The sequence below is a fragment of the Ranitomeya imitator genome, chromosome 2 (assembly GCF_032444005.1).
Source record: "Ranitomeya imitator isolate aRanImi1 chromosome 2, aRanImi1.pri, whole genome shotgun sequence".
Classification (NCBI taxonomy): domain Eukaryota; kingdom Metazoa; phylum Chordata; class Amphibia; order Anura; family Dendrobatidae; genus Ranitomeya; species Ranitomeya imitator.
Window position 1 is genome coordinate 170293164 of NC_091283.1, and position 144179 is coordinate 170437342.

At 45.7% G+C, this 144179-nt stretch overlaps 3 protein-coding genes across 8 annotated transcripts in view; all 3 read left to right on the top strand.

Annotated features, from left to right (window-relative positions):
• Window positions 1–23005: 23005 nt before the first annotated feature.
• UBA1 (ubiquitin like modifier activating enzyme 1) lies at window positions 23006–43387 on the top strand. Of its 4 annotated transcripts, none has more exons than XM_069747950.1 (26): window positions 23006–23097; window positions 30722–30805; window positions 30905–30963; window positions 31774–31942; window positions 32022–32156; window positions 32256–32362; window positions 33942–34032; window positions 34135–34267; window positions 34370–34467; window positions 34566–34712; window positions 34824–35000; window positions 35082–35192; window positions 35294–35374; window positions 35460–35615; window positions 35704–35869; window positions 36853–37049; window positions 37461–37525; window positions 38752–38947; window positions 39033–39107; window positions 39187–39376; window positions 39459–39547; window positions 39857–39949; window positions 40099–40290; window positions 40370–40471; window positions 42161–42261; window positions 42471–43387. In XM_069747950.1, exons 1-26 carry the CDS (start codon window positions 23041–23043, stop codon window positions 42604–42606), a joined length of 3207 nt encoding a protein of 1068 aa, XP_069604051.1. In that variant the 5' UTR covers window positions 23006–23040; the 3' UTR covers window positions 42607–43387. The 4 variants fall into 4 exon arrangements, with proteins under 4 accessions (XP_069604051.1, XP_069604050.1, XP_069604052.1 ...); XM_069747949.1 differs by having other exon boundaries at window positions 23010–23097; window positions 30722–30835; XM_069747951.1 differs by lacking the exon at window positions 23006–23097 and adding an exon at window positions 26908–27181 and having other exon boundaries at window positions 30722–30835.
• Window positions 43388–49338: 5951 nt separating this feature from the next.
• On the top strand, window positions 49339–72961 carry LOC138662396 (transforming protein RhoA-like). Of its 3 annotated transcripts, none has more exons than XM_069747953.1 (5): window positions 49339–49441; window positions 69913–70070; window positions 70267–70387; window positions 70844–70974; window positions 71784–72961. In XM_069747953.1, exons 2-5 carry the CDS (start codon window positions 69915–69917, stop codon window positions 71955–71957), a joined length of 582 nt encoding a protein of 193 aa, XP_069604054.1. In that variant the 5' UTR covers window positions 49339–49441; window positions 69913–69914; the 3' UTR covers window positions 71958–72961. The 3 variants fall into 3 exon arrangements, with proteins under 3 accessions (XP_069604054.1, XP_069604055.1, XP_069604056.1); XM_069747954.1 differs by having other exon boundaries at window positions 49432–49668; XM_069747955.1 differs by lacking the exon at window positions 49339–49441 and adding an exon at window positions 49444–49774.
• A 68755-nt stretch (window positions 72962–141716) lies between these two features.
• Window positions 141717–144179, top strand: part of LOC138662398 (ficolin-1-like) — a 16182-nt gene continuing 13719 nt past the window's right edge. The window contains exon 1 of the mRNA XM_069747956.1: window positions 141717–141891. Within this exon, the coding sequence (XP_069604057.1) occupies window positions 141819–141891 (73 nt within the window). The 5' untranslated portion in view covers window positions 141717–141818. The remainder of the gene's footprint in view (window positions 141892–144179) is intronic.

Sequence of the window (144179 nt, forward strand, 5' to 3'; positions counted from 1 at the left end):
TAGTCACAGACATAGATTTCCAATCTAACACCGGATTATGTACCTGTAACCATGGAAAACCTAGCACAATAGCATCATGCAAATTATGCAACACCAGAAAACGACAATCTTCCTGATGGGCTGGCGCCATGCACATGGTCAGCTGTGTCCAAAACTGAGGTCTATTTTTAGCCAACGGTGTAGCATCAATGCCTCTTAAAGGAATAGGGTTCTGCAAAGGCTGCAAGGGGAAACCACAACGTCTGGCAAATTCTAAGTCCATTAAGTTCAGAGCGGCGCCTGAATCCACAAATGCCATGACAGAAAATGATGATAATGAGCAGATCAAGGTCACAGATAACATAAATTTAGGTTGTATAGTACTGATGGTAACAGAACTAGCGATTCTCTTTGTACGCTTAGGGCAATCAGAAATAACATGAGCAGAATCGCCGCAGTAAAAACACAACCTATTCTGACGCCTGAATCTTTGTCGTTGAGCTCTAGACAAAATCCTATCACTGTGCATAGGCTCAGGGCTCCGCTCGGAGGACAACGCCACAGTGTGCACAGTTCTGCGCTCGCGCAAGCGCCGATCAATCTGAATGGCCAGAGACATAAAATCACTCAGACCAGCAGGCGTGGGGAACCCCACCATAACATCTTTAATGGATTCAGAAAGACCCTTTCTGAAAATTGCCGCCAAGGCATCCTCATTCCATTTAGTCAATACAGACCATTGTCTAAATTTCTGGCAATACGATTCTGCCGCTTCTTGACCCTGACACAGGGCAAACAAGGTCTTCTCTGCATGATCCACTGAGTTAGGTTCATCATACAATAATCCTAGCGCCTGAAAAAAAGGTGTCTACATTAAGCAAAGCAGGATCCTCAGATTCCAGGAAAAATGCCCAATCCTGAGGATCACCACGCAGCAGGGAAATAACAATTTTAACCTACTGAATGGGATCACCAGAAGAACGGGGTTTCAGAGCAAGAAAACAGTTTACAGTTATTTTTAAAGCTCAAAAATTTGGACCTGTCCCCAAAAAACAAATCAGGAGTTGGAATTCTAGGCTCTAAAACCGGAGTCTGAACGATATAATCGGAAATACCCTGTACTCTAGCAGCAAGTTGGTCCACACGAGAAACCAATTCCTGAACCTCCATGCCAGCGCCTAACTCCTGAGCCACCCAGAGGAAAAGAGAGAAGGAAAGACACAACAGACTACAGAAAAAAAATGGCTCAGCACTTTCCTTCTCTTCTTCTGAGATGCGTTTAACTCATTGTTGGCCAGTTGTACTGTTATGATCTGGTGGCCTAGGAGCAGCATGTGACGTACTCTGGAGAAGGTGGTACCTGTACTGACCGCAGACCCTGAACTTAGCACCGCAACTAGAAGTAGCCGTGGGATGTACCTAACACTCCCTAGACACCTCGAAACAGCCTAAGGACTAACTTCCCCTAAAGATAGAAACGGGAAAACTATCTTGCCTCAGAGAAAATCCCCAAAGGATAGACAGCCCCCCACAAATATTGACTGTGAGAGGAGAGGGAAATGACATACGCAGACTGAAATCAGGATTTAGCAAAGGAGGCCTTTCTAGCCACAAAGAAAGAATAGGACAGAGTACTATGCGGTCAGTATCAAAACACTAGAAAATATCCACCACAGAAAATACAAATCTCCACATCTGACTAAAGACATGGAGGGTATATCTGCATCTCCAGAGATACAGCTTGGCTGCAAAAAATCCTTACACAGACAAAGCTGGACAAGACAAAACATGAAAATGCACAGAACTATAAGGCCCACAGCATGTGGACAGCAAAAACAAAGCCAGAACTTATCTTTGTTGAAAAGAACAGCAAAACAGGAGAGACCAGTCAGGGAAGTGAATCCTCCAAAAACAATGGGCAACTGGCACTGACTAAAGGATCAAGCAAGACTAAATAGCCCAGTCCAAATTGCAATAAGTGGACACACCTGATAAATGCTGCGATCCAAAGACAGCAGCACTACCACTCATAACCACCGGAGGGAGCCCAAGAACAGAATTCACACAAGTGTTATGGCCCCAGAAGATGCTCCGCACAGCCACTTGCCCCATATAGTGCTGCACAAGTGTTATGGCCCCATAAGATGCTCCGCACAGCCACTTGCCCCATATAGTGCTGCACAAGTGTTATGGCCCCATAAGATGTTCCGTACAGTCACTTGCCCCATATGCTTTTGCTGCGATTAAAAAAAACAAACCACATACTCACCTCTCTTGCTCAGGATCCCGGCACTGGCAATATTTACCTGCTGCTCGTGCGGCTCCATCTTCGGCACTGACGTTCAGCAGAGGGCGCGCACTGACCTGAGCGTCACAGCCAGAGGACGCTGAAGACGGAGCCGCACCGGAACGAGGAGAGGTAAATATCGTGCAGTGCAGCGCTCCCCGTATACTCGCCTACTCCCGGCGCGGTCCCTGCTTCTTCCACCACTGCATCTTCTTCCTGTATTGAGCGGTCACAGTTACTGCTCATTACAGAAATGAATATGCGGCTCCACCTCCATGGGAGGTGGAGCCGCATATTCATTTCTGTAATGAGCGGTACCATGTGACCGCTCAATACAGGAAGAAGATGCAGCGCTGGAAGAAGCAGGGACTGCAGGGACCGCGTCAGGAGTAGGTAAGTATAATACTACAGAATCTGCCGTCTCCTCTCTTCTGCCGCCTGAGCCAAAGAGCTCAAATCGTCTCATGGTAGCAGCGTCACTGCCGCTCACGATTTCTCTATGGGGCGGTGCAGGGACTCTTTGGGTTGTGTTGCTTTAATTATTGTATTGTTAACATTGTTACTTATGACTGTTGTGTTTGAAGGTGTTACACTGTAAAGCGCTGCGGAATATGTTGGCTCTATATAAATAAAGATTATTATTATTGATGATGGCGGTGATGTAGATGGTGGACTGGGAGGGTCGGGTTATAGGAGATCAGTGATTGTAGGTAACGGCCGGGCCATAATCAGGAGTGTAGTGGGAGCTATGGTGGACCCGTGACACCATGCATTTACCACTGGCGGCCATTGCTCTCTTCTTCCTTATTGCTCCACCCTTTTGCTTAAACCTTGAAAATGCTATTTTGAATGAAGAGGATACGCGCTTGCAGTTCCGACTGATGGCTCAACTCTCATTTCGTTTCATGCCAAAACATTGTTACCAGCCACATCGCATGAACGCTGCCACGGTCACCTGTTGTATAGAACACATGAAACAAGTCACTACACAATAAAGACGACATTTTTGCCGGGTAACGTTACTCATTTAGGGAGTATAAATTCTTTTTTTTTATATATATACATACATTCCATCGTTCTTATAATCAACAGTCCAATATATAGTCCAATATATAACTGCCACACAGTCAATACCCCAGTAAAGACGTTAATATTGTTTGCCAAAAACGTACTCCGGTCTCCCACTAAAACTATGACATATACTCAAATGGCAATCAATACCTTAAGTAGTAGAAATGAGTCGTCTCCTGGTTCGAAGCAGTTTCCGGTTTATGCTAAACCACACATGTAAAGTCTAATAAGAAGCGTGATGCAGGAGAGCTGCCCCGGCCGGTGGCAGCTAACTCCGGATGTCGGGTTCCAGCTGGGGGCGGAGATCCTCCGTCTTGGTCCGGCGACGCCGCAAAGTGCAAACAGTGTTAGCGGCGCGTCTAGGACCTGTGTGATGTCAGTGATCAGGTGACCGCCCCACGTGACCGTGAAACTCCGTACGGATCGCTGTAAGTTGAAATAGAATAAGGGTAACCATGAGCAGCAAATAACTATGAAGTCGCATCTGGGAGAAAAGTAAACAAAATATATAAATATATAAAAGGTAATTACTCCCAGTTATGCTAGTGCCGCCCTAATATCGGACCAAGACGGTTATCAAGAAACATAATTTGAAAGAAAGGAGGAGGAAATAAATCCAACAAAGATAACTAGAGTTGAGCGACCTTGACCTTTTTAGAGTCGAGCCGGGTTTCGCGAAACCCGACTATCTCAAAAGTCGGGTCGAGTGAAATCGGCCGATTTTGGCGAAAAGTCGGGATCGACCGAAACACGAAACCCAATGCAAGTCAATGGGGCAGCATAGTCGGCAGTGAGTGGGGGCCAGGAAAACACCTAGAGTGCCCATTTTAATGTCAAAACCATCCATTCTTCTTAATGAAGCTTGTCAAGCGTAATTTACCTTATAATAATTGGAAGGCATTTGAAATTGGGGGTCATTTGGCTAAAGTTGTGTGGGGTAGGGCTGGTTCAAGTAATTAGTGGGCCCAGGAAATCTGGACCACGTCACGGCAGTGGAGCAGGGAGAGGTAAGTATTTCAACTTTGCAAGTGCTGTGATCCTGAGCAAGCAGGGGGGGCCCACTCGTTGGCATTGGCACTGGCACAGGGCCCCTCAAAGTACAGCGGTGTGTTTGCACGGCGGGGGCGCCTCCCACCGGCAGCAACACTTTTGCGTACTATGAGAGGCCCTGTGCCAGTGAGGTCGCCAACTAGTATTCCTCCCCCCACCTGATGAAGGAACCTGCACTTTCATCTGCACCTTCCTCTTTGTCCCCGTGTAAGGTGGTATGGTATGCGGGAAGAGCAACCTGACTTTCAGCAGGGTCACAATGTTGTTGTGTAGCATGCACGGGGAATGTTGCGTTATGGGTCAATGTACCAGCAGACTCATCTATCACTGGCTGGGCAATGGGCACGATGAAGTGGAAACACAGATATAGGCCCAAAGAATAAAGTGGGCTAAATGCAGTTCAAAATTGGTAACAGGAATAACCAGGGGGCATTGCAGTGGAGGACAACTGGAATGAGAGGCTGACACAGAGAGTAGGGCAAAATCAGTAAGTAGTCGAAATGCAGTTCAAAATTGGCAACCGTAGTAAACAGGCGGCACAGCTTTGTTCAGTGGAGGAGAACAGCAAGGAGTGGCAGACACCGATAGTAGGCCCCAACCCAACTAGTAGGCCAAATGCAGTCTAACATTAACAACTACTTAACGAGAGCCTGAAAATGGAATTTCAGGACAGGAAACCAGGAGAACAGCAAGGAGTGGCAGACACCGATAGTAGGCCCCAAACCAACTAGTACGCCAAATGCAGTTGTTCCATTTAACCACAATTTAATGAGAGCCTGAAGATAGAAGCTCAGGAAAGGCAACCTGGGGAACACCTTGGAGTGTAACACACCATCTCTCTCCACCCCATACCCATTTTGTAGGCCTAATGCAGTGTACTTTTCTACAACTACTAAACGAGAGTCGGAAGACCGAAGCAATGGCAAGGAAACCTGGGGAACACCTTGGAGTGTAACACACCATCTCTCTCCACCCCATACCCAATTTGTAGGCCTAATGCAGTGTAGTTTCCAAGAACTACTAAACGAGAGCCGGAAGATCGAAGCTCAGGAAAGGCAACCTGGGGAACACCTTGGAGTGTAACACACCCTCTCTCTACACCCCATACCCAATTTGAAGGCCTAATGCAGCGTAGTTTCCAACAACTACTAAACGAGAGCCGGAAGATCGAAGCTCAGGAAAGGCAACCTGGGGAACACCTTGGAGTGTAACAAACCCTCTCTCTACACCCCATACCCAATTTGTAGGCCTAATGCAGCGTAGTTTCCGACAACTACTAAACGAGAGCATGAAGATCGAAGCTCAGGAAAGGCAACCTGGGGAACACCTTGGAGTGTAACACACACTCTCTCTACACCCCATACCCAATTTGAAGGCCTAATGCAGTGTAGTTTCCAAGAACTACTAAACGAGAGCCGGAAGATCGAAGCTCAGGAAAGGCAACCTGGGGAACACCTTGGAGTGTAACACACCCTCTCTCTACACCCCATACCCAATTTGAAGGCCTAATGCAGCGTAGTTTCCAACAACTACTAAACGAGAGCTGGAAGATCGAAGCTCAGGAAAGGCAACCTGGGGAACACCTTGGAGTGTAACACACCCTCTCTCTACACCCCATACCCAATTTGAAGGCCTAATGCAGTGTAGTTTCCAAGAACTACTAAACGAGAGCCGGAAGATCGAAGCTCAGGAAAGACAACCTGGGGAACACCTTGAAGTGTAACACAACGTCTCTCTACACCACGGAAGGGCTGATTCTTAGGAAGGAAGGCTGTTGGAAATAAGCATTGCGCGTCCGAGGGTGATTATATTCTTATTAGGTATATACTCACCCTCGGACGCGCCCTGCTTCTTTATTTGGAATGAATGTTTATTTGCAATGTGGTGTTGACTTTCTCTATTATTTTGGTAATTAATGATTTTATTATTTTCATTGTTTTGCATCTTCTCGGCAATAATATAAAGAAGACGCGACAGGACAACACTCGGTGGATGCCATATCTGTGTTTTCAATTTAAAAAACCTTTCAGTTAAATACTTGCAGGATAAAGTAATTGTAGCTGGTGGCCATTTTTAGTACTGTACCAGATTTTAGTTGTGTGTTTGTTTTTAATGTTAAAATGTCTGCATTTGATATCTCACCAGTATTTTCTTTTTTATAAGCAAAATACTTTTTTTTTATTTTATGATGTTGGTTCAAGGGGTACACGGGCAGCAGTAGACAGGTCAGTGGAGGCCTAGTGGAAGGAGGGACCGCAGACAGGCTTCGAAGCCCTAACATAATAAATTGGGCTGCCTGTAGGCAGTTTAAAATTGGTTCCAGGGGAACACGGGCAGCAGTAGACAGGTCAGTGGAGGCCTAGTGGAAGGAGGGACCGCAGACAGGCTTCGAAGCCCTAACATAATAAATTGGGCTGCCTGTAGGCAATTTAAAATTGGTTCCAGGGGAACACGGGCAGCAGTAGACAGGTAAGTGGAGGGCTAGTGGAAGGAGGGACCGCAGACAGGCTTCGAAGGCCTAACATAATAAAATGGGCTGGCTGTAGGCAATTTAAAATTGGTTCCAGGGGAACACGGGCAGCAGTAGACAGGTCAGTGGAGGCCTAGTGGAAGGAGGGACCGCAGACAGGCTTCGAAGCCCTAACATAATAAATTGGGCTGCCTGTAGGCAATTTAAAATTGGTTCCAGGGGAACACGGGCAGCAGTAGACAGGTAAGTGGAGGCCTAGTGGAAGGAGGGACCGCAGACAGGCTTCGAAGGCCTAACATAATAAAATGGGCTGGCTGTAGGCAATTTAAAATTGGTTCCAGGGGAACACGGGCAGCAGTAGACAGGTAAGTGGAGGCCTAGTGGAAGGAGGGACCGCAGACAGGCTTCGAAGGCCTAACGTAATAAAATGGGCTGGCTGTAGGCAATTTACAATTGGTTCCATGGGAACACGGGCAGCAGTAGACAGGTCAGTGGAGGCCTAGTGGAAGGAGTGACGGCAGACAGGCATCAAAGGCCTAACATCATAACATTGGGCTGTTGGCAATTTAAAATTGGTTCCAGGGGTACACGGGCAACAGTGGTCTGGTCAGTGGAAGTCTAGTGGAAGGAGTGACGGCAGACAGGCATCGAAGGCCTAACATAATAACATTTGGCTGTTGGCAATTTAAAATTGGTTCCAGGGGTACACGGGCAACAGTGGTCTGGTCAGTGGAAGTCTAGTGGAAGGAGTGACGGCAGACAGGCTAAGAAGGCCTAACATAACAAAATTGGGCTGGCTGTAGGCAAGTTTAAATTGGTTCCAGGGGAACACGGCCAGCAGTGGCCTGGTCAGTGTAGTAGTTGTAGAAAGAACGGACCGCAGACAGGCTTCGAAGGCCTAACATAACAAAAATGTCAAAACAATGGTATTGTCAGTGCCAGGCATTGAAGGATGTCAGCGCATAGACTAAACATTGGTGAAGCTGTGAGAGATAATTTTGCTAGTGGTAGAGCACTGTTTGAGCTGGGGGGGGGAACTGTCTTGTGGCCGGCGGTACAGGCCCAGGGCCCCTCATATTACAATGGTGTGTCTGACGTTGGGTGCGCACCACCACCGCCAGAGACACTTTATTGTACTATGAGGGACCCAGTGGCAGTGCCGTCGACCAAAAGCGGGCACACCCACCTCTTCAAACAGCACTCTCACGGGTGCTGGCGCAAAGTGGCGATACCACGGCCCCGTGTGGGGAGTTTGGCCATTTTGTTAGGAGTAAACATGTCGTATGCTGGACAATCAGGTGCAGAAAATTACGAGATTGGAAAAGTCATTCAGAAGAGTCCACAGGCAAGACCTTTTCATAGGAAAGTTAGGTGTCAGCCGGGCAAGGTGGGGCAAAAGATTTCGAAATCCAGTTGTGGTTCATTTTAATGAAGGTTAGATCATCTACATTTTGGGTAGCCAGACGAGTCCTTTTTTCAGTTAGTATTGAACCTGCAGCACTGAATACTCTTTCTGATAGGACACTAGCTGCCGGGCAAGCAAGCTCCTGCAATGCATATTCTGCCAATTCTGGCCAGGTGTCTAATTTGGATGCCCAGTAATCAAATGGGAATGACGGTTGAGGGAGAACGTCGATAAGGGATGAAAAATAGTTTGTAACCATACTGGACAAATGTTGTCTCCTGTCACTTTGAATTGATGCTGCAGTACCTGTCCTGTCTGCGGTCATAGCAAAATCACTCCACAACCTGGTCAGAAAACCCCTCTGGCCAACGCCACTTCTGATTTCTGCCCCTCTAACACCTCTGGTCTGCTGGTCCCTGGAGCTCGTGTGAGAACGATCACGGGCGCTGTGTGCAGGGAATGCCAGAAGCAAACGGTCAACAAGAGTTGATTGTTTTGTTGCTAATATTAGTTCCAAGTTCTCATGTGGCATAATATTTTGCAATTTGCCTTTATAGCGAGGATCAAGGAGGCAGGCCAACCAGTAATCGTCATCGTTCATCATTTTTGTAATGCGTGTGTCCCTTTTGAGGATACGCAAGGCATAATCCGCCATGTGGGCCAAAGTTCCAGTTGTCAAATCTGCGGTTGTGCTTGGTTGAGGGGCAGTTGCAGGCAAATCTACGTCACTTGTGTCCCTCAAAAAACCAGAACCCGCCCTTGCCACGCCACCAATTTCCAATGACCCCGGGAAAGCTTCCTCATTAAAAATATACTCATCCCCATCATCCTCCTCATCCTCCACCTCCTCTTCGCCCGCTACCTCGTCCTGTACACTGCCCTGACCAGACAATGGCTGACTGTCATCAAGGCTTTCCTCTTCCTCTGGTGCAGACGCCTGATCCTTTATGTGCGTCAAACTTTGCATCAGCAGACACATTAGGGGGATGCTCATGCTTATTATGGCGTTGTCTGCACTAACCAGCCGTGTGCATTCCTCAAAACACTGAAGGACTTGACACATGTCTTGAATCTTCGACCACTGCACACCTGACAACTCCATGTCTGCCATCCTACTGCCTGCCCGTGTATGTGTATCCTCCCACAAAAACATAACAGCCCGCCTCTGTTCGCACAGTCTCTGAAGCATGTGCAGTGTTGAGTTCCACCTTGTAACAACGTCTATGATTAGGCGATGCTGGGGAAGGTTCAAAGAACGCTGATAGGTCTGCATACGGCTGGAGTGTACAGGCGAACGGCGGATATGTGCGCAAAGTCCACGCACTTTGAGGAGCAGGTCGGATAACCCCGGATAACTTTTCAGGAAGCACTGCACCACCAGGTTTAAGGTGTGAGCCAGGCAAGGAATGTGTTTCAGTTGGGAAAGGGAGATGGCAGCCATGAAATTCCTTCCGTTATCACTCACTACCTTGCCTGCCTCAAGATCTACAGTGCCCAGCCACGACTGCGTTTCTTGCTGCAAGAACTCGGACAGAACTTCCGCGGTGTGTCTGTTGTCGCCCAAACACTTCATAGCCAATACAGCCTGCTGACGTTTGCCAGTAGCTGCCCCATAATGGGAGACCTGGTGTGCAACAGTGGCAGCTGCGGATGGAGTGGTTGTGCGACTGCGGTCTGTGGACGAGCTCTCGCTTCTGCAGGAGGACGAGGAGGAGGAGGAGGGGGTGCGAACGGCTACAGCCAACTGTTTCCTAGACCGTGGGCTAGGCAGAACTGTCCCAAACTTGCTGTCCCCTGTGGACCCTGAATCCACCACATTTACCCAGTGTGCCGTGATGGACACGTAACGTCCCTGGCCATGCCTACTGGTCCATGCATCTGTTGTCAGGTGCACCTTTGTGCTCACAGATTGCCTGAGTGCATGGACGATGCGCTCTTTAACATGCTGGTGGAGGGCTGGGATGGCTTTTCTGGAAAAAAAGTGTCGACTGGGTAGCTCGTAGCGTGGTACAGCGTAGTCCATCAGGTCTTTGAAAGCTTCGCTTTCAACTAACCGGTAGGGCATCATCTCTAACGAGATTAGTCTAGCTATGTGGGCGTTCAACCCTGTGTACGCGGATGCGAGGCTAAGTACTTCCTTTTTCTAACCATAGTCTCATGTAGGGTGAGCTGGACTGGAGAGCTGGAGATCGTGGAACTAGCGGGGGTGCCGGTGGACATGGCAGACTGAGAGACGGTGGGAGATGGTATTGTTGCCGCCGGTGCCCTAGATGCAGTGTTTCCTACTACGAAACTGGAGATTCCCTGACCCTGACTGCTTTGGCCTGGCAAAGAAACCTGCACAGATACTGCAGGTGGTGCAGAAAATGGTGGCCCTACACTGCCGGAAGGGATGTTGCGTTGATGAGTAGCTTCATTGGCCGAGGGTGCTACAACCTTAAGGGACGTTTGGTAGTTAGTCCAAGCTTGCAAATGCATGGTGGTTAAATGTCTATGCATGCAACTTGTATTGAGACTTTTCAGATTCTGCCCTCTGCTTAAGGTAGTTGAACATTTTTGACAGATTACTTTGTGCTGATCAATTGGATGTTGTTTAAAAAAATGCCAGACTGCACTCTTTCTAGCATCGGATACCTTTTCAGGCATTGCAGACTGAGCTTTAACCGGATGGCCACGCTGTCCTCCAACAGGTTTTGACTTTGCCACGCGTTTTGGCCAAGATACGGGCCCGGCAGATGGAACCTGTTGCGATGTTGATGCCTGCTGCGGCCCCTCCTCCTCTGCTTCAGAACTGCTGCCGCCTGCACCCTGTTCCCCCAATGGCTGCCAATCGGGGTCAAGAACTGGGTCATCTATTACCTCTTCTTGTAGCTCGTGTGCAACTTCGTCTGTGTCACCGTGTCGGTCGGTGGTATAGCGTTCGTGATGGGGCAACATAGTCTCATCAGGGTCTGATTCTTGATCAGCACCCTGCGAGGGCAATGTTGTGGTCTGAGTCAAAGGACCAGCATAGTAGTCTGGCTGTGGCTGTGCATCAGTGCCAGAGGCGTAGCTAGAGCTTTTGCCGCCCGGGGCTGTTCCCGAGTTTGGCGCCACCCCCCCCCCCCCCCGGCTCAATACACACAAAGGTTACCAAAAACGGTTTTCCTGTTTTGTAGAACTTAAACTGGGCCTAATGGTGTCACCCCCACATGCCACACCTGTGACTTAATACCACCACACCATGACCAGGCCACATAGTGACCGAATAATACTACATACAAGGGACAAATACCACAACACCATTTCCAGACCACATATTACCACCACATAGTGACTGAATACTACAATACTGATCAGTAATAAAAAAAAAACCACAATACTATCACCATAAGTGCCAGTATTCACAGGAGATCTGTACTTAGTATGCAGTGTCTGTGTAGAGGTAATACAGAGATCACTGGTGACATTATACACAGGACCTCTATATAGTATACAGTGTATAGTGTCAGTGTATAGGTAACACTGACTCACCAGTGACGTCTCTAGGTGAAGTCCTTCATCTTTCATCCAGCACAGACCGCCATCATTCCTTCCAGCCAGGACTCGTTTCTGCAGGAAATAACACAGTTATCTCGAGCTCCGCTTGCAGAACACATTACTTAATTTTTCACAACTTCTACATTACATCACATGAAGAAAAAAAGGTGATATAGTGTCACTCTGCACAGTAACAGGCCTGCCCCCCATTTAAAACAGTATACTCAAAAAATAAAATAAATACATCACTGCAGTAATAATATCCCTTAATTAGCCCCTATGGTAATAATATTCCCCACCCTGGCCCCGTTTCTCATTCCTGGCTCCAGCCATATGTTCTCGCATCCTGCCCTCATGAGTATCCATTCTACCCCATATGATCTCCACATCCTGCCCCACCAGCCTCCATCGTATCCGTCCTGCCCCATGATCCAATCCTGCCCCGTGTCTCCAATCATGCCCCGTATCTACATTCTGCCCATGCCTCAAGTCCTGCCCCCAGTGTGTCCAGCATATTACCCCCATGTTGTCCAGCAATCTGCCCCAGTGTGTCCAGCATATTACCCCCATGTTGTCCAGCAATCTGCCCCAGTGTGTCCAGCATATTACCCCCAGTGTGTCCAGCAATCTGCCCCAGTATGTCCAGCACTGCCCCCAGTGTGTCCAGCAATCTGCCCCAGTGTCCAGCAGTCTGCCCCAGTGTGTCCAGCATATTACCCCCAGTGTCCAGCATTGCCCCAGTGTGTCCAGCATATTACCCCCAGTGTGTCCAGCAATCTGCCCCAGTGTCCAGCATTGCCCCAGTGTGTCCAGAAGTCTGCCCCAGGGTCTCCAGCATTGCCTCAATGTGTCCAGAAATCTGCCCCAGGGTCTCCAGTATTGCCCCAGTGTGTCCAGCAATCTGCCCCATGGTCTCCTGTATTGCCCCAGTGTGTCCAGCATTCTGCCCCATGGTCTCCAGTATTGCCCTGGTGTATCCAGCAATCTGCCCCATGGTCTCCTGTATTGCCCCAGTGTGTCCAGCATTCTGCCCCATGGTCTCCAGTATTGCCCCGGTGTGTCCAGCAATCTGCCCCATGGTCTCCAGTATTGCCCCAGTATGTCCAGAAGTCTGCCCAGGGTCTCCAGCATTGCCTCAATGTGTCCTGAAATCTGCCCCATGGTCTCCAGTATTCAGTGTGTCCAGCAATCTGCCCCATAGTCTCCTGTATTGCCCCAGTGTGTCCAGCATTCTGCCCCATGGTCTCCAGTATTTCCCCAGTGTGTCCAGCATTCTGCCCCATGGTCTCCAGTATTGCCCTGGTGTATCCAGCAATCTGCCCCATGGTCTCCTGTATTGCCCCAGTGTGTCCAGCATTCTGCCCCATGGTCTCCAGTATTGCCCCGGTGTGTCCAGCAATCTGCCCCATGGTCTCCAGTATTGCCCCAGTATGTCCAGAAGTCTGCCCAGGGTCTCCAGCATTGCCTCAATGTGTCCTGAAATCTGCCCCATGGTCTCCAGTATTCAGTGTGTCCAGCAATCTGCCCCATAGTCTCCTGTATTGCCCCAGTGTGTCCAGCATTCTGCCCCATGGTCTCCAGTATTTCCCCAGTGTGTCCAGCATTCTGCCCCATGGTCTCCAGTATTTCCCCAGTGTGTCCAGCATTCTGCCCCATGGTCTCCAGTATTGCCCCAGTGTGTCCAGCAATCTGCCCCATGGTCTCCAGTATTGCCCCAGTGTGTCCAGCAATCTGCCCCATGGTCTCCTGTATTGCCCCAGTGTGTCCAGCAATCTGCCCCATGGTCTCCTGTATTGCCCCAGTGTGTCCAGCATTCTGCCCCATGGTCTCCTGTATTGCCCCAGTGTGTCCAGCATTCTGCCCCATGGTCTCCAGTATTGCCCCAGTGTGTCCAGCATTTTGCCCCATGGTCTCCAGTATTGCCCCAGTGTGTCCAGCAATCTGCCCCATGGTCTCCTGTATTGCCCCAGTGTGTCCAGCAATCTTCCCCATGGTCTCCTGTATTGCCCCAGTGTGTCCAGCAATCTGCCCCATGGTCTCCTGTATTGCCCCAGTGTGTCCAGCATTCTGCCACATGGTCTCCTGTATTGCCCCAGTGTGTCCAGCAATCTGCCCCATGGTCTCCAGTATTGCCCCAGTGTGTCCAGCAATCTGCCCCATAGTCTCCTGTATTGCCCCAGTGTGTCCAGCAATCTGCCCCATGGTCTCATGTATTGCCCCAGTGTGTCCAGCAATCTGCCCCATGGTCTCATGTATTGCCCCAGTGTGTCCAGCAATCTGCCCCATGGTCTCCTGTATTGCCCCAGTGTGTCCAGCAATCTGCCCCATAGTCTCCTGTACTGCCCCAGTGTGTCCAGCAATCTGCCCCATGGTCTCCAGTATTGCCCCAGTGTGTCCAGCAATCTGCCCCATAGTCTCCTGTATTGCCCCAGTGTGTCCAGCAATCTGCCCCATGGTCTCCAGTATTGCCCCAGTGTGTCCAGCAATCTGCCCCATGGTCTCCAGTATTGCCCCAGTGTGTCCAGCAATCTGCCCCATGGTCTCATGTATTGCCCCAGTGTGTCCAGCAATCTGCCCCATGGTCTCATGTATTGCCCCAGTGTGTCCATCAATCTGCCCCATAGTCTCCTGTATTGCTCCAGTGTGTCCAGCAATCTGCCCCATAGTCTCCTGTACTGCCCCAGTGTGTCCAGCAATCTGCCCCATAGTCTCCTGTACTGCCCCAGTGTGTCCAGCAATCTGCCCCATGGTCTCCTGTATTGCCCCAGTGTGTCCAGCAATCTGCCCCATAGTCTCCTGTACTGCCCCAGTGTGTCCAGCAATCTGCCCCATAGTCTCCTGTATTGCCCCAGTGTGTCCAGCAATCTGCCCCATGGTCTCCAGTATTGCCCCAGTGTGTCCAGCAATCTGCCCCATGGTCTCCAGTATTGCCCCAGTGTGTCCAGCAATCTGCCCCATGGTCTCATGTATTGCCCCAGTGTGTCCAGCAATCTGCCCCATGGTCTCCTGTATTGCCCCAGTGTGTCCAGCAATCTGCCCCATAGTCTCCTGTACTGCCCCAGTGTGTCCAGCAATCTGCCCCATAGTCTCCTGTATTGCTCCAGTGTGTCCAGCAATCTGCCCCATGGTCTCCTGTATTGCCCCAGTGTGTCCAGCAATCTGCCCCATGGTCTCCTGTATTGCCCCAGTGTGTCCAGCAATCTGCCCCATAGTCTCCTGTACTGCCCCAGTGTGTCCAGCAATATGCCCCATGGTCTCCAGTATTGCCCCAGTGTGTCCAGCATTGCCCCAGCCCCAGACAGTCAGACATAAAGAAAAAAAAAAAAAAAGTAAAATCCTCACCTCTCCCGTTCCTAGCGCAGATCCGGTGCAGTCAGCGTCTCTCCGGCTCTGCGACGCTCAGGACAGAGAGGCAGAGCGGCGCGCACAGTAGTGACGTCATCGCGCCCTCTGCTCTGAGACGTCGCAGAGTCAGAGGACGCTGCAGCTGCCGGCGCCGCAGGAACCAGGAGAGGTGAGTATTAGAGCGGGGGGCGGGGGCGGGGGCGGGGCCCGGGGGTGGGGGGAGCTGGCCCTGGTCGTGGCGGCGCCGCCCGAAGATTTAAAGGGGCGTCTTTTTTTTCTTCTTTCTCTTCTTCTTCTCCTGCAGCGCCGGCCGCCCCCCGCATTGTGCCGCCCGGGGCGGACCGCCCCCCCCGCACCCCCCTTCCTACGCCACTGATCAGTGCACTCCATGTCAGATTCAACTTGTAATGGGCATGGACTGTTAACTGCTTCACTTTCTAAGCCAGGGACGGTATGTGTAAAGAGCTCCATGGAGTAACCCGTTGTGTCGCCTGCTGCATTCTTCTCTGTTGTTGTTTTTGCTGAAGAGGACAAGGAAGCGACTTGTCCCTGACCGTGAACATCCACTAACGACGCGCTGCTTTTACTTTTACCAGTTTCACGAGAGGAGGCAAAAGAGCTAGAGGCTGAGTCAGCAAGATAAGCCAAAACTTGCTCTTGATGCTCCGGCTTTAAAAGCGGTTTTCCTACTCCCAGAAAAGGGAGCGTTCGAGGCCTTGTGTAGCCAGACGACGAACCTGGCTCCACAGCTCCAGACTTAGGTGCAATATTTTTTTTCCCACGACCACCTGATGCTCCACCACTACCACTACCCTCATTACCAGCTGACAATGAACGCCCCCGGCCACGACCTCTTCCACCAGACTTCCTCATTGTTTTAAAAACGTTACCAAACGAACGGTATTTGTTGCTGTCACACAACTTACACGGTGAGCTATAACTTCAGTATGATTTACCTACCCCTTTACAGGTGGGTGAGACCACAACGAAAATCAGCCACAATGTTACACACTCTGTTGTTGTTGGCAACAAATGAGATGGCACACACGCAGGACTGTCACTGAAGCGCAAATGTAAATATTTATCTCCCACTGATTTGTGTTTGTTTTTTTTAAAAGGGAGACTTCAGAAAAAAAAAAAATTAAAAAAAAATTATTTTTTACAGAAGAATTTATAAAACAAATAAAATGAAATGATTGTTTCAGGGAGAATTTAGGAAAAAAAAAAAAAAAAAAGGCTTTGTAGGGCCCACTGAGTGAGAGAGGACGCACACAGGAGTCAGGAGTGGCACACAAGCCCAGAGGCCAATATTAATCTCCCACCGATTGATTTAGTTATTTTTTTTGGTAGATTTTGGAACCCAAATCAAGCAAAAAAATTAATAGGCTTTCTATGGCCCACAATTGGGGAGAGAGAGAGAGATGGCACACCCAGGAGTCAAGACTGGCACACAAGCAGAAGGGGCAATATGAATCTCCCACAGATTTTTTTTTTTTTTTTTCAGGGAGACTTGAGAGAAAAAAAAAATACAAAAAAAATGATTTTTTTCAGGAATAATTTAGAAACCAAAGAAAATAAAATGATTGTTTCAGGGAGAATTTAGAAAACAAATAAAACAAAAAATAGGCTTTCTAGGGCCCACTGAGTGACAGATGACGCACACAGGAGTCAGGAGTGGCACACAAGCCCAGAGGCCAATATTAATCTCCCACTGATTGATTTAGTTATTTTTTTTGGTAGATTTTGGAACCCAAATCAAGCAAAAAAATTAATAGGCTTTCTATGGCCCACAATTGGGGAGAGAGAGAGAGATGGCACACCCAGGAGTCAAGACTGGCACACAAGCAGAAGGGGCAATATGAATCTCCCACAGATTTTTTTTTTTTTTTCAGGGAGACTTTAGAGAAAAAAAAATACAAAAAAAATGATTTTTTTCAGGAATAATTTAGAAACCAAAGAAAATAAAATGATTTTTTCAGGGAGAATTTAGAAAACAAATAAAACAAAAATAGGCTTTCTAGGGCCCACTGAGTGACAGATGACGCACACAGGAGTCAGGAGTGGCAGACAAGCCCAGAGGCCAATATTAATCTCCCACTGATTGATTTAGTGATTATTTTTGGTAGATTTTGGAATCCAAATCAAGCAAAAAAATTAATAGGCTTTCTATGGCCCACAATTGGGGAGAGAGAGAGAGATGGCACACCCAGGAGTCAAGACTGGCACACAAGCAGAAGGGGCAATATGAATCTCCCACAGATTTTTTTTTTTTTTTTCAGGGAGACTTGAGAGAAAAAAAAATACAAAAAAAATGATTTTTTTCAGGAATAATTTAGAAACCAAAGAAAATAAAATGATTGTTTCAGGGAGAATTTAGAAAACAAATAAAACAAAAAATAGGCTTTCTAGGGCCCACTGAGTGACAGATGACGCACACAGGAGTCAGGAGTGGCACACAAGCCCAGAGGCCAATATTAATCTCCCACTGATTGATTTAGTTATTTTTTTTGGTAGATTTTGGAACCCAAATCAAGCAAAAAAATTAATAGGCTTTCTATGGCCCACAATTGGGGAGAGAGAGAAAGATGGCACACCCAGGAGTCAAGACTGGCACACAAGCAGAAGGGGCAATATGAATCTCCCACAGATTTTTTTTTTTTTTTTTTTTTCAGGGAGACTTTAGAGAAAAAAAAATACAAAAAAATGATTTTTTTCAGGAATAATTTAGAAACCAAAGAAAATAAAATGATTTTTTCAGGGAGAATTTAGAAAACAAATAAAACAAAAAATAGGCTTTCTAGGGCCCACTGAGTGACAGATGACGCACACAGGAGTCAGGAGTGGCAGACAAGCCCAGAGGCCAATATTAATCTCCCACTGATTGATTTAGTGATTATTTTTGGTAGATTTTGGAACCCAAATCAAGCAAAAAAATTAATAGGCTTTCTATGGCCCACAATTGGGGAGAGAGAGAAAGATGGCACACCCAGGAGTCAAGACTGGCACACAAGCAGAAGGGGCAATATGAATCTCCCACAGATTTATTTTTTTTTTTTTCAGGGAGACTTTAGAGAAAAAAAAATACAAAAAAAATGATTTTTTTCAGGAATAATTTAGAAACCAAAGAAAATAAAATGATTTTTTCAGGGAGAATTTAGAAAACAAATAAAACAAAAAATAGGCTTTCTAGGGCCCACTGAGTGACAGATGACGCTCACAGGAGTCAGGAGTGGCACACAAGCCCAGAGGCCAATATTAATCTCCCACTGATTGATTTAGTGATTTTTTTTGGTAGATTTTGGAACCCAAATCAAGCAAAAAAATTAATAGGCTTTCTATGGCCCACTATTTGTGAGAGAGATGGCACGCTCAGGACTGGCACACAAGCCCAGAGGCCAATATTAATCTCCCATTTTTTTTTTTTCCAGGGAAAATTTATAAACCCAATAAAAAAAATAATAATAAATAGGCTTTCTATGGCCCACTATCTGAGAGAGAGAGATGGCACGCTTAGGACTGGCACACAAGCCCAAAGGCCAATATTAATCTCCCACTGATTGATTTAGTTATTTTTTTTGGTAGATTTTGGAACCCAAATCAAGCAAAAAAATTAATAGGCTTTCTATGGCCCACAATTGGGGAGAGAGAGAGAGAGATGGCACACCCAGGAGTCAAGACTGGCACACAAGCAGAAGGGGCAATATGAATCTCCCACAGATTTTTTTTTTTTTTTTTTTTTCAGGGAGACTTTAGAGAAAAAAAAATACAAAAAAAATGATTTTTTTCAGGAATAATTTAGAAACCAAAGAAAATAAAATGATTTTTTCAGGGAGAATTTAGAAAACAAATAAAACAAAAAATAGGCTTTCTAGGGCCCACTGAGTGACAGATGACGCACACAGGAGTCAGGAGTGGCAGACAAGCCCAGAGGCCAATATTAATCTCCCACTGATTGATTTAGTGATTATTTTTGGTAGATTTTGGAACCCAAATCAAGCAAAAAAATTAATAGGCTTTCTATGGCCCACAATTGGGGAGAGAGAGAAAGATGGCACACCCAGGAGTCAAGACTGGCACACAAGCAGAAGGGGCAATATGAATCTCCCACAGATTTATTTTTTTTTTTTTCAGGGAGACTTTAGAGAAAAAAAAATACAAAAAAAATGATTTTTTTCAGGAATAATTTAGAAACCAAAGAAAATAAAATGATTTTTTCAGGGAGAATTTAGAAAACAAATAAAACAAAAAATAGGCTTTCTAGGGCCCACTGAGTGACAGATGACGCTCACAGGAGTCAGGAGTGGCACACAAGTCCAGAGGCCAATATTAATCTCCCACTGATTGATTTAGTGATTTTTTTTGGTAGATTTTGGAACCCAAATCAAGCAAAAAAATTAATAGGCTTTCTATGGCCCACTATTTGTGAGAGAGATGGCACGCTCAGGACTGGCACACAAGCCCAGAGGCCAATATTAATCTCCCATTTTTTTTTTTTTCCAGGGAAAATTTATAAACCCAATAAAAAAAAAAAAAATAAATAGGCTTTCTATGGCCCACTATCTGAGAGAGAGAGATGGCACGCTTAGGACTGGCACACAAGCCCAAAGGCCAATATTAATCTCCCACTGATTGATTGATTGATTTTTTCAGGTAGAATTATGAACCCAAATCAACCAAAAAAATAAATAGGCTTTCTATGGCCCACTATTTGTGAGAGAGATGGCACGCTCAGGACTGGCACACAAGCCCAGAGGCCAATATTAATCTCCCACTTTTTTTTTTTTCCAGGGAAAATTTATAAACCCAATAAAATAATAAAAAAATAGGCTTTCTATGGCCCACTATCTGAGAGAGAGAGAGATGGCACGCTTAGGACTGGCACACAAGCCCAAAGGCCAATATTAATCTCCCACTGATTGATTTAATGATTTTTTCAGGTAGAATTTAGAACCCAAATCAAGCAAAAAAATTAATAGGCTTTCTATGGCCCACTGAGTGAGAGATGGCACACACAGGAGTAAGGAGTGGCACACAAGCCCTGAGGCCAATATTTTTCTCCCACTGATTGATTGATTGATTTTTTCAGGTAGAATTATGAACCCAAATCAACCAAAAAAATAAATAGGCTTTCTATGGCCCACTATTTGTGAGAGAGATGGCACGCTCAGGACTGGCACACAAGCCCAGAGGCCAATATTAATCTCCCACTTTTTTTTTTTTCCAGGGAAAATTTATAAACCCAATAAAATAATAAAAAAATAGGCTTTCTATGGCCCACTATCTGAGAGAGAGAGAGATGGCACGCTTAGGACTGGCACACAAGCCCAAAGGCCAATATTAATCTCCCACTGATTGATTTATTGATTTTTTCAGGTAGAATTTAGAACCCAAATCAAGCAAAAAAATTAATAGGCTTTCTATGGCCCACTGAGTGAGAGATGGCACACACAGGAGTAAGGAGTGGCACACAAGCCCTGAGGCCAATATTTTTCTCCCACTGATTGATGTTGTGATTTTTTCTGGTAGATTTTGGAACCCAAATCAAGCAAAAAAATAAATAGGCTTTCTATGGCCCACTGAGTGAGAGATGACACAGACAGAGATGGCACTCTAGCAGAAATGTCAATCTTAATCTCCCACAAAAAAAAAAAAAAAAAAAAAAAAAGGAACTGTCCTTCAATTACTATCTCCCTGCAGTAATCTCAGCCAGGTATGGCAGGCAGCAATAAGGAGTGGACTGATGCACAAATTAAATAAAAAGTGTGGACAAACAAACAAGATAGCTGTGCAGAAAGGAAGGAACAAGAGGATTTGTGCTTTGAAAAAAGCAGTTGGTTTGCACAGCGGCGTACACACAGCAATGCAGCTATCAGGGAGCCTTCTAGGGCAGCCCAATGAGCTACAGCGCTGAGGAAAAAAAAAAAAAGGAGCTTCCACTGTCCCTGCACACCGAAGGTGGTGTTGGGCAGTGGAAATCGCTACAGCACAAGCGGTTTTGTGGTTAATGGACCCTGCCTAACGCTATCCCTGCTTCTGACGAAGCGGCAGCAACCTCTCCCTAAGCTCAGATCAGCAGCAGTAACATGGCGGTCGGCGGGAACTCCCCTTTATAGCCACTGTGACGCCGCAGACAGCAAGCCAATCACTGCAATGCCCTTCTCTAAGATGGTGGGGACCAGGACCTATGTCATCACGCTGCCCACACTCTGCGTTTACCTTCATTGGCTGAGAAATGGCGCTTTTCGCGTCATTGAAACGCGACTTTGGCGCGAAAGTCGCGTACCGCATGGCCGACCACGCACAGGGGTCGGATCGGGTTTCATGAAACTCGACTTCGCCAAAAGTCGGCTACTTTTGAAAATGTTCGACCCGTTTCGCTCAACCCTAAAGATAACCTTTTGTCTTTAATTGTAAAATTGCTTTATTTTAAAGTGCAGGGCAAAAAGGAGACAGTGATGACAACAGAGTCATCCAAATGTGTCTAAAAACAATAAGTACGAAAGGGACACTGGATACACTAAAAAACCTTGCCTACTGACCCATACTAGGAAAGTAACAGTAGTTAACATTTAGAGTCAAAATTATAACACCGCAAGGGGACACAGCCTATAGTACCATTAACTGGTGTACAGAGACACCCTATCTCATATAAACATGGCGCAATGTGAACATGTCATACAACATTATAAAGTGCTAGCAGGCTATATCACAATAAGACAGGTAGTTAATACATCACCCCAGAATCGGTGTAGCACAGGTGCAGTGTCACAGTGTCCGCCCCAACGCGCGTTTCGGAACACCTTCGTCAGGGGGCGCACCCTGACGAAGGTGTTCCGAAACGCGCGTTGGGGCGGACACTGTGACACTGCACCTGTGCTACACCGATTCTGGGGTGATGTATTAACTACCTGTCTTATTGTGATATAGCCTGCTAGCACTTTATAATGTTGTATGACATGTTCACATTGCGCCATGTTTATATGAGATAGGGTGTCTCTGTACACCAGTTAATGGTACTATAGGCTGTGTCCCCTTGCGGTGTTATAATTTTGACTCTAAATGTTAACTACTGTTACTTTCCTAGTATGGGTCAGTAGGCAAGGTTTTTTAGTGTATCCAGTGTCCCTTTCGTACTTATTGTTTTTAGACACATTTGGATGACTCTGTTGTCATCACTGTCTCCTTTTTGCCCTGCACTTTAAAATAAAGCAATTTTACAATTAAAGACAAAAGGTTATCTTTGTTGGATTTATTTCCTCCTCCTTTCTTTCAGATCGCTGTAAGGACCAAACTCAGGGCTGAGGAAGAAAACAGTGGTTTTCGAAACGCGTTGGTTAGTTTGGTCCTTACAGCGATCCGTACGGAGTTTCGCGGTCACGTGGGGCGGTCACCTGATCACTGACGTGAGGTGTTTTTGGCAAACAATATTAACGTCTTTACTGGGGTATTGACTGTGTGGCAGTTATATATTGGACTATATATTGGACTGTTGATTATAAGAACGGGTTGAGGAAAGAACCCATGTGAATATCCGGACTGCACTGCATCGCGATTCAACTTTATTTCTTTGCGTATTCTGGCAATTGGAGTGTTATTCAATATTTAGGGTATACCAGCGTGAATATATATTTTTTATAATTTTGTACTATTTTTTACAATCTGGTGGTGATTGTTTTATTCGCTGCAGGTATCCATATACCCTATATCACCAGCGCCGCTTTCATCCTTGTTTATATTTTATACATTCCATAGTGTCACATGGTTCATCCCATCCACACACACCCCTTTTCCTCACAGCACAAGTGGTCTCTGCCAGTCGCGCTTGCGGTGACGTCATTCCAGTAACCTCCTGAGCTTCAACACGTCACTATCATGCGCCGTTCCCGTGACGTTGAATTGTGCGACGCGGGAGACATGGAGGAGCGGCCGGCGAGGGACAGTGACAATTCATTGTGTGATAACCGGTCCCAGGTAGGAGGCTCGGGGGTGGGAGGTGCCGGCCGAGGCCTCAGCTGCCTCCGGGGCTCTGCTTTTGGGGGTTGATTGCTGATTTGAAGCACGTGTGTGCGGGGTAAACGCACATAATAGACTGGGTGGGGGAGCGCTCAGCCAAAGCACGTGGGGAAAGTGATCTGTATACAAGGGCTGCGTGGTACTTCATCACTGATTCTCGGCAGGGACTACACTTCCCAGCATGCCCTGATAGCGCAAGGGTCAGTAATGCAGCCTGAGGCTGTCAGGGCATGCTGGGATCTGTAGTTTCTCCAGAGCCTCAGGTTGCAGTGCTCCTTATAGTAACATTGTGCTGTGGCTATGGATCACTGACACCCCAGTGAGTGGATTTACAGTGCTCCACGTGTTGGCAGAGCCCTCTCCCCCACTGCATTGCAGCTGATCCCTCTCATCCGTGATAAATTCTGCATGTAATTATATAGGGAACATGAAAAGAAAAATAGAGATGTATTAAAGGGGAATAATAAATTATCAGGATGGGTAAAGATGATATTTAAAAACAAAAAATCCCCTCTTGCCCAGCCAATCGCTGTCAGCAGATGTCACATGACTCAACCAATGATTGGCTGCAGCTGGTCACATGGCCTTTTGTTGGGCTGTCATTACAACTGCAGAAAGTAGAGATTAATGGTCGGCATTGACATATTTATTTTAAAGGGGTGGTCCACCACCACCATTTGCTTACTAGTCAAGCGTCATTGGTTATCCCCCTAAAAAGGAGCTGTCAGAAATATGCAGTTTTAGCGGTTATTTACCCCTCTGAGTATAAAAGACACGCCCCAGAGGATCCTGTTAGCCACGCCCCCTTGTCAGACCAGAAGATTTGGCATTGAATAATAAGGACAATGTCTCCTGATTTAAAAAAGAAAATACTTGGGAGCCGCAGGAAAAAAAAAATAAATGCAGAAACTAGACAGGACCTTCCTAAGGCCGTTCTGCATAAAAAAATGGCCTCCCTGTTAAAAACCAAAGTTGGCGGTCAATGATGGCAAAGTTGCGTCCGACTTGGGACCAAGAGTCCTGCCAGTCTGGATTTCTGTCGACAGTCGTGTGAGTCACTGCCAATGTTGATGTGACGCCCTCCAATAAACGGAAAACGTTCCAAGGGTCATGTAGATTGTGTAACTAGGCAACGTGGATCTCACAAGTGACGCTAAAGGAAATAAGAAATAATAGCACCATTAGTGACTGTTGCCCTGAGCAACCATTTGGAGGCTGCACTACTGAGAGATTCTGACATCAGTCTCTGCCCCTCCATGTTTTCATGGAGACCTGCTGCAGTCCCCGTCAGTATCTGTGGTGCTGCCCCGGTGTACACATGTCAGTGTCCCCATCAGTATCTGTGGTGCTGCCCCGGTGTACACATGTCAGTGTCCCGTCAGTATCTGTGGTGCTGCCCCGGTGTACACATGTCAGTGTCCCCATCAGTATCTGTGGTGCTGCCCCGGTGTACACGTCAGGCCCCCGTCAGTATCTGTGGTGCTGCCCCGGTGTACACGTCAGGCCCCCGTCAGTATCTGTGGTGCTGCCCCGGTGTACACGTCAGGCCCCCGTCAGTATCTGTGGTGCTGCCCAGGTGTACACATGTCAGTGTCCCCGTCAGTATCTGTGGTGCTGCCCAGGTGTACACATGTCAGGGCCCCATCAGTATCTGTGGTGCTGCCCCCGGTGTAAACATGTCAGGGCCCCATCAGTATCTGTGGTGCTGCCCCGGTGTAAACATGTCAGGGCCCCATCAGTATCTGTGGTGCTGTACACATGTCAGGGCCCCCGTCAGTATCTGTGGTGCTGCCCCGGTGTACACGTCAGTATCTGTGGTGCTGCCCCGGTGTAAACATGTCAGGGCCCCATCAGTATCTGTGGTGCTGCCCCGGTGTAAACATGTCAGGGCCCCATCAGTATCTGTGGTGCTGTACACATGTCAAGGCCCCTGTCAGTATCTGTGGTGCTGCCCCGGTGTACACATGTCAGGGCCCCCCTCAGTATCTGTGGTGCTGCCCCGGTGTACACATGTCAGGGCCCCTGTCGGTATGTGGTGCTGCCTCGGTGTACACGTCAGGGCCCCTGTCGGTATGTGGTGCTGCACCGGTGTACACATGTCAGGGCCCCTGTCGGTATGTGGTGCTGCACCGGTGTACACATGTCAGGGCCCCTGTCGGTATGTGGTGCTGCATCGGTGTACACATGTCAGGGCCCCTGTCGGTATGTGGTGCTGCACCGGTGTACACATGTCAGGGCCCCTGTCGGTATGTGGTGCTGCATCGGTGTACACATGTCAGGGCCCCTGTCGGTATGTGGTGCTGCACCGGTATACACATGTCAGGGCCCCTGTCGGTATGTGGTGCTGCATCGGTGTACACATGTCAGGGCCCCTGTCGGTATGTGGTGCTGCATCGGTGTACACATGTCAGGGCCCCTGTCGGTATGTGGTGCTGCATCGGTGTACACATGTCAGGGCCCCTGTCGGTATGTGGTGCTGCACCGGTATACACATGTCAGGGCCCCTGTCGGTATGTGGTGCTGCATCGGTGTACACATGTCAGGGCCCCTGTCGGTATGTGGTGCTGCACCGGTGTACACATGTCAGGGCCCCTGTCGGTATGTGGTGCTGCATCGGTGTACACATGTCAGGGCCCCTGTCGGTATGTGGTGCTGCATCGGTGTACACATGTCAGGGCCCCTGTCGGTATGTGGTGCTGCCCCGGTGTACACATGTCAGGGCCCCTGTCACTATCTATGGTGCTTTCCTGGTGTACACATGTCAGGGCCCATCTGTGGAGCTGCCCCGATGTACACATGTCAGGGCCCCCGTCTGTATCTGTGGTGCTGCCCGGGTGTACACATGTCAAACCCCTGTCGGTATCTGGTGCTGCCCCGGTGTACACATGTCAAACCCCTGTCGGTATCTGGTGCTGCCCCGGTGTACACATGTCAAACCCCTGTCGGTATCTGGTGCTGCCCTGGTGTACACGTCAGGGCCCCCGTCGGTATCTGTGGTGCTGCCCCGGTGTACACGTTAGGCCCCCCGTCAGTATCTGTGGTGCTGCCCCGTCAGGGCCTCCGCATATATTTGTATATCTTGTGTGCTTTCCACGGTGTCAGTGGTGCAGCCTCAGGCTTCGGGCCTGTAACTTTATTCAGTAGTATCTTAGCTTAAAAATGAAATGTTATATAATGTCTTTCACATTTTCCATGTGTAGTAGAGGGTCTCCCCGCTGCCATCTGTGATAACGGATGCATCAGTCTGATTGGGCGGCTGCTCCTGCACATTTCGAACCCCCATTATTCTAAACTGTGGTTTCCACGGCGTGACACCACGTGCCATCACTGCTTTTGTTGGGGATGGTCCTGTCAGTACATTGTGAGTGGACTACAACAACGCCCAGTGTGGCAGATGCTAGGAGTTAGTGAATCACACATCAGTGTATAATTGTAAAGGTTATCTCATTGTGTTCGGGAACCTTTGCATTTCCAGCATTAGAAGAACCACATGTCCCAGCAAGTCCTGAAGTAGCGTGTCACTTCATTATGTGGAGCCACTTGCAGCTTTCCTCTGCACTGTATGTACATATAGATATCACCTAGTGACTGTTTAGTTCACTTTTATGATACTATTATGTCACATGTCCACACCCCCCCCCCAAAGAAATGACGTCCATATTTGATTAAAAAAAAAAAAAAGCCTTTTGCGTTCCACTATGACACGCAACGCCATTTTATCCTCCTTCCCCAAACAAAGGTTATTGGTTTACGCCGCTCACGTGATAAGGTGAGGCGCGCTCCTGTCTAACCTGCCCTGACACGCGGGCACGTGGTTCAGTCATTGACCTCCAGTTGCAAGGCTTGTGGGCGTGGCCTCGCTCAGTCGCCAGCGGCTATTGGAGGAGGCGAGTCCCGCCCTTTGCTGTATATTAATGAGGCCGGGCGCGCTGCGCTCTTCTCTGCCGTTTTCCGGGCAGCCGCCATCTTGTTTTTGTGTTAGGCCGGAGCCGGTTGTGCGCGGAATCAAGGAAGAAGAACGGGGCGCGCCCCGGTGGGATTGGTGAGTGGCCCGTCCTGAGTGTGATGAGCAGGCCGTGCGGGAGCCTGGCGGGGCTCCTTTGGTTTCCTGTGGCGCTTGCTGTATCCGTGTGCCCCGACGTCTCCTGTCACTGAGTCATCCTGGCTGCCTGCAGAGCCTCCATGTAGCCGGGGAGTGTGTGGGCCCCCCGCCGGTGCCCTGCCCGCAGCGTGACGTACCCGTGTGCAGACTGCGGGGGGCGCCATTGTTGCCTCTGGGGGCTGCACCGCGTTGTTTTGCACCTTTTACATCTAATTTGTAATTACCAGCAGCGCAAAGACGCCTCATTATTGCCCCCAGTGTGGAGTTCTGTCAGGACCCGGAGGGGGCGCACTTCTCTCGCTGTCAGACCTGACTGGTTGCTATGGGCGACCACCTCTGTCTGCAGGACCCTCGTACAGAGATAGAGGGGCTTGGTGATGGATTCCAGGCCGGGGCGTGTACGGGGATCTGGAGCTTCCGTGAGACCATTAACCCCTTGTGCCTGCGCTGGGTACGTCCCGGGGTGGGGGGGTTAGTATGTCGCTGCTGCTCTCTGGTATCAGGCGCTGCCCCCCCAGTGGATACCCTCATGCTTTATTGTTTTCAACTGGTATTTGTCCACAGAGAATTTGCTGTTAAAATGCACAAAGTGCGGCCCTCTATCTGTACCCTGTAATCCCCCCTTCGCTTTTGATTAACCCCCTTCTCATGTAATAATTTTTATTTATATAGCGCCAACGTATTCCGCAGTACTTTACAATTAAGCGGGGACATGTACAGACAATAAATTCAGTACAAGATAAGGCTACGTTCACATTTGCGTTGTGCGCCGCTGCGTCGGGGACGCAACACAAATAAAAACACGCAAAAACGCTGCGTTTTGCAACGCATGCGTCCTTTTTTGCCAAAATTTGGACGCAAGAAAAATGCAACTTGTTGCGTTTTCTGCACCCGACGCTTGCGGCAAAAAAAACGCATGCGTCGCACAACGCAGCTCAATGCATGTCCATGCGTCCCCCATGTTAAATATAGGGGCGCATGACGCATGCATCGCCGCTTTGTCGCCCGACGCAAACACGCAAAACGCTAATGTGAACGTAGCCTTAGACATTTAAACAATGACATTATGGTCTCTGGTCTCAGTCTACCACCCTACCCGTGCCCTCCGCTCCGCTGATGACCTCAGGTTAGCATCCTCAATAATCAGAACCTCCCACTCCCGTCTCCAAGACTTTACACGTGCTGCGCCGATTCTTTGGAATGCACTACCTAGGATAATACGATTAATCCCCAATCCCCACAGTTTTAAGCGTGCCCTAAAAACTCATTTGTTCAGACTGGCCTACCGCCTCAATGCATTAACCTAACGATCCCTGTGTGGCCTATATTAAAAAAAAAAAAAAAAATTAATTAACTGGTTCATGCAGCTTTACATGAACACCCAAGCCTTACACTATGGCTGGTCCGAATAACTATAGCAATTGTTACCATCCACCTCTCGTGTCTCCCCTTTTCCTCATAGTTTGTAAGCTTACGAGCAGGGCCCTCACTCCTCTTGGTATCTGTTTTGAACTGTATTTCTGTTATGCTGTAATGTCTATTGTATGTACAAGTCCCCTCTATAATTTGTAAAGCGCTGCGGAATATGTTGGCGCTATATAAATAAAAATTATTATTATATTATTATTATTAGGGGTGAGGTCCCTGCTCGCAAGCTTACAATCTACAAGGAAATGAGGGGACACAATAGGTGAAAAGTGCTTGTTATTTCAGGTCTGGCAATTATAATAAATATGGATTTTCATATAAAGCTGCATGATCCGGTCATCAGCCCGTGTGTTTAAGTGCAATAGTCAAGTATCAAGTGCAGTTATCGTGTGCATGGAGGGTGTGGAGACAGATGAATAGTAGGGTGCAGATTCACATGCAGATATTTGGAAGGAGGGAACAGGGCAAAGTTAGTTTACTGAGTAGTTCATGTGGTAGACTTGTTTGAAGAGATGGGTTTTTAAAGCGCGCTTGAGTAGGTCGGAGCTAGGTATCAGTCTGATCGTCTGGGGAAGTGCATTCCAGACAACTGGCGCAGCACGAGAGAAGTCTTGGAGACGGAGGTGCGAGGTACAGATTACGGGGGATGTTAGTCTTAGGTCATTTGTAGAACAGAGGGCACGTGTAGGGCGATAGACGGAGATGTGAGAGGAGATATTAGGCGGTGCAGAACAGTGGAGAGCTTTGTGGGTGAGAGAGATGAGTTTATACTGGACCCGGTAGCGAATGGGTAGCCAGTGTAATGACTGGCACAAGATGGAGGCATCGGTGAAGCGGCTGGACAGAAATAAGACCCTGGCTGCCGCATTCAAGATGGATTGGAGAGGAGAAAGTTTGGTAGGAGGGAGACCGATCAGTAGAGAGTTGCAGTAGTCCAGACAGGAATGAATGCGAGCGACAGTAAGAGTCTTGGCATTTTCAACGGTGAGAAAAGGTCGGATTCTGGAGATGTTTTTAAGATGCAGGTGACAGGAGCGAGTGAGTGATCGGATATAGGGAGTAAAGGAAAGACAGCGGGCATGCTGCTTGGGAGTTATGGTTGATCCCTCCAGGGTAATTTCGATGTTGGGTAGAGTGAGGTTAGTAGAAGGGAGGAACACAAGTAGTTCAGTTTGAGAGATTTAGTTTCAGGTAGAGGGAGGACATGATGTTAGAGACAGCAAACAGACAATCCTTGGTATTTTGAATTAGGGTAGGGGTGATGTCAGGGGAAGAAGTGTATAATTGGTTTATAATGTAGGATGTAGATGGAGCAGGTGTCGGCTGTGTTACGCAGGAGGTTCCTGCCGCTAGCATCAGTGATCAGGGCTTGCTCCAATCACGGCCACTCGGATGCAGCTGGTCCCGCCAGGTTCGGGGGCCCATGAGGTGGTAATGGCAGCTTAGTGGGAGGGGGTCTACTGAAGGTCGCCCGTCTTCAGGCTTGGTGGGCTGTCTGCAGATAATCCTCCCTGTGCTTTACTAATGATGTGCATGTGTGGCACAACGCCTCGTCATCTGTGTGCTTCAGCCTCTCATCGTTAAGACCTCTGCTTGCTGTGAATGAATGGACTAAAGCTGTCACACAGCGGCATTAAATGAGGCACATTGAGACACACCGCCTCTGTAAGTTCTGTACTGTCATAAGAGCAACAAGATGCGGACGTCGTGACCCCTCCTGTGGGGGACACAAGCCGCATCTGATACTCTGGACTGTAATGGGGTCTGTCTGATCTCTGCCTTGGTGCTGCCTTTTCACTGGGTTATGTAGCACTGTGAGGTCTTATCAGACAGCTCCGTAGTGCCTAAAGGGAGCAGTCTGAGGCAGGTGCTGGCTGTATTATGCAGTCGCCACCCACAATCATTGCTGCAGGTTTAGCTCCTGAGCCTGATTAATACGTCAGGAAGGAGTTAAACCTGAGCACCTGATACTTTGCTGTTCCGATCCTGTCCTCCCTTGTTAGTGATGACGTGGGATGTGTCTTAATCTGACCTGTCGCTCTCGTTACACAGATGTCCAGCTCGCCGGTGTCTAAGAAGCGTCGCGTGGCTGGAGCTGATACAAAGACGGGTTCAAACTGCGCATCCTCCAATTCTGTGAGCACCGAGCAGACAGCGCCAGCCAACGTAAGCGCCTGCGGGGTGGTAGGTCCTGGACCGACTGTCACTTGTGCTGATGGCTGTGTTGTATTTCAGGGCATGGCTAGGAACGGCAATGACGCTGAGATCGATGAGGGCCTCTACTCACGTCAGCTGTAAGTATGAGCAGCGTGGGAGCAGGTGGAAGTTATGAGGACGGAAACTAAGTTCCGGCTCTTGAAAATATCCAAAATGAAAAGTGCCTGCGTCTCCAAGGTGTTGGGCTGTGTGCACATGTTGCTGATTTTTCGCTTTTTTTCGCTATAAAAACGCTATAAAACCACAAAAAAACATAGACTATGCATCCCATCATTTAGAATGAATTCCACAATTTTTGTGCGCATGATGCGTTTTTTTCCGTGAAAAAAAACAAATCGCTGTAAAAAACGCAACATGTTCATTAATTTTGCGGGAAAAAAACGCATGCGGATTTCTTGGAGAAAATGATCAGTTTTGCTCAGGAAATTTCTGCAAGAAATCCTGAACGTGTGCACATGGCCTTAAAGTGGTTGTTCAGGACTTACCGATTACTTATCCTAAATATCAGATTGATGGGGGTCCAGCACCACCTCTGTGCTTTTATCGCCCTCTGCAGGTCCAGCCCTGAATCTCCACTGCTGCTGGTTTCTATTATTGTCTGCAGCGCTGACCTAATTAAAAGTGCTGCAGGCAATCGGTGACCTTAGCTTGGCTGCTGACCTAATGTCAGCACTGTAGACAATAACAAATCCTCAGAGCAGCGTTGGAGACCAGGTAAGAGTGAGCACAGCCTTTTTTTTTTTTTTTTAAACCTTTAATGCAGCTTATCGGTAAAATACTTCGTAAAGTGCGTTGCCTGGGTTAGGTGTAGGATTATAAAAATCCCCCCCACACACACACACACACACATTTTTTTTTTTTAGTAATTTTCGCTTTCTATCCTCCAGGTATGTTTTGGGCCATGAGGCGATGAAGCGGATGCAGAACTCCAATGTTCTCATCTCAGGGATGGGCGGTCTCGGCGTGGAGATCGCCAAAAACATTATCCTGGGAGGTGTCAAATCAGTGACTGTTCATGACCAAGCAAACACCGAGTGGGGGGACCTGTCCTCCCAGGTGAGCAGCCACACTGGATTGTCTGCTCTCCCAGCATTTTGTTTTCTCTGAATTGCTGATGGGTTTTCTCATGTGACAGTTCTACCTCCGTGAGGAAGACATTGGCAAAAACCGAGCAGACGTCTCCCTCCCCAGACTGGCTGAGCTGAACACCTATGTGCCTGTATGCGCCTCCAGCAGCCCCCTGACTGAAGACTTTCTCTCCAGCTTCCAGGCAAGAAGCACAGTGGCCACATATGGCCATCATTGGCTCATATCTGAGGGAATCTGCAAAGTAGGAAACAAAAAATAATGTCTTTGTATCTTTCCCCAGCTTGTGATACTCGCTGGTTCAACGTTGGAGCAACAGATACGAGTGGGCGATTTCTGCCACGGTCACAACGTGAAGTTTATCGTTGCTGACACTCGTGGACTGTTTGGGTAGGTGATGACAGTAATGGTTAATTGCTTTTATTGTAGATGTGTTTTTTTTTTTTTCCTTAATAAAGTATCTTTATTGAATCGGGTAAACAGAAAAGTAAGAACGGGGAGAGAATAGGACATAAAAAGGGAAAGACCAAATTAGCCCATTCTACAAAAAAGACAAAACAGTCATCACCACTGTAATGCATAGAAGGAAAACCTCTCCTTCTGGAGCTTCTAGCCATGCAATCATTGTTATTGCTCATGGGCTAAACATGGATCATATCTCTCGTATCCTCTATATCTCCCTAATTACCTGGACACAGGATCCCTGGTTCATCCATCCAGGCAGCCCAAAGCTGTTCAAACTTATTAATATTGCCTCTTTTTTAAACTTTTTTTTTTTTTTTGTACACACCTTTTTCCAAACTTATAAACCAGTTTTTGTTGATATATTCCTTATTCTATATTCCTTATTCCTTCGTTAGTTTCCTTGGTAAATACAGCATTTGTGCTATTTTACCCGACTCTGTTGTCTGTAGATCTTCCACATACCCCAGCACACAAACTAAGGGCGTAGTTTCCAATACCACCTTAAACACTTGTCTAATTAATCCTAATACTTTCCTCCAGTTTAGGATATGACCACGTCATATGAAGTAGAGTAGCTGGCGCCACCCCACACCTAGGACAGCATGCGTCTGCTCTGGCACCAATCTTACACATAAAGTCCAGTGTTCTATACACCTTGTGTATTAGATAAAGTTGAGAAAGTCTATGCGCCTCACCTTAATATGAGCCGCTCCACCCCTCCAAAGCGGAGCTCTAAACACCCCTTCAATAGCCCAAAATAACCTAAAAGGGATCCATATCGGTGAATTGTGAAGAAGATGCAGCAGCTGTGGCATCCATATCATTTTTATTAAATTGGCTCTCCCCACAACTGGTAAAGGAAGTTTAGACCACTCCTCCTTTTTCCGTGTAAACTTAGTGAGGATTGGGGCTAAATTTAGTTTTTCATAATTTAAATGGATATTTTAGCAAAGTACATCTGGACCATGGCAGTCGTCACTTGCACAGCCGGCATCCTGGGCACTTGACTTTTATTAGGCTCTGTGACAATATGACTTTGCAGGGCTTTGTAAACTTCGGATGATGGCCACAGAAGTGAAGGCTGTACTGGTCTTGCTGCTGCAGACAATCGGATCCCACACCAGGGCAGCATACATCCTTTTTGCTGATCTCCATGTTCTAAGGATGTCACACAAGTGCCCTTGACTGGATAGCAGTGACAGTCACGATTGGCAGCACAGAATAGATTTTCCCAATAAATCTGCATTATCTATCCACATTTATGGGGGGTCCAGTCACTGAAATGGGATTCCTGAAGCCCTCCTTGTATCTACACACTGGTAGTGGGGATGTGTGACGGCTGCATCATACACTATCTAGAGTGGTGGCTGCATTTGCTCACGTGGGACTTGTATCCCCTTGTTCTCTAGATTAGCGGGGGATTCAGCAGCCAAACCCCGCCCCCCCAGTGTCAGATATATATAACATTCTGGTTCCATCTCAGTCTGAATTTTTCTGTTTGCAGGCAGCTGTTCTGCGACTTTGGTGATGAAATGGTTGTACTGGACCCAAACGGAGAGCAGCCCCTAAGTGCCATGATTTCAATGATTACCAAGGTATGAAGCCTTCTGGGAAACTTCTGGTTGTCAAGAATAACTAGTTCTGACAGAAGGGGTCCTGTGCCGCTCCGGGTCTACATGCCTTGTGTGTTCTCGTAGGATAGCCCAGGAGTGGTCACCTGTTTGGATGAGGCTCGTCACGGCTTTGAAAGTGGCGATTACGTAACCTTCACTGAGTTACAAGGCATTACGGAGCTGAACAATGCTGATCCTGTGGAAATTAAAGTGCTAGGTATGACTGACCTTTACTCCCTCATCCCTCTTGTATGACCATTACCAGTCCCTAAATGTTGGTGCCTGTGATGTTTGCATCATACTTGTTGTTTCTCTGCAGGACCCTACACCTTCAGCATCTGCGACACAACGAAGTTCTCAGACTACGTCCGTGGGGGCATAGTCAGCCAAGTAAAAATGCCGAAAAAAATCAGCTTTGTAAGTGGCTATGCGCGAACTTCTGCTGTCAAATTGACCTTTATTTTGCAGAAAATCCCCAAAATGCTGTGGGTTTTTTTTTTTTTCCCCCCTTCCAGAAATCCATAAAAGAATCTCTCCAGGAGCCGGAGATACTGATTACAGATTTTGCCAAGTTTGACCATCCTTGCCAGCTGCACTTGGGTTTCCAAGGCCTCCACTACTTCCAGAAGAAGAATGGACGGCTTCCCAAGCCACGCAATGAGGTGAGGGGTCCGTGCCTCACACATACTTTGCCTGCAGAGCTATTAAGATCTGTGATTTTACTTTCTTTCTTTTTTTTTTTTTTTTTCTTTTTTTTTTTTTTTTGAGGACAGGCTGATGCTACTGAGTTGCTGGCACTTACCAAAGAGATCAATGAGAAGTTATCTGGATCTGCAAAGCAGGAGGAACTGAAGGAAAGTCTCCTGAAGAAGCTGTCCTTCCAGGCGACAGGAAACCTTGCCCCCATTAATGCTTTCATTGGGGGGCTAGCAGCCCAGGAAGCCATGAAGGTACGGTGCCCATCCAGGTGTATACTGTCCGGGTCATTGTGAGGGCGCATTGGTCATTCTGACCTTGGTTTTATGTTTCAGGCCTTGTCAGGAAAGTTCATGCCAGTTATGCAGTGGTTGTACTTTGACGCTATTGAATGCATGCCGGAAGAAAATGAGGATTCCCTACTGAACGAGGAGAGTTGTAGTCCTGTAAGTATGCTCCTCCTGGACTTTTTTTTTTTAAACTGGAGGGCTTATAATATGAAAACTGCTTATTCCTAATACCTTTTTTGCTTCTCCCCCCCCAACAGAAGAAATCCCGTTATGATGGGCAAATAGCTGTGTTTGGATCTGAATTTCAGGAGAAAATTGGCGAACAGAAATATTTTCTGGTGAATACTACTCTACTGTCCCCATATATTAGGCCAGGCCTTTTTTTTAGAGGACGCACATAGATCTTGAATGTCTTCTGTATAGGTTGGTGCTGGCGCCATTGGCTGTGAGCTGCTGAAAAACTTTGCCATGATCGGCTTGGGGGCAGGAGAAGGTGGTGAGGTCTTCGTGACCGACATGGACACAATAGAGAAGTCCAACCTGAACAGGCAGTTCCTCTTCAGACCCTGGGATGTAACGGTGAGTGCCATGTTAGTTCTGTCAAGCAGCTGCCGATCTGTTCTGCTTTCCCATTTCCTAATTTTTATTTCTTTATTCCTGCAAACAGAAAATGAAATCTGAAACTGCTGCTGCGGCAGTGAAACAGATGAACCCGAGCTTGAATGTCACCGGGCACCAGAACCGTGTGGGCACTGACACAGAGAAGGTTTACGACGACGATTTCTTTGAAGCACTGGATGGCGTGGCCAATGCACTTGATAACGTGGATGCTAGTAAGTGGCCTACAGGGACGTAGCTGATATGTCAGGTTCTAGTCAAGGGAGTCCCCTGCTTCAGACGGAGCAGAGGTCCGCTGTCACTTCTCCGTCAGAATTGTTTAGGCTACGATTCCACTCTGAAAGCGTTGGTGTGATGCAAAGTAAATGTCAGCACAGAATTAAAGGGAGTGTCAGCCCAAGCGGACATAATTTTGTAGCCTCAAAGATCACTGTTGCATCAGCTATGCTAATTAGGCTGCTTGGTGCGCCCTGGGTGTGGCAGAGGTGCAGTGCACTTACACCCATGTGGCTTTCATTTACCCGCTTTCAGCACTGGTGATTGACAGTGTTCGCTTGCTCGACCTTTCTCTGCAGAAAGTACGTGGTCCAGGCAAGCCTGTTCTGTCAGTCACAAGTGATGGAGACAGAAACATGCAAAACCCATGGGCATCAGAGTGCATGGAGCCTTCTGGCCGCACCCAGGATGCATGGAGCAGCATAAATATCAGAAGAGCGGCAGCAAAAAGAGAATTTTTTTTTTTTTTTAAGAAGGTGCCATATCCCCTACAAGGCTGTGTGCATAGTTTACACTAGCCGTTTGGGCGGACAGACCACTTTCATCCAACATGTAGGCTATACCCATCTACTAGAACGGCAATATCGATACGAAGGCTATCACTTGTGAGGTCTCTTGTCTAAAGCCCCACACAGCGTAGAGATTGGCTGTCTGCGATATATCCCTAGTCCTCCATAGACAGGAGCATACGGCTCGGCCGTTCGCTTTTAACTGCCGGAGAAGCAGAGGCGCAGCCTTCGGAAATCTGCCATGCTGGGTACTTCTGATCCCTTACATCTGTTGGTCACAGTGGATATCTGCTAGTTCAGCTTGCATTAGTCTCATTTTGTAAGGGGAATGGAAGTCTGGGTGTCGTTCGCTTTGGTCCTGTAAGTTTGTCACTTTGCGTTTTACTTTTGTATTCTTTCCATAATGTCTGTAGGGATGTACATGGACCGTCGCTGTGTGTACTACCGTAAGCCGCTCCTGGAATCCGGAACATTGGGAACCAAAGGGAACGTTCAAGTGGTGATACCTTTCCTCACAGAGTCCTACAGCTCAAGCCAAGACCCCCCAGAAAAGTCCATACCAATATGTACCCTGAAAAACTTCCCGAATGCCATCGAGCATACCTTACAGGTGACTATAAAGGGGGCACAGCGGCCCGGGGACAGGAAATGGGTTCGTAGACTAATTTCACGGAACTATCTAACATTTGAGGTATGACTGCTGTACTGGAGATTTCAGTGGCTGCAAATTGCTTGGATATTGAAGGGCTTTTTCTGTAAAAGATTGATAAAGATGCCTGATGGCAGAACCTTCCAACTAGGAAACAATGACAGCTGGACTCTGATCACAACACGCAGTCCACCCAGCAAGTCTCCACCCTAGCGATGCGCCTTGCCACTTTATAATTTCACGACTTCTTTCCAGTCCTGGAAGTATCAGAACGATAAATGATTCTGCCATGTCACCTGTAGCTGCAGAATATGCTGCGTTTATCAATGGAGCTGGGAAGTGCCCAGGCCTGACTACGTATTTGCTTTTCAGTGGGCTCGGGATGAATTTGAGGGACTCTTCAAGCAGCCGGCAGAAAATGTCAACCAGTATTTAACGTGAGTGTCAAAACTTCTTTATTTTGGTCCTCTAATAAAGGCCTCTTGTTGGTGTCTTGTTTGGATGGTGAAAAGATTTTCCATTTTTTTTTTTCCTCCCTCTTCAAGGGATGCTCCATATATGACCGTATTGTGTAATGGCCATTACAGGTCACTGATTCTTAAATATAGAATCGTTTTTGTGCTCCAACCCCTTTAGACCCCCCCACACTAAGGCGCACACTGTGCTGAACATTCAGCCATCCTCTGGCCAATGGCCGCACAACTGCGTAACAAAATGGTGCTTCCGTTGACTCGCCCACACCTTGCACATACATACTTTTTTTTTTTTTTTTTTTAACTTTGTCTGTAGTTGTTCCTATAATGAGCAAGTAGGACAAAGCCTTGATCTATGAAACTTGTACTACAACCATTTTTATTCCCCTCCCCCCACCCCCCTCCTCAGCCATAGTTGTGCTTTCCTATGGCTGCCTCATTCTGTCCGCGTTGCGCTGCTGCATGGATCGGTAGTCGCTTTCTCAATTATTCGCTTGAGACTCGAATTGAGAGATCACAGGATTACATTGAGAAAGCGACTTCTGGTCCAGACAGAAACCCTGGGTAGTCATGCGGAAGAGAAGTTAGGCAGCGATTGGAAAGGACTTTAATACTAGCTTAGTGCATAAATTTAAATGGTAGATCAAAACATTCTGCAATGCTGTAGATAAGCCCCCAATGTATCCTGAAATATGAGAAAAATAGGTTAGATTATACTCACCCAGGGGCGGTCCAGTCCAATAGGCGTCGTGTTCCGGGGCCTCCCATCTTCTTACGATGACGTCCTCTTTTCTTCTTGTCTTCACACTCCGGCGAAAGGTCAGAGAGGCCTGCGCACTGCAGTATTTTGCTCTGCCTTCAACAGGGCAGACAAAGTACGCCGGTGCCTGAGCCGCAGCGTGAATACAAGAAGAGGACGTCATTTTAAGAAGACGGGAGGCCCCGGACCGGGACTGCCCCTGGGTGAGTATAATCAAACCTCTTTTTCTCATCTTTCAGGATACGTCGGAGGGGGGGGAAAAGGGAGGGGGGGGGGGGTTGGGGGAGAGGAGCGCTTATCTACAGCATTTCAGAATGCTGTAGATAAGCCCCTGATGCTGATGGGCTTAGCTCGCCTTTGATATTGAGCTTGAAGGAAAACCAGATCAGCCTATGAAGCAGCATTATCACTTTACATTTTTAATCCTCAGAGATCCAAAATTCATGGAGAGGACACTGAAGCTGCCTGGCTCTCAGCCTCTGGAAGTGATCGAAGCTGTGTACAAAAGCTTAATCAATGAGAGGCCCAAGAGCTGGACAGACTGTGTGTCGTGGGCTTGTAACCACTGGCATACCCAATACTCCAATAACATCCGGCAGCTCCTGCACAACTTCCCACCGGACCAGGTTTGCTACCATTGACCTCACGTCCCTTTTCATCTAAATGCTGAATACTAAAGATTTTGGCATTTACCCTTGTTCTTTGTTGCAGCAAACCTCTTCTGGTGCGGCCTTCTGGTCTGGTCCCAAAAGATGTCCTCACCCGCTGTCCTTCGATGGCAACACTGTAAGTTCTTTCACGGTGCTGTTGGTCCTGGCCGTGGGTGGATTTTTGGGGCTACTTATGCTTTGTGTTGTATTTGCAGCCCTTGCACTTGGATTATATCATAGCTGCTGCTAACCTCTTTGCACAATCCTACGGTATCGCTGGATCCACAGACAGACCTGCAGTCATCGAAATCCTTAATTCTGTCAGAGTGGCAGAGTTTACACCCAGGTCTGGAGTGAAAATCCATGTATCAGACCAAGAGATGCAGAATGCACATGCTTCCATGGGTAGGATTATTACTAACTGCGTCTGGAGAAACCTAGAGATGGACACTTGTCATTAACAAGTCGCAATTCTTCCATTTTCTAGACGACAGTCGTTTGGAGGAGCTGAAGCAGAGTCTGCCCACGCCAGAAAGCTTATCAAGCTTCAAAATGTTTCCTATTGATTTTGAAAAGGTAAAGTCCTATATTTGCACTTTAACCCCTTCCCAACATGTATATTTGTCACAATCTGATCTATCCAATGATAAAGAAAAAAAATGCAACTCCAAGATATGTTTTTGATGATGGCACTTCCCTCAGAAGATGCAATAAAAAGTGATCAAAGTGAGGTGTGTGCTGAAAATATTACCCCAAAAAATTGCAGGTCCATTGATAATGGAATAACGTTCTAAATCTCAGAAAATGATTTTATTTTTTTTTTTGTCCGGTTGCAGCATTAATCCAAATGACAACTTGTCCCTCATTCTGTCACCTGTTTAATAGGACGATGACACAAATTTTCACATGGACTTCATTGTGGCTGCTTCTAACTTGCGAGCTGAAAATTATGACATCCCACCTGCAGACCGACACAAGGTTTGTGGTCTAGGAAGGAGAATCTAGGGTCATGGGGAAGGGGGTCTCTGGCCGCTATGTATGGTACAGGTGGCATCGTGCTATACCTTGGTGATGTGATTGGACGGGTCGCATTCTGCCCCTGATTATCTCTAGTTTGCTTTTTGCAGAGCAAGCTGATAGCAGGGAAGATCATTCCAGCGATTGCTACGACCACGGCGGCTGTGGTCGGCCTAGTGTGCTTGGAGCTCTACAAGATCGTTCAGGGACATAAGAAGATTGAGTCCTTCAAGAACGGCTTCATGAACCTTGCGCTGCCCTTCTTTGGCTTCTCAGAGCCCATTGCAGCACCAAAGCACAAGGTGAGTGACATCCTCACATCGCAGACTTTTCTGCCTCCTCTTCTGTAACTTCTGAGTCCTTTTTATAAACTCTTCACAGTACTATGAACATGATTGGACTCTCTGGGACCGGTTTGAAGTGAAGGGTGTGCAGGACACGGGAGAGGAGATGACACTGAAACAGTTTTTGGAGTACTTCAAGGTTCGTTGTCCATTTATCCTACACTCCTTGTCTAGTGCTGCTGACTTGCATGGGTGAGCAGTGCTGATTATCACACATGTACCTGGATATCAGGCATTTGTCCTATTTATACCTGAAGCTCATGCAGCCAGCAGGTATAAATGGTTGCAGTTTGTTTCCCAGTAAAGAAGGGAGCAGCACAGACAGTTCTGATCTGAGACTTCCAATATTTCAGAATTGGTGGTGATGGCAGGTAAAGATGCCACAGTATATCAACTAGGCTTTGTTCACATGTCGTGTTAACACCTCACAGTATTTCCATAGCAGAAATCAGAGGCTCTCCCTTAGGATTTCTGCCAAAAAATTTTCTGCATGGACACAAAAAAACCTGATGCAAGCTTCCAAATGCATAAAGTGATACTGATTCATCATCCCTTTATCTTAGAGGAGTGTGGATGCCGGACATCACTATATATCTATATAGTGGGTATCCGGTATCCACACACCTCAAAGATAAAGGGATGAGGGTCAGTGTATGGTTTCTCCTTTATGCAGGACCCAATCAGATGTGAAATGAAAACACTGTAGGGAATATACAGAAATTGTGGTAGAATGTGGCTGTACAGTAATGATGTTGGAATAACCACCATAAATATACTGCACTGTTCAGCATGCCAGTGATTGTTCACATTGTGACACTAATGAGTGAGTTTAAGGACACAATACAAAATTCTTTTTTTACTTCATTAATGAATACATTGGGGGACAAAGGAGCGTGTTTTTTTTTTTTTTTTAAATAACACATGAGCTGTATCAGGTACTCCACTGTGATGGCAGTCATGGAGGATCATGATGTCCACAGGGACCATGGAGTACACGGCATGTCCTTCCCGGGATGATGAATAAGGTGAGGGACAGCCGCACTACCTGCAGAAAAAAATGCACAGAAGACATGAAATGGCTCATACCGTCCTCCTATGTCCCCAATTTTCACGCCATGGACATTTTCCCTTTTTCCAAGAGCAGTTACTTTTTTTTTTTTTTTATTTCCCCAGCAATTTAGCCAGAAGAGGGCGTATTTTTGGCTGCACAAATTACTTTTCAATGACCCCATTGACTTTTCATATAAAGTGCTAAAACATTGGGGGGGGGGGGGGGTAAATAACAAAGTTGTATTGAAAAAAAAAAAAAAAAAATTCCAAGATCTGTAGCGCCTCATTTTTTTGGGATCTTGGGCTGGGTGAGGGATTAATTTTTTTGTGACTAAAGCTGACTGTTTTAGTGATGCCATTTTGGGGTAGATACAATGTTTTTAATCACCTTTTATTACTATCTTGCAGCTACCAAAAAACTTAATTCTGGTGGGGTTTTTTTCTTGTGCTGTTAACGGATCTTAATTTTGTGATTTTGATCTGACATTTCTGAATTCCAAATGTGTTTTTTTTTTTTTTCATTTTTAACTACTTTATGTAATAGTCCCCCCTTTAAAAGACTTGAAGCTGCAATCATTCGATTACTTGTGCTATATATAGCAGGGCTTCAGTGCTGATATGTACAGAGGAAATCGCTATCTACTATGAACACTGGCATGAGCTAGCGTTCATAATGACCAGCACGGGGGTCTTCTACAGATCCCCGGCTTTAATGAAAACCTATCGGCCTGTCACTAGTGGACCACTGGCTGACGTAGAAACCTTTGTATGATTGCAGAGAGAACACAAGCTGGAGATCACAATGTTGTCACAAGGAGTCTCCATGCTCTACTCCTTTTTCATGCAAGCGGCCAAGCTGAAGGAACGGCTTGAAATCCCGTGAGTATCCTTCCCCACTTACAGACGGAGGGCTGGGATCGTCCATGCGATACTTTATTCATCCAGAGATGGGGCTATAGAGTAATCTGATTATTTGCTGCTGATTTATCCAGACATTCTAGTAGCTGCTTATCGAGTCCCTTCTAGCAAAAAGAGGTCAAATTGTCTTGGCACAGCTGCTATTAACAACGTTTTTATTTTGTTTGTAGGATGACCGAAATAGTCACAAAAGTGTCCAAGAAGAAGATTGGGAAACATGTGAAAGCTCTGGTGTTCGAGCTCTGCTGCAATGACGATGATGGTGAGGATGTGGAGGTCCCCTACGTTCGCTACACCATCCGCTGAGCCTCGCCAGATCTCCAGCTTCAATGCACATTGGGGGAAAGTGGGTTTCTGGAGCAGATTGGAAAAGGCACAGGAGTTGGGGGGGAGAGAGGGGTGTTAACAAAGAATTAAAAAAAAGTTGAGTTAAAGTTTGACTCTTCTACTGCTATTACCCTTTCAGTGCGGTGAAGGGATCATGACTTAGGGGGGTGCACGAATATCATTGTAACATTATCACCCCGTCAGGTACAATGTAAGGTTTGTGAGCATTTTCCTAAATCCAACTAACCTGCACCCTGTCCTCTCACTTGCACTCCAGCACCCCTCCATTTAGAGGTGCTTACACCCAAGCCTGATCCTATTTCTTTTCCCCTCACTGAACGTTTCCAGTCTCTTGGTTGGGGGACTGATTTCCCAGAGATTCCTGCTTCCGATTACATTTCCTGCTCCATGTATTTGTACCGTTAGTCATTTAGTGCACACGTTTGCTTGACCCTTTTGCTGCATAATACAGATCTGTAGGATGAAGGGTTATTGGCTGTGGAGAATTGAGCTGGAGCGTCCTGTGCTCTGACTTGTAATAACAACTGCATGGGGAGCAACCATCATGATTAAAACATTTTCTTTTTTTTTGCCTTGCCCACACTTAAAACATCCAAACCATGCCAGTTACCTGAGGGTGAAGAGCAGTAAGAGATGGCTTTAGTGTAATGAGAAATACAGTACAGCTGTTCTTGTAGAAATGTCTCTTTATACTGTGTTTGAAATCTGACAAAAATAAAAAAAGAAATGATGATCTGAAGTGTTTCAGCAGTTAAGTATCTATACTCTAGAGCTGCACTCAATATTCTGCTGCTGCAATCACTGTGTACATGAGTCGCCCGCCAGGGCTGTGGGGATACTCAGTACCGGGTCCGGTGTTCACAGAGGCGTATCACGGTGGCGGCCCGGTCCGTGGCCCTGGGCGCCCATGTAAAAGGGAAATGTCTTTAAAGGGAATAAAGCTTATGTTCGTGACGCCACCTGTGGTATTTGGTCAGTGTGGACCGACGCTGCTTTAAGGGGTCCGCTGGGGTGATGTTATGGCAGCTAGATGGTATAACATCCCACAGGTGAAGTATGTCCTCAGGGCTCCTGGTGTGTAGATGGAAGATGGTGAATAGTGCAGTAAAGAACGAGGACACAGATTTGCAGTCTCTTTACCTGGTTTACTGAAGACTTCAGGCAGCCACAATCCAAGACACCAGATCACAGGGCAGGCAGGGTCTGGCCAGCTTGGAGTCAAGTTAGGAGTCCCCTTATCCAGGTGGAAATCAAAGCCTTCCTCTAGTGTGGTGGTGTTATAATCCCTTACTGCCTATGGCTTCAGATAAGGTCCTCACAGATGTTCTCTCTGTCCCCCGTATGATATGACTGGTGACTTGAGCCTGTTTATAGGGACTCTAGCACGCCCCGGGCTCTAAGGGTGTCACTGTGCCTCCTGGGTATTAAGGCGGACAGGTAACTTGAAGTTCAGCTATCCTGCCGGTCTCTGATGTAAGTCGTAGAGGCACTTACAACCTCTGTGTTCTGGCTACCGGTGTCTGCACCTCAAAAGGAGGCAACCTGCTCGTGGCTGGTCTCCCATTGGTGTTCCTCTCTTGTGCTTCGCTCTCCTGCATGCTCACTGCAATATATTCGGCTTTCGTATAATCTTTCCAGGAGCTGCAGGACTGCGGCTACACAGCTCCGTACACCTTCTGCGACAGACTGCTCCAGTCTGTTTCCTGGCAAGAACTGACTAAGGCTATGTGCACACGTTGCGGATCTGCAGCGTTATTTGCCTTGCAGAAACACTGCAGATCCGCAAGTGATTTACAGTACAATGTATATCAATAGGGAACAAAAAAATGCTGTGCTAATGGTGCAGAAAATTCCATGTGGAAACGCGGCGGATTAAAAGTAGCATGTCACTACTTTTTTGCAGATCTGCAGCGTTTCTGTACCCATTCAATTATAGAAATCCGCAGGGGTAAAAAAAACGCAAAAAATCAGCAAAAAAAACTATGCACCTGCGTTTTCTGCCAAGAGATGCAGAATCCGCACGAAAAATTCCTAAGCCTAATCCGCAACGTGGGCACATAGCCTAACTTTCCCTACAAACAACCATGTAGTCAATAGGATCAGAAACTTCCCCTGGTGGCCTGGAGTGTGAATGTGTTGCATGCTTGTGTTTACCTGGTGCCAGTTATCCCTTCTTGGTTCCAAACGTAACGTCACTCTCCCGGTAAGGAAAGCAAAGCTGTGATGACCAGGACCCTGGGGCGCCGCATACATTATGGATCCTGAGTTACATCCTGTATTATACTCCAGAGCTGCACTCACTATTCTGCTGGTGCAGTCACTGTGTACATACATTACTGATCCTGAGTTACATCCTGTATTATACTCCAGAGCTGCACTCACTATTCTGCTGGTGCAGTCACTGTGTACATACATTACATTACTGATCCTGAGTTACATCCTGTATTATACCCCAGAGCTGCACTCACTATTCTGCTGGTGCAGTCACTGTGTACATACATTACATTACTGATCCTGAGTTACATCCTGTATTATACTCCAGAGCTGCACTCACTATTCTCCTGGTGCAGTCACTGTGTACATACATTACTGATCCTGAGTTACATCCTGTATTATACTCCAGAGCTGCACTCACTATTCTCCTGGTGCAGTCACTGTGTACATACATTACATTACTGATCCTGAGTTACATCCTGTATTATACTCCAGGGCTGCACTCACTATTCTGCTGGTGCAGTCACTGTGTACATACATTACATTACATATCCTGAGTTACATCCTGTATTATACTCCAGAGCTGCACTCACTATTCTGCTGGTGGTCACTGTACATACATTACTGATCCTGAGTTACATCCTGTATTATACTCCAGAGCTGCACTCACTATTCTGCTGGTGGTCACTGTACATACATTACTGATCCTGAGTTACATCCTGTATTATACCCCAGAGCTGCACTCACTATTCTGCAGATACATACATTACTGATCCTGAGTTACATCCTGTATTATACTCCAGAGCTGCACTCACTATTCTGCTGGTGGTCACTGTGTACATACATACATTACTGATCCTGAGTTACATCCTGTATTATACTCCAGAGCTGCACTCACTATTCTGCAGATACATACATTACATTACTGATCCTGAGTGACATTCTGTATTATACTCCAGAGCTGCACTCACTATTCTGCTGGTGCAGTCACTGTGTCCATACATTACTGATCCTGAGTTACATCCTGTATTATACTCCAGAGCTGCACTCACTATTCTGCTGGTGGTCACTGTACATACATTACTGATCCTGAGTTACATCCTGTATTATACCCCAGAGCTGCACTCACTATTCTGCTGGTGCAGTCACTGTGTACATAGATTACTGATCCTGAGTTACATCCTGTATTATACCCCAGAGCTGCACTCACTATTCTGCTGGTGCAGTCACTGTGTACATAGATTACTGATCCTGAGTTACATCCTGTATTATACCCCAGAGCTGCACTCGCTATTCTGCTGGTGCAGTCACTGTGTACATACATTACTGATCCTGAGTTACATCCTGTATTATACTCCAGAGCTGCACTCACTATTCTGCTGGTGGTCACTGTGTACATACATACATTACTGATCCTGAGTTACATCCTGTATTATACTCCAGAGCTGCACTCACTATTCTGCTGGTGCAGTCACTGTGTACATAGATTACTGATCCTGAGTTACATCCTGTATTATACCCCAGAGCTGCATTCACTATTCTAGTGGTGCAGTCACTGTACATACATACATTACTGATCCTGAGTTACATCCTGTATTATACTCCAGAGCTGCCCTCACTATTCTGCTGGTGCAGTCACTGTGTACATACATTACATTACTGATCCTGAGTTACATCCTGTATTATACTCCAGAGCTGCACTCACTATTCTGCTGGTGCAGTCACTGTGTACATACATTACATTACTGATCCTGAGTTACATCCTGTATTATACCCCAGAGCTGCACTCACTATTCTGCTGGTGCAGTCACTGTGTACATACATTACATTACTGATCCTGAGTTACATCCTGTATTATACCCCAGAGCTGCACTCACTATTCTGCTGGTGCAGTCACTGTGTACATACATTACATTACTGATCCTGAGTTACATCCTGTATTATACTCCAGAGCTGCACTCACTATTCTCCTGGTGCAGTCACTGTGTACATACATTACTGATCCTGAGTTACATCCTGTATTATACCCCAGAGCTGCACTCACTATTCTGCTGGTGCAGTCACTGTGTACATACATTACATTACTGATCCTGAGTTACATCCTGTATTATACTCCAGAGCTGCACTCACTATTCTCCTGGTGCAGTCACTGTGTACATACATTACATTACTGATCCTGAGTTACATCCTGTATTATACCCCAGAGCTGCACTCACTATTCTGCTGGTGCAGTCACTGTGTACATACATTACATTACTGATCCTGAGTTACATCCTGTATTATACTCCAGAGCTGCACTCACTATTCTCCTGGTGCAGTCACTGTGTACATACATTACTGATCCTGAGTTACATCCAGTATTATACTCCAGAGCTGCACTCACTATTCTCCTGGTGCAGTCACTGTGTACATACATTACATTACTGATCCTGAGTTACATCCTGTATTATACCCCAGAGCTGCACTCACTATTCTGCTGGTGCAGTCACTGTGTACATACATTACATTACTGATCCTGAGTTACATCCTGTATTATACTCCAGAGCTGCACTCACTATTCTCCTGGTGCAGTCACTGTGTACATACATTACATTACTGATCCTGAGTTACATCCTGTATTATACCCCAGAGCTGCACTCACTATTCTGCTGGTGCAGTCACTGTGTACATACATTACATTACTGATCCTGAGTTACATCCTGTATTATACTCCAGAGCTGCACTCACTATTCTCCTGGTGCAGTCACTGTGTACATACATTACATTACTGATCCTGAGTTACATCCTGTATTATACCCCAGAGCTGCACTCACTATTCTGCTGGTGCAGTCACTGTGTACATACATTACATTACTGATCCTGAGTTACATCCTGTATTATACTCCAGAGCTGCACTCACTATTCTCCTGGTGCAGTCACTGTGTACATATATTACATTACTGATCCTGAGTTACATCCTGTATTATACCCCAGAGCTGCACTCACTATTCTGCTGGTGCAGTCACTATGTACATACATTACATTACTGATCCTGAGTTACATCCTGTATTATACTCCAGGGCTGCACTCACTATTCTTCTGGTGCAGTCACTGTGCACATACATTACTGATCCTGAGTTACATCCTGTATTATACCCCAGAGCTGCACTCACTATTCTGCTGGTGCAGTCACTATGTACATACATTACATTACTGATCCTGAGTTACATCCTGTATTATACTCCAGGGCTGCACTCACTATTCTTCTGGTGCAGTCACTGTGCACATACATTACTGATCCTGAGTTACATCCTGTATTATACCCCAGAGCTGCACTCACTATTCTGGTGCTGTCACTGTGTACATACATTACTGATCCTGAGTTACATCCTGTATTATACTCCAGAGCTGCACTCACTATTCTGGTGCAGTCACTGTGTACATACATTACATTACTGATCCTGAGTTACATCCTGTATTATACCCCAGAGCTGCACTCACTATTCTGCTGGTGGTCACTGTACATACACTCCCTCCCTGATGAAGCAGTGTGGGGTACCAGCAGATGGATTCGGGTGAGTGTGGTTCTCCCTGGCTCTGGTGCACGTCCCCCTGTAGTTTGCCGGTACAGCGGTATATATGGGTTGCTGGTTGTACCTGTAATATGAGCTTGTGAGATAACACGTAGTGACGTCACCTCATTGCTGACATTGTGGGTTTTCTCTTCGCCACGACAGCACCCACTTGAGAGAGAGGGGATCCGCCCCTAGGAACAGGAAACCCCTATGGAGAGAATAAAAGGGGCGGTCCCCCTCGCTCCCACAGTTGGGTTTACAGAGATTGCGAGGAACCGCCCACCAGACTTTAGTAGGTCATTCAATATCATCGTTTATAATTAGTTAACTTAAGCATGGCTAACTACAAGCACCAAACACCCTTAACCGTGCTCCTAATAAAAATCCTATAAGGGTGGGAAGTGAAGGGGTGCTGTCGTGGCTCTATAAAAGAGCATTACCGGCACGTAATCCGGTGTTTCTTCCTCCCCACTGTACACTGCTGCGGTGCGGAGCGGCTCCCGTGGGTTTCGTACATGTGTCCTGGTTATCATGTGCTGTCACTGATTTGTAGACAGTCTTGTCTCTCCCTAATGACGGGTATTGTGGCCTGTGTTCCTTCTTGCGCTCCTTCCTCCGGTAGTTCTTGTCTCACACCTGTACATAAATTTGCCTCACTCGCCGCAGCCACACACGGCACTGACCCATCTCGTCCTGTGCACTCACTACCGCCTGCAGAAATACTTACAGCACATGCATTTGCCCTCTTCCAAGATGGCGGCCGTGCGTCCTCGATCATGTGATCGGAGCATTTATTTTACGTCATCAATAAGTCTTCCGCGTCTTTGGGGCCTGTCCGGCTTCTGATTGGATAACTTCAGGCGTCAATCACACCCTCTTCTTGACTTCCGGAAGTTTTTTCGGATCAGTTAGCTATTGGTCCACTGAACTGTCATTCGTGGGCGGCCCTCGCTCCGATTGGATTGGAAGGCGGGCTCGTACGTCATAGCTGGGCAGACGGTTGGTAGCAGCGGACGGAGAGGACGGTATGTGGGCCGTTACCGGGGATGGGGAATAGGCGGGAGCCGTTGTTTCGTACATAATGGTTGGTTGGCTATGCCGTCATTCAGGAAACTCTTTGTTTAGAAGGCGAGCGCGCATTTAGGGTGTTTCCCCGCCTGTGTGTCACGTGACGTGTCTGGAAGGGCACTGGACGTCAGGAGGGGCTCTGAGGGAAGAAACCCACCGGGCTCAGGACCGAGCAATAACGGAGGTGACGGGTCACAGTGGCTAGCGTAATGCTGGCATCGTGCGGTGTGAGTGACGTCATGATGTGTGGGCGCAACCATGGCCACTGACCGGGAATATCCGAGTACATAGTGAGTGCAGCTCTGGGGCACAACACAGGATCAGTAATGTATGTACACAATGCCTGCATCGGCAGAATAGTGAGTGCAGCTCTGGGGCACAATACAGGATCAGTAATGTATGTACACAATGCCTGCATCGGCAGAATAGTGAGTGCAGCTCTGGGGTACAATACAGGATCAATAATGTATGCACACAGTGACTGCCCCAGCAGAATAGTGAGTGCAGCTCTGGGGTATAATACAGGATGTAACTCAGGATCAATAATGTATGTACACAGTGACTGCACCGGCAGAATAGTGAGTGCAGCTCTGGGGCACAATACAGGATCAGTAATGTCTGTACACAATGCTTGCATCGGCAGAATAGTGAGTGCAGCTCTGGGGTACAATACAGGATCAATAATGTATGCACACAGTGACTGCCCCAGCAGAATAGTGAGTGCAGCTCTGGGGTATAATACAGGATGTAACTCCGGATCAGTAATGTATGTACACAGTGACTGCACCGGCAGAATAGTGAGTGCAGCTCTGGGGCACAATACAGGATCAGTAATGTCTGTACACAATGCTTGCATCGGCAGAATAGTGAGTGCAGCTCTGGGGCACAATACAGGATCAGTAATGTCTGTACACAATGCTTGCATCGGCAGAATAGTGAGTGCAGCTCTGGGGCACAATACAGGATCAGTAATGTATGTACACAATGCCTGCACCGGCAGAATAGTGAGTGCAGCTCTGGGGCACAATACAGGATCAGTAATGTATGTACACAGTGACTGCCCCAGCAGAATAGTGAGTGCAGCTCTGGGGCACAATACAGGATCAGTAATGTATGTACACAATGCCTGCACCAGCAGAATAGTGAGTGCAACTCTGGGGCACAATACAGGATCAGTAATCTCTGTAAACAGTGACTGCACCAGCAGAATAGTGAGTGCAGCTCTGGGGCACAATACAGGATCAGTAATGTATGTACACAATGCCTGCATCGGCAGAATAGTGAGTGCAGCTCTGGGGTACAATACAGGATCAATAATGTATGCACACAGTGACTGGCCCAGCAGAATAGTGAGTGCAGCTCTGGGGTATAATACAGGATGTAACTCAGGATCAGTAATGTATGTACACAGTGACTGCACCAGCAGAATAGTGAGTGCAGCTCTGGGGCACAATACAGGATCAGTAATGTATGTACACAGTGATTGCACCAGCAGAATAGTGAGTGCAGCTCTGGGGTATAATACAGGATTTAACTCAGGATCAGTAATGTATATACACAATGCCTGCACCAGCAGAATAGTGAGTGCAGCTCTGGGGTATAATACAGGATGTAACTCAGGATCAGTAACATATATACTTAATGCCTGCACCGGTAGAATAGTGAGTGCAGCTCTGGGGCACAATACAGGATCAGTATTGTATGTACACAATGCCTGCCCCGGCAGAATAGTGAGTGCAGCTCTGGGGTATAATACAGGATGTAACTCAGGATCAGTAACGTATATACATAATGCCTGCACCGGTAGAATAGTGAGTGCAGCTCTGGGGCACAATACATGATCAGTAATGTATGTACACAATGCCTGCACCGGCAGAATAGTGAGTGCAGCTCTGCGGCACAATACAGGATCAGTAATGTATGTACACAATGCCTTCATCGGCAGAATAGTGAATGCAGCTCTGGGGCACAATACAGGATCAGTAATGGCTGTACACAGTGATTGCACCAGTAGAATAGGGAGTGCAGCTCTGGAGTACAATACAGGATCAGTAATGTATATACACAATGATTGCACCAGCAGAATAGTGAGTGCAGCTCTGGGGTATAATACAGGATGTAACTCAGGATCAGTAATCTAATGTATGCACACAGTGACTGCACCAGCAGAATAGTGAGTGCAGCTCTGGGGTATAATACAGGATGTAACTCAGGATCAGTAATGTAATGTATGTACACAGTGACTGCCCCAGCAGAATAGTAAGTGCAGCTCTGGGGCACAATACAGGATCAGTAATGTATGTACACAATGCCTGCACCAGCAGAATAGTGAGTGCAACTCTGGGGCACAATACAGGATCAGTAATCTCTGTAAACAGTGACTACACCAGCAGAATAGTGAGTGCAGCTCTGGGGCACAATACAGGATCAGTAATGTCTGTACACAATGCTTGCATCGGCAGAATAGTGAATGCAGCTCTGGGGCACAATACAGGATCAGTAATGTCTGTACACAATGCTTGCATCGGCAGAATAGTGAGTGCAGCTCTGGGGCACAATACAGGATCAGTAATGTATGTACACAATGCCTGCACCGGCAGAATAGTGAGTGCAGCTCTGGGGCACAATACAGGATCAGTAATGTATGTACACAGTGACTGCCCCAGCAGAATAGTGAGTGCAGCTCTGGGGCACAATACAGGATCAGTAATGTATGTACACAATGCCTGCACCAGCAGAATAGTGAGTGCAACTCTGGGGCACAATACAGGATCAGTAATCTCTGTAAACAGTGACTGCACCAGCAGAATAGTGAGTGCAGCTCTGGGGCACAATACAGGATCAGTAATGTATGTACACAATGCCTGCATCGGCAGAATAGTGAGTGCAGCTCTGGGGCACAATACAGGATCAGTAATGTATGTACACAATGCCTGCATCGGCATTATAGTGAGTGCAGCTCTGGGGTACAATACAGGATCAATAATGTATGCACACAGTGACTGGCCCAGCAGAATAGTGAGTGCAGCTCTGGGGTATAATACAGGATGTAACTCAGGATCAGTAATGTATGTACACAGTGACTGCACCAGCAGAATAGTGAGTGCAGCTCTGGGGCACAATACAGGATCAGTAATGTATGTACACAGTGATTGCACCAGCAGAATAGTGAGTGCAGCTCTGGGGTATAATACAGGATTTAACTCAGGATCAGTAATGTATATACACAATGCCTGCACCAGCAGAATAGTGAGTGCAGCTCTGGGGTATAATACAGGATGTAACTCAGGATCAGTAACGTATATACTTAATGCCTGCACCGGTAGAATAGTGAGTGCAGCTCTGGGGCACAATACAGGATCAGTATTGTATGTACACAATGCCTGCACCGGCAGAATAGTGAGTGCAGCTCTGGGGTATAATACAGGATGTAACTCAGGATCAGTAACGTATATACATAATGCCTGCACCGGTAGAATAGTGAGTGCAGCTCTGGGGCACAATACAGGATCAGTAATGGCTGTACACAGTGACTGCACCAGCAGAATAGGGAGTGCAGCTCTGGAGTACAATACAGGATCAGTAATGTCTGTACACAATGCTTGCATCGGCAGAATAGTGAGTGCAGCTCTGGGGTACAATACAGGATCAATAATGTATGCACACAGTGACTGCCCCAGCAGAATAGTGAGTGCAGCTCTGGGGTATAATACAGGATGTAACTCCGGATCAGTAATGTATGTACACAGTGACTGCACCGGCAGAATAGTGAGTGCAGCTCTGGGGCACAATACAGGATCAGTAATGTCTGTACACAATGCTTGCATCGGCAGAATAGTGAGTGCAGCTCTGGGGCACAATACAGGATCAGTAATGTCTGTACACAATGCTTGCATCGGCAGAATAGTGAGTGCAGCTCTGGGGCACAATACAGGATCAGTAATGTATGTACACAATGCCTGCACCGGCAGAATAGTGAGTGCAGCTCTGGGGCACAATACAGGATCAGTAATGTATGTACACAGTGACTGCCCCAGCAGAATAGTGAGTGCAGCTCTGGGGCACAATACAGGATCAGTAATGTATGTACACAATGCCTGCACCAGCAGAATAGTGAGTGCAACTCTGGGGCACAATACAGGATCAGTAATCTCTGTAAACAGTGACTGCACCAGCAGAATAGTGAGTGCAGCTCTGGGGCACAATACAGGATCAGTAATGTATGTACACAATGCCTGCATCGGCAGAATAGTGAGTGCAGCTCTGGGGTACAATACAGGATCAATAATGTATGCACACAGTGACTGGCCCAGCAGAATAGTGAGTGCAGCTCTGGGGTATAATACAGGATGTAACTCAGGATCAGTAATGTATGTACACAGTGACTGCACCAGCAGAATAGTGAGTGCAGCTCTGGGGCACAATACAGGATCAGTAATGTATGTACACAGTGATTGCACCAGCAGAATAGTGAGTGCAGCTCTGGGGTATAATACAGGATTTAACTCAGGATCAGTAATGTATATACACAATGCCTGCACCAGCAGAATAGTGAGTGCAGCTCTGGGGTATAATACAGGATGTAACTCAGGATCAGTAACATATATACTTAATGCCTGCACCGGTAGAATAGTGAGTGCAGCTCTGGGGCACAATACAGGATCAGTATTGTATGTACACAATGCCTGCCCCGGCAGAATAGTGAGTGCAGCTCTGGGGTATAATACAGGATGTAACTCAGGATCAGTAACGTATATACATAATGCCTGCACCGGTAGAATAGTGAGTGCAGCTCTGGGGCACAATACATGATCAGTAATGTATGTACACAATGCCTGCACCGGCAGAATAGTGAGTGCAGCTCTGCGGCACAATACAGGATCAGTAATGTATGTACACAATGCCTTCATCGGCAGAATAGTGAATGCAGCTCTGGGGCACAATACAGGATCAGTAATGGCTGTACACAGTGATTGCACCAGTAGAATAGGGAGTGCAGCTCTGGAGTACAATACAGGATCAGTAATGTATATACACAATGATTGCACCAGCAGAATAGTGAGTGCAGCTCTGGGGTATAATACAGGATGTAACTCAGGATCAGTAATCTAATGTATGCACACAGTGACTGCACCAGCAGAATAGTGAGTGCAGCTCTGGGGTATAATACAGGATGTAACTCAGGATCAGTAATGTAATGTATGTACACAGTGACTGCCCCAGCAGAATAGTAAGTGCAGCTCTGGGGCACAATACAGGATCAGTAATGTATGTACACAATGCCTGCACCAGCAGAATAGTGAGTGCAACTCTGGGGCACAATACAGGATCAGTAATCTCTGTAAACAGTGACTACACCAGCAGAATAGTGAGTGCAGCTCTGGGGCACAATACAGGATCAGTAATGTCTGTACACAATGCTTGCATCGGCAGAATAGTGAATGCAGCTCTGGGGCACAATACAGGATCAGTAATGTCTGTACACAATGCTTGCATCGGCAGAATAGTGAGTGCAGCTCTGGGGCACAATACAGGATCAGTAATGTATGTACACAATGCCTGCACCGGCAGAATAGTGAGTGCAGCTCTGGGGCACAATACAGGATCAGTAATGTATGTACACAGTGACTGCCCCAGCAGAATAGTGAGTGCAGCTCTGGGGCACAATACAGGATCAGTAATGTATGTACACAATGCCTGCACCAGCAGAATAGTGAGTGCAACTCTGGGGCACAATACAGGATCAGTAATCTCTGTAAACAGTGACTGCACCAGCAGAATAGTGAGTGCAGCTCTGGGGCACAATACAGGATCAGTAATGTATGTACACAATGCCTGCATCGGCAGAATAGTGAGTGCAGCTCTGGGGCACAATACAGGATCAGTAATGTATGTACACAATGCCTGCATCGGCATTATAGTGAGTGCAGCTCTGGGGTACAATACAGGATCAATAATGTATGCACACAGTGACTGGCCCAGCAGAATAGTGAGTGCAGCTCTGGGGTATAATACAGGATGTAACTCAGGATCAGTAATGTATGTACACAGTGACTGCACCAGCAGAATAGTGAGTGCAGCTCTGGGGCACAATACAGGATCAGTAATGTATGTACACAGTGATTGCACCAGCAGAATAGTGAGTGCAGCTCTGGGGTATAATACAGGATTTAACTCAGGATCAGTAATGTATATACACAATGCCTGCACCAGCAGAATAGTGAGTGCAGCTCTGGGGTATAATACAGGATGTAACTCAGGATCAGTAACATATATACTTAATGCCTGCACCGGTAGAATAGTGAGTGCAGCTCTGGGGCACAATACAGGATCAGTATTGTATGTACACAATGCCTGCCCCGGCAGAATAGTGAGTGCAGCTCTGGGGTATAATACAGGATGTAACTCAGGATCAGTAACGTATATACATAATGCCTGCACCGGTAGAATAGTGAGTGCAGCTCTGGGGCACAATACATGATCAGTAATGTATGTACACAATGCCTGCACCGGCAGAATAGTGAATGCAGCTCTGGGGCACAATACAGGATCAGTAATGGCTGTACACAGTGATTGCACCAGTAGAATAGGGAGTGCAGCTCTGGAGTACAATACAGGATCAGTAATGTATATACACAATGATTGCACCAGCAGAATAGTGAGTGCAGCTCTGGGGTATAATACAGGATGTAACTCAGGATCAGTAATCTAATGTATGCACACAGTGACTGCACCAGCAGAATAGTGAGTGCAGCTCTGGGGTATAATACAGGATGTAACTCAGGATCAGTAATGTATGTACACAGTGACTGCTCCAGCAGAATAGTGAGTGCAGCTCTGGAGTATAATACAGGATGTAACTCAGGATCAGTAATGTATGTACACAATGCCTGCTGTTATGATCCGGTGACCTTGGAGCCGCATGAATAACTTTCACTGGAGTAGGTGGTAACTATACTGACCGCAATCCTGATCTGACATCGCAACTAGAAGTAGCCGTGGGGTGTGCCTAACAAACCCTAGACACCTCGTCACAGCCGGAGAACTAAATACCCCTATAGATGGAAATAGGAATACTATCTTGCCTCAGAGCAGAACCCCAAAGGATAGGCAGCCCCCCATGAATATTGACTGTGAGTAGGAGAGGAAAGACACACGTAGGCAGAAAGCAGGATTTAGCAAAAGAGGCCACTCTAGCTAAAATAGGAAAGGATAGGACAGCGTACTATGCGGTCAGTATTAAAACCCTTCCAAAAATATCCACAGCAGATTATACAAAAATTCCTCCATCTAACTAAAGACGTGGAACGTATATCTGCAACTCCAGAGACTCCTACACTCAGAGCAGGAATACAATCAAAAAACAAGCAAACAGCTTGTGTGCCAAAGAAAAAGAAACAGACACTTATCTTTGCTGAATTGGCAGCTAAGCAGGAGAAGCCAGACAGAGATCCAACACTTCCTAAGAAACATTGGCAACTGGCAAGGACTAATGAATCCTGCAAACCTAAATACCCCAGTCAGAATTGCAATCAGCAGAAATACCTGACCATGACTGCAGCCCTGGGACAACTGCATTACCACCTACAACCACCGGAGGGAGCCCAAAAGCAGAATTCACAACAGCCTGCACCAGCAGAATAGTGAGTGCAGCTCTGGGGTATAATACAGGATGTAACTCAGGATCAGTAATGTATGTACACAATGACTGCACCATCAGGATAGTGAGTGCAGCTCTGGGGTATAATACAGGATGTAACTCCGGATCAGTAATGTGATGTATGTACACAGTGAATGCAGCTCTGGAGTACAATACAGGATCAGTAATGTATGTACACAGTGACTGCACCAGCAGAATAGTGAGTGCAGCTCTGGAGTATAATACAGGATGGAACTAAGGATCAGTAATGTATGCACACAGTGACTGCACCAGCAGTATAGTGAGTGCAGCTCTGGGGTATAATACAGGATGTAACTCAGAATCAGTAATGTATGTACACAGTGACTGCACCAGCAGAATAGGGAGTGCAGCTCTGGAGTACAATACAGGATCAGTAATGTATGTACACAGTGACTGCACCAGCAGAATAGAGAGTGCAGCTCTGGAGTACAATACAGGATCAGTAATTTACATAGTGACTGCACAAGCAGAATAGTGAGTGCAGCTCTGGGGTATAATGCAGGATGTAACTCAGGATCAGTAATGGATGTGCACAGTGACTGAACCAGCAGAATAGGGAGTGCAGCTCTGCAGTACACTACAGGATGTAACTCCGGATCAGTAATGTAATGTATGTACACAGTGACTGCACCAGCAGAATAGTGAAAGCAGCTCTGAAGTATAATACATGATGTAACTTAGGATCAGTACAGGATCAGTAATGTGATGTATTTACACAGTGACTGCACCAGCAGAATAGTGAGTGCAGCTGTGGAGTATAATACAGGATGTAACTCCGGATCAGTAGAGGGTAACTAATGTAATGTGATGATGTTCGTCCTTCGTAGTCGAAGATGAAAATGGCTTCACGGTTAGAAGAGAATTAGTAGTTATGGCTCCGGAGGTGGCTGATAAGTCCAATCCAGGCCTGGAAGGTTCGCCCACATACTTGACATAAGGAAGCAGATGTGGTCAGTACAGATTCTACTTGTGCCTTGCAGATTGCTCGCTTTCTGTTTGCGTCAAAAATTTTCTTATCTTCAGCTGCACAAGCTCCTGAGGTGATCCTGCCCCGCCAACCTGGACGATCCAGGGCAAGCTCTTCCCATTCATTGATGTTGACTTCCAAGTTTTTTTTTTTTTTAACCAATAGATGTTTATTGAAATTTTGCATGTTAAACAACACATCAGTAAACTTCGGAGGGGGAGGGAGAAAAGGGTAAACAGGGGGGGGGGGGGGGGGGATGTGGGAAAAAAGGACCAGCGCATAAATTAAAGACCACAATATGAACAGTACAATACACACAGATACAGTGTCAAAAATTGAGAAGCAAACGATTTAAATGAGGGCAAGAGCAGACTGAGATATATGTGCCGAGGACACCCAGGGATCCCACCACGAGAGGACCCTAGTTCTCCTCGATAGATCCTGTGCCATGATAACCTCATAGCAGAAGTGTAAGTCAATTCTGGCGATCAGTTCGGCTCTGGAGGGAAGACCCGAGGATTTCCAATGTTTCGCTATACATTGTCTAGCGGCAACTAGGATATTTGAAATTATGGGCCGGAGAGGGGAAGGGAGACCCATGAGGGAAATACCCAGGACAACTAGTTGACCACTCAGCACAAGGGGGAGACGTGTCAGATCGACAATCAAAGCCTCCACCTCACGCCAGAAAACCCGGATCTGCGGGCACGACCACCATACATGAGAGGAGGACCCCAAGGCGCCGCACTTCTTCCAACACAGAGGGGAGGAAGACGGGAAAACCTTCGCCAGGCGGACAGGGGTAAAGTACCAATGCAGTTGAATTTTTTTCACCTGCTCCAAGTGGCCAAGACATGTAGAGAACCTGGAAGGGTGCACCATAGCAAATTGCCAGTCCTCCAGGGAGGCCTCGAAACCCAGCGAGGACTCCCAGGCGGTCATGAAAGGGAGCTTGTCAGCAGAACCATAGGAGATGAGAGCTTTATAGATTATGGAGATGCCATGGGGCAATATGGTGGCCGGTCTGAAATATCTATGAGCCGGGTCCTCTGTCAGAGGCGGGGGCACTCCGAATGACCGACGTGACTTGAGAAAGCTACGGAGCTGCAGGTATTGATAGAAGTCAGACCCAGTAAGAGAGAATCTCCCTGAGAGGTCCTCAAACGACAGAAGGCCATTTGAGCCGAAAAGGTCTGCCACCCGGAGCACCCCGCAGTCCGTCCAGGAGGAAAGAGAAATGTGCCCGATAGCATACTCCAAAGCCTGCAAAGAAACATATTCAAACATAAATATTAGATGGGAAGTGCTGAGTAGCGCCCACAATTTAGAAGCATTCCTAATAGAACGGAGACAAGGGCCAACTAGAGGTACCTTAAGCAGCTGAAACTCCAAGAGCAATCTAAGCGAGTTTTTGGGGGTAAAATGAGATTCAATCAGAAACCAGGGTAAGCATGAGTTCCCCTCCCACCATATTTTAAGGGGCTCAAGGATCGCCGCCCTATAGTATGAAAGCACTGCAGGCGCGCCCAACCCACCCATGGAATACGGTAGGGACATAATCCGACGCCTAATCCTGTGAGGTTTCCCATTCCAAATAAACCGATCTATAAGAGATTGAAAAGCTGAAATAAACTTCGAAGGGATAAAAAGGGGGAGGCATCGGAAGAGATACATTATTTTGGGTAGGAATAGCATTTTCGCCGTTTGTATGCGGGCCATCCAGGAGAGCAGTGCACTCGACAGATGATCCATGCTCTTCCTGACTTCCGCAAGAGTTTCCTCAAAATTTACACGAACTATATTATCCAGCCTAGTTATCCTGATGCCTAAGTACGTAAAGCCCAGGGGAGCCCAAATGAACTCGTATTGAGATTGAATTTGGATTTGAAGGGGGGCCGGGAGAAAAAGAGGGAAAATTGTGGATTTGGTCAGATTAAGTTTATAATATGAAACCGCCGAAAACTCAGTTAAAATAGAGGTAATCGCGTTCAGCGATGCTAACGGTGAGGCACAAGTCAGGACCACGTCGTCGGCATAGAGGCCAATTTTGTGTTCGGTTCCCCCCACCCGGATTCCTTCAATGTCCTCACTCTGTCTGACCATGGAAGCCAAAGGCTCCATGACCAGAGCAAAGATGATAGGGGAGAGGGGGCAGCCCTGACGAGTGCCATTCCGAATAGAAAATGTCCGAGATCTAAATCCCGCCGAACGAACCGACGCGCAGGGATTGGAGTATAATGCCATAACCGCTTTACTAATTTGCCCGGTGAGCCCAAATTTCTCCAGCGTGAGTTCAATATAACTCCAGTGTACCCTGTCGAACGCCTTTTCGGCATCAAGCGAGAGAAATACACTGGGGAGGCTCCCCCTCTCGACCACATCTAAAAGATCTATCAGGCGCCTGGTGCCATCCCTGGTCTGTCTGCCAGGAACAAACCCAACTTGGTCGGGGTGGATGAGACCAGGGAGAACCGAGAACAGTCTGTTGGCCCAGATTTTTGCATAAATCTTAACGTCGCAGTTTAAAAGTGCTATCGGACGAAAGTTCCCCGGGGATGTTGGGGGTTTCCCTTGTTTGGGGAGAGTCGCTATGGATGCCTCCAACCCCTCAGCCCTAATACTGCCCGTCGACAGCCAATTATTAAAAAGGCGCAAGAGGTAGGGGGAGAGGGCAGGGAAGAACTGAGCATAGTAGAGAAAAGAAAAACCATCAGGCCCCGGGGAAGAACCCTTGTTGGCCTCTCTGACAATCTGCGAGAGTTCAGACTCAACAATGGGAGAGTTTAGGAAGGAGAGCTGTTCCTGGGTGACCGAGGGGAGATTAACCTTCTCCAACAGAACGCCAAAATTGACTCCCGCGAAGGCTGAGGAATCCCTAGGTCAGACCCGAGGTCATAGAGCGAGGAGTAATAAGATGCAAATTCCTCCGCGATATGAATCGGATTATACACCCGGGAGCCGTCAGGCTTGAGCAAAAATGGGATCTTGGATTGAGCCTCTCTCTTCCTAACACGTCTGGCCAGAACAGCACCCGCTCGATCGCCCATTGTGTAAAATTTAGCCCTAGTTTTCCTCAGGGCCCTCTCAGCCTTATGGAGAAGCAAATTGCGAACATGCATGCGCGCTTTGGAGAGGTCGGAGAGAAGCGCCGGGGTAGGAGATAATTTGTGCGCGGACTCCAGGCGACTTAATTCATCCAGGGAAGACTGGAGAGCTGCATTATACTTTCTTTTGGCCCTTGCCGCCAGTTAAATAAAGTGACCCCTAATTACCGCCTTGTGGGCAAACCAAAGGGTGTCGTCGCCTATGTCAGGAGTATCATTGGAGGTGAAAAATTCCCCCAAAGCCTCCTCAATACACCGAGAGTTGGAATGGTCAGCGAGGAGATGGGGGTTGAGACGCCAGTGCAAGGGGGGTCTAATAGCCAAGGGATCTCTGTGTAAGGGACACCGGGGCATGGTCTGACCATGTGATACTGCCTATATCTGCTGAAATGCAGTGAGGGAGAGCCACGTCATTCACCAGCACAAAATCAATCCTGCTATAGGAACCGTGCCTGGGAGACAGGAACGTGTAGTCTCTCTCGCCGCAATGTAAATATCTCCAGATATCATGCAGGTTAAAAGAGTTAGTCAGAGGACCTGCTTCGCATCTTGACAGGGAAGAAGCAGAGCAGTCCAAGTCCCTAAACATTGGAGCATTGAAATCACCAGCAATCAGTTTATGACCATGTTGGATATCACGCAAAGTTTCAAAGACCCCCTCCAGGAACTTAAGCTGCCCTACATTGGGGGCGTAGATCGAGGCGATGGTATAGGGGGCGTTATTAATAAGGCATAGGACCACAATAAACCTACCCAACGGATCCGCTATGGAGCGAACCAGCTGGAAGGCGTTGGACCTACTGAAAAAAATGGCTACTCCCGCCTTTTTTGACGGGCCGTTGGCAAAAAATTGATGCGGGTATAAGCCTGACTGCATTCTGGGATTCACATTCCAGTAGGTGTGTTTCCTGAAGACACAGAATGTCGTGACGGGATTTACCCAACTGACGCCATACCACAGACCTCTTGCCCGGCGAGTTGAGACCATTAACATTAATTGAATACAGCGATATACTCATAATGAGAACATGTAAACAGTTTTGCAAGCTTCAGGACACCAATTACCTGTGTAAAAGAGTCTAGTACTTGTGGCAAAAAAAGCTAGAGCATAAGTAGGGGGGGACCAGAAGGAGAGAAGGGGAAAAAGGGGAGCAAACAAGACATACAACAAGTAAACCAGTGGACCGAGGTCCATCAGGGATACCCTGAGTCCAAGAGGTGAGAATCAGGGAAAACAATTCACCTATGGGGCAAACAAATGCTGCGGATACTCTCGAGAGAGGAACCAACGCAGCTTAAAAAAAGAAAAAAGAAAACCAAATGAATCCGTGCGGGAAAATGGCCAGGAACCAAAGTTGCAGTGGGCTCAGGCCACCTCCCAGTCCGGTGTGATGCGGGCCCTGAGACCTCCACCAGCTCCACGCTTAGGAAGGGTCACGGCGGTCGGAGAGTCCGGAGTTGAGAGTCCCCATTTGGCGAAAGCAGTAGCTGCGTGTGACGGAGTCAGGCAGGTGGTGATTGATCCATCTTTACGGATGAGGAGCTTGGTAGAAAACCCCCAGCGGTACAGGATGCCTTTCTCTCTGAGGATGGTAGTGTAGGGGGCAAAGGCCCTCCGTAGAGCCAAAGTGCCCGGGGAGAGATCTGGAAAGACGGAGATGCTTGCAAATCTTTCAGGAAGAGCTGGACCCTTCCTTAGGGCCTGGAGAAAATCCTCCTTCATCTCGAAGAAGTGTATGCGTGCCAGCACATCTCTCGGGATGGAGGGCCCCAGGCCAGACGGTTTAGGGATCCTGTGCACGCGGTCAATTATAATGTCCTTTGGGGCAAACTGCGGGAGAGCTGCGGCCATAAATTCCTGCAGAAATATCTTCAAATCCGCCGCCAGGACAGATTCCTCAATGCCTCTCAGTTTGACGTTGTTTCTCCTGGACCTATCTTCCAGGTCCAGGGCTTTAGCATGGGTTTTAGTGGCCATGATTTGCAGGGTCTCATGAGCGTCCCAGAGTTCATTATGAGAAGAGACCAGCTCCGCCATTTTGCGTTCCAAACGGTCAGTGCGGTTACCCAGCTCAACCACCTCCCCTCTCAGTTCAGCCAGCATAGTGCGTATATCTTCCTGGATGGAGGTTCTAAGGTCTCCAAGCAAACCCTTGAGGAGAGAAGCCGTCACCGGGCCAGCAGCCGAATCAGACGCTGTACCGCCTGAATGCGACGCTGCTCCACCTAAATGCGACGCTGCTCCGCTTGAATGCGACGCTGCAGCGCTCGATTGCGACGCCTGAGCGTTGCGTTGTGAAGAGCGGGAAGATCTGGGGGAGGGCGGCGCCATCTTGGACTCCGGCGGTAGCTGTGAGGAGGCCGCAAAGAAGTCAGGAATTCTCCTGGTGGGGTCACGGGAGCGCGTTTTGGATTTCCCCATACACTCACCACCGTACCAGGGACCGGAATCGAGATCGAGGAGGAGCGGAAGGGCGCCGGAGAGGTAGATAAGAGCCGCTTTAAGATTCCTGGACACGGAGCTCCCACTCTGTGTGACCTACTCCATCAGCAGCTAGGCCACGCCCCGACTTCCAAGTTTTTGAGAAACACCTTAAGGCAGTCTTTATAGCCCTTCTGCTGCCCCCCAACTGCTAGCTTTCCTTGGCACAGTTCTCCATACAGCAGTTGTATCGGTAGTCTGCTGTCAGGTATTCTGACCACATGTCCAGCCCACCTGGCTTGGACTTTCAGCAGGAGAGTGTTGACGCTGCAGAGCCCATTTTGTTCCAAAACTGCCTTGTCCGGGACATTGTCTTGCCACCTGATATGGAGGAGTCTGCTGAGGCAACTCATATGGAAATGATTAAGCTGTTTAGCTTGCCTGCTGTAGACCGACCTGGCCTTGCTAGCTTAGAGAAGTGTGGTGAGGACCACCGCGCAGTAGACCTTCAGCTTGGTGGTAAGGCTGAGTCTCCTATGTTCCCAGACGTTCTTACGCAGTCTCCCGAAGGCGGCACTGGCTTCAGCAATTCTGTTATTAACCTCATCGTCTATGGTTTCTTCACGGGAAAGTGTGCTGCCTAAGTAGGTGAAGTTATCGACTTCTTTGAGGTTTTGCTCCTTCACTGTGATACGTGGCTCCTTGTACAGTTTTCCTGGAACAGGTTGATACATGACTTTAGTTTTTCTAATGTTGATCTCGACACCAAAAATGTTGCAGGCTTGAGAAAAGTACATTTCATGCTGCATCTGCTGTTTCGTGCTAGCGTTAAGTTGACAGTCATCAGCAAATAATAATTCACGGATAACAGTCTTATGCACTTTTGTAACCGCCTTCGGGCGTTTTGGGTTGAATAGCTTGCCATCAGTCCTGTACCTAACCTGGATTCCATCTTCACAGTTGTTAAAAGCATCACTTAACATTGTAGAGAATAGCATACGGAGACCGCACTGGCTTTCGGGTAATAGTCCTTGCTCAAGGTGATGTAAAAGGCGATTGAGCAAGAGACGAGCCAGTATCTTGCCTGCAGTGGACAGAGGGGAGATGCCTCGATGGTTGTCACAAGATTGGCGATTACCTTTCCTCTTGTATGTGAATTATGCTGGCATCTTTCATCTGTTGTGGAACCTGTTCCTTTTTCCACATGTACTGGAATAGTTTGGTCACCTTTTGCATCAGAGCAGGGCCGCCAGCTTTATATACCTCAGCAGGTATAGCATCATTTCCCGGTGCTTTTCCACAAGAAAGTTTTCACTGCTTTCTTGACTTCATCTCCACTTGGAAGAACATCAAAGTCCTTGTAGATTTCTACCTGGTTCAGACGAGCAATAGCCTCAACATTGATATTGGCAGGGCGATTAAGAATATTATTAAAGTGCTCAGCCCACAGTTCCAGAATTAGTTTCTTTTCTGTCAGCAGCCTAGTTCCATCTGCATTAAGCAGAGATGAAGAGCTTGATGACTGGGGTCCATATACGGCTTTGAACGCATCGTAGAAGCGTTTCTGGTCATGGGTATCTGCATAGCCCTGAATTTCATCGACCTTCTTGCTAAACCAATTATTCTGCATCTCACGTAGCTTGATCTGTACCTTTCTTTTTATGTTGGTTAAGGCACCTCTCTTAGGCTGGTTTCACATTTGCGTTTTTTGCCGCAGCGTTTGTACCGCATATAAACGCATGCGTCGTGTTTTTCTATATTTAACATTAAAAACGCATGCGTTTTTTCGTTCGCGTTTTGCCGTGTTTGACGACGCATGCGTCTTCTTGTCGCTTGCAGCTTGGCGCGGAAATGCAACATGTAGTAATTTTAGAGGCGTCTATTTGCCGCCAGGAAACGCATGCGTTCGATTGCGCATGGTTTGCGTAAAAAAAAGCATTGCTGTCTATGTAAACGCATGCTTTTTTAAGCACATGCGTTTGGTTGCGTTTTTGAACGCATGCGTTTCAATAGAGAAAAACAAGTCTAGACACTGATAAGCCACCCCCCACCTTCAAGGTGATAAAGGGATCCAAACCCTAACCCTAAAGGTACCTTCACACTCAGCGACGCTGCAGCGATACCGACAACGATGTCGATCGCTGCAGCGTCGCTGGAGAGCTGTCACACAGACAGCTCTCCAGCGACCAACGATGCCGGTAACCAGGGTAAACATCGGGTTACTAAGCGCAGGGCCGCGTTTAGTAACCCGATGTTTACCCTGGTTACCATCGTAACAGTAAAAAAAAAAAAAAAAACTACATACTTACATTCCGGTGTCTGTCCTCCGGCGCTGTGCTTTCCTGCACTGACTGTGAGCATAGCGGCCGGAAAGCACAGCGGTGACGTCACCACTGCTTTCCGGCTGGCCGGCGCTCACAGCCAGTGCAGAGAAGCACAGCGGGGGACAGACAGCGGAAGGCAAGTATGTAGTGTTTTTTTTTTTTTTTTTTTTTTTTTTTTACTTTTACGCTGGTAACCAGGGTAAACATCGGGTTACTAAGCGCGGCCCTGCGCTTAGTAACCCGATGTTTACCCTGGTTACCAGTGAAGACATCGCTGAATCGGCGTCACACACGCCGATTCAGCGATGTCTGCAGGGAGTCCAGCGACAAAATAAAGTGCTGGACTTTCTGCAGCGACCAACGACATCACAGCAGGATCCAGATCGCTGCTGCGTGTCAAACTGAACGATATCGCTAGCCAGGACGCTGCAACGTCACGGGTCGTTATCGTTCAGTGTGAAGGTACCTTAAGCCACAATCAAGGTGATAAAGGGATCCAAACCCTAGCCCTAACCCTAATGGGAAAATGGAAATAAATACATTTTTTAATTTTTCCCTAACTAAGGAGTTGATGAAGGGGGTTTGATTTCTATTTATAAGGGGTTTTCTAGTGGATTTTTATGATTGGCAGCCGTCACACACTGAAAGACGCTTTTTATTCCCAAAAATATTTTTTGCGTTACCACATTTTGAGAGCTACAATTTTTTCATATTTTGGTCCACAGTCATGTGAGGTCTTGTTTTTTGCGGGACGAGTTGACATTTTTATTGGTAACATTTTCGGGCACGTGACATTTTTGATTGCTTTTTATTCCGATTTTTGTGAAGCAGAATGAACAAAAACCAGCTTATGAAATTTCTCATCATGCATACCAAAAACGCATGCGTCTAAAAAACGCAGCGTTTGTACGCGTTTACATGCGTTTTTTTCACCACTTGTGGATGCGTTTTAAACGCTGCGGATTTAAACGCAAATGTGAAACCAGCTTTAGCTAACGTTGTGGGGTCATTTAGATACACCTTGTACCGCTGATGTTTCTCTTCTAGGAGTGTCTTTATTTCCTCGTCGTTTTCATTGAACCAGTCTTGATTATTTCTGGCTGCTGATCCGAGATGCTCCAGAGCAGTATTATAAACAGCATCTATCAGAATCGTCCACTGTTCCTCAACGCCGGTCTCCTCTGCCTGCAGTGTATATAACAGTCTACCATCAAGGTCCTTGGCAAGTTCCCCTGCAATTCTTTTATTTTGCAGCTTATAGACATTCAGCCTCTTTGTAGTTTTCTGCCCTTGGGGGTCTTCTCGCAGGCAGGATGCGGAGCCTGCACTTAGACACAATGAGGCGATGGTCAGTCCAGCAGTCTGCACCGCACATGGCCCTCATCACTCTAAAGTCCATCTCATCCCTTTTCCTGGCAATGATGTAATCAGTGAGATGCCAATGCCTCGAGCTTGGGTGCATCCATGATGTCTTCTTGCATGTGGGTAAGCGGAATAGGGTGTTGGTGATGACAAGGTCATGTGTGGCACACGTCTTGAGGAGCAGCGGGCCATTACTGTTACACTTCCCAATGACCCTTTCCCAGTTTTGATGGTCTGTTCCCACTCTGGAATTAAAGTCTCCGAGTATAAGGAACTTGTCTGCATGTGGGATTGTTGAAATAAGTGTGTCAAGTTCATCATAGAACTTCTCTTCAGTGTCATCTGGGTTAGTCATATTGGGCTCATAGGCACTGATCAGAGTCGCGTGTTTCTTGTTTGTAAGTGGGAGCTGAAATGTCATCAGACGGTCGTTGATGCCCTCCGGAAGCCAGGTAAGTTTACGAACAAGATGAGTTTTGATAGTAAATCCCACGCCTGTTTCTCTTTTTTTTTTTTTTTTTTTTTAAAGTTCTGCCTCGACTGCTCCCGAAAAACATATATCCACCACTATGCTCTGTCAGTTGACCCTTGTCTGCCAGGCGTGTTTCGCTGAGAGCTGCTATATCAACCTTGTAACGGGCTAGCTCCCGAGCAACCAATGCCGTTCTCCTCTCTGGTCTGTCTGCCTTAGTATTTTCCAGCAGAGTTCTCGCATTCCATGTGCCTAGGTTGAGTACCATCATTTTCTTTGTGTGACGACTGCTGTATGGGGAAACCCGCCAGCTGCGGTAGGCTGGCCAGGTGAAATGAAGCAGACTATGTTTGGGGCACCTTTTCTAGCCCCGTCCTCGATTTGAGGTGAGCAGAGTGATCCTGAACAGGACTGCTCAGACACCTAGGAGGCTGCCGAACTCCACTGCTGCTTCGGTCCAGTGGGGAGCGACCATATTGCCTGGGCCGCCTGCCTGCAGGTTCGTGACTACAGCTTCCAGTGATTTCACACCTGCTGCTTTGCCACTCTCCCATCGCCACAGGACTTTAGATACACAGTGGTTGAAGTGATGACTTGCGCTTGACTTGGATTATAGTGAGGAAGAGTTGCGCAGTCATCAACCTCACTCTCTCGCCCATACCTATCTAGCCCCAGTGGCAAGAACTAGGCGAGACAACTGGAGATGGGTCAGGGTGCAGTGGATGGCCAGTAGAGTCCTATATGTGCCTCGCTGCGCCCTCTCATCGCTCCACAACGCTGTGCTGGGAATCGCTTGTCTGTCCATTGAATCTTGAATGGTTTCTTCCACACTCTGCCATATCCAGTCTTCACATGCAAGGGTAGGCAAACCCTTGAAAATCGCCGTAGGTCTCAAAGAAACCCAACAGCTACCCTGACATGGTTTGGCCCGCCTGCCGAGGCGGTGTTCCGGGGTGTACCGGCTGCCGCATGCTAGCAGCTACTTGGAGGTACAGGTGAGAGTTGAGCATCAGATGAGGACCAAAGATGGAAGAGCTGTCCATAAAGGACACGGCAAGCCCTCCACCAGCTCATTCATCAGTGGTTCTCATCCTGTACGGTCGCATCTTGGCACTTTCCAGGTTGAAACCTGTTTATCCCAGACATGGATTACGGCATGGGACCGAACGACCGACTAGTGAGGGATATAGTTGTTTTTTATTTTTGTTTTATTACAGGAGACGAGGGATTCAGTGGAATTAGGTGAGTATAACTGTGTTTATTTTTAAATAAAAATGGAAAGATGTGTTTTGTTTTTATTTCATATGAAGGACTTTATTCTGGCTGTGTCTATATTTTCCATATAACTGTGATTACTAATGGATAAGTGTCTTATAGACGTCTCTCCATTACTAAGCTGTGGGCTTGATGTCACCTGACAATACAAAGGTGACATCAACCCCACACATATTACCCCACTTGCCACCGATACAAGGCAAGTGGGAAGAGTCGGGTAATTAGCCAGAATTGGCGCATCTAATAGATAAATCACAGAAACAGTACATGATCAGTAATGTATGTACAGTGACTGCACCAGCAGAATAGTGAGTGCAGCTCTGGGGTATAATACAGGATGTAACTCAGGATCAGTAATGTAATGTATGTACACATTGACTCCACGAGCAGAAGGAGTGGAGCTCTGGGGCATAATACAGCACGTGACACGTCTGTGCTGTCTTTTTTTTGTCGGCAGCACAGTGACAGACAGTGTCGTTGATCTGTGCGACTGAGTGTGTCCTGTGATCAGATTTTGCGGATTAGACTCGGTCAGTAAAGTCTGAGGATCAGTTCCATAGAGGAGGCACAGAGGACAGAATTCAGTTTACCATTTGAGTTTTATTTGTTTTTAACTCATCTGTTGCTAAAGAATCAGTGATTAAAATAAAGCTGAGTTTGCTTGCTGCCGAGAGAAGAACATGGATGCAACCAGGATGTCAGCTGAGCACACTATGCCGCTGCTGTTGGATGGTGCCACTCGCTTGGGTGTGGGATGTCATGTCTGTGCATAGTGACTGCACCTGATGATCTGACCTCCGCCACCTCCTTTCTCCCCCCAGACATGGCTGCTATACGTAAGAAGCTTGTCATTGTTGGTGATGGCGCCTGCGGTAAAACCTGTCTGCTCATCGTCTTCAGCAAGGACCAGTTCCCTGAAGTCTACGTTCCCACCGTCTTTGAGAACTACGTGGCGGACATAGAGGTTGACTCCAAACAGGTAACAAAAGTGGGAAAAGAGCAGATCTGGCTACACATTAGGGACCTCTTCCCCTAGTAGCTGGTATGTCATGAATACCCCTTTAAAAGCTCAATGGTACAGGTATGGGAGGGGGGTTCCTGGTTTTGCAGGCAGAGTTGTGCAATTTCAAACAGATTGTAAAGTTCAAAGGAGACTAAAGCCTCGTCTTCCCCAGGTGGAGCTGGCACTGTGGGACACGGCCGGCCAGGAGGACTACGATCGTCTGAGACCCCTGTCCTACCCCGATACTGATGTCATCCTTATGTGCTTTTCCATTGACAGCCCCGACAGCTTGGGTAAGTGACACAGAAATCTGCTGACAATAACCCGGGTAGATATGTGACAGCGGCTTTACCCTCCCAATCACTGGGCCTGCGTCTGGCTTTGTACCATCGCAAACAGAGGGTGTCATGTCCCAGTGTAGCCTACATTAAAGGGACTATGTCCAGACAGTATGACTGTTCACACCAAGTCCCTCCTCTCGGGACTTCATGGCAGGGCCAATCATTTAAATACACCTTCCCACCTTCTTGTTTTCCCTCTATCTCCACCACCCCCTTATTTGGTTGACAGCTCTGGCTTCATAAAGCCAGAGACGGGCGGACATGGAGGGTAACGAGCAATTGGGAAGGTGTATATAAAATAACGAATGGCCTCGCCATGGAGCACAGAGTGCCCATACGTGGTTTGAACAGTCATCCTGTGCTGACCGAGTCCCTTTAATGGAGACTTCTTGCTTTTCTTCTTTCCAGAGAACATCCCTGAGAAGTGGACTCCGGAGGTGAAGCATTTCTGTCCCAATGTGCCCATAATATTGGTAGGAAACAAAAAGGATCTGAGGAACGATGAGCACACTCGGCGTGAGCTGGCCAAGATGAAGCAGGTGGGTGACATGGGCTCAGGCAGGGAGGGTGCTGGAGGGTTTTGGGAGTATTTCTCATCTGTTCCATTGGTGGACACATTATGAAGTTTAATTAGTGAAGTTTGAGGTGGGTTTTTTTTTGTTTTTGTTGTTTTGTTTTGTGTTTTTTTAAGAATTCCCCCTTTAAAGGCATAATGATGGTTTATTGCTAGCTTAAGTAATCAATATAAAATTGTTGGTGGTCCCACACCTGGCACTGCTCAGCTGCCCCAGCTCCATACGCTTCCTAGTGGCCGTTTCCTGGTACTGCAGCTCGGGTATAAACCTCCATAAGGGAGGGGAGCTGCAGTACCCAAGAACAACCACTAAATGGCGTGCAGAGTGGTGCTGTTCTGACTTCTAGAGAGTTGAGTTTTGGTGACTGAGGGATCTGCTGACAGCTAATCACTGCCTGACCCCCGCCAATCTGATATTGATGATGTATAATACATTATGGACAACCACTTAAAGAAATATGGCACATGGGAGGATTCTCAGGTCCTAGTACCTGTGCAGTAATCTGTGGATATTGGACGAGAGCCCTGAGAACCATCTCCTACCTCTCGGCATCCAGCTTTTTTTTTTTTTTTTTTTCTTTTTTTTTTTTTTTTACCCATTTGCCGCCATGACACAATGCCACAAATGCCGGGAGAATGAAGGTGGTTCTCAGGGCTCCCGGCCCAACGGCCACATTACTGACCTGAGTCCTGGCAAAGGATCTGCAGCATATCCTGTAAGAGACAGGTCTGCTTATGAGTGTGACAAGATGCTGACTCTTCTTCTCCGTACAGGAGCCAGTGAAGCCAGAAGAGGGCAGGGATATGGCAAACAGGATCAGTGCCTTTGGCTACCTGGAGTGCTCTGCTAAAACAAAGGATGGTGTGCGGGAAGTTTTCGAGATGGCGACAAGAGCTGCATTGCAAGCCAAGAGAGGGCGCAAGAAGAACACGTGCAATCTGCTCTAGAGTGCGGCCAAACTGCAAAAGAAAGATGCCCTCCCCCATCGCCCCTCACCCTCCTTCCTTTCATCTGCTCCCCTCTCTGCCCATAAGATCCCAGCTCAGTTCTGGACCCTGGGCTGATGAGGGGGCCCGTGATGAAGCTGTGCCATTCCTATGTCAGCCACACTGCCTTATGAAGGACCTATCACAGAGGTCAGCGGGGGAGGAGATGCCAACATCCGCCAGACCTTCCCACATCATGCCACGTGGTCAGCGCCATGCTCTGAAAGTTCCATCTATAGGGACAGGACCACAGCCTTTTTGGAAACCTTCGGGCTCAGGTGCCATGCTTTATGGGACTTTTTGAAGGAGTTTGTGACCTTTTTGCAATTTCTAAAAATGGGGGAGTGACAGGCAGTGCCATGTTCCCCGTGACCCCTCCAACATAACCAGCGCTGGTTTAGGGGGTTCACGGTAGCAGAATATGGGGGGGGGGGAGGGATTTTATTATGTTTCACAAAAACTGATGTTCCTTTTCTATATATACATATATATATGTCTCAGATGTTTTGTACACGAGTGAGCCGAGCCGACTCATCCGGGAGAGCCCGCTCGTCAGCTTTTGTGTTGCTGCAAGCCCTGCTGGGATCTGTAGTTACACAACGACTCCGGGAAAGCTCGCACAGAGAATCACAGTCCCTTGTGATGTGGTTCGAGAGCCCCTGATGTCAGGATGGGGTTATCAAACAGGAAAAGGAAGCGGCTTTGCAGAACGGCAGAGAAGGGCTCGGAGCTTTTGCTCTAATTGTTTTTGTGCCATATCATATCGCCCCATCCTGTGCCTCCATCTGATGTTTGGGCCTGGCAGACGCGCTGCTTTTTTTTTTGTGTGTGTGTTTTAAAAGATTTCTAATTTTATTCCATTTTTTTTTTTTTTTTTTTGTTTTGTTTTCTAAAAATATTTACTGAATACACTCTTCTCAGCAAAGCAGAATTTCACAATAAAACTGTGTAGTCATGTTTAGTAAGCCGCCCCTGTCATTACTGATTTGTAACTACAAGGTGTCACAGGGGGCTTTTTTTCCCCCATACAGCTTCATCTGGTAGAAAAAGCTGATGTGCAAAGGAAGTTGGAGTTTTTGTGTATTGTATCCTTAGGGGTCTGGTTGTTGGGACCCCCTGTACTAATCTCTAGTCTTGGTGTAAGGATTAGTCTTTTTAGTAGGGAAGCTGTAAGACATAGTTTGGAGACACCGATCCTCAAACTTATGCATTTAAGGGGTACAATGCTCAAAAAAGTTCCCCCTCCGAAGTTCGATATTGAAAGGCGCACTCTGCCTTTATGAGAAAGTTGTTTTAATTGTGATTTTTGTTGGCTCTTGTATGGAAATAATGAATAATTTACATGTGTAAGTAGGCGAGTTACACTTGTATGGACGGCGGCTGTGCTGACCCCGTGTAGTCGGCCATTCTCGGGTAGGAGCCGTCACCCCTGTAATCGGGGTCATCTTCATTAGTGGTGCAGCTTGGGAACCACAAATCTGGGATCATTATATGTAACCGAAATAAAAATTGATCCAAACAGGGAGAGCTGAACAGTCGCCCTCAGCATCCAGTTTACGCCCAGTCATTGCTGCCATGTGACATGTTAGTGGCACACGTATGAGGGGTGCATGTGTACTGCGTCCCCGGGATAGGTAGCCCACCAAAATATGTAAAACAGCCAAGCAAGAGCAAATCTCAATAGGCTTTGTGCACACTTGGGGTTTTTCTGGGGAGGAGGTAGAAACTGAGTGTAAACTTTCCAAATCTCAAAACTCTCCAAAAACTTTTGTGTTTCTGCTCTGAAAATTCAGCAAAAAGTCTTGGTGTGTGCACACAGCCTAAGTGTACATCCACGTGGGATTTTTCAGTGGCAGATTTCTTAGTGGAAATGATGCAGCTTTGTAGCAGCTGTCACCCCGGGCACTGCCCCGCCGTGTGACTCGTGTATCATCCATAATGGCAGCGCTGTCATCCTCATCAGCTGTCCCACTCTGTATGTGACCTGCGTGCATAACCTCTATTGTGGCCTCACACATTCAGTAGGAGTCCAGGTTCCCATCTTTTGGGCCATTTTTTTTTTTTTTCCAGTTTCATAATCGAATCTTGCTGCAAACCTCAATGTGACCGCTTCCTGCCGGCCCGGTGCAGTGTGCTGACACTTCCCCATATGGTGCACGCTGATGCTGGGGCACACCCAGTGCGTGATCTCTTGAGCGGTGTGACTGCAGAGAGTCTTAGTCCCAGGTTCAGACATCTGCGTTATGGCCGGATTAGAACTTTTGCATAAGGTTTTCACCACCACTGTTGGACTGAATGTCACCTACTTTACCATACAACAGGGTGGAACTCTAGGTGTTGGAAACTAAACTTTCAGCGTGCCTAGACAGCTGCAGCTTGCCATCCCCCTGTTTCAGAACCTTATATTCTTGCCTCTCTTCATTCAGGCGTGGTCTTAATGCTGTCCTGTGGTCACTAAAATAGGACCATCAAACAGGAGCGGATATTAGAACAGCATGACAAACAAGTACTGACCTCTTCATTTTAATACGAATCCACAATATTTGATGACATCATATAGCTACATAGTCCCGGAATCCCGTGTAGCTCAGTGTTACGAGACATTCCAAACTCTTATGCAAGGTTGAATATGTTGCACGTCTATTTGCCTTTTCTAGCAATGAGCAAAAAGATTCCTCCTCCCCTGGTCCAGCTTCCTGTTTGATTTACCCCATAACGGCTGAATCACGGAAGTGTTCCCTTCTGGCCAGAATCCTGAGCTCCTCTGCAGCGTCATGATGTGCACCTCAATATTTTAGGGGTGAAGTAAGTGGCACAGGATGTTGGACAGGAGTTTGCTGTGCACTGTCCTGGTCCGTACTGGATGCCATACCAGGATAGTTATGCTTTTTTTTTTTTTTTTTCCCCTTTATATCCCTAAACTTAAGAAGATAGGGAAACATTCCAGGAAAGAGATGTAGCATATAGACGAAGGAATAGAACAACTTCCTGACTCAAAAATAGGGGTGGAGTATCAACAAGAGAGACTAATGACAATTGAAAGAAAAAGGAGACCAGAATCTAGAACAAGTTCTATCACAAAATAAAGATGTACAATAACAAATTGTATTGCGGTACAGTGTTAGCCAGAAAAATTGATGTGAATACTTTTCTGCCCAATGATGACAGAAGTATTCTAGGAGTGATACCAGTGGCTAACCAGAAAATATGTTTGCAAGCTTTCAGAGCACAGTGGCTCCTTCTTCAATCTTGCATGAAAAAGGAGCCACTGTGCTCTAAAAGCTTGCAAACATATTATTTTCTGGTTGGCCAATAAAGGTATCACTCCTATCACAAAATAAACAAAGCATTAGAAACTGAAGGGGGAGCTCCAGATGTGATTGAAAGGGGCATCAAATCCACGAACCCCCCCCCCAAAAGCAACATCCTAGAAGCAAAATTGGTGAGGAACTTGGTGTAAGAGTTAAGATCATCCACGGAGGATTCCGGTCTGCTCCATCAGAAGGCACAAAAGGTGAAAGATATCTACCTGTGCTCCACCAGCCAGGAAGTTTTTGTCATTTTATCTGTACGCAAATTTAGATACCATCAAAGTAATGTTGGCGACTGTTGCAATGTGTAACGGTTCTATTTTCCTGCATGAAACGTACAAAGACTGTCCAACCTGCGACTCTTCCTGACCCAGGGGTATGGAGTCATTCACACAACCAGGCTGTGTCCTCAATGTCATCCAGAAGGCCAGAGATGGGACACCTAGTAACTACATCAAGGAAACAGCAGAGATCGACATCAGCATCCTAGCGAGCAAAATAGTGTGAACTATTACCAAATTTCCACCTCTGATAGCACACTTCTCATCTTGAGGAGTCCTGTAGCTGTCATTCACTTCACAGATAAGTTCTTCTTCCCTGGAAATATACAGCATGTCTTTTACTGGTATGGATACATTCTGGCCATTTATACTGGGTTGCACCAGATGTCCAGTACTTTCTGCTTTGATCTCAGAGATGAATTCTTTCTTTGTTAAAAGTTAAGTTCTATGAAACCGCTTCTGTCAATCGCTTGTCCCGTGACTTGTTCTTCACAATAGATGAAAAAGCTTTGTAATATCCGATTAACTTGTCACTTTAAAGATGCTATTCCAATTATCTGCACATGGATCAGAGATTGTAGTTTTGACCTTTTGTTTAGTCTTTGTAGCTGTGCTTTCCATATTTTGGGCATCTGAAACCTGCTCTAGTTTTCTAGTTTCCTTCTTGTGTGACCTAGTATTTGTTGCTTTAAGACCAATTCCATTGTCCCGCACAAACTCCTTTATTATCTGATACTCCTCTACTAGCCTGGACCTTACAAATTCTAGTGTCAGGTCTGTCTCGGGCCTTGTGTGTTCTGCATTAATTAGTGTGCACTGTTCTGCATTAATTAGTGATGATCTGATCAGCTGACATGTGCCCCTAACAGCCATGGGTGGAATTGCGATCTACCCACGGCTGTTAATATGTTAATGTCACTGTCGAACTCTGACAGTGGCATTTAACATGCACGCTCAGGAAGCGCATCATTACCTCCTCCGATCGGCGCCCGTGTCACATGACCGCAGGTCGCCAATGGGTTGGCATGACAACCTGAGGTTATCAGGAGAGCCCTGTGGTTGTCATAGTCGGATGGCTAGGAGTGTCGCCCAGCAGTCGGCGCTCATAGCAAGTGAGCATATCTGCTGCATAGAGCGGGGCTGCAGCTCTAATCTATGTAGTACAAGCGATCGGTTGATCGCAGCTTCTAGTCTCCCATGGAGACTATTGAAGCAAGTGAGAAAAAAATATATATAAAAAGTTCAAATCGCCCTATTCAAACTAAATTTTTTAAAAATTCAAACATCAACATATTTGGCATTGCCACGTTCAGAATCGCCCTTCAATATATAGAAAGAATTAATCTAATTGGTAAATGGCGTAGTGAGAAAAAAATCAAAACAAATCGGGTACAACCTAGTTGGTCTAATAACCAGACCCATGAAATTAGTAAAGTGACAGAGCATCAAGTCAGTGAGACTCTTACAAGGTCAGCGCAAATGTAGTAACCAGGATATACAGTACAGACCAAAAGTTTGGACACGCCTTCTCATTTAACCCCTTTACCCCAAGGGTAGTTTGCACATTAATAACCAGGCCAATTTTTACAATTCTGACCACTGTCCCTTTATGAGGTTATAACTCTAGAACGCTTCAACCGATCCCGGTGATTCTGACATTGTTTTCTCGTGACATATTGTACTTCATGATGGTGGTGAAATTTCTTTGATATTACCTGCATTTATTTGTGAAAAAAATGGAAAATTGCGAAATTTTCGCCAAATTTCAAACTTTGAATTTTTATGCCCTTAAATCACAGAGATAAGTCACACAAAATACGTAATAAGTAACATTTCCCACATGTCTACTTTACATCAGCACAATTTTGGAACCAAAATTTTTTTTGTTAGGGAGTTATAAGGGTTAAAATTTGACCAGCAATTTATCAATTTTACAATTTTTTTTTTTAATTTTTTTTTTTAGGGACCACATCACATTTTAAGTCATTTTGAGGGGGTCTATATGATAGAAAATAACCAAGTGTGACATCATTGTAAAAACTGCACCCCTCAAGGTGCTCAAAACCACATTCAAGAAGTTTATTAACCCTTCAGGTGTTTCACAGGAATTTTTGGAATGTTTAAAGAAAAATGAACATTTAACTTTTTTTCACAAAAAAATTTACTTCAGCTCCAATTTGTTTTATTTTACCAAGGGTAACAGGAGAAAATGGACCCCAAAAGTTGTTATACAATTTGTCCTGAGTACGCTGATACCCCATATGTGGGAGTAAACCACTGTTTGGGTGCATGGGAGAGCTCGGAAGGGAAGGAGCGCCGTTTGACTTTTCAATGCAAAATTGGCAAGATGTCCCTAAACATTGAAACCCCCCACAAGTGACAACATTTTGGAAAGTAGACCCCCTAAGGAACTCATCTAGATGTGTTGTGAGAGCTTTGAACCCCCAAGTGTTTCACTACAGTTTATAACGCAGAGCTGTGAAAATAAAAAACATTTTTTCCCACAAAATTTTCTTTTTTTTTTTTTCTTTTATATAGCGCTAACATATTCCGCAGCGCTTTACAGTTTGCACACATTATCATCACTGTCCTCGTTGGGGCTCACAATCTAAATTCCCTATCAGTATGTCTTTGGAATATGGGAGGAAACCAGAGTGCCCGGAGGAAACCCACGCTAACACGGAGAGAACATACAAACTCTTTGCAGATGTTGTCCTGGGTGGGATTAGCACCCAGGATCCCAGCGCTGCAGTGCTAACCACTGCGCCACTGTGCCGCCCATTTATTTTTTTAGCCCCCAGTTTTGTATTTTCCCAAAGGGTAACAGGAGAAATTGGACCCCAAAAGTTGTTGTCCAATTTGTCCTGAGTACGCTGATACCCGATATGTGGGGGGGGAACCACCGTTTGTGCGCATGGGAGGGCTCGGAAGAGAAGCAGCGTCATTTGGAATGCAGACTTAGATGGAATGGTCTGCAGGCGTCACATTGCGTTTGCAGAGCCCCTAATGTACCTAAACAGTAGAAACCCCCCACAAGTGACCCCATATTGGAAACTAGACCCCCCATGGAACTTATCTAGATGTGTTGTGAGAACTTTGAACCCCCAAGTGTTTCACTACAGTTTATAACGCAAAGCCGTGAAAATAAAAATTCTTTTTTTTTCCCCACAAAAATTATTTTTTAGCCCCCAGTTTTGTATTTTCCCAAGGGTAACAGGAGAAATTGTACCCCAAAAGTTGTTGTCCAATGTGTCCTGAGTACGCTGATACCCCATATGTTGGGGTAAACCCCTGTTTGGGCACACGGGAGAGCTCGGAAGGGAAGAAGCACTGTTTTACTTTTTCAACGCAGAATTGGCTGGAATTGAGATCGGACGCCATGTCGCGTTTGGAAAGCCCCTGATGTGCCTAAACAGTGGAAACCCCCAATCATAACTGAAACCCTAATCCAAACACACCCCTAACCCTAATCCCAACGGTAACCCTAACCACACCTCTAACCCAGACACACCCCTAACCCTAATCCCAACCCTATTCCCAACCGTAACTGTAGCCCCAACCCTAAAACTGTAGCCTGGAAAAAAATACATTTTTTTTTTTTTTTTTTAATTTTATTATTTTTCCCTAACTAAGGGGGTGATGAAGGGGGGGGGGGTTGATTTACTATTTATAGCGGGTATTCTAGCGGATTATTATGATTGGCAGCCGTCACACACTAAAAGACGCTTTTTATTGCAAAAAATAGTTTTTATGTCTTTTGGTCCACAGAGTCATGTGAGGTCTTGTTTAGGTCTTGTTTTTTGTGGGACGAGTTGATGTTTTTATTGGAACCATTTTTGGGCACGTGACATTTTTTGATAGCTTTTTATTCCAATTTTTGAGAGGCAGAATGACCAAAAACCAGCTATTCATGAATTTCTTTTGGGGAAGGCATTTATACAGTTCCGCGTTTGGTACAATTGATAAAGCAGTTTTATTCTTCGGGTCAGTACGATTACAGCGATACCTCATTTATATCATTTTTTTATGTTTTGGCGCTTTTATACGATAAAAACTATTTTATATAAATATTTTTGAATTGCTTTATTCTGAGGACTATAATTTTTTTATTTTTTCGCTGATGACGCTGTATGGCAGCTCATTTTTTGCGGGACAAGATGACGTTTTCAGCAGTACCATGGATATTTATATCCTTTTTTTTTTTTCCATATTTAGGAATCTCTTTTTTTTTTTTTTTTTTTAAACGTGAATTTTTTTTCTAATTTTTTTTGCGTTGTCCCATTATACTATAGGGTCAGATCGCTGATCTGACACTTTGCACAGCATTGTGTCAGATCAGTGATCTGACAGGCAGGGCTGAAGGCTTACCAGCACCTGCTCTGAGCAGGCGCTGGTAAGCCACCTCCCTGCAGGACCCGGATGCAGCCCCGTGGCCTGCAGGGAGAAGGAGGTAGGAGACCCTCGGAGCAACACGATCACATCACCTCCTCCCTGCGCGATGCTTCCCTATGCTGCCGGAACGCTGCGATCATCACACAGTGCCGGAAGTCAGATGCGATAGTCAGCTGACGATCGGCCGTGCTCCCCCCCCGTGAGCGCGGCTGATTGCGCTGGACGTACTACTCTGTCCTTGGGAAGTAGGGCCCACCCCACATGGACGGAAGAGTACGTCCAATGGTAGAAAGGGGTTAAAGATTTTTCTGTATTTTCAGGACTATGAAAATTGTACATTCACTCTGAAGGCATCAAAACTATGAATTAACACATGTGGAATTATATACTGAACAAAAAAGTGTGAAACAACTGAAATTGTCTTATAATCTAGGTTCTGCAAAGTAACCACCTTTTGTTTTGATGACTGCTTTGCACACTCTTGGCATTCTCTTGGTGAGCTTCAAGAGGTAGTCACCAGGAATGGTAATCAATTCACAGGTGTGCCCTGTTAGGTTTAATAAGTGGGATTTCTTGCCTTATAAATGGGGTTGGGGACCATCAGTTGTGTTGTGCAGAAGTCTGGGGTATACACAGCTGATAGTCCTACTGAATAGACTGTTAGGCTGTTTTTTTTTTTCTTGTCATAATACAAATTCTAAGTAAAGAAAAAGGAGTGGCCATCATTACTTTAAGAAATGAAGGTTAGTCAGTCCGAAAAATTGGGCAAACTTTGAAAGTGTCCCCAAATGCAGTGGCAAAAACCATCCAGCGCTACAAAGAAACTGGCTCACGTGAGGACTGCCCCAGGAAAGGAAGACCAAGAGTCACCTCTGCTTCTGAGGATAAGTTTATCCGAGTCACCAGCCTCAGAAATCGCAGGTTAACAGCAGCTCAGATTAGAGACCAGCTCAATGCCACACAGAGTTCTAGCAGCAGACACATCTCTACAACAACTGTTAAGAGGAGACTTTGTACAGCAGGACTTCATGGTAAAATAGCTGCGAGGAAACCACTGCTAAGGACAGGCAACAAGCAGAAGAGACTTGTTTGGGCTAAAGAACACAAGGAATGGACATTAGACATCTGTGCTTTGTTCTGATGAGTCCAAATTTGAGATCTTTGGTTCCAACCACTGTCTTTGTGTGGCGCAGAAAAGGTGAACGGATGGACTCTACATGCCTGGTTCCCACCGTGAAGCATGGAGGAGGAGGTGTGGGGGTGCTTTGCTGGTGACACTGTTGGGGATTTATTCAAAATTGAAAGCATACTGAACCAGCATGGCTACCACAGCATCTTGCAGTGGCATGCTATTCCATCTGGTTTGCGTTTAGTTGGACCATCATTTATTTTTCAACAGGACAATGACCCCAAACACACCTCCAGGCTGTGTAAGGGCTATTTGACCAAGAAGGAGAGTGATGGGGAGCTACGCCAGATGACCTGGCCTCCACAGTCACCAGACCTGAACCCAATCAAGATGGTTTGGGGTGAGCTGGACCGCAGAGTAAAGGCAAAAGGGCCAACAAGTGCTAAGCATCTCTGGGAACTCCTTCAAGATTGTTGGAAGACCATTCCCGATGACTACCTCTTGAAGCTCATCAAGAGAATGCCAAGAGTGTGCAAAGCAGTCATCAAAGCAAAAGGTGACTACTTTGAAGAACCTAGAATATAATACATATTTTCAGTTGTTTCACACTTTTTTAAGTATATAATTCCACATGTGTTAATTAATAGTTTTGATGCCTTCAGTGTGAATGTACAATTTTCATAGTCATGAAAATACAGAAAAATCTTTAAATGAGAAGGTGTCCAACTTTTGGTCTGTACTGTATGTACTGTGAAGTCTTAAACCAAAATTGCCCTCTCGGCCAGCAGAGGGCATACCTCTTGGCCTAAACATATAAACCTATAAGAGAACGCCAGGTAGTGGTTTGGGGTACGAAGTGAGAGGATATACCAAGTCCAACAAGGACTATAAATATGACCCAAAATCCACAGCCAAGCGGTAGAGGTATAAACAACAATTTATTAAAGCATAAAGTACACGCATAACATGCAATAAACATATATGAACAACAGATGCTTGGGAGAAACAGAGAAAACTACATCAGCGTGATAGATATTAACTGCTGAAAAAAGAACACAAAGAATCCAGGCATCCTAGCTAAATCACCACACCGGAATATGCTCACGGATAGAACGAGCATCTAAAGCGGATTATACGTAGGTCGCTCCGCATAAGGGCATCACAATACAAGGTGATAAGTAACAGGCCCAGAGCGATAACCCAATAAGGTGATGAGTCTCCAAAGAATATGTACAACCGCAAGGCTCAATATATATACAGAGCATAAAGATGTAATCAACGCCAGCAAGCCCAAGTCCTAGGAAAGATGTACGCATGCTACCAAGAATGTAAAGATGTTACCTTGAGACATGCTGGTGTCCGAGCGCCGGTGTGGTGAAAGCAGGAGGGAGCCTCGACGCGCGTTTCGCCGTCGCGGGCTTCGTCAGGAGGCGTCATAGTGAAGTCATAATGTTCAAACATATAAGCACTGACTATAGTAGCACGAGAATCACATGTGACGCCCAGGAGACCGGGATACCCAGCACCGGACCAATGGAGTCTGTCTCTTGAGGGGGATGTCACGGGTGGCTTGACCCGGTGCTGTGGCCTCAGGCAATGCACAGTGTAAGGGGTATCATGAGGGGACAGGCACTTACTTGATCAGCAGCAGGTTCTCCCAGCGGTGATGATCTCGATCCTGGATAGATGGCTATTGTCCAAATGAAAGACTGAGGCACTGAAACGTTTAACCAGTTTACTTTAACATAAAAGGATTTACAACCAGTCCTGTCACCGGAGTCTGTATGGGAACTCTGAGTTACTTTGACCCTGCCGGGGTCTTCGCCTCTTATTGTGCGCAATTTCTGTGTGGCCCTGCTGCTGTATGTGAACTGGCTGCCGGCCCAATCTGTCCCCTCCGGGTCCTGGTTCGACGGGCAACCCGAGTCCTTTTATCGGTTTACCCCCTCTGGGAGTACCGCTGAACTCTGTGTCTGTTGCTGCATCCGACCCTAATGAAGCTGATATCACCTCACGTTTTTCCGGTTGCTGTATTATATATAATGAATACAGCCACGGATCCGGTATCCGTCTTTGCGCCTGTTCTGGGTAGTGATTAATGCTACCCGGTTCTCACAATGTCCTTTTTCTCTATCCCTCTTCTCCTCAGGCCGGTGATTTAGGCCTGGTAACAGTCACAGGGCTGTTAGAGATTCAACTGTATGACCTCTCACTATCAGCTCCTTGGCCCAACTGCCATTTCTTCTCTCAGACCAGAATGGATCAAGGGGAGTGTCTGGAGCTCCCCCTTCTGGCCGGAGGTGGTAGTGCAGTCTTGCTATTTTAGTATTTGTACTTATTGTCAGTAACTATTTTTGTGGCAAATACCCCTAGGGGTGCCACATTCCCCCTTAGTTAAGAACAGTACTCCGGGACTGTGGGACAATAACATTTTGAAATAACAATTAATATGTACAGAGTCTTAAAAATGAAAAGTTACAAAAACCACTCAAGGAAACAAAAATAGAGTTCTGTAAAAAGTCACTTCAAATAGCGTCCATTAATACAGTTCTATCCTTGAAGGTATTAGGAACGGCACTGTACTTAGTGTCCAGGAATTTAGTTCCATTTTTCCAACGGAGTTATCAATATAAAGTCTAAAGAAAGTTCAAAAAGAGCAAAAAGCAAAGTTCAAAAAGCAGTCTTTCCGGAGCTTTGATTTAGTGCCTCCGGGCTGATAAAAAGTTCAAGAATATGCAATAAGTTCATACAGACAAGTCTCTGTAGGCACTGGGCTTAAACGTTGCAGACTGATAGCAATGACTATACTACATTTTCTGTTTAACTATATACGGCATAACATATATACAATTCACATTATGAGCTTTATAGTTGGTAATCTGCATACCTGGCCGGTAATTGACCCTGGGTACTACGCTGTGATCTACGTAATAGCGGTGTCTCTTCATGTGGTGTACTACTGTCTACTGCGGATGTAGTATCTGCCCGCTCTGCTAAAGATAATTCCACGACTATGGAGTTGGCAAGTCCACCGTGAATGGGATTACTCTGACCAGGAATCTGTTCTTCCTGGCCTGGAACCTCCTGTAGTACGGGGTCAGCCTCTTCCTGTCTTGGGACTTCTGGTATTGGGTTCGGTGTTGGGTAAAAGGCCACCATGGGAACCACTACTGCACCATGGTATGTTAGTAGGGTTTTGGGAAAGTCTCCTATACAGGTGTGATACACTTCCTCTTCTTTTTCCTTTACTGGTTGAACCTGTATGGGTTGAATAACTTCTGGTTCTGGCTGGACAACGTCTGGCTCTTTCAATGCGTCCGGACATAATTTAAGATTGTCTCTTGACACTAGTACAGATGTTAAGCCTCCGTTTTTGCTAATGAGACACATTTTAGGATTATCCACTCTTGTTGGTAAAACTGTGTAGGGTACGGCTTCCCACTGATTGTCCAGTTTATTGGTTCGACGATTTCTCTTGAGCACTTGGTCACCCGGTCTTAATGGGGTCGCTAGAGCATTCTGGTTGAAAGTTCGCTCTTGTCTTTCTCTAGTTTGCTGAAGGCTTCTTTCCACACTCTCTTGCACTTGGCGATACTGCTTTTGCCGTATGATATCCCAATTGGAGTCTTGAACTTCTGAGTCTGGTTTCAGAATTCCCATTTCTAGATCGATTGGTAATTGGCCGGGTCTTGCACGCATAAGGTAAGCTGGGGTGCAGTTGGTGGAGCTCACCGGGACATGATTATACAGATCCACCAAGTCAGGCAATTTCTCTGGCCATTGATTCCTTTCTGTCTCAGGTAAAGTCTTTAGTAGGTTTATTACAATATGGTTCATCTTCTCGCATAAGCCGTTTGTGGATGATAGGCCGTCGTCCGGATCTTTTTGCAACCATACATATTACAGAATTCTCTGAAGATCTCTGATTCAAAGGCTGTACCTTGGTCGGTGAGAACCTGTTCCGGATATCCATGGGGTCTACAAAAGTACGTTTGGAACGCTTTGGCTGCTGTTTTTGCTGTCAGATCTTTTACGGGTACTACTACCAAGAAACGTGAATAATGGTCCACGATGGTCAAGGCATAGACATAGCCGGACCGGCTTGGTGTCAACTTCACGTGGTCCATGGCTACAAGTTCAAGTGGTTGTTTGGTGATTATGGGCTGCAGTGGTGCTCTTTGGTTCTTTTGATCGTTTCTTCTGAGGTTACACGGGCCACAATTTCTGCACCACTGTTCGATTGATTTTCTCATCCCGACCCAATAAAATCTTTCTCTTAGAAGTACTTCTAACTTTTTCCAACCGAAGTGACCAGCACCATTATGGTAAGCTTCGAGGACCATCTTCACATCTTGTTTAGGCACAATAATCTGCCAAACCAATTCATGTGTTTTCGGATTGGTGTATCTTCTACAGAGCTTCCCTTGATACAGGAACATTTTGCCTCTCTCTTTCCAGAGTTGATGCGTCTCTTCTGGGGCATCCTCATAGGGATATGCACTTTGCTCAGTCAACAGTTCCTTCACCAACTTCACAGCCAGATTGCTGTCTTGGGTGTCAGCCCATCTATGGTGTGCTAACGGATTAAAATTCACCTCTTGTTGTTTCTGGTAGGTACTTGACTGATGATGTTTTGCCTTGGGACGATGGAAGGCTGGTAGTTCAATTTCTTCAAGCTCCCCCGTTTCCTCTTCTACATCTCTCAAGTGTGGCATCCGGGATAGGGCATCGGCATTTCCATTCTTGCGACCTGCTCGATACTTGATCTTGAAGTTGTAATTAGATAACCGGGCTATCCATCGCTGTTCTAACGCACCTAATTTGGCTGTGTCCAGGTGGGTCAACGGATTTTTGTCAGTATAGACAATAAATTCTGCAGCGGCCAGATAGTGTTTGAAACGCTCCGTCACAGCCCAAACTACTGCCAGTAGTTCCAATTTGAAGGAGCTGTAATTTTCTGAATTTCTTTCAGTAGGCCGGAGCTTTCTACTTGCAAAGGCGATGACTTTCTCCCGACCTTCTTGCTTTTGTGACAGCACCGCTCCTAGTCCCACATTACTGGCATCGGTGTAGAGGATGAAAGGTTTATGGTAATCTGGGTATGCCAGAACCTCTTCTCCGGTTAGTGCCTTCTTTAGTTGTTCAAAGGAGTCTTCCCTTTCGTCGTTCCACTGAAAAGGAGGGTTTCGGTTTGAAGGTTTCTTCGTCTGCCCTACCAAGGTGTCTTGCAAGGGTGCTGCCAACTTGGTAAATCCTTTTATAAATCTGCGATAGTAACCCACCAATCCCAGGAATTGTCTCACTTCTTTTGCGCTGGTAGGTCTTGGCCAATCCCTTATGGCGCTTATTTTCTCGGGATCTGGTGCTACTCCCTCCGAACTCACGATGTGTCCCAGGTACTGTACCTTTGGCTTGAGAAGGTGACATTTGGATGGCTTGACTTTCATGCCATACCTGGATAAGGCTTCGAACACTTCTGCCAGGTCTATTAAGTGTTGTTCGTAAGTCTTTGAGTAGACGATCACATCATCTAGGTACAGGAAGACGGTCTCGAAGTTCTTGTGTCCGAGGCAGCATTCCATCAGCCGCTGGAAGGTACCGGATGCGTTGCAGAGTCCGAACGGCATGCGATTAAATTCACATAGACCCATTGGTGTGGTGAATGCCGTCTTTTCCTTATCTCTCTCAGCCACAGGGACTTGCCAATACCCGCTTGTTAAGTCTAAGGTGGAAAAATAATTAGCAGATTTCAAAGCAGTTAAGGACTCTTCTATCCTAGGCAAGGGGTAGGCGTCTTTATGGGTGATGTTATTAATCTTCCGGTAGTCTACGCACATTCTCATGGTTCCGTCCTTTTTTTTGACAATCACTAGAGGGGCCGCCCAGGGGCTACAGCTGTCTCTTATTACCCCGGCCTGTTTCATTTCCCTCAGCATATCTTTTGCACATTGATAGTGAGCGGGCGGTATGGGTCTATATCTTTCTTTTATTGGGGGATGGTCACCTGTGGGGATTGTGTGTTCTACCCCTTCTATCCGTCCGAAGTCCAATGGGTGTTTACTGAAGACTTGTTCATATTCCGTCACTAGCCTATACACCCCTTGTTTTTGATGGGTAGGTGTTGAATTTATGCCCACGTGTAGCTGTTGGCGCCAATCCTCCATTTCTCCATCTGAGCCATTGCCTTTCACCTGACAGGTTGGTTCTAAGGGCTCAATGGTTGTGATGGCATTGTTGTCAACAGTATATAGCTTTGCCATTGTAGCATACCTTGGCAAAGTGACCTCTTCCTCTCCACAGTTCAAAAGTCGTACCGGCACTCGTCCCCGGTGTACCTCGACTATCCCTCGTGCTGTGAGTATAGTGGGCCTGCTGTCGGTGTACACTGGTTCTATTAAGGCTTGATAATCTCGTCCCTTAGTACCAATGGCTGCTCTACACCATACCAGCATTTCTGTTTTTGGTGGGATTACAATAGACGTTGGATCACTTACCCTCACACTGCCGATTTCTCCACCTGCAACTTCTACCTGTTGCCTTAACATCAATACTTTTATTTCCCTCCGGAGAACTCTGCTGGCAGGATTGGGCAGTTTCAGCAATTTGCTGTAAGACAGAAATGACTTCGGAAAAGCAGTTCTCTAACACATTCATTCCTATCAATACCAACTGTTCACAGTTCCGCCGGTCAACATCAACAACAATTATACCCTGTTTCTTCAGTTCTACTTTACCAATCTTTATGGTCATCTCCCTGAATCCTAGTTTCGGTACCAACTTACCATTACTGGCCCATATATCTAGTTCAACATCAGAGGGCCCTTTATCAATATCTGCATCAGCCCAGTACCTCTTATAAAGGATATACGGTATAGATGAAATCTGGGAACCTGTGTCCAGCAAAGCGTTGAGGGGAATTCCGTCCAGCACGATAGGGATAATGGGTCGTCCTCCGATGTACCTGTCGTGCCAGGGTGTTGGGCCTTGAAAGTTCATTCCTGCGAAGCGGCCCGCATTCCCAGGGGATTCCCGTTTAAATCACAATCTCGTGCAAAGTGGCCCGGCTGCTGGCAACGGCGGCAAATGGGCTGTCCATCCGGTTGGTAGCGGTCGCGGGGTCGTCCTCTCCATGTCGGGTATCTCCGGGGTCTCATCCATGGAACATCCTCTCTACAGTTTGCCAACTCCATCTTGTGTCCTCTCATCTCCTGCATGGTTTTAGCCATTGAAGCAACAACATCAGCTAAAGAGTCAAGCTTTTGTTGAAGAGCCTCATTAGTACTGGGCCCCAGGGGCTTAGCAATGGCCCCAGACATAGCTGATGTCACTGGCACTCCCTGTTGTTGAGGTGCCTCTGCCATGGGTTGCGCAGGATCCTGATCCCGAGGTGCCTCTGCCAGCTGGAGACGTATAGCGCTCTCCTTTAATTGGGCAAATGTCAATTCAGGGTTCTTAAAAACAAGCATGCTCACATGCCCCCGGTGAGAAGGGGTGTAGAGTCCCTCAATAAATTGATCTCTTAGCAGTTTATCCGCTCCGGTGTTAAAAATGGGTTCAGCCAGTGTAAGTGATTTAAGGGCTTCCTGCAGGTTTAAGGCAAAGTCTCTCACGCCCTCATTAGCTTTTTGTTTGCAACTAAAGAATCGTATTTTAGCTTTGCTGCTGGCCGTGGTTTCAAATGTAGCTTTTAATCCAGCAAATATGCGTTCAACAGTGCCTTTTAGATCAGCTGCCCATGCTGTGACTTCTCGCTTAGCATGGCCACTTAACTGCATCATCAGGAGACTAACACGCTGAACTTCACCCACAGGGAACATGTCAAAATGGGCCAGCATCTTTTCTCTGAAATCGTCAAGGGTATTAGGCTCACCTTCATACATTGGAAGCCATGGGCCACCCGGGGTATATGGCATCAGCACCGGCATGATGGGCGCCACTCCTTGCACCGCTGCGCTGCCGGACTCTCTATTGACACTCTGTCTTTCAGCTGCATTAGCGTTGCCGAGTGCTGCGGCGTCTCCGTGCTGCGACATACTGTGCCCCCTTAGTTAATCCGGACCCTTCCGGTCCTCCGCTTCCGTCGGGATAGTGTAGATTCTTTCCGCTGTGCAGCAGGATCGATTTTCCCCTTGCTCTGATGTCAGAGCGCTCAGCTTGGTGCCGCCCACAATGACACGCCCCCTGCTGCTCCCACCCACCGCGCTCTGTAATGGCGGATTCTGAAGTTTTTCAGTTAGACTGGGGCTCAGGTGATGGCGTAGCTCAATTAACAGTCTCGTGCCTAACGGTTATGAAGTGATTACCTCAGGGGATGGCGGCCATCTTTACTCCATTATAACCAATGGGGAAAAGTCACTTTCAATAGTTTTCAATGGGGAATGGATTTTTCTTTAATAAAGTCAATTTTCAAGATTTTTCATCCCAGTTTTCACAGTTTTGGGCTCCAATCACGGCACACAATACCCGGTATACGGGCTGGCTAGATCCTGTTCGTGACGCCAATTGTGACGCCCAGGAGACCGGGATACCCAGCACCGGACCAATGGAGTCTGTCTCTTGAGGGGGATGTCACGGGTGGCTTGACCCGGTGCTGTGGCCTCAGGCAATGCACAGTGTAAGGGGTATCATGAGGGGACAGACACTTACTTGATCAGCAGCAGGTTCTCCCAGCGGTGATGATCTCGATCCTGGATAGATGGCTATTGTCCAAATGAAAGACTGAGGCACTGAAACGTTTAACCAGTTTACTTTAACATAAAAGGATTTACAACCAGTCCTGTCACCGGAGTCTGTATGGGAACTCTGAGTTACTTTGACCCTGCCGGGGTCTTCGCCTCTTATTGTGCGCAATTTCTGTGTGGCCCTGCTGCTGTATGTGAACTGGCTGCCGGCCCAATCTGTCCCCTCCGGGTCCTGGTTCGACGGGCAACCCGAGTCCTTTTATCGGTTTACCCCCTCTGGGAGTACCGCTGAACTCTGTGTCTGTTGCTGCATCCGACCCTAATGAAGCTGATATCACCTCACGTTTTTCCGGTTGCTGTATTATATATAATGAATACAGCCACGGATCCGGTATCCGTCTTTGCGCCTGTTCTGGGTAGTGATTAATGCTACCCGGTTCTCACAATGTCCTTTTTCTCTATCCCTCTTCTCCTCAGGCCGGTGATTTAGGCCTGGTAACAGTCACAGGGCTGTTAGAGATTCAACTGTATGACCTCTCACTATCAGCTCCTTGGCCCAACTGCCATTTCTTCTCTCAGACCAGAATGGATCAAGGGGAGTGTCTGGAGCTCCCCCTTCTGGCCGGAGGTGGTAGTGCAGTCTTGCTATTTTAGTATTTGTACTTACTGTCAGTAACTATTTTTGTGGCAAATACCCCTAGGGGTGCCACACACACATAGTAATTGCTCTTACCCATGGCTGCCCTTGAATGCTCCACACACTGCCCCAACACGCGTTTCGCGGGGGCATCTTCAGGGGGCTGTTGTAGTATGGTCTGTCCCTAGTGCCCCTTATAAATTCCTCTTCCAAGTGTCACACACATCACTGAATGTGGCCGAAAGCGAGACCCGGAAGTTGTTGCCTCATGCGCCATGATGGCGGTGCGGGTCACGGGAAATGAAAATTGTGGCACACAAAGCAGAAGAGGGCTATAAGAAGATGGCAAAACGATTTCAAGTTTGTTTCCTCAGCTCAAAATGTAATTAAATAATGGCAGCTAACAGAAACATTGGAGGTTAAGATAAGGTGTGGAAAACCAAGGGAAAGTTCAGTGAGAGCTGCTTGCAGGATTGCTAGAGAGGCAAATCAGAACCCCCGCTTGACTGCAAAAGACCTTCAGAAAGATTTAGCAGACTCTGGACAGAGACACCACAGATATGGCCTTCATGGAAATGTCATCAGAAGAAAACTTCTCCTGCGCCCTCACCATAAAATTCAGTGTCAGAAATATGCAAACGAACATCTAAAAAAGCCTGATGTATTTTGGAAACAAGTCCTGTGGACCAATGAGGATAAAATAGAACTCTTTGGTCACAATGATCAAAGGGTTTGTGTGGAGAAAAACGGCACAGAATCTAAGTAAAATAACATCTGGCCAGCCGTTAAGCATGGGGGTGGATCAATCATGCTTTGGGGTTGTGTTGCAGCCAATGGCATGGGGAACATTTCACGGGTAAAGGGAAGAATGGATTTAATGACATTTCAACAAATTCTTTAAGTAAACATAACACCATCTGTAAAAAAAAACTGAAGTAGAGCAGAGGATGGCTTCTACAAATGGATAATCATCCTAAACACACGTCAAAATCCACAATAGACTACGTCAAAATGCGCAGGATGAAGGTTTTACAATGACCCTCAGTCCCCTGATCTGAAAATCTGTGGCTAGTCCTCAAAAATAGCAGAGGATGCAAGATGACCCAGGAATCTCACAGAACTGGAAGAATTTTCCAAGGAAGAATGGATGAAAATCCCTCAGACAAGAATTGAAAGACTCGTTTCTAACTACAAAAAGTGTTTACAAGCTGTGATAAGTTCAAAAGGGGGTGGTACCAGGTACTAACCATGCAGGGTGCCCAAACTATTGCATTGGCCCATTTTAATTTTTGTAATTTTTAAAATGTACAAGTTGAAAATATGTTTTAGTTTTTGCCTAAAATACAAAGCAAATGTCTCATCTCTAGCTTTAGGCCTTTTAGAGATCATCTCATCTTCAACTTGCATAACTGTTCACAATAACAGTAATTTTGACCAGGGGTGCCCAAACTTTTAGAATGCACTGTATGCCGGATTCTTCTCTACCCCTTCCTCTGACATCTTCTGATGGCTGAGAGTCTGGAGCCCTCTATACACATTACGCCATCCTGCCAATGTCGGCTTTAACATTGATGACGCGTCACTTATCGAAATGATTTCCTAATGGCGAGCGTAGGAGGCGATTTGTGAGTGATTCCCACCCACATGGAAACGTTTCTCAGTCGGAAGTGACTTCTAACCCTGGATTTCCGATAATCTGACACGTCACATGGTGAGGATGCTGGATTATTCAATGCTGCCGGTAATGAAATCATGGCGGCTCTATATATAGGGTGTCACCCCATAAGTAGGCTGTATGGGCTGAGCTGTCCTCATGATGTTTCTATGGGAATAAAAAAAGCAATTGTAGGAATGTTTTATCGTCATCAGGTCATACAGCGAGGACATGCGTCGTACAGCCTTCCGTCTATGATATAGATGGTGGCCACAGGACTATGGAATGAGTAGATGCACGAGACTCCTCTCTACGGTCCTTACTTGTTGGGTCTGATCTTCATTTCAGTAAGTTTGTAATAATATTTAAGGCCTTTCCCACTAGTCCCACCAATACCTTTATGTGCAGTGCTGTTGTACGAGCCGTGGAGGTAAATGCCCTCAGATTAGAATAGTAACATAGCCTCCCTTGCATTTGTTTGCACAGTTCTCTGCATTGTCCAGGTCCTTGGTAAAAAAAAAACATTGAGTCATTGAGTCCCCTGGAAATTCGGTAAAATGTGCATTATTAGGCCTCATTACCCTCCCCCTGTTCTACTGAGCCAAACCTGCAGCACCGGAGATCTCTATTCCATAGACAAGTGTTACATCCAGAACATTTGGTGGTGAGCACAGGTACCTTATGCCCCTCATTTACCCAAACCCTAAAATGTTATGTGACTGCAGAAAACCCCATTCAGGACTGGCATTACTTTGAAGGGTGCCCCATATACCCCGTTGGTGCCTACCTTCTCCCATATGGTACACTGATGCACATTGTACAAATGATACAATATTGAGCCAATCTCCCCAAATAAGTGTCCTATGTTGGCTACTAACACCACTGTCTAAATATGTAATTTTATTTTTTTATCTGGTGTAAACGCCACTGTTCTGAATCCGGCGTGGTTTTTCTTCTGGTCATGCGCCTCACTGTTCCTGAGATATGGCCTCTTCTTCACTGTGTATAGATCGAGTATTTTTAGGCAAATGGGTGGGGTCATTAAGAAGTCGGCCCACAAAGAGCTGAGGACACCTTTTAGCTAGTTGGCTAAAAAGATTAGATTTATATACGGGGAAGAGGAGGCCAAATCTCAGGAATTCAGAGAGTTGCAAGAACAAAAGAAAAAGCCGGATTCAGAACAGTGACATTTCCACTATGTAAAAAAAAATACATATTTATGGCAAGTGACAGGCTGAGGCCACACAGACTGAAGACATCTGAACTTAGCCTTGGACTTTCAGCACAATTGGGTCAATCACCGTTATGGGCCCCTGGTGCATTTTTATTGAATGGGACATATTTTGTACCCCTCTGGTCTCAGTAATTACAGTATGTAATATTGATGCTAGTGTGGTGACCATCATTCTCCGGTCCGTTGGGGTTGTTTCTCCTCTCCTGGCAGAACCATGACCGCAGCACTACCTGAGGATGTGATTCTGGAAACATTTTCATTCCCGAACCAGAACTCATTCACACGGTTCCCAAATCCAATCTTGTATGAATTCCAATCAGGAAAGAAATCCACCGAACCGTTAGTGTGCCTCTGGAAAACCTGGAGTGAAAGAGGAAAGATCAACTGTGGGGTAAGTGACATCGTTCCTAAATCTTCTCCGCACCCCTCCTTATCCCTGTCCTCCTTCTTCAGACCTTCATTCATTTCTGCGTCTGGCCTTCTGTACACCCCACTCTCCAAAGGTAATTCTTATCTATTTTACAATCACTGATCGGCTGTGATCTGTGGTCAAATCTTGGAGTAAGTATTTCATTTCCCAGCAGCGCCCCCACAGGAGAAAAGGAGTATTACAAAGTTCCTATTTAAATCTATCGGCTGCTCATGAATTGCCGGAGTGGCCACATGGGAAATGTTAACATTTATTTATTTTGTTTATTTTCACTATCTTAAAGGGAGTCTGTCACCACTTTTTTGGCATATCATGTAAAAATATCATTCAATTTAATGTCAGCTCTGCATTATACAAGTACATTTTATACCTCTTGACTCCCCACCAATGATCCACAAATGGTGTATGTAAATATGCTCTGTCCGGTCTGATGACAGGGCTTATTGTCCATCTCCACCACCCCCATCCTCGTCTTGCTGCACGTATTCGTTTCTGTGACTATCACAGCGTACATTTACCGCGTGTGCGCATTCAAATGGTCCCTCGCACGTGCGCAGTACGCTTTGCCCAACTGTGGGCAAAGCATAAAATTAGTATTGCGCAGGAAGCATATGCCAAATAATTTAAGAAAAAAGCAAAAATCTTAAATATTGAAAGATATACATAAATTAGAAGAATTTGTCAGTGGGTAAACACCAATTGGATCTGCAGACACAGGATAATACATGTCTAGGTATATATTTTAGTGATTGTTTTTCTTTTAGAAAAGTTAGTCTCTCATGACTAGTAGAAGCAACAAGGAGTCAACTTAAGTCCCTTTATAAGAAATTAATATCCATACAGTTGATGTTGATAGAAGTTAATAATGGTGAAGAGACAGGAGTTTTCCATAAGTTGAATATACATGATACATATACACAGACCCCCAAAAGGAAGGAGCTATCGCGAAACGCGCGTCGGGGCACCATCTGCAGCCAGGTCATGTATATTCAACTTATGTAAAGCTCCTGTCTCCTCACCATTATCTACTATATAATTGTCTAAAGGTCACTTCCGTCTTTCTGTCTGTCTATCACGGATATTCATTGGTCGCGGCCTCTGTCTGTCATGGAAATCCAAGTTGCTGATTGGTCATGGCAAAACAGCCACGACCAATCAGTGACGGGCACAGTCCGGCGGAAAAATGGCCGCTCCTTCCTCCCCCCAGTCAGTGCCCGCTCCGTACTCCCCTCCAGTCAGCGCTCACACAGGATTAATGGCAGCGTTGACCACGGTGTAACGCACTCGGTTAACGCTGCTATTAACCCTGTGTGACCAACTTTTTACTATTCATGCTGCCTATGCCGCATGAATAGTAAAAAGATCTGATGTTAAAAATAATAATAAAAAAAAAAATTGTTATATACTCACCGTCCGTCGGATCAGGAACAGGCCTTTCCCGCTCCTCGCGACACCCCGGTGACCGCTCCATGCATTGTGGTCTCGCGAGATGATGACATGCGGTCTCGTGAGACCGCAATGCACTCTTCAGACCGGAGCGCGTGAGGAGCGTCGGTAACCGCTTCGATCCGGGGGCCAACGGAGGGTGAGTATATAACTTTTTTATTTTAATTCTTTTTGGTGCCCACATTGCTATATACTGTGTGGGCTGGCCGGCTGGGCAATATATTACGTGGGCTATATTATATACTACTACGTGGCTGGGCAATATACTACTTGGCTGTGCAATGTACTGCGCGGGCTGTGCTATACACTACGAGGGCTGTGCTATACACTACGTGGCCTGTTATACACTACGTGGCCTGTGTTATGTACTGCGTGCGTGGTACTGCGCGGGCTGTGCAATATGCTGCGTGGGCTGTGCTATACACTACATGGCCTGTGTTATACACTACGTGGCCTGTGTTATATACTGCGTGCGTGGTACTGCGCGGGCTGTGCAATATACTACGCGGGCTGTGCAATATACTACGTGGACTGGGCAGTATACTACGCGGACTGGGCAGTATACTACGCGGACTGGGCAATATACAACGTGTCTGTGCTGTATACTACGTGGCTCTGTGCTGTATACTACGTGGGTTGTGCAATATACTACGTGGGCTGTGCAATATACTATGTGGGCTGTGCAATATACTACGTGGGCTGTGCAATATACACTACGTGGGCTGTGCAATATACACTACGTGGGCTGTGCTATACACTACGTAGGCTGTTATACACTACGTGGCCTGTGTTATATACTGCGTGCGTGGTACTGCACGGGCTGTGCAATATACTACGCGGGCTGGGCAATATACTACGTGGACTGGGCAGTATACTACGCGGACTGGGCAGTATACTACGCGGACTGGGCAATATACAACGTGTCTGTGCTGTATACTACGTGGCTCTGTGCTGTATACTACGTGGGTTGTGCAATATACTACGTGGGCTGTGCAATATACTATGTGGGCTGTGCAATATACTACGTGGGCTGTGCAATATACACTACGTGGGCTGTGCAATATACACTACGTGGGCTGTGCTATACACTACGTAGGCTGTTATACACTACGTGGCCTGTGTTATATACTGCGTGCGTGGTACTGCACGGGCTGTGCAATATACTACGCGGGCTGGGCAATATACTACGCGGACTGGGCTGTATACTACATGGCTCTGTGCTGTATACTACGTGGCTGGGCAATATACTACGTGGCTGGGCAATATACTACGTGGACATGCATATTCTAGAATACCCGATGCGTTAGAATCGGCCCACCATCTAGTCTACTATATAATTGTCTAAGGGTCATTTCCGTCTGTCTGTCTGTCACGGATATTCATTGGTCGCGGCCTCTGTCATGGAAATCCAAGTCGCTGATTGGTCGTGGCAAAACAGCCACGACCAATCAGCGACTGGCACAGTCTGGCGGCAACATGGCCGCTCCTTACTCCCCGAAGTCAGTGCCCACTCCATACGCCCCTCCAGTCAGCGCTCACACAGGGTTAATTGCAGCGCTAATGGACCGCGTTATGCCGCGGTGTAACGCACTCGGTTATCGCTGGTATTAACCCTGTGTGACCAACTTTTTACTATTCATGCTGCCTATGCAGCATAAATAGTAAAAAGATCTAATGTTAAAAATAATAAAAATAGTTATATACTCACCGTCCGTCGGCCCCCGGATCCAGAACACGCCTTTCCCACTCCTCGCGACTTTCCGGTGACCGCTCCATGCATTGCGATCTCGCGAGATGATGACGTAGCAGTCTCTCGAGACCGCAGTGCACTCTTCAGACCGGAGCGCGCGAGGAGCGTCTGTAACCGCTTCGATCCAGGGGCCAACGGAAGGTGAGTATATAACTATTTTTTATTTTAATTTTTTTTTTTTTTAACAGGGATATGATGCCCACATTGCTATATACTACGCGGGCTGTGCAATAAACTACGTGGGCTGCGCAATATACTACGTGGGCTGTGCAATATACGACGTGGCTGTGCTATATACGACGTGGCTGTGCTGTATACTACGTGGCCGGACGCGAACAATCAGCGACAGGCGCAGTTCTGCGTATTCAAATCCTGTGTATTCAATGTATTCTAATATCTTCATAAATAAACTACATACATATTCTAGAATACCCGATGCGTTAGAATCGGGCTACCATCTAGTTACTTTATAATTGAATAGCACTATGCATTTAAATTTATGCACTATGCTGACCAAACCTTGGTAATGATTTTATACATGTGCATCCAGCATTTACTAGCACTGCTATTGGCACTATTACTAATGATATGAAGGATGCACATTGTTCTTAGGTGAGGAGTGTTTTTCTTGTGGTATTCTTTCAGGTCCTCTCTTGACTTTGTGATTTTTCATCTAACACTGGAATCTACTAGTTATTGGATTACTATTTAGTTATACTACTAGACCTTAATAATATAGTATGATTGAATAAACAACTTTTAATATAATTTTGGAACATTCTGATACTTGTAGATTGTGATTGTAGATCTTGTAGATTGTGAGCCCTCGCGGGCAGGGTCCTCTCTCCTCCTGTACCAGTTGTGACTTGTATTGTTCAAGATTATTGTACTTGTTTATTATGTATACCCCTCCTCACATGTAAAGCGCCATGGAATAAATGGCGCTATAATAATAAATAATAATAATAATAATACTGTTTATTACTTATATTATTGAAGGGTCTATTAGTATAAGGATATATTTGTGATTGGAAAATCCTTTGTAAATACGTCGAATTTTATAAGCACCAACTGTATGAATATTCATTTCTTATAAACAGACTTAAAGGGCCACTGTCACCCCCCTCCAGCAAACACTTTTTCTCAGAAAACTGTACAGTATATGCCCAAAATCCAGTGTCTCTTGTGATGCGTATATACCGTATTTTTCTGACTATAAATGTGGAGGAAAATGGGGGTGCGTCTTATAATCCAGGTGTACCGGTTTTGGCTATGGTGAGGAGGTGGGGGAGCCATTTCGGCAGAGCAGGGGGTCACAGAGGCAGGAGCCGGCTGCTGCGGTTAACTCCTGTGCCCACTGCTAAAGAGAAATGAATATTCACTGTATTCCACGCCCATGGGCTTGGAGGGCAATGAATATTCATTTCTCTTAATAGCATCCTGGTATGATTGGCCTCCATCCTTGTTCTGGTATGATTGGTCCCCACCCCATCCAGGTATGCATGGCCCCATCAGAAAACATTAAAAAACAAACCATCATACTTACCTTCCCGGCGCTCCCTCGCAGCGTCCTGTTCCAATGCCAGCAACTTCTTTATGCTTGTAAGCAGCACATGGCAGGGACATCATGCACTGCTCACAAGCAGAGGACAGCTGCCGGAATACTCAATGCTCTGCACGTCAGGACTGTGTGCACGCAAAGCAGCGAGTATTCATTGCTCTCTAGCGAGCACAGTGTCAGCCGGAGACTTCCTGCTGCTTCTGGCAGTCACGTGTACCGATACTTAAGAGAAATTAATATTCACCCTATGCCATGAATATTCATTTCTCTTAAATATCGGTACACGTGACTGCCAGCAGCAGCAGGAAGTCTCCGGCTGACACTGTGCTTGCTAGAGAGCAATGAATACTCGCTGCTTTGCGTGCACACAGTCCCGACGTGCAGAGCATTGAGTATTCCGGCAGCTGTCCTCTGCTTGTGAGCAGTGCATGACGTCCCTGCCATGCGCTGCTTACAAACATAAAGCAGCTGCTGGCACCGGAGCAGGACACTGCAAGGGCGTGCTGGAAAGGTAAATTTAATGGTTTTGTTTTTTTTAATGTTTTCTGATGGGGCCATGCATACCAGGATGGGGGTGGAGGGCTAATCATAAGGATGGGGCCATGCATACCAGGAGTGGGGTTTGGGGCCAATCATACCAGAATAAGGATGGGGTCAATCATACCAAGGTAAAGATGGGACCATGCATACTAGGACTGGGATGGGGAGAAATCATACCAGGTTAAGGATGGGGCCCTGCATACCAGGATAGCGATGCGGCCATGCTTACTAGAATGAGATGGGGGACCCTGCATACCAGGAGAGGGATGAGGGGGACCATTCCTACCATGATAGGGATAAGGGGGGCAGGCATACCAGGATTGGGATGAAAGCCATGCATACCAGGATGGGGATGAGGGGGCCATGCATACCAGCTGAGGGGGCCATACATACCAGGGTAGGGATGAGGGGGATCATGTATACCAGGCTAGGGATGAGGGGGCCATGCATACCAGGGTAGGGATGAGGGGGATCATGTATACCAGGCTAGGGAGGAGGGGGCCATGCATACCAGGGTAGGGATGAGGGGGATCATGTATACCAGGCTAGGGAGGAGGGGGCCATGCATACCAGGGTAGGGATGAGGGGGATCATGTATAACAGGCTAGGGAGGAGGGGCCATGCATACCAGGGTAGTGATGAGGGGGATCATGTATACCAGGCTAGGGAGGAGGGGCCATGCATACCAGGGTATGGATGAGGGGGATCATGTATACCAGGGTAGGGATGAGGGGGATCATGTATACCAGGGTAGGGATAAAGGAGCCATGCATACCAGTGTAGGGATGAGGGGGATCATGTATACCAGGGTAGGGATAAAGGAGCCGTGCATACCAGGGTAGGGATGAGGGAGTCATGTGTATCATGATGTGGATGATTGGACCATATATATACTAGGATAGGGGGTATTAAGTACAGAATTTACCACATTTGTTTGCTTCAAATTTTTTTCCTAATATCCTCCTCTAAAAACTTAGGTGCATCTTATGGTCCGAAAAATACGGTACCCCTGCAAAAGTGTTGGCATCCTTGAAATTGTTCCAGAAAAAGAAGTACAGGGTGGAGCGCGGTAATTTGCTGATTTGGGAATGAAATAAAAAAATTATGATCATTAGAAAAATTTATTTTATATTTTAATTATACTGAACAGTAATGGAATTTTTAAATTACATGGTTTTAAATAGTGTATCTGGCAAATGTCGACCTTCGCTATCCACACACTGCTGCATACGTTTTCTGAAGTTTTCATGAACTCTAACAAGCATGTCCACTGGTATTCTGCTAATTTCAGCTTCAATATTGTTCCTTAGGTCTTCCAAGGTGTTGGGACGGTTGATATACACCTTAGACTTCAGGTAACCCCAAAGGAAAAAATCGCATGGGGCTAAATCTGGTGAGCGTGCTGGCCAGTTCACATCTCCCCTCAAAGAGATAAGCCGTCCAGGAAACATTTGCCTCAAACAATTCATGGTAACCCTCGCTGTGTGTGCAGTGGCACCATCCTGTTGGAACCATGTATCCTCTAGTTCCATTGCCTCAAGAGCCGGCTGAAAATAATCCTGTATCATAGACAAGTACCGTTCGGAGTTCACAGTTATGGCACGACCATTATCCTGAAAAAAGTAAGGACCAATGATGCCTACTCGTGATATGGCGCACCACACAGTGACGCGGTCCGAATGCAGAGGTCTCTCGTGAACTTCTCTGGGGTTTGTTTCACTCCAGTAACGCATATTTTGTTTGTTTACACACCCACTGAGGTGAAAATGTGCCTCATCAGAAAAAAACACAATTGCGTCACGGGGTATCGTTGCTAACATGTCTTCACAAGAGGTCCGCCGTGTCAAATAGTCCCATGCTGACAAATGTTGGACCACGCACATTTTATACGGGTGAAAATTCAGTTCATCATGAAGAATCCGGTGGAGAGAACGTCTTGAAATGCCAAGAGCAAATGATTGCTTCCGAGCAGAGCGTTTCGGAGATTGCAGTACTGCTGCTCTAACTCTCTCGATGTTTTGTGGTGTTGTAATCCTTCTCTCAGGTCCCCTTCGTACACATGACACATTCCCTGCTGATCTGAATGCATTCACCCAATTTACAATTGATTGCCGTCCAGGAACACGTCCGCGTGGAGGAACAGCGAATTGTAAACGAAAAGCACGCTGCACTGCAATGATCGAGTGGGCATTTGAAAAATACGCTTCAACACAAAATGACCTCTCCTCACGTGTCCACTGCATGATGGCAACTGAAAGGCAGAGGAATACAAATCTCCCATCAGCCACTGTAAGCCACACCCACTCTCCCCTCTCTTCGACCGACAGTGCCGCCACAGCATGCAGTGCAAAAAAGCAAATTACCGCGCTCCCAGAAAATTATTGCAATTACACATTTTGTTATACACATATTGATTTCCTTTGTGTGTACTGGAATAACACAAAAATGAGGAAAAAAGTCAAATTGGACATAATTTCAAACAAAACTCCAAAAATGGGCCAGACAAAAATGTTGGCACCTTTTCAAAATTCTGGGTAAACAGCTTTGTTTCCAGCATGTGATGCTCGTTCAAATTCCGCTGTGGCAAGTAACAAGTGTGGGCAATATGAAAATCACACCTGAAACCAGATAAAAATGGGAGAAGTTGACTCAATCTTTGCATTGTGTGTCTGTGTGTGCCACACTAAGCATGGAGAACAAAAAGGAGACCAGACCTGTCTGAGGACTTGAGAACCAAAATTGTTGAATATCAACAATCTCAAGGTTACAAATCCATCTCCAGAGATCTTGATGTTCCTTTGTCCTTTGACGAACATAATCAAGAAGTTTACAACCCATGGCACTAGAGCTAATCTCTCTGTATGTGGACGGCAGAGAAAAATTAATGAATGGTTGCAATGTAAGATAGTCTGGATGGGGGATAAGCAGCCCAATCAAGTTCCAAAGAAATTCCAGCTGTCCTGCAGGCTCATAGTGCATCAGTGTCAGCGCAAACTGTCAACATTTGAATGAAATTAAACGCTATGGCAGGAGACCCAGGAGGACCCCACTGCTGACAGAGATATAAAAAAGCTAGACTGCAGTTTGCCAAAAGGTAGGTGAGTAAGCCAAAATCCTTCTGGGAAAGTGTCTTGTGGACAGATGAGGCCAATATAGAGCATTTTAGTAAAGCACATCATTCTACTGTTTGCCGAAAACGGATTGAGAAAAGAACACAGTACCTACAGTCAAATATGTTGGATGTCCAAAGATGTTTTGGGATTTTTTTTGCTGCCTCTGACACTGGGTGCCTTGACTGTGTGCAAGGCATCATGAAATCTGAAGACTACCAAAGGATTTTGGATTGTAATGTAGTGCTCAGTGTCAGAAAGCTGGGTTTGCTTCCTAGATCGTAGGTCTTCCTGCAGGACAAGGATCACAAACATACTTCAAGAAGCCCCCAGAAATGGATGGAAGTAGAGCACTGAAGAGTTCTGAAGTGGAAGCATGGGGTACGGATCTAAATGTTATTTAACATCTGTGATGAGATCTTAAAATTGCTGTTGGGAGAAGGCACCCTTCAAATATGAGAGAACTGGAGCAGTTTTCAAAAGTAAAGTGGGCCAAAATTCCAGCTGAGAGGTGTAAGAAGCGTGCTGATGGTTATAGGAACCGATTGCAATTATTTAATCCAAAGGGTGTGCAACCAAATATTAAGTTGAGGGTGTCAACAATTTTGTCCGGACCTTTTTTGTGTTAAATTTGCCTTTTGTTCTCGTTTTTTTATGTGATGTATGTGCTCCCAGCCCCTCATGCGATGTACGTGCTCCCGGCCCCTCATGTGATGTATGTGCTCGCAGCCCCTCATGTGATGTATGTGCTCGCAGCCCCTCATGTGATGTACGTGCTCCCGGCCCCTCATGCGATGTACGTGCTCCCGGCCCCTCATGCGATGTAAGTGCTCCCAGCCCCTCATGCGATGTACGTGCTCCCAGCCCCTCATGCGATGTACGTGCTCCCAGCCCCTCATGCGATGTACGTGCTCCCAGCCCCTCATGCGATGTATGTGCTCCCAGCCCCAGTGTCTCCTGTGATGTACGTGCTCCAGCATCTCCTGTGATACATGTGCCCTCTCAAGAGTTTTCTGTTAGGTATATGCCTCCAACGTCTCCTATGATGTATGTACCCCCAGTGTCTTCTGGGACGTATATGCCCCCAGCATCCTCTGGGATGTATATGCCCACAATGTCTTCTGGGATGTATATGTCCCCTGCATCTCCTGGGATGTATATGCCCCAGCATCTTCTGTGATGTACTAGTGCTTCTCATAAAATTAGAATATCATGAAAAAGTTATTTAATTTCAGTTTTTCAATACAAAAAGTGAAACTTGTATATTATATAGTCATTACAGACAGAGTGATCTATTTCACGTGTTTATTTCTGTTAGGCCGCCGTCACACATGCGAGTTTTACGGACGTAAGAGCGCAGAATCTACGTCCGTAAAACTCGCAAAAAATACGGCACAATTATTCTCTATGCCCCTGCTCCTATTTGCCGTATTTTACTGATCAGTATTATACGGCTTTCTACGGCCGTACAAAATCGCAGCATGCTGCGTTTGTCACCGTACTGCGCAAGAAATACGCCAATGAAAGTCTATGGAAGCGTGAAAAATACGGATTACACACGGACAAGCAGTGTGACTTGCGAGAAATACGCAGCGCTGTTAGAGAGAAAAGCCGGTAATTCAGTGCGGTGTACAGTAAAATCACACTGACAGCTTACAGTAGAATAGGTAGAATAAATGTGTACACATAGAATAGGTATATATATATATATATATATGTCAGTGAGACACATACAGTGGGGCAAAAAAGTATTTAGTCAGTCAGCAATAGTGCAAGTTCCACCACTTAAAAAGATGAGAGGCGTCTGTAATTTACATCATAGGTAGACCTCAACTATGGGAGACAAACTGAGGAAAAAAAATCCAGAAAATCACATTGTCTGTTTTTTTTTACATTTTATTTGCATATTATGGTGGAAAATAAGTATTTGGTCAGAAACAAGCAATCAAGATTTCTGGCTCTCACAGACCTGTAACTTCTTCTTTAAGAGTCTCCTCTTTCCTCCACTCATTACCTGTAGTAATGGCACCTGTTTAAACTTGTTATCAGTATAAAAAGACACCTGTGCACACCCTCAAACAGTCTGACTCCAAACTCCACTATGGTGAAGACCAAAGAGCTGTCAAAGGACAGCAGAAACAAAATTGTAGCCCTGCACCAGGCTGGGAAGACTGAATCTGCAATAGCCAACCAGCTTGGAGTGAAGAAATCAACAGTGGGAGCAATAATTAGAAAATGGAAGACATACAAGACCACTGATAATCTCCCTCGATCTGGGGCTCCACGCAAAATCCCACCCCGTGGGGTCAGAATGATCACAAGAACGGTGAGCAAAAATCCCAGAACCACGCGGGGGGACCTAGTGAATGAACTGCAGAGAGCTGGGACCAATGTAACAAGGCCTACCATAAGTAACACACTACGCCACCATGGACTCAGATCCTGCAGTGCCAGACGTGTTCCACTGTTTAAGCCAGTACATGTCCGGGCCCGTCTGAAGTTTGCTAGAGAGCATTTGGATGATCCAGAGGAGTTTTGGGAGAATGTCCTATGGTCTGATGAAACCAAACTGGAACTGTTTGGTAGAAACACAACTTGTCATGTTTGGAGGAAAAAGAATACTGAGTTGCATCCATCAAACACCATACCTACTGTAAAGCATGGTGGTGGAAACATCATGCTTTGGGGCTGTTTCTCTGCAAAGGGGCCAGGACGACTGATCCGGGTACATGAAAGAATGAATGGGGCCATGTATCGTGAGATTTTGAGTGCAAACCTCCTTCCATCAGCAAGGGCATTGAAGATGAAACGTGGCTAGGTCTTTCAACATGACAATGATCCAAAGCACACCGCCAGGGCAACGAAGGAGTGGCTTCGTAAGAAGCATTTCAAGGTCCTGGAGTGGCCTAGCCAGTCTCCATATCTCAACCCTATAGAAAACCTTTGGAGGGAGTTGAAAGTCCATGTTGCCAAGCAAAAAGCCAAAAACATCACTGCTCTAGAGGAGATCTGCATGGAGGAATGGGCCAACATACCAACAACCGTGTGTGGCAACCTTGTGAAGACTTACAGAAAACGTTTGACCTCTGTCATTGCCAACAAAGGATATATTACAAAGTATTGAGATGAAATTTTGTTTCTGACCAAATACTTATTTTCCACCATAATATGCAAATAAAATGTTAAAAAAACAGACAATTTGATTTTCTGGATTTTTTTTTCTCAGTTTGTCTCCCATAGTTGAGGTCTACCTATGATGTAAATTACAGACGCCTCTCATCTTTTTAAGTGGTGAAACTTGCACTATTGCTGACTGACTAAATACTTTTTTGCCCCACTGTATATGTATATATATTAATATTTATTCCAGCGCTAGACAGCTTGAAAGCCGGTAATTCAATTACCGGCTTTTTCCTTCTCCTTCCTAAAACCCGACATGATTTGAGACATGGTTTACATACAGTAAACAATGTCTTCTCTCCATTTTTTTTGCAGATTCCACACTACTAATGTCAGTAGTGTGTATCTGCAAAATTTGGCCGTTCTAGCGCTTAAAATAAAGGGTTAAATGGCGGAAAAAATTGGCGTGGGCTCCCGCGCAATTTTCTCCGCCAGAGTAGTAAAGCCAGTGACTGAGGGCAGATATTAATAGCCTGGAGAGGGTCCACGGTTATTGGCCCCCCCCTGGCTAAAAATATCTGCCCCCAGCCACCCCAGAAAAGGCACATCTGGAAGATGCGCCTATTCTGGCACTTGGCCACTCTCTTCCCATTCCCGTGTAGCGGTGGGATATGGGGTAATGAAGGGTTAATGCCACCTTGCTATTGTAAGGTGACATTAAGCCTAATTAATAATGGAGAGGCGTCAATTATGACACCTATCCATTATTAATCCAATACTAGTAAAGGGTTAAATAAAACACAAACACATTTTTTAAAATTATTTTAATGAAATAAAAACAATGGTTGTTGCAGTATTTTATTCAACGCCCAATCCAGTCACTGAAGACCCTCGTTCTGTGAGTAAAAAAACATAATAAACCAACAATATACTTACCCTCCGCAGATCTGTAACGTCCAACGATGTAAATCCTTCTGAAGGGGTTAAAACATTTTGCAGCAAGGAGCTGTGCTAATGCAGGCTGCTCCTCACTGCAAAACCCCAGGGAATGAGGCTAAAAATAGATCAATGATCTATATTTAGCTTCATTTGCGGTGAGGCGCCCTCTGCTGGCTGTTCATAGATCGTGGGAAATTACCTAGAAAGCCAGGGAGCTTTCTAGGTAATTTCCCACGATCTATGAACAGCCAGCAGAGGGCGCCTCACCGCAAATGAAGCTAAATATAGATCATTGATCTATTTTTAGCCTCATTCCCTGGGGTTTTGCAGTGAGGAGCAGCCTGCATTAGCACAGCTCCTTGCTGCAAAATGTTTTAACCCCTTCAGAAGGATTTACATCGTTGGACGTTACAGATCTGCGGAGGGTAAGTATATTGTTGGTTTATTATGTTTTTTTACTCACAGAACGAGGGTCTTCAGTGACTGGATTGGGCGTTGAATAAAATACTGCAACAACCATTGTTTTTATTTCATTAAAATAATTTAAAAAAATGTGTTTGTGTTTTATTTAACCCTTTACTAGTATTGGATTAATAATGGATAGGTGTCATAATTGACGCCTCTCCATTATTAATTAGGCTTAATGTCACCTTACAATAGCAAGGTGGCATTAACCCTTCATTACCCCATATCCCACCGCTACACGGGAATGGGAAGAGAGTGGCCAAGTGCCAGAATAGGCGCATCTTCCAGATGTGCCTTTTCTGGGGTGGCTGGGGGCAGATATTTTTAGCCAGGGGGGGGCCAATAACCGTGGACCTTTACTACTCTGGCGGAGAAAATTGCGCGGGAGCCCACGCCAATTTTTTCCGCCATTTAACCCTTTATTTTAAGAGCTAGAACGGCCAAATTTTGCAGATACACACTACTGACATTAGTAGTGTGGAATCTGCAAAAAAAATGGAGAGAAGACATGGTTTACTGTATGTAAACCATGTCTCAAATCATGTCGGGTTTTAGGAAGGAGAAGGAAAAAGCCGGTAATTGAATTACCGGCTTTCAAGCTGTCTAGCGCTGGAATAAATATTAATATATATATACATATATGTGTCTCACTGACATATATATATATATATATACCTATTCTATGTGTACACATTTATTCTACCTATTCTACTGTAAGCTGTCAGTGTGATTTTACTGTACACCGCACTGAATTACCGGCTTTTCTCTCTAATATATGTGTCTACTGACACATATATATATATATATATATATATATATATATATATATATATATATATATATATATATATAGACAGTATATATATATATTTTCTTTTCTTTTTGGGACACATGGATCACTTCTATAGCGGTATGTTGGTTTTGCTAGCCTGCGAGAAAACCACGCAGTACGGATGCCATACGGATTACATACGGAGGATGCCATGCGCAAAAAACGCTGACACACCCTGCCTACGGAGGAGCTACGGACCACTTTTTTCGGGACTTTTCAGCGTATTACGGCCGTAATATACGGACCGTATTGTTTTACGCTGTGTGTGACGCCGGCCTTAATGTTGAGGATTATGGCTTACAGCCAATGAAAACCCAACAGTCATTATCTCAGTAAATTAGAATACTTTATAACACCAGCTTGAAAAAATTTTAAAATCCGAAATGTTGGCCTACTGAAATGTATTAACACACACACCGTGATCAGTACTGCTGCGACTCCTGTAACACAATGTCCAAACTTGAAGACCAAAGGAGAAACGCTGCAGGCATATATACCTGGACTCTCGGGTGCCAACCCAGAAAAAAACAGTACTGATGGTCTCCATTTCCCGGCCTCATATTTTAAAGATTTGCAATAAACTTCGGATTTTACAGACTGGTGAGTGCCACCCTTCCTTTCTTTGTTTGGCCTACTGAAATGTATGTTCAGTAAATGCTCTCAATACTTGGTCGGGCTCCTTCTGCATCAATTACTGCATCAATGAGGCGTGGCGTGGAGGCGATCAGCCTGTGCACTGCTGAGGTGTTATGGAAGCCCAGGTTGCTCTGATAGCAGCCTTCAGCTCGTCTGCATTGTGGGACCTGGTGTCTCATCTTCCTCTTGACCAGGGGTGTCAAACTGCATTCCTCGAGGGCTGCAAACAGGTCATGTTTTCAGGATTTCCTTGTACTGCACAGGTGATAATTTAATCACCGACACACACAATGATTGCAGCACCTTGTGCAATGCTAAGGGAATCTTGAAAACACGCATGGTTTGCGGCCCATGAGGAATGCAGTTTGACACCCCTGCTCTTGACAATACCCCATAGATTCTCTATGGGGTTAAGGTCAGGCGAGTTTGCTGGCCAATCAAGCACAGTGATACTGTTGTTTGTAAACCTGGTATTAGTACTTTTGGCAGTGTGGACAGGTGCCAAGTCCTGCTGGAGAATTACATTTTCATCTCCAAAAAGCTTGTCAGCAGAGGGAAGCATGAAATTATCTAAAATTTCCTGGTAGACGGCTGCGCTAACTTTGGTCTTGATAAAACACAGTGGACCTACACCAGCAGATGACATGGCTCCACAAACCATCACTGATTGTGAAAACTTCACACAAGACCTCAAGGAGCTTGGATTGTGGCCTCCCCACTCTTCCTCCAGACTCTGGGACCTTGATTTCCAAATGAAATGCAAAATTTACTTCCATCTGAAAGCAACACCTTGGACCACTGACAACAGTCCAGCTCTTTTTCTCCTTGGCCCAGGTAACACGCTTCTGGCGTTGTCTATTGGTCATGAGTGACTTGACACAAGAAATGTGACACTTGTAGCCCATGTCCTGGATATGTTTGTGTGCGGTGGCTCTTGAAGCAATGACTCCACCAGCAGTCATTGGTGAATCTCCCCCAAATTTTTTTATTGCCTTTTCTTAACAATCCTTTCAAGGTCGCGGTTATCCCAGTTTCTTGTGCACCTTTTTCTACAACACTTTTTCCTTCCACTCAACTTTCCATTAATATGCTTGGATACAGCACTCTGTGAACAGCCAGCTTCTTTAGCAATGAGCTTTTGTAGCTTACCCTCCTTGTGGAGTGTGTCAGTGACTGCCTTCTGGACATCTGTCAAGTCAGCAGTCTTCTGTTGTGAATTCCGTTCTTGGGCTCCCTCCGGTGGTTGTAAATGGCACTTTTGTGAATTCTGCCCTTGGGCTCCCTCTGGTGGTTTTGAGTGGAACTGCCGCTCCTTGGGTTTAGCTTTAGCAGCTGCTTTCACTAATCGTCTCTCCTGGCTCTGCTATTTAACCTGGCTCTAGTCTTCAGCCTATGCCACTTGTCAATGTTCTCTGGCTGGATTCACATCTCTGCTTGGATTCTCCTGGTTTCCTGACCAGTTCTGCAAAGATAAGTTCTGGCTTTGCTCATTTCAGTCCACATGTTGTGGACTTATTGTTCTGTGCATTCTATTTTTGTCCAGCTTGTCATTATGGATTTTTCTGTTAGCTGGAAGCTCTGGGAAGCAGATTTACCCTCCACACCTTTAGTCAGGTGTGGATATTTTGTAAACTCTGTGTGGATTGTTTTGTAGTTTTTATACTGACAGCACAGTATCCTTTCCTGTCCTATCTATCAAGCTAGACTGGCCTCCTATGCTAAAATCTGATTTCATCTCTGCGTATGTTATTTTCCCCTCCTCTCGCCGTCAATATTTGTGGGGGGCTATCTTTCCTTTGGGGATTTTCTCTGAGGCAAGATAGGTTTCCTGTTTCCATCTTTAGGGGAAGTTAGATCTTAGGCTGTGCCGAGGGGTCTAGGGAGCGTCAGGTACCCCCCACGGCTATTTCTAGTTGCACTGCTAGGTTCAGGGTCTGCGGTCAGTACAGATACCACCTCCTTCAGAGCTTGTCTCATGTTGTTCCTAAACCACCAGATCATAACAGTCTTCCCCATGATTGTGGAGCCTACTGAAACAGACTAAGGGACCTTTTTAAACACTTAGGAAGTCTTTCCAGGTGTTTTTTGTTAAGTATTCTAATTTACTGAGATTATTTTGGAGTTTTCATTGGCTGTAAGCCATAATCAACAGAAATAAGCACTTGAAATACATCACTCTGTATGTAATGACTCTATATAATATGAGATTCGCCTTTTCTATTGAAGAACTGAAATAAATTAACGTTTTGATTAAATTCTAATTTTGTATCTATTTTTTTGTGATGTATATGCCTCCAAGGTCTCCTGTGATGTATGTGCCCCAGCATCTCCTGTCACATGTGCTGCAGTGTCTCTTGTGATGTTCGTGCTACAACGTCTCCTGTGGTTAATATACCCCAGCGTCTCCTGTGACGAATATGCCCCAGTGCCTCCTTTTGATCTATATGTCCCAGCCCCAGAGTATCCTATGAGATGTACAGTTAGGGCCAGAAATATTTGGACAGTGACATAATTTTCGCGAGTTGGGCTCTGCATGCCACCACATTGGATTTGTAATGAAACCTCTACAACAGAATTCAAGTGCAGATTGTAACGTTTAATTTGAAGGGTTGAACAAAAATATCTGATAGAAAATGTAGGAATTGTACACATTTCTTTACAAACACTCCACATTTTAGGAGGTCAAAAGTAATTGGACAAATAAACATAACCCAAACAAAATATTTTTATTTTCAATATTTTGTTGCAAATCCTTTGGAGGCAATCACTGCCTTAAGTCTGGAACCCATGGACATCACCAAACGCTGGGTTTCCTCCTTCTTAATGCTTTGCCAGGCCTTTACAGCCGCAGCCTTCAGGTCTTGCTTGTTTGTGGGTCTTTCCGTCTTAAGTCTGGATTTGAGCAAGTGAAATGCATACTCAATTGGGTTTAGATCTGGAGATTGACTTGGCCATTGCAGAATGTGCCACTTTTTGGCACTCATGAACTCCTGGGTAGCTTTGGCTGTATGCTTGGGGTCATTGTCCATCTGTACTATGAAGCGCCGTCCAATCAACTTTGCAGCATTTGGCTGAATCTGGGCTGAAAGTATATCCCAGTACACTTCAGAATTCATCCGGCTACTCTTGTCTGCTCTTATGTCATCAATAAACACAAGTGACCCAGTGCCATTGAAAGCCATGCATGCCCATGCCATCACGTTGCCTCCACCATGTTTTACAGAGGATGTGGTGTGCCTTGGATCATGTGCCGTTCCCTTTCTTCTCCAAACTTTTTTCTTCCCATCATTCTGGTACAGGTTGATCTTTGTCTCATCTGTCCATAGAATACTTTTCCAGAACTGAGCTGGCTTCTTGAGGTGTTTTTCTGCAAATTTAACTCTGGCCTGTCTATTTTTGGTATTGATGAATGGTTTGCATCTAGATGTGAACCCTTTATATTTACTGTCATGGAGTCTTCTCTTTACTGTTGACTTAGAGACAGATACACCTACTTCACTGAGAGTGTTCTGGACTTCAGTTGATGTTGTGAACGGGTTCTTCTTCACCAAATTAAGTATGCGGCGATCATCCACCACTGTTGTCATCCGTGGACGCCCAGGCCTTTTTGAGTTCCCAAGCTCACCAGTCAATTCCTTTTTTCTCAGAATGTACCCAACTGTTGATTTTGCTACTCCAAGCATGTCTGCTATCTCTCTGATGGATTTTTTCTTTTTTTTCAGCCTCAGGATGTTCTGCTTCACCTCAATTGAGAGTTCCTTAGACCGCATGTTGTCTGCTCACAGCAACAGCTTCCAAATGCAAAACCACACACCTGGAATCCACCCCTGACCTTTTAACTACTTCATTGATTACAGGTTAACGAGGGAGATGCCTTCAGAGTTAATTGCAGCCCTTAGAGTCCATTGTCCAATTACTTTTGGTCTCTTGAAAAAGAGGACGCTATGCATTACAGAGCTATGATTCCTAAACCCTTTCTCCGATTTGGATGTGGAAACTATCATATTGCAGCTGGGAGTGTGCACTTTCAGCCCATATTATATATATAATTGTATTTCTGAACATGTTTTTGAAAACAGCTAAAATAACAAAACTTGTGTCACTGTCCAAATATTTCTGGCCCTAACTGTATATGCTCCAGTCCCAGCAGCTCTTATGTGCTGTATAAGCTGCAGCCCCAGTGTCCTATGTGATGTATTTAGCAGTCTGTGTCTCCTACGTGATGTATATTCAGCAGTTTCAGGGTTTCCTTTGTGATGTGTGTGTGTGTGTGTGTGTATATATAGAAGATTTGGTGTCTCTTATGTGATGTATATACAGCAGCTTTGGTCTCTTATGTGATGTATATACTGCAGATCTCCCACTTCCTTGAGTTCTATAAATGTAACGTGAGCAGTGATGGATTTCCCCCAGAGGAGACCTGTAGTGTAATATACATCTTTGTTCAGAACTTACTACTGTGAGTTTTTTCCAAAATTCATCACAATGAGTCCCCTGCGCTCTAGACTGACGCAAATCTGGAAAATTAGGTGCCAGTAGCAACATCATCACTACCACCTAACGTCACGGTCTCACTACAGAGAAGTAGCTCCAGCTGTCACATGAGGGGTGAGTTATTTAAATGTTTGACAAAATATAGCAGGAGTATACCTATAATGTTAAGAATCATATATATATATATATATATATATATATATATATATATATATAATGTAACGAAAAAAGAAAAGCACAGAACAAAATAGAAAAAAGTGGACTTTATTGCCTGAACGGCGTGGCGACGCTTCGGATAGAAAATCCTTTTTCAAGCCGAAAACGTCGCCACGCCGTTCAGGCAATTTTTTTTCTATTTTGTTCTGTGCTGCTTTTCTTTTTTTTTGTTACTATCATTGGAGGCTTTTGGACTGCTGGTTGGAAGAGCCTTGCATAAAGTTGAGGTATTTTTGGATGCTGTTCCGTTTTTTTCTATATATATATATATACCAAAAATAATAATAAAGCCACTAAGTAAAATAAATGCTTTATTTGAATAATTTTAAAAACATGTATAAATAAAAACCATTGTGTCACGTCACCTCCTGCCGACGCGCCTGCCGCTCCTTCCCCTGAACCCCTGCATACTTACCTGTCCCGGCGCGCTCCTGGAGTGTGCGAGCATCACCCGATCTCCTCTCTTCCTGTTTCGCCGCCGGCTCCTGGGTCTCGTCGGGAGTTGGGGTTGGGAATGATTATATCTTCCAGATGTGCCTTTTCCGGGGTGGCTGGGGGCAGATGCTTTTTGCCAGGGGGGGGGGGGGTCCTATAAACCATGGTCTCTCTCCAGGCTATTAATATCTGCCCTCAGTCACTGGCTTTCCCACTCTGGCGGAGAAAATTGTGCGGGAGCCCACGCCAGTTTTTTCTGTGATTTAACCCTTTATTTTAACAGCTAGAGCTCCCACATTTTGCACACACAAACTACTATCATTATTAGTGAAGAATATGTAAAAAAAATAAGGGATATGAAATGGCTTACTGTATGCAAACCATGTCTCATATCCTGTTGGGTTTAATAAGGAGATGGCAAAAGCCGGCAATTGAATTACCGGCTTTTCTGCTATCTAGCGCTGTATGAAATATATACAGTGCAGTCCAAAAGTTTGGACACACCTTCTCATTTAAAGAATTTTCTGTATTTTCATGAGTATGAAAATTGTACATTCACACTGAAGGCATCAAAACTATCAATTAACACATGTGGAATTATACACTTAACAAAAAAGTGTGAAACAACTGAAAATATGTCTTATATTCTAGGTTCTTCAAAGTAGCCACCTTTTGCTTTGATGACTGCTTTGCACACTCTTGGCATTCTCTTGATGGGCTTCAAGAGGTAGTCCCCGGGAATGGTTTTCACTTCACAGGTGTGCCCCGTCAGGTTTAGTAAGTGGGATTTCTTGCCTTATAAATGGGGTTGGGACCATCAGTTGTGTTGTGCAGAAGTCTGGTGGATACATAGCTGATAGTCCTACTGAATAGACTGTTAGCTGCTTTTTTCTTGCCATAATATAAATTCTAAGTAAAGAAAAGCGAGTGGTCATCATTACCTTAAGAAGTGAAGGTCAATCAGTCTGAAAAGTTTGGAAAACTTTGAAAGTGTCCCCAAGTGCAGTGGCAAAAACCATCAAGGGCTACAAAGAAACTGGCTCACATGAGGACCGCCCCAGGAAAGGAAGACCAAGAGTCACCTCTGCTTCTGAGGATAAGTTTATCCGAGTCACCAGCCTCAGAAATCGCAGGTTAACAGCAGCTCAGATTAGAGACCAGGTCAATGCCACACAGAGTTCTAGCAGCAGACACATCTCTACAACAACTGTTAAGAGGAGACTTTGTACAGCAGGACTTCATGGTAAAATAGCTGCGAGGAAACCACTGCTAAGGACAGGCAACAAGCAGAAGAGACTTGTTTGGGCTAAAGAACACAAGGAATGGACATTAGACCAGTGGAAATCTGTGCTTTGGTCTGATGAGTCCAAGTTTGAGATCTTTGGTTCCAACCACCGTGTCTTGGTGCGACGCAGAAAAGGTGAAGGGATGGACACTACATGCCTGGTTCCCACCGTGAAGCATGGAGGAGGAGGTGTGATGGTGTGGGGGTGCTTTGCTGGTGACACTGTTGGGTATTTATTCAAAATTGAAGGCATACTGAACCAGCATGGCTACCACAGCATCTTGCAGCAGCATGCTATTCCATCCGGTTTGCATTTAGTTGGACCATCATTTATTTTTCAACAGGAAAATGACCTCAAACACACCTCCAGGCTGGGTAAGGGCTATTTGACCAAGAAGGAGCGTGATGGGGTGCTACGCCAGATGACCTGACCTCCACAGTCACCAGACCTGAACCCAATCGAGATGGTTTGGGGTGAGCTGGACCGCAGAGTGAAGGCAAAAGGGCCAACAAGAGCTAAGCATCTTTTTTGTTAAGTATATAATTCCACATGTGTTAATTCATAGTTTTGATGCCTTCAGTGTAAATGTACAATTTTCATACTCATGAAAATACAGAAAAATCTTTAAATGAGAAGGTGTGCCCAAACTTTTGGTCTGTACTGTGTATGTGTGTGTGTACATATATATGTATATGTATATATATATATATATATATATATATATATATATATATATATAGCGCTCCAGAGATCTGGTCATTGCAGTATGACACTCTGCCACTAAGGGGAGTGATGGTACGTCTGATGGCACTGAAGGAATTCTACTGACCAGGTATCACCAGAACACTTCACACTCCGGCCACTAGGGGGAGAAAAAGGCTTTATTTATTGGGCCACTCCTCACACTGGTAAAACTAGGGGTTGGATAGGAAGTTAGTCAGAAGCTGACTGGGTTGGATTCAGGCAACATCCCGTGGCAGGGGGTGTTGCAGGGGAAAGACACAGGGGGTTCCCTGTCAGGCGTGGGAACCTGGCAGGTGCCTAGCGAACAGAGCAGAACGTTACGGAACCGCGCCTGCACACCCGCGGCGGTATCCTAAGAAAGTGACACGAAGGGAAGGATATTGTGGAACAGTGAGAAACGAGATCAAGCACAAAGGAGAGCCAGTAGGAGTCGTGCCGTGAGACCGAGGCAACATCCTACTGAGGCGCGTAGCCGGTGGCCGGAACACCGCGGGAGTAACTGACTCTAGGCCTTACTGTCAACCTTAAATTTCCTACGAAGACATAGGGGGCAACGCGTGGAGAGGGGTGTCTCTAGGGTCCCGGAAGAGCTCCGAGCCTTCCCGTCATACGGGTGCGTCCTAGCCATAACATACCTGGGGGACGAGAAACTAGTAACATCTGGAACAAGAGAGAGAGAATTAGAGCGAACGAACGAGAACAGCAGTTGTGAGGACTATTCCGAATGCTCAGCAGGGTAGCACTACAACACACAGGCGCTAGTGGTAAGCACTGATTTCCACCTGCAAAGGGAACTCTGGAAGTGCCCATCGGACCGGCCGGTCTCAGAAAGCCCTGTTAATCGTGCTCTGGATTGAGGATCCTGAAGTCTTCAGTAAAGAGGTAAAGAGACTGCAACCTTGTGTCCTCGTTATTGACTGCACCTCACACCATCACCATCTACATCACTGGGAAGCCCTGGGGACATACTTCACCTGTGGGAAGGTATACCATCCAGCTGCCATTCCATCACCCCAGCGAACCCCACAGCAGCGTCAGTCACCCTGACCGAACACCACAGGTGGCGTCACGAATCCCTGACAGACTGTACCACCTTTATTGGACGCCCCTTAGCAGGGTCGCGGACCGGGTCTAGCCACCGTGACAGCCTCAGAACCGAACCAGAGAGGCCCGGTACCGAGAACTCGTGGCCCTGTGTCTGGGGGTGATATATATATATATATATATATATATATATATATATATATATATAAATATATATATATATATACATATACATACATACAGTGGGGCAAAAAAGTATTTAGTCAGTCAGCAATAGTGCAAGTTCCACCACTTAAAAAGATGAGAGGCGTCTGTAATTTACATCATAGGTAGACCTCAACTATGGGAGACAAGCTGAGAAAAAAAAATCCAGAAAATCACATTGTCTGGTTTTTTTTATCATTTTATTTGCATATTATGGTGGAAAATAAGTATTTGGTCAGAAACAAAATTTCATCTCAATACTTTGTAATATATCCTTTGTTGGCAATGACAGAGGTCAAACGTTTTCTGTAAGTCTTCACAAGGTTGCCACACACTGTTGTTGGTATGTTGGCCCATTCCTCCATGCAGATCTCCTCTAGAGCAGTGATGTTTTTGGCTTTTCGCTTGGCAACACGGACTTTCAACTCCCTCCAAAGGTTTTCTATAGGGTTGAGATCTGGAGACTGGCTAGGCCACTCCAGAACCTTGAAATGCTTCTTACGAAGCCACTCCTTCGTTGCCCTGGCGGTGTGCTTTGGATCATTGTCATGTTGAAAGACCCAGCCACGTTTCATCTTCAATGCCCTTGCTGATGGAAGGAGGTTTGCTGTTATGAATAGGTAATTCAGAACCACAATGGACCTTGAAGTTCAGAGCACACAAGTGACCTGACAAAACCCACAAAACATAGGACGAGCTCTGAGACGTGGGAACTCTGCTGACCGCAATCCCTAAACCTATCAAACCACACTAGAGGTAGCCGTGGATTGCGCCTAACGCTCCCTATGCAACTCGGCACAGCCTGAGAAACTAGCTAGCCTGAAGATAGAAAAATAAGCCTACCTTGCCTCAGAGAAATACCCCAAAGGAAAAGGCAGCCCCCCACATATAGACTGTGAGTTAAGATGAAAATACAAACACAGAGATGAAATAGATTTAGCAAAGTGAGGCCCGACTTACTGAATAGACCGAGGACAGGAAAGATAGCTTTGCGGTCAACACAAAAACCTACAAACAACCACGCAGAGGGGCAAAAAGACCCTCCGCACCGACTAACGGTACGGAGGTGCTCCCTCTGCGTCTCAGAGCTTCCAGCAAGCAAGCAAAACCAAAAAAGCAAGCTGGACAGAAAATATAGCAACAAAAGTAACACAAGCAAAACTTAGCTTATGCTGAGCAGACAGGCCACAGGAACGATCCAGGAGGAAGCAAGACCAATACTAGAACATTGACTGGAGGCCAGGATCAAAGCACTAGGTGGAGTTAAATAGAGCAGCACCTAACGACTTAACCTCATCACCTGAGGAAGGAAACTCAGAAGCCGCAGTACCACTCGTGACCACAGGAGGGAGCTTGATCACAGAATTCACAACAGTTTGCACTCAAAATCTCACGATACATGGCCCCATTCATTCTTTCATGTACCCGGATCAGTCGTCCTGGCCCCTTTGCAGAGAAACAGCCCCAAAGCATGATGTTTCCACCACCATGCTTTACAGTAGGTATGGTGTTTGATGGATGCAACTCAGTATTCTTTTTCCTCCAAACACGACAAGTTGTGTTTCTACCAAACAGTTCCAGTTTGGTTTCATCAGACCATAGGACATTCTCCCAAAACTCCTCTGGATCATCCAAATACTCTCTAGCAAACTTCAGACGGGCCCGGACATGTACTGGCTTAAGCAGTGGGACACGTCTGGCACTGCAGGATCTGAGTCCATGGTGGCGTAGTGTGTTACTTATGGTAGGCCTTGTTACATTGGTCCCAGCTCTCTGCAGTTCAATCACTAGGTCCCCCCGCGTGGTTCTGGGATTTTTGCTCACCGTTCTTGTGATCATTCTGACCCCACGGGGTGGGATTTTGCGTGGAGCCCAGATCGAGGGAGATTATCAGTGGTCTTGTATGTCTTCCATTTTCTAATTATTGCTCCCACTGTTGATTTCTTCACTCCAAGCTGGTTGGCTATTGCAGATTCAGTCTTCCCAGCCTGGTGTAGGGCTACAATTTTGTTTCTGGTGTCCTTTGACAGCTCTTTGGTCTTCACCATAGTGGAGTTTGGAGTCAGACTGTTTGAGGGTGTGCACAGGTGTATTTTGATACTGATAACAAGTTTAAACAGGTGCCATTACTACAGGTAATGAGTGGAGGAAAGAGGAGACTCTTAAAGAAAAAGTTACAGGTCTGTGAGAGCCAGAAATCTTGATTGTTTGTTTCTGACCAAATACTTATTTTCCACCATAATATGCAAATAAAATGATTAAAAAAAAAAACAGAAAATGTGATTTTCTGGATTTTTTTTTTCTCAGTTTGTCTCCCATAGTTGAGGTCTACCTATGATGTAAATTACAGACGCCTCTCATCTTTTTAAGTGGTGGAACTTGCACTATTGCTGACTGACTAAATACTTTTTTGCCCCACTATATATATATATATATATATATAACTCATATATGACTGTATATATGTTTTCACGAATCTTTGAGCCCATGGATCCATTCCATGTCCATTTTGCAAGCCGGCGAGAAAATATCGCCGTAAGTATGACACAGGGATCATTTTTTGAGAAAAAAATCGCATCCTTGCGTTGAATTCGGATCACTGTTCAGGAACATTTCTGCGTCTTACGACTGTAAAGAACGGACCATATTTCCCTACGCTAAGTGTGACGCCAGCCTTAAATGAAGTAACATCTCCACTAACTTGTGATACATCACCTTCAGGAGAGTCTTTCCGTCAGGGAATATTGTATACCAGTCACTCAATACTTCTCCCCGCTCTTGCAGCTCCTTACAGTTCCTGGCACTTGGAATAGTATAAAAAAGTGTTTAGGAGCTTTATACACCGTAAAACCGCTGCAGTGTAAAGCATGGGGAAGCATCTGACAATTTTAGACTACCACAGACCCCCAGTATACAATGCAGATAGGATAGACCCCCAATCGTAGTGTGTCGTATTACAGCCAGTGCAATCTATCTCATGCTATGTGTCTCTATTTATGATACTGTTCTTTTATTCCGGAGGCCCTGGGAATAAAATGTGAGTGATCCTTGTACTAACACGATCAATAAGAAGGCAAACTTATGTATGAGCCCTACTGTTTTTGTCTTTGTACCTCCTTGACCAGTTGGTCCCATCTTTCGAATGGATCTGGAAGGACTGGGTTCTCCTAGAAGAATTAAAGGGATGGTTCTACATGTAAATACAATGAAAAGTGGTAGCCCTTTTTGGAAGTGCATTTGAACAGCAAGGTTGATCGCTGTTGAGGGGAACTAGGAAAAAAAAAAAAAAAATCTCTATAAATCTTCAGCAGAGCGAGTGTGAGCGAGCTGAGTGTGACCAGAGCGTAAGTGTGGACGGCGGTAAGTGTGACTTGTGATTCAGTGAAGAGGTATTTGGAAAGCCTTTAACAAATACCTGTGTGAATTGGTGTGAGTTGCTGAATTGGGGGTAGCTATATTCATAAGGGTTAACTTAGGGTGGGGGCTCATAGTTAAGGGTTTATAAGGGGCAGCTGTTTGGGGCTCAAGTCCTTTTTGGAAGTGCATTTGAACAGCAAGGTTGATTGCTGTTGAGGGGAACTAGGAAAAAAAAAAAAAATCTCTATAAATCTTCAGCAGAGCGAGTGTGAGCGAGCTGAGTGTGACCAGAGCGTAAGTGTGGACGGCGGTAAGTGTGACTTGTGATTCAGTGAAGAGGTATTTGGAAAGCCTTTAACAAATACCTGTGTGAATTGGTGTGAGTTGCTGAATTGGGGGTAGCTATATTCATAAGGGTTAACTTAGGGTGGGGGCTCATAGTTAAGGGTTTATAAGGGGCAGCTGTTTGGGGCTCAAGTCCTTTTTGGAAGTGCATTTGAACAGCAAGGTTGATTGCTGTTGAGGGGAACTAGGAAAAAAAAAAAAAAAAAAAAAATCTCTATAAATCTTCAGCAGAGCGAGTGTGAGCGAGCTGAGTGTGACCAGAGCGTAAGTGTGGACGGCGGTAAGTGTGACTTGTGATTCAGTGAAGAGGTATTTGGAAAGCCTTTAACAAATACCTGTGTGAATTGGTGTGAGTTGCTGAATTGGGGGTAGCTATATTCATAAGGGTTAACTTAGGGTGGGGGCTCATAGTTAAGGGTTTATAAGGGGCAGCTGTTTGGGGCTCAAGTCCTTTTTGGAAGTGCATTTGAACAGCAAGGTTGATTGCTGTTGAGGGGAACTAGGAAAAAAAAAAAAAAAAAAATCTCTATAAATCTTCAGCAGAGCGAGTGTGAGCGAGCTGAGTGTGACCAGAGCGTAAGTGTGGACGGCGGTAAGTGTGACTTGTGATTCAGTGAAGAGGTATTTGGAAAGCCTTTAACAAATACCTGTGTGAATTGGTGTGAGTTGCTGAATTGGGGGTAGCTATATTCATAAGGGTTAACTTAGGGTGGGGGCTCATAGTTAAGGGTTTATAAGGGGCAGCTGTTTGGGGCTCAAGTCCTTTTTGGAAGTGCATTTGAACAGCAAGGTTGATTGCTGTTGAGGGGAACTAGGAAAAAAAAAAAAAAAAAAATCTCTATAAATCTTCAGCAGAGCGAGTGTGAGCGAGCTGAGTGTGACCAGAGCGTAAGTGTGGACGGCGGTAAGTGTGACTTGTGATTCAGTGAAGAGGTATTTGGAAAGCCTTTAACAAATACCTGTGTGAATTGGTGTGAGTTGCTGAATTGGGGGTAGCTATATTCATAAGGGTTAACTTAGGGTGGGGGCTCATAGTTAAGGGTTTATAAGGGGCAGCTGTTTGGGGCTCAAGTCCTTTTTGGAAGTGCATTTGAACAGCAAGGTTGATTGCTGTTGAGGGGAACTAGGAAAAAAAAAAAAAAAAAAAATCTCTATAAATCTTCAGCAGAGCGAGTGTGAGCGAGCTGAGTGTGACCAGAGCGTAAGTGTGGACGGCGGTAAGTGTGACTTGTGATTCAGTGAAGAGGTATTTGGAAAGCCTTTAACAAATACCTGTGTGAATTGGTGTGAGTTGCTGAATTGGGGGTAGCTATATTCATAAGGGTTAACTTAGGGTGGGGGCTCATAGTTAAGGGTTTATAAGGGGCAGCTGTTTGGGGCTCAAGTCCTTTTTGGAAGTGCATTTGAACAGCAAGGTTGATTGCTGTTGAGGGGAACTAGGAAAAAAAAAAAAAAAAAATCTCTATAAATCTTCAGCAGAGCGAGTGTGAGCGAGCTGAGTGTGACCAGAGCGTAAGTGTGGACGGCGGTAAGTGTGACTTGTGATTCAGTGAAGAGGTATTTGGAAAGCCTTTAACAAATACCTGTGTGAATTGGTGTGAGTTGCTGAATTGGGGGTAGCTATATTCATAAGGGTTAACTTAGGGTGGGGGCTCATAGTTAAGGGTTTATAAGGGGCAGCTGTTTGGGGCTCAAGTCCTTTTTGGAAGTGCATTTGAACAGCAAGGTTGATTGCTGTTGAGGGGAACTAGGAAAAAAAAAAAAATCTCTATAAATCTTCAGCAGAGCGAGTGTGAGCGAGCTGAGTGTGACCAGAGCGTAAGTGTGGACGGCGGTAAGTGTGACTTGTGATTCAGTGAAGAGGTATTTGGAAAGCCTTTAACAAATACCTGTGTGAATTGGTGTGAGTTGCTGAATTGGGGGTAGCTATATTCATAAGGGTTAACTTAGGGTGGGGGCTCATAGTTAAGGGTTTATAAGGGGCAGCTGTTTGGGGCTCAAGTCCTTTTTGGAAGTGCATTTGAACAGCAAGGTTGATTGCTGTTGAGGGGAACTAGGAAAAAAAAAAAAAAAATCTCTATAGATCTTCAGCAGAGCGAGTGTGAGCGAGCTGAGTGTGACCAGAGCGTAAGTGTGGACGGCGGTAAGTGTGACTTGTGATTCAGTGAAGAGGTATTTGGAAAGCCTTTAACAAATACCTGTGTGAATTGGTGTGAGTTGCTGAATTGGGGGTAGCTATATTCATAAGGGTTAACTTAGGGTGGGGGCTCATAGTTAAGGGTTTATAAGGGGCAGCTGTTTGGGGCTCAAGTCCTTTTTGGAAGTGCATTTGAACAGCAAGGTTGATTGCTGTTGAGGGGAACTAGGAAAAAAAAAAAAAACAAATCTCTATAAATCTTCAGCAGAGCGAGTGTGAGCGAGCTGAGTGTGACCAGAGCGTAAGTGTGGACGGCGGTAAGTGTGACTTGTGATTCAGTGAAGAGGTATTTGGAAAGCCTTTAACAAATACCTGTGTGAATTGGTGTGAGTTGCTGAATTGGGGGTAGCTATATTCATAAGGGTTAACTTAGGGTGGGGGCTCATAGTTAAGGGTTTATAAGGGGCAGCTGTTTGGGGCTCAAGTCCTTTTTGGAAGTGCATTTGAACAGCAAGGTTGATTGCTGTTGAGGGGTACTAGGAAAAAAAAAAAAAAAGAAATCTCTATAAATCTTCAGCAGAGCGAGTGTGAGCGAGCCGAGTGTGACCAGAGCGTAAGTGTGGACGGCGGTAAGTGTGACTTGTGATTCAGTGAAGAGGTATTTGGAAAGCCTTTAACAAATACCTGTGTGAATTGGTGTGAGTTGCTGAATTGGGGGTAGCTATATTCATAAGGGTTAACTTAGGGTGGGGGCTCATAGTTAAGGGTTTATAAGGGGCAGCTGTTTGGGGCTCAAGTCCTTTTTGGAAGTGCATTTGAACAGCAAGGTTGATTGCTGTTGAGGGGAACTAGGAAAAAAAAAAAAAAAAAAAATCTCTATAAATCTTCAGCAGAGCGAGTGTGAGCGAGCTGAGTGTGACCAGAGCGTAAGTGTGGACGGCGGTAAGTGTGACTTGTGATTCAGTGAAGAGGTATTTGGAAAGCCTTTAACAAATACCTGTGTGAATTGGTGTGAGTTGCTGAATTGGGGGTAGCTATATTCATAAGGGTTAACTTAGGGTGGGGGCTCATAGTTAAGGGTTTATAAGGGGCAGCTGTTTGGGGCTCAAGTCCTTTTTGGAAGTGCATTTGAACAGCAAGGTTGATTGCTGTTGAGGGGAACTAGGAAAAAAAAAAAAAAAAAAATCTCTATAAATCTTCAGCAGAGCGAGTGTGAGCGAGCCGAGTGTGACCAGAGCGTAAGTGTGGACGGCGGTAAGTGTGACTTGTGATTCAGTGAAGAGGTATTTGGAAAGCCTTTAACAAATACCTGTGTGAATTGGTGTGAGTTGCTGAATTGGGGGTAGCTATATTCATAAGGGTTAACTTAGGGTGGGGGCTCATAGTTAAGGGTTTATAAGGGGCAGCTGTTTGGGGCTCAAGTCCTTTTTGGAAGTGCATTTGAACAGCAAGGTTGATTGCTGTTGAGGGGAACTAGGAAAAAAAAAAAAAATCTCTATAAATCTTCAGCAGAGCGAGTGTGAGCGAGCTGAGTGTGACCAGAGCGTAAGTGTGGACGGCGGTAAGTGTGACTTGTGATTCAGTGAAGAGGTATTTGGAAAGCCTTTAACAAATACCTGTGTGAATTGGTGTGAGTTGCTGAATTGGGGGTAGCTATATTCATAAGGGTTAACTTAGGGTGGGGGCTCATAGTTAAGGGTTTATAAGGGGCAGCTGTTTGGGGCTCAAGTCCTTTTTGGAAGTGCATTTGAACAGCAAGGTTGATTGCTGTTGAGGGGAACTAGGAAAAAAAAAAAAAAAAAAATCTCTATAAATCTTCAGCAGAGCAAGTGTGAGCGAGCTGAGTGTGACCAGAGCGTAAGTGTGGACGGCGGTAAGTGTGACTTGTGATTCAGTGAAGAGGTATTTGGAAAGCCTTTAACAAATACCTGTGTGAATTGGTGTGAGTTGCTGAATTGGGGGTAGCTATATTCATAAGGGTTAACTTAGGGTGGGGGCTCATAGTTAAGGGTTTATAAGGGGCAGCTGTTTGGGGCTCAAGTCCTTTTTGGAAGTGCATTTGAACAGCAAGGTTGATTGCTGTTGAGGGGAACTAGGAAAAAAAAAAAAAAAAAAATCTCTATAAATCTTCAGCAGAGCGAGTGTGAGCGAGCTGAGTGTGACCAGAGCGTAAGTGTGGACGGCGGTAAGTGTGACTTGTGATTCAGTGAAGAGGTATTTGGAAAGCCTTTAACAAATACCTGTGTGAATTGGTGTGAGTTGCTGAATTGGGGGTAGCTATATTCATAAGGGTTAACTTAGGGTGGGGGCTCATAGTTAAGGGTTTATAAGGGGCAGCTGTTTGGGGCTCAAGTCCTTTTTGGAAGTGCATTTGAACAGCAAGGTTGATTGCTGTTGAGGGGAACTAGGAAAAAAAAAAAAAAAAAAAATCTCTATAAATCTTCAGCAGAGCGAGTGTGAGCGAGCTGAGTGTGACCAGAGCGTAAGTGTGGACGGCGGTAAGTGTGACTTGTGATTCAGTGACTTTGGAGTCAGGGAGTTTTCAGGGGAGGAATTACTGAATTGCTGTCTGATTTTTATTAATACTTTGTATTTATTTATTTTTTTTATTGAACTGTTCTGTCTGGTGCAATCCCCATTAGGAAATGTGCTCCACGATTGTTAATGCCATCCAGTGCACATCTTGCCACATGTATGCAGTCCTTGAGCAGCCGATCGAGGGTGCATACTGCTGTGCGAGATGTGAGCACGTTGTGCATTTGGAAACCCAGATTCTGACTCTAAATGTGCAGCTGGCAACACTGAGATCCATAGACAACATGGAGAGGAGTCTTCTGCTCACGGAGCAGACGCTCAATGGGACAGATGAGGGGGGGGATGGTGGGATGGAGCTGCAGGACAATGAAGTAGCAAGCTGGGTGACAGTTAGGAAGCGGGGTAGAGGGAAGAGTGCCAGGGAGGCTAGTCCTGATCTGGAACACCCCAATAAGTTTGCTAAGTTGGCAGATGAGGGGGGTGCCAGTACAGGGGTAGCACTGCTGCAGCCAGGCATGTCCTCTGAAAGCCGGAGGAGTGACTGCTCCAGTAAGGAGGGAAATAGGAGAGCAGGGCAGGCCAGACAGGTGCTGGTAGTGGGCGACTCAATTATTAGGGGAACAGATAGGGCAATCTGTCACAAAGACAGGGATCGTCGAACGGTGTGCTGCCTACCTGGCGCTCGAGTCCGACACATCGCTGATCGGGTGGACAGATTATTGGGAGGGGCTGGTGAGGACCCAGCGGTCATGGTGCACATTGGCACTAATGACAAAGTTAGAGGTAGGTGGAAGGTCCTTAAAGATGATTTCAGGGAATTAGGCTGCAAGCTGAAAGCAAGGACCTCCAACGTGGTATTTTCCGAAATACTGCCGGTACCACGTGCCACGCCAGAGAGGCAACGGGAGATTAGGGAGGTTAATAAGTGGCTCAAGAATTGGTGTAGGAAAGAGGGGTTTGGGTTCCTGCAGAACTGGGCCGACTTCTCAGTTGGCTACAGGCTCTACGCTAGGGACGGGCTGCACCTCAATGGGGAGGGTGCAGCTGTGCTGGGGGAGAGAATGGCTAGAAGGTTGGAGGAGTGTTTAAACTAGGAATTGGGGGGGAGGGTATTCATTTTATAGGAGGGGAAGATAGTGCAGACAGAGTCCTGGGCACAAATAAGGAAGTTGGGGGTGGCGGTGGCATGGGGGGGTGGCGGTGGCATGGGGGGTGGGGTCAGAACAGTTAATAATTTAAGAAATAGAAGTACAGAGAGGAACATAAAGTGCATGTATACTAATGCCAGAAGCCTCGCCAACAAAATGGACGAATTAGAACTAATGTTGTTGGAGCATAATTATGACATGGTGGGGATATCTGAAACGTGGCTGGATGAGAGCCATGACTGGGCTGTTAACTTGCAGGGCTATAGCCTGTTCAGAAATGACCGTACAGATAAGCGAGGGGGAGGGGTGTGTCTTTATGTAAAATCATCCTTAAAACCCATCCTGCGTGATAATATAGGTGAATTTAATGAAAATGTAGAATCCCTGTGGGTGGAGATAAGGGGAGGGGGAAAAAATAATAAATTACTGATAGGGGTTTGTTATAAATCTCCAAAAATAATGGAAGCAATGGAGAATATCCTCGTAAAGCAAATAGATGAAGCTGCGACTCAAGGAGAAGTCATTATTATGGGGGACTTCAACTACCCTGAAATAGATTGGGGAACAGAAACCTGCAGTTCCAGCAAAGGTAATCGGTTTTTGACAATTATGAGAGACAATTACCTTTCACAACTGGTTCAGGACCCAACAAGAAGGGGGGCACTGCTAGACCTAATATTAACCAACAGGCCAGACCGCATATCAAATATAAGGGTTGGGGGTTACTTGGGAAATAGCGATCACAAAATAATAAGTTTTCATGTATCCTTTAAAAAGATGTGTAGTAGAGGGGTTACAAGGACACTAAACTTCAGGAGGGCAAATTTCCAACGGATGAGAGAGGATCTTGGTGCAATTAACTGGGACGATATCCTGAGACACAAAAATACACAGAGAAAATGGGATACGTTTATTAGCATCCTGGATAGGACCTGTGCACAGTATATACCGTATGGGAATAAACATATTAGAAATAGGAGGAAACCAATATGGCTAAATAGAGCTGTAAGGGGCGCAATAAGGGACAAAAAGAAAGCATTTAGAGAATTAAAGGAAGTAGGTAGTGAGGAGGCATTAAATAAATACAGAAAATTAAATAAATTCTGTAAAAAGCAAATCAAGGCAGCAAAGATTGAGACAGAGAGACTCATTGCCAGAGAGAGTAAAAATAATCCTAAAATATTCTTTAACTACATAAATAGTAAGAAACTAAAAAATGATAGTGTTGGCCCCCTTAAAAATAGTCTGGGTGAGATGGTGGATGAGGATGAGGAAAAAGCCAATATGCTAAATGACTTTTTTTCATCAGTATTTACACAAGAAAATCCCATGGCAGACAAAATGTCTAGTGATAAAAATTCCCAATTAAATGTCACCTGCTTAACCCAGCAGGAAGTGCGGCGGCGTCTAAAAATCACTAAAATTGACAAATCTCCGGGCCCGGATGGGATACACCCTCGAGTACTGCAGGAATTAAGTACAGTCATTGATAGACCATTATTTTTAATCTTTAAAGACTCCATAATAACAGGGTCTGTGCCACAGGACTGGCGTATAGCAAATGTGGTGCCAATATTCAAAAAGGGAACAAAAACTGAACTTGGAAACTATAGGCCAGTAAGCTTAACCTCTACTGTGGGTAAAATCCTGGAGGGCATTCTAAGGGACGCTATACTGGAGTATCTGAAGAGGAATAACCTCATGACCCAGTATCAGCACGGGTTTACTAGGGACCGTTCATGTCAGACTAATTTGATCAGTTTCTATGAAGAGGTAAGTTCCGGATTGGACCAAGGGAACCCAGTGGATGTAGTGTATATGGACTTTTCAAAAGCTTTTGATACGGTGCCACACAAAAGGTTGATACATAAAATGAGAATAATGGGGATAGGGGAAAATATGTGCAAGTGGGTTGAGAGCTGGCTCAGGGATAGGAAACAAAGGGTGGTTATTAATGGAGCACACTCGGACTGGGTAGCGGTTAGCAGTGGGGTACCACAGGGGTCAGTATTGGGCCCTCTTCTTTTTAACATATTTATTAATGACCTTGTAGGGGGCATTCAGAGTAGAATTTCAATATTTGCAGATGACACTAAACTCTGCAGGGTAATCAATACAGAGGAGGACAATTTTATATTACAGGATGATTTATGTAAACTAGAAGCTTGGGCTGATAAATGGCAAATGAGCTTTAATGGGGATAAATGTAAGGTCATGCACTTGGGTAGAAGTAATAAGATGTATAATTATGTGCTTAATTCTAAAACTCTGGGCAAAACCGTCAATGAAAAAGACCTGGGTGTATGGGTGGATGACAAACTTAAATTCAGTGGCCAGTGTCAGGCAGCTGCTACAAAGGCAAATAAAATAATGGGATGCATTAAAAGAGGCATAGATGCTCATGAGGAGAATATAATTTTACCTCTATACAAGTCACTAGTTCGACCACACTTAGAATACTGTGCACAGTTCTGGTCTCCGGTGTATAAGAAAGACATAGCTGAACTGGAGCGGGTGCAGAGAAGAGCGACCAAGGTTATTAGAGGACTGGGGGGTCTGCAATACCAAGATAGGTTATTACACTTGGGGCTATTTAGTTTGGAAAAACGAAGACTAAGGGGTGATCTCATTTTAATGTATAAATATATGAGGGGACAGTACAAAGACCTTTCTGATGATCTTTTTAATCATAGACCTGAAACAGGGACAAGGGGGCATCCTCTGCGGTTGGAGGAAAAAAGGTTTAAGCATAATAACAGACACGGATTCTTTACTGTAAGAGCAGTGAGACTATGGAACTCTCTGCCGTGTGATGTTGTAATGAGTGATTCATTACTTAAATTTAAGAGGGGACTGGATACCTTTCTGGAAAAGTATGATGTTACAGGGTATATACACTAGATTCCTTGATAGGGCGTTGATCCAGGGAACTAGTCTGATTGCCGTATGTGGAGTCGGGAAGGAATTTTTTTCCCCAATGTGGAGCTTACTCTTTGCACATGGGGTTTTTTTGCCTTCCTCTGGATCAACATGTTAGGGCATGTTAGGTTAGGCTATGGGTTGAACTAGATGGACATATAGTCTTCCTTCAACCTTAATAACTATGTAACTATGTAACTATGTATACCTCATGCTGCTATTGTTATAAAGGGGTCTGTAAATTATTCACCTTTTTCTCCTAGTTCTCACTTCTGCCCAGGAGATCAGGGTATTCCAGAACATCCTCGAAGGATGGACAAACGATCAGTGTCTCCGATGCCAATGATCTTCACGCCTGATTAGAAAGAGTAAGGGGAGGGTGAGGAGCTGTAATGGCGATCCCCAGAGGAAGAGAAATGGGGGCGCAGAGGACGCTGATCCACCCGGACCCCATTGTGGCTGATTCACCTACCTGGACATGAGTCGTCAGCATTACTGAGAGCAGCACAGAGCGCAGCGAGCCAGCAGGTCTTCATGGGCAGTGGTAATGATCACTGTTTCTCGTTCATACCTTCACTATGGTGTACGAATGGCGGATATGTTTTGGTAAGTGGTAAAGCCCCCTGTGATATAATGGTCCCCCACCCCAGATTGCATTGTTCTTAACTAGTATGTTCTGTTTGCAATGAAAGCAACTTTCTAACGTTTCCGATATTTGTCCGTAGCAATGAATTCAGTAATTTAATTAATAACCATGGAGACAAACAGTCATGAGAAAAAGTATGTACACCCTCTTTGAATCCAATGGTTTAACGTATCAAGACATAATGAAAAAAAGAACAAAAATAAATCTCATCCTTAGAAGTTCTAAATCTTAAAACAATCCAACCTCAAATGAACAACAACACATGACAATTATTTATGACCAATTACACCGTGTCATTATTTATGCTTCAAAAACTAGGCCAAAATGCATAAGAATTGGTGTGAAAAATTAAGTACACCCCAGTAGCTTGTAGAAGTTATTTTAGCAGTAATTACTTGCAGTGATAATTTTCAGAATGACTTTATCAGTCCCGCATATCGTTCTGGAGGAATTTTGGCCGACCCTTCGTTACCACGCTGCTGAAGTTCTTTGAGAATTGTGGGCCGTCGTTTCAGCACCGATAGCTTAAGGTCTCGCCACAACATTTCTACTGGATTGAGGTCTGGACTGTGACTCACTCATTTCAACATCTTGATTTATTTATTTTTCAGCCTTTCTCATGCAGATTTGTGGTTTTCTTGGGTTCATTGTCCTGTCTTATTACCCAGTTTCAGTCAAGCTTTAGATTTTGGATAGATGGCCTCATGTTTAACTCTAGAGGGGGTTATGGTTGCCCCAATAACTACAAGGTGATTTAATCCTGTGGCTGCAAAACATGCCTAAATCATCCCCCCTCCACCTCCATGGTATGACTTGTGCTGATCAGGGTGTTATGGCTAAACATCTCCACTTTGGTCTCATCTGTACCAAGGACATTGTTCCAGAGGTCTTGTAGTTTGTTCATATACAACTTTGCAAAGCTATATTATGCTAACTAAAGCCTTTAGAGTCTGAGCTGCAGCTCTTGGGTTTTTGCAATTTCTTTGAGCATTGTATGGTCTGACCTTGGGGTAAATTTTCTTGAACATCCACTCCTGGGAAGATTGTCAACTGTCTTGCGTGTTTTCTATTTGTTGAATAATCTACCCTACTGTAGAATGATGGACTCCAAAAAGTTTGCAAATTACCTCAAAAGAGCTACTGCTTCTGTGATACACACTTGTGGTATATTGGCTCGGTCTACAATATACACACACAGCATCTACACTATATACATATAATCTATACCATATACACATTTCCTACACTATATACACAGGAAAGTGTAGCAAACTCATCAGTCTCTCTCCTGGCCCTTTGGTAACATGACCATAATGTCACCAAATGTAATTGAAGCCTTCTAAACTCAGATACTAGACAGATAGGACCGGCATTATCAGTGCAGTTTCTGTTTTTTCAAAGTAGGCAGCCCCCCAAACATGTAGTTGTGTAACGTCTGGCAGTGCAGGATTGTTAACCTTGGCTCCAATTTTAATTCTTGACAATTGAATCAAAAGTCACAGACGGCCCACATTTTTTATGACCATGCACTCTACCCTTTTTTATAGGCCACTCTCCCCAAAACCATTTCCTTTTAGGTCGTATGTACATGTGCATTTTTTTGTTGCCGTTTTTGAGACAAAGTCAAAAGTGTATATGAAAGGATAGAAAAATAGAAGGTAAGGACGTCTACTTCTCCTTCCTGTTGGATCGACTTTTAGCTGTAACTCAGAAAACAGCTAAAAAATTGCTTCTTTTTTTCTTTCTTTTCAGACCAATACAATAGGTTATTGTAAAACAAATGGTGCAGTCTGCTGACATATAATGAAACAATCGGGGAGTCTGTGAGCAGTATAGTATATACCAGTATGTCCATAAAGGCATGGGGGGTATAGTGGTAATGGGGAGCCGCTATTCTCCTAGGCTCAGATCTACTCTGGAGCCGCCATTAGGTAAGATGCCTTTATTAGGAGGATCCATGCAGGTTTTGTATATTTTACTGCTGCACTGTTAATGACGGCTAACCTAACAGAACCATGACGGACCCCATTGTAAGCCCGCGGGGTCCGCCAGGTAATAGATCGGTGTCTGACATGAATTCCACTGTTCTGTTCCTAATAAATGACAGAATAATGGCATTCAGAATGCTGCTGTGGCCCCCCAACCCTATACTGACAGAGGATAATGCTAATTTTCAACTGCGTAGTACAGTACCAGCAAAGCCTATGAGATTTCAGAAATCTCATGCACACACATTGGTTTTTTATTCATCAGTATTTTGTGCTGTGCATGGTTTTTTGGAGAAAAAAATGCAGCAAAAACAACTAGCGTGAACTTAGCCTATAGTGGGATTCCTTAAACTTTAAAGGAAACCTGTCAGGTACCTAATTCTGCCCAAACTGTGGGCAGCATGAATCTGAGCCCAGCTGCTTGAGATGCAGCCAGGTATGTTTTCCTCTGAAGTGCTCTGGGGTTTCAGTTAAAATATACTGTGAAGATTTTTGGACCATAGGTAGAGATGACTCTAGTCTGGCACTACCCCTGGCCGGCTCTTCCCAGCACTGCAGCAGGTGATTGACAGGTCTGTTCTTCGTGTACATGTGGAGAGCCATCACTCACCTGCAGTGGAGCTGGGAGAAGTAAAGCATCTTTAATGGTTATTTTCTCTGAAACATTGGAGCAAGTCAGAGAATAATATACCTGCCGGCAATTGTGTAGCCAGGCTGCCACTCCTGCCACCCGTGGTTTGGGCAGCGTGGATCTCCTGACAGGTTCCCTATACATGCTACAGACCTTTTACATATTTGGCATGATTCTGCTCCCGGTGGGTTCTGCTACACACAATACACATGAATTTCTATGTGACATACTCCAAGATGGAGGGGCAGGTTCACACAAATATGTTAAAGGGAACTTGTCACCAGGTTTTCCCTATGTAAGGAAACAAATTAGTACCCTCAGCAGTGGGACGTGTAATATCACAAAATAAATACTGAAGAGAAAATTCAGAAATTTACCGCTTCCAAATTGGGTAATGTATAGGAGCAGTTCTACAGTAAATTAGTACAAACATATAGGCAGAGAAGTTACGCCAGAGCAGGAGCGCAATGGGGGACACAGTGATGATATAGGACGTGTCATCCACACGAAGCAGGGAAGGAGGATGGTGGTTGTAAGAAAAGTACTGAGATACGCCTATTGATCGGACTGCACCATAGGAGGGTGTAATAAAAGGTATTTTTTGTGCCTTGCATAGAGAGTTGGGGACATATATGCAGCACTCCAGAATCCTGTAACAGTGGACTGAGAGGTGCTGGCCGTACCTTATATGGGGAAAAAACCACAAGCATATAGACAAAAAAGCATCTGTTTAGAAGCACTTCACCTTCATATTAAACGGTGCATGTTTCTTTTAGCAGTGCCTCGGTTAATCTGCTCAGTTGAGAACTTTTGCAAACTTTCCTGCTTTCCTGCATTAATGATCTCAGCTTTTCACTGTTAGCCACTTCCCTCTCCTAGATATTTTGGGCATGGCAAGCACTCATTGCCAGAACTAGCTTATGCTGCATGGTTTTAGATGTTGGTGTGTGGTTGTTGTTTGAAAGGTGTTTGGTGGATTTATCTGAGACTGTTGCAAGGTTTTGAGCATGTGATAAATCCCTTACTTTTCCTACCTTAGTTTTTCCCCATCCTCCACTCCCCGGTGTGAGTATATTTGTATAATTGGTATTTTCCTTTATCCCTGTTTGTATTACCTTGTTAGTCTGGTTGGTGTACTATGGTACACCACTACTCCTGTCATGATCCCAATGGCAGGGGATCACTAAAGGACAAGCACAGATACAAACAAGCTCTAGGGCGATGGAACCTGAGCTGACCGCGACCCTGAACCTAACACACAAATAAAAGTAGCCGGGGAACGTGCCTACGATGATCCTAGACGTCTCGCTCCAGCCGAAGATCTAACTTCCCCTACTAGAAGAAACACAGACCTCTCTTGCCTCCAGAGAAATACCCCACAGAAATAGCAGCCCCCCACATATAATGACGGTGAAATGAGAGGAAAGCACATACGCAGTATGAAAACAGTTTCAGCAAAATGAGGCCCGCTAAAGCTAGATAGCAGAGGATACAAAAGTGAACTGCGCGGTCAGCGAAAAACCCTTCAAAAAACCATCCTGAAATTACTTGAACTCATGTGCCAACTCATGGTACATGAGGAGCAATTTCAGCCCACTAGAGCAACCAGCAGCAAAGAATCACATATCTGCAGGCTGGACTAAAAAACCAAATAAAGCAAAACACCAAAACAGGAAAATCCAAACTTAGCTTGACCAGAAGGTTCTAGGAGCAGGGAGCAGAGGTAACAAGACACACTGGATACATTGATAACCGGCGAGGAAATGCCAGCAAAGCCAGGTTAAATAGGAAACTCCCATATCCTAATGGAACAGGTGGAACCCAGAGACCCAGGAAAGACAAGTCACCCAGTACCATCAGTAACCACCAGAGGGAGCCCAAAAACAGAACTCACAACAGTACCCCCCCCTTGAGGAGGGGTCACCGAACCCTCACGAGAACCACCAGGGCAACCAGGATGAGCCCTATGAAAAGCGCGAACCAAATCATCAGCATGAACATCCGAGGCAACCACTCAAGAATTATCCTCCTGACCATAACCCTTCCACTTGACCAAATACTGGAGTTTCCGTCTGGAAACACGAGAATCCAAGATCTTCTCCACAACATACTCCAATTCTCCCTCCACCAGCACTGGAGCAGGAGGCTCAAGCGAGGGAACAACAGGTACCTCATACTTCCGCAACAACGACCGATGGAACACATTATGAATAGCAAACGATGCCGGGAGATCCAAACGAAACGACACAGGGTTAAGAATTTCCAAGATCCTATAGGGACCGATGAACCGAGGCTTGAACTTAGGAGAAGAGACCTTCATAGGAACAAAACGAGAAGACAACCACACCAAGTCCCCAACAAGAAGTCGAGGACCCACGCGGCGACGGCGATTAGCAAACTGCTGAGCCTTCTCCTGGGACAACTTCAAATTGTCCACCACATGACTCCAAATCCGATGCAACCTATCCACCACCATGTCCACTCCAGGATAATCAGAAGGCTCCACCTGACCAGAGGAAAAACGAGGATGAAACCCCGAATTACAAAAGAAAGGAGAAACCAAGGTAGCAGAACTAGCCCGATTATTAAGGGCAAACTCGGCCAGCGGCAAAAAGGTAACCCAGTCATCCTGATCAGCAGAAACAAAACACCTTAAATAAGTTTCCAAGGTCTGATTAGTTCGTTCAGTCTGGCCATTCGTCTGAGGATGGAATGCAGACGAAAAGGACAAATCAATGCCCATCTTAGCACAGAACGTCCGCCAAAATCTAGACACAAACTGGGATCCCCTGTCAGAAACGATGTTCTCAGGAATCCCATGCAAACGAACCACATTCTGAAAAAACAGAGGGACCAACTCAGAGGAGGAAGGTAACTTAGGCAAGGGTACCAGATGAACCATTTTAGAAAAGCGATCACACACAACCCAGATGACGGACATTTTTTGAGAGACAGGGAGATCCGAAATAAAGTCCATGGAAATGTGCGTCCAAGGCCTCTTCGGGATAGGCAAAGGTGACAACAATCCACTGGCCCGAGAACAGCAAGGCTTAGCCCGAGCACAAACCTCACAAGACTGCACAAAAGAACGCACATCCCTCGACAAGGAAGGCCACCAAAAAGACCTGGCCACCAAGTCTCTAGTACCAAATATTCCAGGATGACCTGCCAACGCAGAAGAATGGACCTCGGAGATGACTCTACTGGTCCAATTATCTGGAACAAACAGTCTCTCAGGCGGACAACGATCAGGTTTACCCGCCTGAAACTCCTGCAAAGCACGTCGCAAGTCTGGGGAGACAGCAGACAAAATCACCCCATCCCTAAGGATACCAGAGGGCTCAGAATTTCCAAGGGAGTCAGGCACAAAACTCCTAGAAAGAGCATCCGCCTTCACATTCTTTGAACCTGGTATGAAACCACAAAATTGAAACGAGAGAAAAACAGTGACCAACGAGCCTGTCTAGGATTCAGACGCCTGGCAGACTCAAGGTAAATCAAATTTTTGTGATCAGTCAAGACCACCACACGATGTCTAGCACCCTCTAGCCAATGACGCCACTCCTCAAATGCCCAGTTCATGGCCAAAAGTTCCCGATTACCAACATCATAATTCCGCTCAGCCGGCGAAAACTTTCTAGAAAAAAACGCGCATGGCTTCATCACTGAGCCATCGGAGCTTCTCTGTGACAAAACCGCCCCCGCTCCAATCTCGGATGCATCAACCTCAACCTGAAAAGGGAGCGAAACATCTGGCTGACGCAACACAGGAGCAGAAGAAAACCGGCGCTTAAGTTCCTGAAAGACCTCCACAGCCGCAGGAGACCAATTAGCAACATCAGCACCCTTCTTAGTCAAATCCGTCAAAGGCTTAACAACACTAGAAAAATTAGTTATAAAACGACGATAGAAATTAGCAAAGCCCAAGAACTTCTGCAGACTCTTAAGAGATGTAGGCTGCGTCCAGTCACAAATAGCCTGAACCTTGACGGGATCCATCTCAATAGTAGAAGGGGAAAAAATATACCCCAAGAAAGAAATCTTCTGGACTCCAAAGAGACACTTTGAGCCCTTTACAAACAAGGAATTAGCCCGCAGGACCTGAAACACCTTCCTGACCTGCTGAACATGAGACTCCCAGTCATCAGAAAAAACCAAAATATCATCCAAATACACAATCATAAATTTATCCAGATATTCACGGAAAATATCGTGCATAAAGGACTGGAAGACTGAAGGAGCATTAGAAAGTCCGAAAGGCATTACCAAATACTCAAAATGGCCCTCAGGCGTATTAAATGCGGTTTTCCACTCATCACCTTGCTTTATTCGTATAAGATTATACGCACCTCGAAGATCAATCTTAGTGAACCATTTAGCCCCCTTAATGCGAGCAAACAAATCAGTCAACAATGGCAAAGGATACTGATATTTTACGGTAATCTTATTCAAAAGACGATAATCTATACAAGGCCTCAAGGAACCATCTTTTTTGGCCACGAAAAAAAAACCTGCTCCCAAAGGGGACAAAGATGGACAGATATGTCCCTTTTCCAAGGACTCCTTAACATAATCCCGCATAGCAGCATGCTCTGGCACTGACAGATTGAACAAACGACCTTTAGGAAATTTACTGCCTGGAATTAAATTTATAGCACAATCGCAATCCCTGTGAGGAGGAAGCGAACTGAGCTTAGGCTCCTCAAAAACATCCCGATAGTCAGACAAAAACACAGGAATCTCAGAAGGAGTAGATGAAGCGATAGAAATCGGAGGTGCATCATCATGACCCCCCTGACAACCCCAGCTTAACACAGACATCGATTTCCAGTCAAGGACTGGATTATGAGTTTGTAACCATGGCAGACCAAGCACTAGGACATCATGCAAATTATACAGTACCAGGAAGCGAATCACCTCCTGATGAACAGGAGTCATACGCATGGTCACTTGTGTCCAGTACTGAGGTTTATTCATAGCCAAAGGTGTAGAGTCAATTCCCTTCAAAGGAATAGGGACTTCCAGAGGCTCCAGACTAAACCCACAGCGATTGGCAAATGACCAATCCATAAGACTCAGGGCAGCGCCTGAATCCACATAAGCATCGACGGAAATGGATGATAATGAACAAATCAGAGTCACAGACAGAATGAACTTAGACTGTAAAGTACTAATGGCAACAGACTTATCAACCTTTTTTGTGCGTTTAGAGCATGCTGATATAACATGAGCTGAATCACCACAATAAAAGCACAATCTTTTTTTCCGCCTATAATTTTGCCGTTCACTTCTGGACTGAATTCTATCACATTGCATTATCTCAGGTGACGGTTCAGACGACACCGCCAAATGATGCACAGGTTTGCGCTCCCGTAAACGCCGATCAATCTGAATAGCCATAGTCATAGACTCATTCAGACCAGTAGGCGCAGGGAACCCCACCATAACATCTTTAATGGCCTCAGAAAGGCCATCTCTGAACTTTGCAGCCAGGGCGCACTCATTCCACTGAGTAAGCACCGACCACTTCCGAAATTTTTGACAATAAATTTCTGCTTCATCTTGCCCCTGAGAGAGGGCCAACAAAGCTTTTTCAGCCTGAATCTCTTGGTTAGGTTCCTCATAGAGCAAACCCAATGCCAGAAAAAACGCATCCGCATTAAGCAACGCAGGGTCCCCTGGTGCCAATGCAAATGCCCAATCCTGAGGGTCACCCCGCAGGAAAGATATAATAATCTTGACTTGCTGAGCAGGGTCTCCAGAGGAGCGAGATTTCAAAGAAAGAAACAACTTACAATTGATCCTAAAATTCAGAAAACGAGATCTATCTCCAGAAAAAAACTCTGGGACAGGAATTCTAGGTTCAGACATAGGAGCATGTACAACAAAATCCTGTATATTTTGAACCTTAGCGGCAGGATTATTCAGGCTGGAAGCCAAACTCTGGACGTCCATGATAAACAGCTGGGATCAGAGCCATTCAAAGATTAAGAGGAGGAGGAAGTAGCCAGGCTGCAATAAGGCTAGGCAGCAAACACTGAGGGAAAGAGAAAAAAAAAAAAAAAACTTCCTCAGACTACTTATCCTCCTACTTCAGCCAATACAATTAACACTTTGTGGGCCGGTTATACTGTCATGATCCCAATGGCAGGGGATCACTAAAGGACAAGCACAGATACAAACAAGCTCTAGGGCGATGGAACCTGAGCTGACCGCGACCCTGAACCTAACACACAAATAAAAGTAGCCGGGGAACGTGCCTATGATGATCCTAGACGTCTCGCTCCAGCCGAAGATCTAACTTCCCCTATTAGAAGAAACACAGACCTCTCTTGCCTCCAGAGAAATACCCCACAGAAATAGCAGCCCCCCACATATAATGACGGTGAAATGAGAGGAAAGCACATACGCAGTATGAAAACAGTTTCAGCAAAATGAGGCCCGCTAAAGCTAGATAGCAGAGGATACAAAAGTGAACTGCGCGGTCAGCGAAAAACCCTTCAAAAAACCATCCTGAAATTACTTGAACTCATGTGCCAACTCATGGTACATGAGGAGCAATTTCAGCCCACTAGAGCAACCAGCAGCAAAGAATCACATATCTGCAGGCTGGACTAAAAAACCAAATAAAGCAAAACACCAAAACAGGAAAATCCAAACTTAGCTTGACCAGAAGGTTCTAGGAGCAGGGAGCAGAGGTAACAAGACACACTGGATACATTGATAACCGGCGAGGAAATGCCAGCAAAGCCAGGTTAAATAGGAAACTCCCATATCCTGATGGAACAGGTAGAACCCAGAGACCCAGGAAAGACAAGTCACCCAGTACCATCAGTAACCACCAGAGGGAGCCCAAAAACAGAACTCACAACATACTCCTCTCTTCCCTGGGAGGGGGACGGGTACAGACTGAGGGTGGATTCAGGAGCTAAGGTAGGTGGCCTGTTTCTTCACTATCAGAAGTAATCCGGGGAGCAGGGTGAGCTAGCAAAACAATGAGGCAATACTTTATTGAACCACAAAACTGGCAAATAACACATAGAACAGTCTCAGCAAAATACCCAAGATGGTGCAAACATTAGAGTTTCACCCTTCAGCTGACTCGCCTGGGTAAGAACAGCTGTGACTTCAGAGCTTCCAGGGCCGACTACCCACACCTGTGGTACACACAGAAAGAAGGTATCGACAAGCTTAGGAAGATGACAGTCCATTGAGGTACAAGGCCAGGTGACCGGAGGGTCACAACTTGGCTTCTCCGAACATCTCCATGGAGCCTGGTGACTGGTGGATTACAATCTCTGCTTTCCCAAACATATCCAAGGGGCTAAGGTGACCAGTGGATCCAAATCCTGTCTACCCCAAACTTATCCATGGATTCAGTGATGGTCAATGTAGCAGTTCTGTATTCCTTCAGCCGGGGTCATGGTCCCCTAAGCTGGCATGCTGTAGAATGTCAAATCTGTGTCCATCGTGAAGGAGCCATGATCTAGCAGCTATCCTGGAGATTGTTCCTGGCTGTGGTTTTGCAAAGAGTCTCTGGTTCTTTGGATCTCTGGACCTCTTGAATGTCTGGATGTATATTCTTACAGAGGCATATCCCCTTTTTATAGTTCACAACTGTTCTTCAAGCCATTATTCACAGGTCAAGTGGAAGGGGCGATGACATTAACGTGCACTGTTTGATTATTTAGTTTATCCTTCAATGTTTGCAAATCAACAAACTGCATGGCCTGGTATAATGTGTAATCAACATATCAGCAACTATCATTGTTCAGTGACCCTGCATCCCTGTTTTGCAAATATAACAGTACAATAAACTGTACAGGAAAGAAATATAGGCATTCATCAATTTACAAATATCAATTTAACCTACAAGAAGAGTCAACATTTCAGACTCTTGACCAGCCGATTAAATAAACACACAAATTCAAAAGTGAACATATACTGTAGATAAGTCTATTCCTCCTGGCTTACTGAAAATAGACGTCTGGTTAATTAAGATTAAATGCTGTGTCGTCACAGGTACGTCGTCAGCATTACTATCCTTTCCTCCTGAACTATTCCTGTATCCCAGGGATTTCCTGTCCAGTCTCGCAGTCCACCCGAGATCCATTACCTTCCCTTCACGCGATTTCATGTTCATCATCTCCTGCATGCCAGAGGATAAGACACTCTTCATAGTACCTGTACCGAGTCTTGAGCTTCGAACGTTGGTGAAATGTTCGCAAGGGATTCCAGTAAGGCTTCACACTGCCCCTAACAGTGATGCTTGCCTACTGCAACTTGAACTTGACCTTGGTTACTCTATTTCCCTATCTGATTAACTATCAACAAGTAGTCCCTATTTACTGGGGCTTACCCCTCTCAATATGGGCTAGTCCTGAACCTTGTTTCACTACTAGTGATGAGCGAGTATACTCATTACTCAGGTTTTCCCGAGCACGCTCTGGTGATCTCTGAGTATTTGTAAGTGCTCAGAGATTTAGTTTTGGTTGCCGCAGCTGCAAAATTTACAGCTGATAGACACATTGAATACATGTGGGGATTCCCTAGCAACCAGGCAACCCCCGCATGTACTCAGGCTGGCTAGCAGCCGTAAATCATGCAGCTGTATCAACAAAAACTAAATCTCTGAGCAGTTACAAATACTTGGAGGTCACCCGAGCGTGCTCAGGAAAACCAGAGCAACTAGTATATTCGCTCATCACTATTCACTACCTTATGTCCTAAATCTTAACCTATACCTGTTCCACACTATGCATGACAAAATATATCTGACAACGCATGACACTATTCATATTATAATATATAGCACAGCACGATTGAGGTCTTCAGGGGTAGGAATACAATAACACAGTCCACCACTCTTACACACGTGTAAGCCAGTTATAATGTTTGCAGGTCACATAGGCCAGAAGAGACCCGGAACAACGCTAGAAACCCGGGAAGACGGCGATCGATAAGTATTTTCATACATCTGCACATCATTACGTACATAATTAGGAATGTTTATGAAATAAAAATTTTGATGGGATATCTTCCTTTAGAAGTCACAAACCATGACAAATCTCAGCTTGTCCTCCGCCATGTAGACTGAAACGTGCAAGTGTTGCCAGTAACGTGAATTTTCCTGGTCTACAAATATGGAGTCTTCCACCAACGTAGGTATGTCATGGAGGTGACCAGAGGTGGGACTCTTTGTAAGTTTATCAAGAAGACAGGAAAGATCAAGATCCTGGATCCCGACATAATGTTTCAATTCACGTTATACTTGAAAGAGAATAAATTCAGAAGAACAGCGAACCTAGAGAGTATGGACAGAAAAATGAGAGAGCTGCCAGAAAACTTATTAGAACCACCCCTTATATTTGCCCTGGTTGTGACAGAATCTTGGTTGTTAGGATATTAAAAATAAGATTGTGAAACCCCCATGGGTATGAAGCCGTAATGAAAACCGTGTCATTCAGATTCCTATCAAAGTAAAACAGCCGAGAACTTCATCTTTCGTGGACGTAAAAGAATCATCCTCGCATGAAAACGAGAAGATGGCACTGACACTGAAAGTCCTGATCTTCTGGTTGGGGAATAACTTGGTCCTCGCCACCGACACATGCCCGGGTGAGTGATATAACTATAGAGATGGAGCTTCTGTAGTTGTTAAAGGGAACCTGTCACCCCGTTTTTTCAGATTGAGATATAAAAACTGTTAAATAGGGCCTGCGCTGTGCGTTACTATAGTGTATGTAGTGTACCCTGATTCCCCACCTATGCTGAGAAATACATTACCAAAGTCGCCGTTTTCGCCTATCAATCAGGCTGGTCAGGTCGGGTGGGCAAACTCGGCTTTGGGAAAATGGCCGCCGCGATCTCTTCTGCGCACGCGCGGCATCCCGCGGCCATTTTCCTGAAGCCCTGTGCAGCAGAGCACTCCATCTGCGCACGCGCGGCCCCAGGAAGATGGCCGCCCCCACCGATGAAAGGGATAACAGCGCAGATCGCGCGCTGTTTCTTCACGTGCGCGCAGGGAATTCGGAACTTGGACATGCGCACACCACTACGCCACCAACGGAAAGCTGGGGAAGAAAAGAGCGATGTCACCACGCCCACCCGACCTGACCAGCCTGATTGACAGGCGAAAACGGCGACTTTGGTAATGTATTTCTCAGCATAGGTGGGGAATCAGGGTACACTACATACACTATAGTAACGCACAGCGCAGGCCCTATTTAACAGTATTTATATCTCAATCTGAAAAAAACGGGGTGACAGGTTCCCTTTAATAAACAAAGTACAGAACTGCAACAGAAGAACAGGAAACCAAAGAATGTATAGACCCAAAAATGCTTCCTAATGAGGCCATAGAGAACATTTAACAAATAGCAAATCATACAGCTTCAATCCCCGGGGCAGATCTGCAGTGGTGTCCAGCTGCCCAGTGTTCTGTAAGGGTAATATCTGCCATTCAGTTTTGTTCGAGATCCAAAATTCTGTCTTCATTTCATAATGTATCTTATTATATTGGTATATTTTTCTGATTTGGTTAATTATATATTCTGAACTGCATGCAGTCACCACTAGGGGAGCTCATCACATTAGCTGTAGGGAGTGAATATTTGTCACTTGTCCTGGCTTCTGTGCCGGACCCTGCTCCCTTCTCTTATGGCCAGGTTCCTCTGTACTAAATTAGCTGGTTCCTTCCTGCCCCATATATTGTAGGCTTTTTAGTCCAGGAGAGGTGTCTTATCAGGACAGTGATCCAACACTGAGGTACGCCTTAACGATGGCTGTTGGGCTCACATAGATTGGCCAATTTATGCTCTGAGTACCTTCTTTTTACAGCAATTTTTCTGTAACAATACTGCAGATCCATTTTTTCCAATATTTCATATGTACATAATGTAGTGTTTACCTGTTTTCTATGGCACTAATGCAGTTCCAATTTTCTAGATTTGTTATTCTTAGCTTCCCAGAATGCAGCTATGTTTTCTCCTGGAATTTTTGTCTTGGCTGGCACCTGTACACACTAGCTTGGATATGCTGGTTAGTTTTTCTGTTTGTTCATACCATGATCTCTGCAATCAAGGTACCTGATTATTGTCTGTCTCTGCTGATACTCGCTGCACTCTGTTCTGTGTGTACTTTCACCTCTGCAAGCAAGTTACCAGATTGCCTAAACATCTATTATTCCTTTGTATAATCGCATCTCTGCAAACAAATAACCAAACTGCCTATACATCTTCTCTTTCCATGTGTATCTGCATACCAGGCTCGGCTTTATCCAGTGCTTCCTGCTCCTTTTTGCTATCTCCTGTCTTGCATACCCCACTGTCCAGGTCCTCGTTGATCTGCCTACCATCTGGCATGACACGCTCAGTTGATTCATCGCCTCTTATCAGGCTGCTCACACTGACCTACTATCTAAAAAAAATCCATCTAATAAGTATGACCGTAACAGTAAATTTTAAAGACCTGTCACTTGCAATACATATGTAATGTTTTATCAGGTGTAAATGCCCCTGTTTCCCTGAATCTGGTGTTATGTTGGGATTGCTTTTTTTTTTCTGTTTCTGCCTCTATCCATTCATGAGATTTTTCCCTCTATAAAAATGGCACCTTGCTATCCATGCGGGTGTAATCCTGAAGAATAAGCCCACATAGACGAAATGAGGGCCATAGATGCATGATTAAAAAGTCTATGGAAGCTCCACTAATGGAGGTCATCTCGGCGTCCCCTCACCCCGACGCGCGTTTCACCGCCAGCTTCTACATTTAGGTAAATGAAACGGCACAAAGCACTTCATTACTGTTAATATTACCGCGTCTCTTCCATGATAGAACACGTGATTAACATGTGGGTCAGGTCTGCATCTTTTCATTCACTCACACTGCTGTAAAAAACACATTTT

Bases quoted from the DNA above. Each gene is read 5' to 3' on its own strand.
- UBA1 (XM_069747949.1), top strand. From the start codon at position 23,041: ATGGAGGAGCGGCCGGCGAGGGACAGTGACAATTCATTGTGTGATAAC. The intron at 35,193-35,293 runs GTAAGTATGCTC...CCCCCCCAACAG, and splicing joins ACGAGGAGAGTTGTAGTCCT to AAGAAATCCCGTTATGATGG. The intron at 40,472-42,160 runs GTTCGTTGTCCA...GTATGATTGCAG, and splicing joins AGTTTTTGGAGTACTTCAAG to AGAGAACACAAGCTGGAGAT.
- LOC138662396 (XM_069747953.1), top strand. From the start codon at position 69,915: ATGGCTGCTATACGTAAGAAGCTTGTCATTGTTGGTGATGGCGCCTGC. The intron at 70,388-70,843 runs GTAAGTGACACA...TCTTCTTTCCAG, and splicing joins TGACAGCCCCGACAGCTTGG to AGAACATCCCTGAGAAGTGG. The intron at 70,975-71,783 runs GTGGGTGACATG...TTCTCCGTACAG, and splicing joins AGCTGGCCAAGATGAAGCAG to GAGCCAGTGAAGCCAGAAGA.